Here is a 121,718-nt window from a genome sequence, read left to right as displayed (position 1 = left end):
TTTTTCAACAGCAGTTAGGCAAAGCGAGATTGAACAAATTTTATTCCCTGTAATCTAAAGCTCTGTAATCATAATAATCATAATCATGATGATGATCATGCTAGCAGCTAACCCATTATTAAGCACTTGGTGTGTACCGGACACTGTCCTAAGTGCTTTATGTGTATGAATCAATGTAAATCTCAAAATAATCCTGTGAGATACTATTATTCTCATTTTATAGATGATGAAACTGAGGCACAGAAAGGCTTTCACAGTATTACACAGCTAATAACTGTGGCAGAGCCAGAGTCTAAGACCTGTGCTCTTTACTACTGTGTTGTCCTGCAGTGTGACCCATGAATATACTGGTTATATATATCCATAAAGGTTAATGTCCATTTATAAACTATAATATGTGTGAAATTATTTTTATTGCTTTTTTTTAATATTTATTTTTTTTTATTATTTTTTTTGGCTGCATCAGGTCTTAGTTGTGGCATGCAGGATCTTTTGTTGTGGCGCACGGGCTTCTTTCTAGTTGTGGTACAAGGGCTCCAGAGCACACGGGCTCAGTAGTTGTGGCGCAAGGGCTTAGTTGCCGCACTGCATGTGGGATCTTAGTCCCCGACCAGGGATCGAACCTGCGTTCCCTGCGTTGGAAGGTGGATTCTTAACCACTGGATCACCAGGGAAGTCCCTATTTTTATTGCTTCTTATAATGCTTTTTTAAAAATGTATTTGCTTACTGTACCTGAGGAACAAACTTTACTAATTTACTAAATGGTTAAAAATAAGCTCTACCAACCAGATGAGGGAATTATAGTAAAAATGATTGTCAAGTAAATACATAAAAGAAGCAATAGTTTTAGATACAGAGCAAATAGAAGCTTTATAGGTTATAATTTAAAACTTTCTCTGTGAAAGTCTTAAAATCATGTGTCTCCTGTTGCTGGACATTTAGATTGATTCCAGTTTTTTACTTTATGAGCAGTGCTGCAATGAAACTTAAAGATTGAGATACAATAAAATATTAAGCAAAACCACAAAATTTATTTAATTTGGTCAAATCCAGAATCCATTGAATAGTTTTATGGACATTTCTTGCCTTCATCTATGAAAATGCCAATGCCAAACTAAAGAAATTAGCAAGATATTACTTGATTAATTGGAGAATGAATTTGTAAGTTCACTCATTTACTTATATGCAAATATTTATTGAGTATTTTCTGTGTGCCTGACACTGTGCTAAGTGCTAAAATGGAAAATGAACAAGACCTGGTTTTTGCTCTCAAAGAGCTTACAGTCTAGAACACTCTAATATTAGGCAGCAAAAAGAAAAGTTTTTTTAATCTATAGAACAAGGAGCTCAGAGGAAGAAGCAATTAATTCTAACAGGGGGGTTTGAGGAAAGATTAATGGAAGAGGTGGGACTGGAGCTAGATTTGTAAGAATAAGTTAAGATTTTGATAGGTATAAGAAAAGTGGAAGACATAAAGGCATTTAAGGACATGGCATTTTCAGGAAATGACAAGTCTAGAATGGCTCAGTAAGTTACCCAGTTGCATGGGGCCAGGGTAAGGAGTTCCTATTATGTGCTAAGCTCTTGTGCTCTGTAATTTGATATGCTGGGCATTCAGCTGGATTCTATGAAAAGGTACAGTAAAAGTATAAGACATGGCCCCTGTCATTAACAGGAGTAACAACAATACATTAAACAACAGCAAATATATCGAATCCTAATAACCAAGTGCTAAATTTTGTGTGCTATCAAAGTTCAATCAAAACGGAGATCTAGGGAAGACTAAAAGGTCAAAGGGGAGTCCAGGAGGCTTCATCAAAGAGGGAGGAACGATCTGGGCCTGGAAAGATGAGTAAAATTTGGATAGGAACCAGTAATCGAAGGAGTTTACAGCACTGGATTATCCAGTAGGCAAACAGATGTACCCTGATATTTGATATTTCAGAAATCAGAGAAGTTTTCAGGGCTTCCCTGGTGGCGCAGTGGTTAAGAATCCGCCCGCCAATGCAGGGGACACGGGTTCGAGCCCTGGTCCAGGAAGATCCCACGTGCCACGGAGCAACTAAGCCTGTGCGCCACAACTACTGAGCCCGCGCTCTAGAGCCCGTGAGCCACAACTACTGAGCCCACGTGCCACAACTACTGAAGCCCGCGTGCCTAGAGCCCGTGCTCCACAACAAAGAAGACACCGCAATGAGAAGCCTGCGCACCGCAACGAAGAGTAGCCCCCGCTCGCCACAACTAGAGAAAAGCCCGCATACAGCAATGAAGACCCAACACAGCCAAAAATTAAAAAATAAATTAATTTAAAAAAAAAAGAAGTTTTCATTAGAAAAATCAGAACTCAGACTTCCTTACACTCTTTTTAGGGTTTAGGGTCTCTAAAAGTTTCAATTTAACTTTTTGGAATGGGATCAAGAGTTAATAGTCCTATGGGAATTCAAAGGAAAAAAAAAAACACTGTGGGCTGGAGCAGTCTAGGCACGCTAGAGAAGGAGATAGTACAAGTTTCAACCATTCTGGAAGCATGGGTAGAATTTGGCTTAGGGAGGGAACAGGAGCTCCATGGGGAAGAGGAAGCCCCAAGAAAGGGATGCCCTGAGGTACAAGCCAGACAAGGCTGGAGAGAGTAAGAGAGTTGAAGCTGGAAACGGAGTTGGAAACCAAGTTGCTGAAGGTTTTGAGTTGGTACACTTGTTGGCATTGTTCTTAATATCCCTGCTTCCTTTTGAACCCTTGATGAAATGAGAGGTTCATACATTGTAGAGAATCACAAATTAATCATCTCCAAGAGAGACTACTATCATGGACTACGTTTGATTTGGTTTTTATGACAAAGGAGAGCAGTATAGGCAATAAGCCAGTTATTTGTTTCATTGTCTTTGGAGGAATATTTTTTACACTAACTCAGAAATTCAACATTTTATTCTTTGATTCAGTTTACAACTCTATCATCTCATCTATACAATCACGTTTTTGCTTCATGTCACATTTTCAGATATATGGAAAAGATTTGCTAATTCAAAGGAGTTTAGGTGAGAAACAAATTTTTTTTTTTTTTTTTTATGCGGTACACGGGCCTCTCACTGTTGTGGCTTCTCCCGTTGCAGAGCACAGGTTCCGGACGCACAGGCTCGGCGGCCATGGCTCACGGGCCCAGCTGCTCCACAGCATGTGGGATCTTCCCAGACTGGGGCACGAACCCGTGTCCCTTGCATTGGCAGGCAGACTCTCAACCACTGCACCACCAGAGAAGCCCACAAAATATTTTAAAGTTATATTTTTGTTGGGAGACATTTTTATAAGTTTATATGATTTCCTGTATATCTAAAAATGTGAGAAAAAAAATTCAGAGCTGGTGTTTAACAGTGCTTGATTTCTTTTTCTTGAGAGTAGGAAAAAGAACTCTTTTATGTTGTAATAATTGACAAGTCGCTGAGGAGAGCCTCAGCCCTTGAAGAGACCCACTTGCTAGTGACTTGGCAGTGTCAAACAAATGTTCAACTTTTATTCTGACACTTCTTGAAGAATTTGATTGAAACTATATATGTCCAGATAACACTCAGCAAAGTGCCCTTCTTGCATTTGTTTCAAGATATATTTGGAAACAAGAGAGATGACCTTGGACTCAGCTGCTTTTCCAATTTAGGACTTCTCTCTGGGTCTAGTGAATAATATTCTCCAACATTGAAAATTCAACAAATGGAAAAAACATTTTAGTTACTATATGCCATAAGTCCTATGATAGAGAATTTTTTTCCCCAGCAATATGTTCTGCCTCTAAAAGAATGATATATTTAGACCACAAGCTCTATATTAGCTTTCTAACCATCTACTTCAAAATACAGGAACACATTTGCTTTTCATCAGAGTGCCTTTTTATAAATCTAAATTGAGCTGTCCTTGCTTTTTAAAATATTTTAGCATCAAATAAATAAAAAATAACGAGCAGTTAACCCTTCACCTTTGCTTTTTGGCATTCAGAATTTGTTCGGAAGCCAGGGTTCATTGTAGCTTGATGTAAGATCTAAAAGAAGACTTTGGAGGCTCTGACATCCCCGTCTAAGGTTATTGCCACCTGTCCAGATGACAATAGAAGTCCTACTAGTCTAGCCTCAAGCCTGAAAGCCAAGGTTAGCTTCCAAATGTATCTACATTTAGCCCATGGAGATGGATGGTTTTAACTGTCATTAAAGCGATATTCTTTCAGTTACCGTTTTGCATATTTTGGAGGTTTAAGCAGTTCCATTTTTAATTTGTTGTCACAGTCACAGGACAAGACTTAGGTAACCTTTCTGATAAAGCAATTTTACTTTTAAGCAAATAATAACAACTGATCATTGTCCTACATGGCATATTACTGGGGATAGGAACGTTTTCTATTTTCATATGGTTTCCTAAGATGTTACAGTCAATCAGAGCATTTATAGAGATGATTATGTTGTTAGCAATAGTCTCCAGCATGCACAATTCATTAATTACCAATAAAATGTTGTGTTAACACACGTGCACATGCTTACATGCACATGTAGAAATAGGGAAACACAACATATTATAATACTTCAAAGGATAGCTTGTTCTCGAGGATTCCTTGTTGCTTGATTTTGAATCAAGTATTACGTCAACTGTTAGCCACATGGTGAGTGATTTTTGCAACTATTACCACTTAAGCAAGATCCTGCAAGCCACTGCGCAGCATGGCCTTAAAAAAATAAATAAAATTTTTTTGCACCAGCATTACTTTGCAGTTTCCTAATTCAAAAGTGGTGACTTATATTTTTAATCTGATATTTACTTCTTTATAAAAACAGGTTTTGCATGAGTGTGGCTATCCTGTGTACATTTCCATTATTATTATTATTATTTATTTTATTTATTTATTTATTTATTTTTTTGCGGTACACTGGCCTTTCACTGCTGTGGCCTCTCCCGTTGCGGAGCACAGGCTCCGGACGCACAGGCTCAGCGGCCATGGCTCACGGGCCCAGCTGCTCCGTGGCACGTGGGATCCTCCCGGACCGGGGCACGAACCCGTGTCCCCTGCATCGGCAGGCGGACTCTCAACCGTGCCACCAGGGAAGCCCCTATTTCCATTATTTTATTGATGTTGAACCAGATCAATTGCTATAGTCACCACAGGGCCCTAATTAAGTATATAAGAGCTCGTAGTACCCAAGCTAATTGATTTTATAGGATGATCAGTGAAGTTTGCTTTTCCTGGTGCCAGAGATTCCTCCAATTGCACAGCTTTTGAACTGTGCTTTTTAAAGATACAAAAAAAGGAAATAAGGTGATATTTTACAAAGTATTCCTAAGATCTGTAGTGCTCAAGCAAGATTTTAATGAGGGAAAAGTCTCAGAGAAAAGGTAATTTTAAGTAATACAGAGATTAAATGTGAGTTTTGCTGAATGTTTTCATAAAATATTATCTTTCAAATGTATGTTTTCTCATCCTTCTTCTAAAAACATATACAAAACTTTGAGCCAAAGAGTCAGAATATTCCTACATGGTTTGTGCTTATTAAGTTTGTCGGTATGTTTCAGGAGCCCTTTTCTCTCTACCCAGCTCTCCTTATTCTCAGGTATTCTTTTTTTTTTTTTTTAGCATCTTTATTGGAGTATAATTGCTTTACAATGGTGTGTTAGTTTCTGCTTTATAACAAAGTGAATCAGCTATACATATACATATATCCCCATATCTCCTCCCTTTTGCGTCTCCCTCCCACCCTTCCTATCCCACCCCTCTAGGTGGTCACAAACCACCTAACTGATCTCCCTGTGCTATGCGGCTGCTTCCCACTAGCTATCTGTTTTACGTTTGGTAGTGTATATATGTCCATGCCACTCTCTCACTTTGTCACAGCTTACCCTTCCCCCTCCCCATATCCTCAAGTCCATGCTCTAGTAGGTCTGTGTCTTTATTCCCACAAGAGACCTCCCAGCTCCACGTAACATCAAACGGCGAAAATCTCCCAGAGATCTCCATCTCAACACCAAGACCCGGCTTCACTCAACAACCAGCAAGCTACAGTGCTGGACACCCTATGCCAAACAACTAGCAAGACAGGAACACAGCCCCATCCATTAGCAGAGAGGCTGCCTAAAATCATAATAAGGCTACAGACATCTCAGGTATTCTTAAGCAAATCAGAGCATTGTTGATGTTCCGTAAGTATTCGTTGCTTAAGAAGTAGTATCTCTCTGTTAACTTCCTAAGACAGGAGAGATTTCTAGCAACTACAAAATCAATATATTTTTCTAAACTAAATTCATATCCAGCTATCTGTAGATTTATATAGAATCTGGTCCAAATATTTGCAGTACAATCAAATCAAAGGTTTCTTTGTTTTCTTTTTCTTATCATGCCTAAATATCTTACCTTGATGTTGTTGGTACAGAATCCAGATGTGTTGATTTAATGAAGGCAGATCTAATATGTTCCTAGTTAAAACTCAATTTAACATCTTTATTTTTTTTTTATCTCTGACCCTCTCCATCATTTTTTTCCTCCTTGTTTATGTGTATCATTCCCTTACTCTTCAAAACTTCCTTTTTTCGTATCTCAGACACACATTCTCTTGCCACTAGTAAGTTTACTTTTAGAGCATTTTTCAAAATATTTTGCATTAAAAAAAATACACACCGTGGTGATGATTGTACAACTCTGTGAATATACTAAAAAATAGTGAATGTGTGCGTACATTTAAATCACTTTAAATTGGTGAATTTTATGCTATGTGAATTATGTCCCAATAAAGCTGTTAAAGATAAAAATACAAGATCAGTGTAACAAAATTCAGATAATATCAAAGAATAGTAGTTTAAAAAAATAAACCCTCACCTGTCTCAGTCTTCTCACTTCTCAGAGGTATGTCCACAGTTAGGTTTTAGAATATTCTTCCAGACATTTTAATTGCATACACAGGCACATATATGTATTTACAGCCTTTTAAAATTGTATACAGAAAGGGTTATATTCACTATTCTGAAACTTGCTTTTTGCACTAAACAGTAAATTATAATCATATGTACATATAGAGCTATCCTACTCTTTTTTTTTTTTTTTTTGTGGTATGCGGGCCTCTCACTGTTGTGGCCTCTCCCGTTGCAGAGCACAGGCTCCTCCGGACGCGCAGGCTCAGCAGCCATGGCTCACGGGCCCAGCCGCTCCGCGGCATGTGGGATCTTCCCGGACTGGGGCACGAACCCGTGTCCCCTGCATCGGCAGGCGGACTCTCAACCACTGCGCCACCAGGGAAGCCCCTCTCCTACTCTCAATAGTTGCAGAATATTCCACTATATAGCTGTAGAACAGTTTAATTAACAAATTCCTTATTGAACATCCTTCTGCTTACATCTTTGCACCCTTATGCAAGTATATCTACAAGGAAAAAAAAATCTTAGAAGTAGAATTGTTGGATTCAGAAGTATGTGCATTTAAAATTTTAGATAGATATTTAGATCAATAGATATTGCCAAATCACCCTGAAAAAAACTGGTGACAATTTGTAATCCCATCAGTCATGAATGACAGTGCCTAGTTTACTGTCCCCTTACCTATACTAGGTATATTAGCTTCATAACATCTCTGTCAATATGATAGACTTAAAGAATTATTTTAATTTGTATTTTTTTAATTATGTAAGGTTGAGTTTTTATGGCCTCTTCTTTAATTTTTTAAGTATTTTTTTCTAAATGAGAAGTCCATAATGTTAATTGTAGAAATTTTGAATACAGAAGATAATTAAAATAACCTGTAATCCCACCACCCAGGGATTATCACCATTTACAATTTTACTTCTAGCCTTCTTTCTGTGAAATTTATCTCATGATTATTTTTAACAAATAATGAAGCTTATTGGTAAAGGAATTTATTTTCGTATTTAAAATACGCAGTTTACAAAATGAGGTTATAATACAGCTACTCAGACTACTGCTTTGAGCTCTTTTAATCAAGGTGCTATATAAACATTCAGTGGACTGAGCTCCCCTCTGCCAAGCTTTTGGGATCAGCTAGTGGAAAAATCATTAGCATTCTTTCCTTGACACTGTCCTGTCACTACCAGGGCTCAAACTGGATGAGATTTCCTAGGAGCCAATAGGTCTCTTAGTGGAGGAGAAGGAGCTCTATAATCCCTTAATGGCATGGAAGATAGAGGAATTCTTTTAAGGAATACCTTAAAGAACAAACACATTTTCTTTAAATATATGTCTATAAAGGAATATATTATATATATAAATATTGTATTATATATGTTTATGTGTGTATATGTAATCATTGTTCTCTCACACACACACATAAAACAGGAGATGAGATTGGTGAGCCAGGGTAAGAACCTTCAGAAAGTGTAGTAGACACCTGGGGAACAGTAAAATGCTTAACATATAGGGTCAGCCATTTAAAGATACAAGTCCTGTATGGTAATCATACATATCCTTATCTGATTCTCCTTTTGGACCATGCTGAATGCGGAATTGGTTTCTGTTCACAGTTGTATTTCCTGTGCCTACTTGCACATAAGCAACTTTGATCAGTTAATACTAGTTAAATGAATAATGAATGAATGAACGTAATAGAGTGTGACCTTGAGTAAATCACTTAATTGCTTTGGACCTCAGTTTCTTTGTCTGACAACTTCAAAGAATTGTTGAAAGGATCAAATAAGGTTATGTATGAAGGTGGTAGGTAAGACTGGGAGCCCTCTCCAAAGTGATTGTCTTCTCATTATTTTTACCGAGCTACTTACAGTCACCATTCAGGTAGCGCTTACTGTAGCAACTGCCCAAGTATCATCTTGATTAACCAGATAGAGAATAAAGTAAATATAATACAGCTCTGTAATTAGAAATAATCACTAGTATGTCCTGGAGACTTTGACATCTTACCCACTGCTTCATTCTCACTATTCAAAAGTATGTTATATAAATCTAATACTAGAACACTCATCAGGCTTAGGATAAAGTTTATAGAAAATGAATGTTGGGACTTCCCTGGTGGCACAGTGGTTGGGAGTCCGCCTGCCAATGCAGGGGACCCAGGTTCGATCCCTGGTCCGGGAGGATCCCACGTGCCGCTGAGGGGCTAGGCCCGTGCACCACAACTGCTGAGGCCCGCACGCCTAGAGCCCGTGCTCTGCAACGGGAGAAGCCACCGCAATGAGAAGCGCACGCACTGCAGCGTTGAGTAGCCCCCGCTCACCAGAACTAGAGAAAGCCCAAGCGCAGCCACGAAGACCCAACGCAGTCAAAATAAATAAAATAAATAAATTTATTTTTTAAAAACAAGAAAATGAATGTTGTCATGCCTTTAACACACAGAAATGCATATGTATGGAAAAATGCATATGTATGATTATTGTCTAAAAGCAGAGACGGTATCTCAGGAACGCACATAGTATAAGTATGGAATAGCTAGTAGCTGTTCTCAGAGTGACCCATTGTACATGATTGTAATGAACATCTGTCCTTTTTGGCTTATCTTGTATCAAATTGTCACAGTTCCAAGCAGTGGTTACATTTTAGAGTTAATGTGATGAAATCAAAAAATCTATGAAATATTTTGTGTATTACTCAAGATAGATTCTGTGACCTTTTAGGTTTGTTGAAAGAGGAAGCTAGTGTATTGTAAAACCAGTTAAAATAATACACTTGGAAGTATAAAGTAGCATCAGCTCATAGACCTTAGGGAAGATGCCTTACTTAGTGGCCAAGGCCCCAGAATTTCAATTTGTTTAGAAATAAATCTGTATAAAAACTTATATAAGTAGAAATATTTCTCAGTCCAGTCCTCTTTAATGTAATGCCATAATAGAGGCAAAAATAATAGACTAGCACATAAACTTTCCTTTTTTTCTATTTGTAACCAAAAGCATTGCATAATCAGGCAGGAACCAGGAAGTAAAAATAATCACAAAATTAAACCAAGTGATCTGTTTTCATTATACTCCAGCAGGAGTAAAAAGTAAAGATAAACACAAGCCAGCAAGTTTCTTTATCAAATTTGAAAATTCTTTCCATGTCAGTCATACCTTAATACAATAAAAATGAAATTTTTATTAAGGCTTGTAACTCAGCACTGTCCTTTTTAAACTTTTTAAATTATGGTGAAAAATACATAACCTAAAATTTACCATCGTAACCATCTTTAAGTGTATGGTTCAGAATATTCACATTATTGCACAATAGATCTCCAGAACAAACTGAAACTCTATACCCATTAAACACTAACTCCCCATCCCCCTTCCCCAGCCCCTGGCAACCACCATTCTACTTTCTGTCTCTGAATTTGACTACTCTAGGATCCTCATATAAGTGGAATCATATAGTATTTATCTTTTTATGACTGGCTTGCTTCACTTAGCATAATATCCTCAAGGTTCTTCCATGCTGTACCATGTGACAGGATTTCCTTCCTGTTTCAGGCAGACCATTGTCCTTTTTAATGTCATTTTTATGGTACAGTCTATTCTACTCTTAAACATCTTTGCAGGTATTGTCTATGTTAACGTCCCAGAGCATGATCAAGTACAGAATGATGAGAAGCAAGTTGAAATGCACATTTGGACTTCCAAATTATCTTGTCAAGAGATCAAAAGCGGTTATAAAGTGATTAAACAATGCAGGACTTAGTTTGAGAAAAACCTTAAAGACCTTTTGCAAGCCCCTTGTATTGAAGGTTTTTAGTTGCTTTGTTTTTCTAGAAATGTATTTGACCTATTACAACTTTTTTTGAAGTATCTTCTAAAAATATCTGCTGCTGGGTTATTTTTTTTCTTTCAAGCCTGCAGACATTTTTTCTCACTTCTTCAATTGAGTTAGCTGTATTCCTGTTTGTGAATAGCACTCCTCCCCTGTTCTGTCATAGCACAGCCTTATGTTCCTACAGTTCATTAAGGGAAAGCAGTCATCAACTAGATATTGTTAGATATTGTTAGATCACAGAACCTAACAATAATAATTTTTAAAAAGAAGCAGTTCATTCATTTTCAGTCTTCTTACCTTAATTTTTTAACAGCCTTATTGAGATATAATTTACATACCATACAATTCACCCATTCAAAAATTCAGTGATTTTCAGTACATTACCAGAGTTGTGCAACCATTACTACATTCACTTTAGGAACATCTCACCACCCTGAAAAGAAACCATGTACCTATTAGCAGTCACTGCCCATTTTCCCCAGACCCCCCCAGCCTGAGAAAACTACTAATCTACTTCTAGCTCTATAGATTTGCCTATTCTGGAACTTCATGTAAATGGAACCATACAATATGTGGTCTTTTGTGTCTGGCTTCTTTCCCTTAGCATAACGTTTTCAAGGCCATCCATGTCATAGTATGTATCATTAGACTTCATTACTTTTTTTTTATTGTGGGAAAATACACATAACATAAAATTTACCATCTTAACCTTTTTTTTTTTTTTGGTGGGGGGAGGGGGTGTGCCGCACCACACAGCTTTCAGGCTCTTAGTTCCCCAACCAGGAACTGAACCTGGGCCCATGGCAGCAAAAGCACCAAGTCCTAACCACTGGACCACCAGGGAATTCCCTTAACCATCTTTAAATGTACATTTCAATATTTTAAATATGTCTACATTGGTTCTACAGCCAATCTCCAGAATTCTCTTCATCTTATAAAACTGAACTCTATTCCCATAAAACAGGAATTCCCCATTTTCCTTCTCCCACCCTCTGCAACCACCATTGTATTTTGTCTCTATGAATTTGACTCCTCAGGAACTTCATATAAGTTGAATCATACAGTGTCCTTTCTTGACTGGTTTGTTCCACTTAGCATAATATGCTCAATAACCTTGTCGTTCATGTCATAGCATTTGTCAGAATTTCCTTTCTACTTCTTTAACTTTTTATGACTGAATAATACTCCATCATATGGCTATACCACATTTTGTTTATCCAGTCATAAGTTGACAAACACTTAGGTTATTTCCACTTTTTGGTTATTACAAATAACAGTATTATGAACATTCATATACAAGTTTTTGTATAGACATGTTTTCAGCTCTCTTGGGCATTTACCTTGGAGTAGAATTGCTGAGTTATATGGTAAGTCTATGTTTAACTTTTTGTGGAACTGCAGAAGTTTTTCAAAAACTTTTTCACTGTACCATTTTACATTCCTACCAGCAAAGTATGAAGGTTCTAATTTCTACACATCCTCACCAAGGATACTGGAAAAAAGGATATTGTTATCATCCATCTTCTTTATTATAGCCAACTTAGTAAGTATGAAATAGTATTTCATTGTGGTTTTGTAAGCATTACCCTGATGGCTAATTTTCATATATTTATTGGCCATTTGTATCTTTTTTGACAAAATGTCTATTCAGATCCTTCGTCCATTTTTTAATTGGGTTATTTGTCTTTTTATTGTTGAGTTGTAGGAGTTCTTTATTCTAAATACAAGTCCCTTCTCAGACATATGACTTACAAATATTTTCTCCTTTTCAACTTCATTATTTTGCATGTGGATATCCATTTGTCCAAGCACCATTTGTTGAAAGACTATTGTTTCCGCATTGAATTGTCTTAGCACCCTTATTGCAAATCAGTTGATCATAATTGTGACAGTTTACTTTTGGACTTCTCAGGGTTAACCTTATAAAGAGGTTCTGGTTCCCATCTGATCCTTAGCCCTGGGTCCCAGTCATCCTGTCCCACTTCTTTTTACCTATCATCCCTGTGTGTGCGTATTTCTAGCATAAGGCAAGGAGATTTGGGGGCATCGATTATTTTTAGTTTAGGACTAATACAAGGTTGAGGGTTAGTCAAACTCAAAACTGCGTCTGTTAATTTAAGCTCAGATTTTTTTTTAATTTATCTTATTTTTTTTTTGGCTGTGTTGGGTCTTTGTTGTTGTGCGCGGGCTTTCTCTAGTTGCAGCAAGAGGGGGCTACTCTTCTTTGCGGTGCGCAGGCTTCTCATTGTGGTGGCTTCTCTTGTTGCAGAGCACAGGCTCAGTAGTTGTGGTTCGCGGGCTTAGTTGCTGTGTGGCACGTGGGATCTTCCCAGACCAGGGCTTGAACCCATGTCCCCTTCCTTGGCAGGCGGATTCTTTTTTATTTTATTTTATTTTATTTATTTTTGGCTGTGTTGGGTCTTTGTTGCTGCACATGGGCTTCCTCCAGTTGTGGCAAGTGGGGGCTACTCTTCATTGCGGCGCACGGGCTTTTCATTGCGGTGGCTTCTCCTGTTGCGGAGCACGGGCTCTAGACGTGGGGCTTCAGTAGTTGCACCACGCTGGCTCAGTAGTTGTGGTTCGCAGGCTCTAGAGTGCAGGCTCAGTAGCTGTGGCGCACGGGCTTAGTTGCTCCGCGGCATGTGGGTTCTTCCTGGACCAGGGCTCGAACCCGTGTTGCCTGCATTGGCAGGCGAATTCTTAACCACTGCACCACCAGGGAAGCCCTAAGCTCAGATTTTAAAAATCACTAGCCAGGGAATTCCCTGGTGGTCCAGTCATAGGACTCCACACTTTCACTGTCGAGGGCTCAGGTTTGATCCCTGGTTGGGGATCTAGGATCCCACAAGCCACGTGGTGTGGCCAAAAAAATAAAATGAAATGAAATAAGTAAATAAAAAGCACTACCAGTCTTGCCAAGTGCCATGTTCCACCAGTCCTTCCTTTCATCTTGTCTTGACATCTTTGGCCCCCCATGGTGTTGTTTTGTCACCTTCCTCCACTCAGACGCTGAGGGTCATTGACTTTGCCTTTGTCAGCTGCCATTTTCTGCCCTCTGCCTCACGTGGCACAGGATCCATATTGTGGGCCCACTCTGGGCCCTTAGGGAAGGCACCTGGCAACATCAGCTTAATTTTTACGTCCACTTTTACATGACAACCCCATTAGGAGTCTGCTACACTTTGAAAATAGTGTAGTGTTAAACCAAGTCATTCCATTCTCCTTTCTTTATACCTGAAAGAAAAGAGAGGGGCACCCTTTCAGTCTTTGAGAGACACAAAATGTAGGTGGCAGGAAATGAAGGTGGCTCTGCAAAGCCCCCTGCGCGTGGAAGGGCAGTAGAAGTGGTGGAGAATGTGCAGAACTTGTCAGCATTTCATGCCGAGCTGTGGGCATTGGTAGTTCTGGCTCTGAAGCCAAAGCCGCTATTCAGTACAAGCCAGCACGATCCCCTTGCAGTGAGTTTGGGGAATCTATTAGTTTTGCTCCTAAAGTCAGATTTCAGGCTCTCAGAAGAATGGTAGAGGGAGAGAGAGGAGGAGGGATAAATGAGAAAGAAGCTAGAAAAAGATTTGTTTTGATGGTAGAAAAAGAAAAATGAAAGCTCTTCATGGGTTTACTGAGGTAAGGTAGGGACTTCCCTGGTGGTCCAGTAGTAAAGAATCCTCCTTCCAATGCAGGGGACCTGGGTTCCATCCCTGGTTGGGGAACTAGGATCCCGCATGACGTGGGGCAACTAAGCCCGCATGCCACAACTACTGAGTTTGCACACCTCAACTAGAGAGCCTGCCTGCCGCAAACTACAGAGCCCACGTGCTCTAGAACCCGCGCACCACAACTACAGAGCCCACGTGCCCTGGAGCCCACACACCACAAATAGAGAAGAGAAAACCCGCACGCCACAACTGGAGAGAAGCCTGCGTGCCGCGACGAAAGATCCCACATGCCTCAACGAAGATTCCACAACTAAGACCTAATGCCGCCAAAAATAAATAATAAATAAATCTTTAAAAAAGTACGTCTTTAAAAAAAAAAGGTAAGGTAGAGTGCAGATACCTTGACCTGGCCGTTGTTTCACACCCCTGACTACCTTCCAAATTCTCACACACGTGCACACACACACACCAGACATACAGAACAATTCAGAGCTCTATTCTGGTCTGGAAAAATCTTTCCCCTGGGGCATCAGTAGCTTGCCTTGTGATGACAGGCTTAATGGTTTCATATCTCTGCATTCCACTGAGACCACCTACCCAGAGGCTATGCCCTACTGACCTGGTTCACCAGGGCCTGAGACTAAGCATGAGAACACGAGGACAGTGCCAGTCTAGGTGTCGGGGGAGCTATGTTCTGGTTTGGGCAAATCGTTTTGGTTGTTTTTGGTTTTTTTTTTTTGCGGTACGCGGGTCTCTCACTGTTGTGGCCTCTCCCGTTGCGGAGCACAGGCTCCGGACGCGCAGGCTCAGTGGCCATGGCTCACGGGCCCAGCCACTCTGCGGCATGTGGGATCTCCCCAGACCGGGGCACGAACCCATGTCCCCTGCATTGGCAGGCGGACTCTTAACCACTGCGCCACCAGGGAAGCCCTGGGCAAATCGTTTTAACTTGCTGGGTGACTGTGTCCATGTTGCTGCTCTCTCTGTAATACTCAGGGTTCCAAATTATAAAATGGGGACCGGACCCATGGTTCTTATCTCCTAGAAATGTCATGAGACAGAGTAAATTATGGTCTTCCAGTGCTTATGCTTCTAGGAGGCAAGGAACTAGGGGAATCCTGTGCTTTTCTCTTTTTTTATTGAGATAGGGTTTCCTAGGCTCTCTATGCAAGCCCTTAGAAGACATTTAATCAGAGAATAGTCTGGAAAAAAGCAAACCTGCTCACAAAAGAAGAGAGAGCCTTGAAATCTCTTAAGTGTTTCCTTCCAAACAGGTCCAAGAGATTCTCTTATAGTTTCTGGCCGGCTACCTGGAGTAGGGAGATAGAAGTGGTTTATTTTTCTTTCTTCCAGTTTCCCTTTCTGGTCTGATCCCTCTGAGTGACACTGGTTGGGGTGGGGCCACAAGTTATGGGAGAAAACCATGTCCCAGCCACTCAAGTCTGCCTATTGGATAATAGATTGATCGGTCTGCCCTGTCGGTGGGTAAAAATAAAAGAGCAGCCTTTTTACTGATTTGTGTTTATTTGATTGTTTGTTTAAAGGAAGCCATGAGATATAATAGTGAATCAGCCCACCTGATTCAGTGCCCTCCGATGGTCTGGTCATGTGTGGTAAAGTACATCAGGAAGGGAACACCATGGTTTCCCAGTCATCTGCCTGCAGTACTAGAGTATGGAGGACCCAAGAACTAACAGAAGGTTTCTTGTCCTTGTAAAAGATCCTTGGGTTCTCAGTTGCTGTATTAGTCTCCTATTGTTGCTGTAACAAATTACTACAAACTTAAAACAACGCAAATGTATTCTCTTACCTTTCTGGAGGTCAGAAGTCTCATGAGGCCAAAATCAAGGTGTCGGCAAGGGTATGTTCCTCCTGGAGACTCTTGGGGAGAATGCAGCTGCTTGTCTTTTCCGGCTTCTGGAGGCCACCTGCGTTCCTTGGCTTGTGGTCCTTCGACTGTCTTCCAGGCGCATCACTCTAAGCTTTCTTTCCATCGTCACATTCCTCTCTAACTCTGACCCTCTGCCTTCCTGGCACAGGACCCTTGTGATTAAGCTGGGCCCCAGCCCTCTTCTTTCTTGGGCTTCTAAGGACTTCTCAGGCATAGGAGTTGCAGTCATTGTCAGGGCTGGGAGCTAGTGGGGAAGTACATTGATAAGAATCTTTGTAGCTTTTCTTAGGACAGGAGGCAGCCTGATATTATAGCCTTTTTGAGCCCCTTCCCCCATAAAGGTGTTGATGACCATGGAAAGAACTAAGAGTCCAGGAATAAAAATCCAACATGCCTGGATTATAAGAAACTCAGTTAAGGGTGAAAGCAGGCAGATGGGCTGATGGGACATAAAAGCAACCTAACTGACACCTTTCTCCTTCACCCCAATTTTGGAATTATTTCCCCAAGACACCACCATGCTTCCTATCCTTTAAAGCCTGTATTTTTAGTTTGGGGTATTTTCTATTGTTTGCAGGTTGCCTTGCAACCCGTTTGCCTGGAGGGTTTAAACAATATAGTTTCTTTGCTGAACAGCAACCGTAGCCAAGAGAGACCGAATATAAACCTTTAAGTCTGTTTTCTCAGAGTTCGTACATCAGCGATGGCTTTAAACAGAATAGCTTATGCCCCCTGGCTTGCTTCTCCCTGGGGGAGGGGAGAAGGGTGGCTGGTGGAGAACATTTTGTGTTCTCTTATCTTTCATACTAGTGGAAGGGGATAAGCACCAGAATAGGAAAACAAAATATCTGTCTATTAATATACCCTAAGTCCTCTAGCACATGGATTGGATTTGTTTATTTGTGAAAGAGAAGGATGCTTCTCTCTGACTGTGGCCTCCCCTGCCAGATGGAAGGGAACTGGCAGGCGTAGTGCCCTCCATAAGGTGAAGGGAATAGGCAACCAGGGCCTAACTTCTTACTTAAAAGAGAAAACTCTCAGCCTTTTCTCAAGAAAAATTGGTTTTCTGGCTCAACCTGCCTTAAGCCCCAGCAGCATCATTCAGGGAAACTAAGAAAGAAAGGGAAAAAAGCAGGAGGATTTACCATGAAAGAGCCAGAGAGTACCCCTACCTCCCCACTAGACATGTGCATCCATCCCCCTCCTTGTGTCCAGCCTGGGGAGCCAGAGGTCTGGAGAACCTTGCTGGAAGAAAGGACACGCAGTTTCCTCAGAACAACCACTTAACTGGCAGTGAGGAAGGCAGACACAGGAGCGTTTCCCTCCCCAAAGGACGAGCCCTGCAAAGAGAAAAGCAGCCCTGCTGAGCTCAAATTCAGGGGCACTGTCCTTTAATATATTCCCTTGGATCCGTTAGTGGTTATCCGTTAGTAGAAGGAGTGCCCAGAGTCGACAGTTTTCTAAAGGAGTAGATGGCTAGTTAATGATAAGCCTTCTAGTTGGAAAAAAGCCAGAAGGGAAGAGATTTCTTTCGGGAACAGGAACATACATGTGCCTAGGAGCCCCGTGCCTGCCATGTCTGGACAGAGGTTCAGAGCGCCCTTTGGCTGCCAGAAGAGGTCTCTGCTTGCCACCCACCAGGGTCAGGCTTTCTCAGGTCCTGGAGAACATTTTGATTAGCAGGAGTCCCAGGCAGACACGGAGAGAAAGAAGAGAGCAGCATTGGCAGGGCCCGCCCTCTCCAAGAGCAAACGGGGACAAAGGTCGGTGTACTTACAGCTGCCCCTCCCAGCCTGCCCGCCTGCCAGCCAGGCCAGATGCCTCAGGTTGTCCCGGCGTTGCTACATGATGCAGGAATCTGTCATCTTTGTGCCTGCTGGGTCACCCATTACCCCAGATCCAATTCCCAGGCAGGGAAGGTTAGGACACGTGAGCAGAAGCAAAGGCTTTGGCATTCAATAGCTTTAAAACAGAAATGCCGTCATGTCTTTACCTGTTCAGTTGGGAGCAAAACATGTTTGTTAGGGGTGTGATGTGGTATTGTGGAATAAGTACGAGAGGAAAGAATCTGTGAGCTGCCCATCTGAGAGGAGGGCTCTCTGTACAAACCATGGTTCTTCAGGCACTTTTAGAATGTGAACAGACTTTCTTTGTGATGATTTCTTATCCTACATTTCACTGCCAGCCCAGCATGTTTGAATTTGTCTCGGCTTCAGCAGGTCTGAGTATCCATTGGGATTCTCTGTGAGAATTTAAACAACTTGGAGGCCACTGAGGTTACCACGTATAACCAGATCTGGCACAGATTTGGCATGAGAGTAAGCAGGAGACAGAAGCTTTGTGTGTTATGAAATCATTGAGGCTGTAGCCCACAGCCCTTCGTGTTTGGGATTACAATTAGAATCGCTGTTATTTGTTTGTTCGTTTTCTGTCTTTGTACCTAAGAATGGGCTTCAGCTAATGAAATAATGGTGATATAGAAGCTAACATTCATCAAGGCACTGAACTAAGCACTCTCCTTGAATTATCTCATTTAATTTCCACCTCAGACCCATGAGGCAGACGTGACATGATCCCCATTTAAAGGTGAGGATCCAGGCTCAGAGAAACTGAGTGACATGCTTAAGATGATCTGCTATATTCATCTGGGATTATGACTTGCTAGCACCGTATTCTGAACATAGAGGAAGAAAGAATCTGAGAACAAGTATTTCTGAGGGCTGCAATTGTGTACAGGTTTCTTGGAAGCTAGGGCCCTCTTGATTTATGCTCCATGGGGCCATCTGGGGAAGTTGTTTAGCTTCAGAGGTGATAGATGAGGGCTGGGTCACTTCTGTTTGCAGAGCATGGGTTGAAGGGTAAGTCAGGACAACATTTCTTCTCTGGTCCCCATCAGGGACTCCACAGGCCAACCTCTGTGGCTGTGTTTATATCATTATTTTTAAGGCATCAGCACCAGCACAGCAGCTCTAAGCTCTCTCTTCCTTTAGCCATCCTCCATGTGGAAAGAAGCCAAATGGGAGAATTTCCCCAACCATTTCCCTTCAGTGCAGCTGGTACCAACTTGAAACCTAAGACATTTAACACTGCAGCCCAGCTGAATCCTGGCTAAGCCGTATTTCTTAGACACAGCAGGAAGCCGTTCTGTGCTGTAGTATCAAGAACCATCTCAGGGCCCAGGGCAGGCTCTGCTTCCTTGGTTTGACCCCAAGAGGTCAGCTGGCTGATGAAGCCCATCAGAAGTACTTATGTAGACTAGGACCGTCAGCTGCAGCTTACCAGAAGAGACGGGAGAGGATGCCCAGGATTTTCATATTTAATTGAAAAGTAGTGTCTTTGGAAAAGGGGGTGGTAGAGGAGTTCCTACAGCATTGAAAGAACTCCCTCCACTTGTTGCTGTGGGAGGGTAGCGTAGATCCAGCTGCTTCAGAGCCATTCATTATCCTTCATCCTGGCAAGTGGAACTCTTCTATGGATAGGCACTGTTGGTAGTGAACCCCTGGCTCTCCCGGCTGCCCCCACAGGTCACAGGACCCTCCAAGCTGATGCTCCGGCGTGGTGACCAGAGTCTGGTTCCATCCTCTGTCACCCAGACCACACACATCAGCTTTGCCCCATTCTGTGCTTCTGAATTACACTCACTGGCAACCAGCACCAGCTCTCCCCTCCCAGTGCCCTGATATCCTCTGGTTAATAAGCAGCTCACATAAAGACACCAAGAACTATTGCAAGAGGGGGAGAAAAGCTGAGGCTCTGAATACAGGCCAGGAAGCCCTGGACTTGGCCCAGGAACTCGGTGGCTGTTTCTGTTCTCTGCCCTTTGGTAGCCTTCCTCACAGGTTATAGAAGGAAGAGAAGCAGGAATGCTTCATCTATAGCTGTAGTGGACCATAAAGCAATGATGTATTTATCTATCAATGAGAGACTCTCACTGAAGCCTGAGGTCCCTTCGTGGAGACTATTAGTCCTCTCCAGAAGAGACCAACTTTCTGCCCTTTATCCTTTCAAACCTATTTCTAGAAGAGTCTTAGGTCCCTGTTAATTAAAGCACTAAGCTCCCCACTTCCCTCTCTCTCCTGTCTTTCTGAGCTGCCCAGATGGCACTCTTCCCACCTTCACCTTCATCTCCCATACTGTGTTTTATCTCCCAAGGTTTGGAGATGTCCTTGAGACGTCCCTGTGGAAGGAACCAGTGGGGACTATGTGCCTGAGCCCCCCTCATTGTCATTTTGGTCTGAATCAAATTCTGCAAGGGAGCTGGAACCCTCTCCCTGGGCCTGCCCATTGTCAAGGTCCTGGTCACCTTTAAAGCCTCCTGCAGGGATTCCCACTGCCAATGGATCCTTTTCTGAAGCCCAGCACTGTGACATTTTAGACTTGGAAATCCCTAGACAAATATGTCTCACTTAATCCTCACCACACTGGAGACTCTCACTTGGCCAAACTTAACAAGTACCACTAGTTCTTGCAGCAAACGTTCCCTGTGTTCCAGGCATTGTGTTCAGGGCTGGGAAAAGGATAAACAAGGTAAGGTCCCTGTCCTTGAGGTGCAACCAGCTATTAGAAGAGACACATGAAACAGGAGCTCCCCTGTCACTCGAAATGCCTCATACCCAATGTTCCTTTAACTTTCCCAGGCTCTCTAAGGCCCTGCTCTTTCACCATTTACCAGCTCTGTAACTTTAGCTCAGTTGCTTGCTCTAAGCATCAGGTTGCTCATCTGTAAAATGGGTTTGTTAATAGTATATATCTACCTTGTAGAGATATTAGGAGGATTACATGAAACCACTTATTTGTAAGGCACATAGGGCTAAATAAATGCTGGCTGTTACTATCTTCCTCCTGAGGATAATGTTTGCCAGGAAGAGTGGTAAAAGCAGGGAGAGCTGGGTTTGAACCCCAGTTTCCCCACCCCACTGATACTGTATGCTTACGGGCAAAAACTATTCTCTCTGAGCATCAGTTTCATGGGTGATAATTTACTTAATTAGAGTAAATTAATATATGTGAAAGTACCTCACATATAGCAGGAGTTCAACACATTAGCCCCTTGGAACTTCTTAAGTATCTGAAGACCCTAAAGCTCCAAGGATCCAGAAGAGACGCAGAAAGATGCTAGCGCCTCCTTTAGGAAATGGCCCGCATTTCCCTGGTTAATCCTTAAAGCATGACCCTCCCCTATTTGGTTCTCGTTCAGCCAGAGAGGCTGCTCCGTGATCAACTGTGTCCCTCCCTCTGTGCTCTGTGCTTCTGTACTAAGTACCTGGAGGCCCTTGTCCTGTCCACACTCAGGCATCACTTGGCCGAGATATCCATTGAGCTCCTCTAATCTTTCCCCACAACTCAGTCTCCCCCTCTCCTCACCCTCCACTTCATCCCTTGTTCCCCTAGCTTCTTAATCAAATTAAGGGAAAGAAGAGGATTTAGATAGGGTTACTAAATATGTTTCTGTTCAGGGGAGGGAGGAACAGAGGAGTCTGGAGGAAGAGGCAGAGTGTGAAATTCCTTAATGGAATGTGCTCTGAGAGCCTCCTTTCTCTAGAATAAGCCCCAGAATCGCCTATCTGGATAGAGTTTTCTCTTTGGCAAAGTGCTTTCACAAACATTATCTCATTATGATACAGGCCCAGGTGGCAGAGTGCCCACTCCCCGGAAAGGTCTGCCGAGGCCATCATGCCTCACAAGCTGGTCTGACCCTGGTCTACATATTTCACAGGACACCCTGGCCTCACAGGGGTGACTCGGCTTTCTGTGGAGCACGACACCCGCGGAGGGGCCACTCACAGATGGAGGTCACAGTTTTCCCTTCTGTGTTCTCCCCACATCAGATTTGGAATCTCTGGAAATTTTTTACTTTTTAAAAATGATAACGTGCTTATTGTAGAGATTTTTGAAAACACAGTACTTGTAAAGGAGAAAACAAAAATCACCCATAATCCACAACTTAACTGCTGGTAATGTTGTGAGGTAACTCCTTTACGTGTTTTTGAAATGCATGCATATATTTGTGTATATGTGTGTGCATTTGAAAAATGGGATTATATGCACACACATTATTTGTATTCTGCTTTTATATTTAATATGTTATTTTTGTGTTCCATTTCATCAAAAACTCTTCTGAAATATTATTTTAAAATAGCGTGAATTAGGATTTTTCCTTATTAAAAAATTATGCATGTCCATTATGAAATAATCATTGCCCACATTGATTGAGTCTCGTAATCAGCCAGAAACCCTGATCACATGATCACATTTAATTCTCACAGCAGCTCTCCTGGGTAGATACTGATAAACTCATTTTACAGGTAAATAGAGTGAGGCCTTGGAGAGGTAAAGAACTTGCCCCACTAGTAAAGACTTAAAATGCCCATGGGATTTCACACACATTTTTGGACCAAATTGCCTATACCAATGACCATATTCAATAACTGCATCATATTCTCCAATGTGGATTTATCATGATTAACTATTCTCTTTTGTTGGACATTTCAATTATTTTTTTGTTGTTATAATGAAGCAATGATCATCTCTGCATAAAACCATCTTTGTTCACATCTCTTGTTATTTCTTTAGTCATTTCCTAGAAGAATTACTGAGTCATCATTTTCAAGTCTTGTTACTTATTACCAAGTGACTTTCCAGAAAGCCAGTATGCACTCCCACCAGCATGCGTAAGATAAGTCCCTCTTTAAAAAAAATTCAGTTTGGTAGGTGGAAATTGTATCTCTTTGATTTGATTTGCGTTTCCTTGATTACTAGTGAGGTTGAACTCTTCTCTCACGCACTCATTAGTCAGTTGTAGACCCATGAGTAAGCATCACAGAGAGCAGCTTGTCCTTCCTGCTGGCACTTACTTCTCTCTTGCTTTCACTCACTATCTCTGTTGATTTTGAGTTTCAGTCTGGACCCAGATAATTTAGGAGTGCATCAGCAAGGAGAAATTTTTTCATATTCAACATACCCAGGAGGACTTGGGTCTTAATGAAGAGTTGGGTCCCCATTTTGCCCCCTGCCCCCTCTTCTCACCCTCAGCCACACTGTGTAGCTCCCTCAGAATTACCCCACCTCAGAGCAAAGGTCAGATTTCAAGATTTCTCAGACCATTCTAGAGACAGTATAGTTTTATTCAGGAAGTAACTGAGCTAGAGCGCTGCTTTCTCTTCCCAAGAAACTTCCGTTCCTTTTGTTCTCAGGGGAGGTGAGACGGGGATGGGGCCAGGAATAAGAAACTGGCATTCACAGCCCCTTGGCCGAGGCTGCCTGAGTTCCCCCTACCGAGCTTTGTGACAGGGACCCCACCCTCCTCCCGTCTTTGAGGAGCCCTTTGATCCCTCGAGTTAGGGAGGAATGCACTGTCATTTCCGATGGGTTGTGTAACCCTCTCTTCTGCCTGGAGCATGAGAAGCACAGAAGGTGCAGCAGCCCTGAGAGAGGCAGGTGCCAGCGGGTTAGTCACGTGCACCCTCAGAGTCCTGGAGGAGTTTGCACAAGAGTTCCTCGATTCAGCTCCAGCCTGAAATGCTGTCCGACAGGTGTGTTCACTTTGGGTTCAATCCTGCACCGCACTCACCCCGTCCTACCTGCTGTTCCTGGACCACCAAACGCTTCCTGCCAGGCTCCACATTGGGTTGTCCTCTTGCTGCCATCAGAGAACTTAGGAATCTCTCTTCTATGGACTCTCTCTCCTCTGCCAAGCTCCAGCTTTTAGCCCCCGCGTCCCCCATCCTCACCTCCACTTAGATCTTCCACTCAGGTTGTTGGACATTCAGTTCTGTCAGGTGTTCCCTGCATGGAGCCAGAGGGGACTTTGAATCACTCCAGGCAGGGGAAGTGGAAAAAAGCAGAAATTTGGCCTGAGGACTGGACAGTAAGACCAATAAGACCTTTCCTCAGCCTCTTGATGTAACTCCTTTGTGTTTTTACATCAAAATCGTGTCTTTGACTCTATTCCCTACTTGGAGTCGTGTTACAGAAGGCTCCCTTCTGTTAAACTAGCCTATCTGAGCCCCAGTACATGGGTGGGGATGTTCCACACCGTGAAAATGTTGGCACTTATGAAGGGACAGTAATTATGAAAGGCATCAGAAAGCCAAAAACAGCACTCTGCTTGTGCTGGTAGAGTTTCAGAAGCATCATCTTTGAGTAGAGTAGAAGTTAGGATTTGGGAAACAAAGGTGTAGAGGTCATGCTTCTGACCCTTATGGGGTCATAACAATATAAAGTTGGACTGCAAGCCAAACAAGTGGTCACCCACAATGCTGTATGAATTCAGAGGAGGGAGTACCGCCAGATCCCACGCAGCCAGGAAGGCTTCGAAGAGGCAGATCTTCAAGCTGGACCTTAAAGGCAAGATGTAAGACTTGAAAAGTGGCCTCGTGGAAGAGGACATTCCAGCAGGGGGTAAGGAACAAGCTAAAACATAGAGGTAGAAATGCAGTTGGCACATTTGGGAATTGCGAGATCATTCTAGCTGCTCCAGAACACATGTGCAGAGTACTGTATCCATCAGGGTTCCACCAGAGAAACAACCAGTAGATGATATATAGTAAGAGATTTATTGCGAGCAGTTGGCTTCTGTGATGGCGGGGGCTGTCCAGGAAAATCTGAAATCCATAGGGCAGGCTATCAGGAAGGGCAGATTGGAAGGAAACTGTCACACAGGAAGTGGAGCTGCTCTCCATGGGCAGAATTTCTTCTTCAAGGTAGCCTCAGCCTTGCTCTTAAGGTCTTTCAACTGATTAGATCAAGCCTACCCAAATTATCTAGAATAAATTCATTTACTTAAAGTCAGCTGATTTTTTTTCAGCTTTATTGAGGTATAATTGACAAATTGTTAGGTATTTAAAGTGTACATCATGATGATTTGATTACTATATGCATTGTGAAAGGATTCCTTCCCATGTAGTTAATTAATACATCCATCTCACGCACACACACACAGACACACAATATCTATCTATCTATCTATCTATCTATCTATATATATATGGTGTGTGAGAGAATATTTGTTTTACTCCCTTTCCAAATTTCAGTTACGTAATAGTTATCATCTATAGTTACCATGTCATACATTAGATCCTCCCACTTTACTCATATTATAACTGAAAGTTTATACTCTTTTACCAACCTCTCACACCCCCTCATCCCCAGACCCTGGCAACCATTTTTCTACTCCCTGTTTCTTTGAGTTTGACTTTCTTTTTTTTTAGATTCCACATATAAGTGATATCACACAGTATTTGTCTTTCCCTACCTGGTTTATTTCATTTAGCATAATGCCCTGAAGGTCCATCCATATTGTTGAAAATTGCAGGATTTCCTTCTTTCTTGTGGCTGGATACTATTCCAGTGTGTGTGTGGGGGGGGGGGGGCGGGCATGCGTGTGCGCGCCACATCTTCTTTATTCATTCATCCATTGACAGACACTTAGGTTGTTTCTTTATCTTGGCTGTTGCGAATAATGCTGCAATGAACATGGGAGTGCAAGAGTCTATATCCTGTTTTCATTTCCCTTGGATATATACCCAGAAATGGAGTTGCTGGATCATACAGTAATTCTATTTTGAATTTTTTGAGGAGCCTTCATACTGTTTTCCATAGTGGCTGCACCAATTTACACTCCCACCTACACTGCACCAGGGTCCCCTTTTCTCCATATCCTCACCAACGCTCGTTATCTCTTGTCATTTTGATGACAGCCATTCTAACCGTTGTGAGGTTAAATCTCATTGTGGTTTTGATTTACATTTCCCTGATGTGAGTGATTTTGAGTGCCTTTTCATATATTGTGTTGGCCATTTGTATGCCTTCCTTGGAAAATGTTTATTCACTTCCTCTGTTGATTTTTATTTTTATTTTTATTTTTTTTTTTGCGGTACACGGGCCTCCCACTGCTGTGGCCTCTCCCGCTGCGGAGCACAGTCTCCAGACGCGCAGGCCCAGCGGCCATGGCCCACAAGCCCAGCCGCTCGCGGCACGTGGGATCCTCCCGGACCGGGGTACGAACCCGCGTCCCCTGCATCGGCAGGCGGACTCCCAACCACTGCGCCACCAGGGAAGCCCTGTTCATTTTTAAATTGGGTTGTTTGGTTTTTTGCTATTGCGTTGTGTAAGTTCTTTATTTATTTTGAACATTACCCCTTATCAGATATATGACTTACAGATATTTTCTCCCATTCTGTAGCTTGCCTTTTCATTTTGTTGATGGTTTGCTTTTCTGTGCAGAAGCTTTTTAGTTTGATGTAGTCCCACTTGTCTATTTTTGCTTTTGCTTTTGGTGTCAAGTCCAAAAAATCATTGCCAAGACCAAAATGTCAAGGAGATAACCTCCTATAGTTTCTTCTAGGAGTTTTACAGTTTCAGTTCTTAAATTTAATTATTTAATCCATTTTGAGTTGATTTTTGTGTATGGTGTAAGATAGGGGTCCAGTTTCATTCTTTTGCATGTGGCTGTTCAGTTTTCCCAATACCATTTATTGAACAAACTACCCTTTCCCTATCGTATATTCTTCACTACTTTATTGTAAATTAATTGACCATTTATGCATGGGTTTATGTCTGGGCTCTCTATGCTGTTCCACTGATCTATGTGTCTGTTTTTATGCCAATACCATACTGTTTTGATTGTTATAGCTTTGTAATATAATTTGAAATTAGGACATGTGATGTCTCCAGTAAAGTCAACTGATTATGAATGTTAATCACATCTACAAAATACTTTCATAGCAACAATTGATGTTTGATTGAATAACTTGAGAGTGTAATCTAGCCAAGGTGACACATAAAACTGACCATCACAGCTACCAATCATAATGAAAATGGAAAGAGAGAATTGGGTCAACATGATTTTTCAAGGCATGAGACTGACATACATGAGTAAATTTATTACTACCTCCCCATGGAATCAGATTCCCATTATCTTTACCTATTCCCAGATTCTCTAACTGGTGTCTCTTTAATGGAAACTTAAGATTCAGAGAGGGAAATTAGGTTTATCATGAACCCCCTTTAGAGATGAAACCTCATTTTTCTAAGGCTAAATCGAGATAGGTTAGTTAATTGGTACAGGTTCCAGCCTACCCACGTTTCCAGCAGACAGCATCAATAAGTACTCAGTCCAAGAATTCTGGGCTAAGGAAGAAGACTGTTTTGAACCTTTTCTCTCTCCTCTCTTTCCAACTCTATCCATCACTGAAACTGGAGGATATGTTTCCAGAGGGTAAGAATAATGTTTGAAGGTCTTTGTTTCTCCTTCCATACCTGCCACCCTTCCTCACAAGTCTAAGGTGGACCTCTGAACCCCAGCAGGTCAAATCTACAGCTGAAGCCAAATGAATCAAGCATAGGTGGGAAGTTACTTGTGCTAGACCTACCCTGGTTAGAAGATGATTCAGGATTCCCAAGCTCAGGATTAGCAGTGAGCCAGCTTGCCCATTGATGGGGTGGTTGTACAAAAAAAAGAAACTCTAACTTTTTGGTCCGATATGGAGCTTAAGGGAAAGATCTGAGCAAGGACTCCCTCCTTCTGTGACTTGGGGATTGAATTGTGCATGACTCTGAGCTTTTCCCTTTAAGAGCTCAGTGCTATCAAACCCCTAGAGCTACAGGTGACCCTGAGGAGCAGGAGAACAGAAAGGAAGTTTCTACTAAAGGTTTAGATTCTGTGCACCTGGGCTTCTGAGAGCCAGTTTCACCCACTTCAGTGGCCTCAAGAGCAGAAAAATGACAGAATCAGGCCAACAAACTCCTTCTGACAGTTACATCTCCCTTCCTAGAAGAAAGAGGAGGAAAATAAGAAACAAGTGGCAATGCTTTCCAGATCTAGAATGTAAAAAGTAACCAATAGGGAATGTGAGATTGTTTGGCGACCAGGAACTTGGGGCCTCTGCCTGAGCCCTGCTCCATCTGGAATCACTCTTGGAGGCTTAACCAAGGGGGCTGAATAGGGTGGAGCGGCCAGAACCCCGAGCACCTAGTGTAGCGAGTTGAATTAGCAGGATAGAGAGAACAGGTGGAAGGTGGGCTCACTAAACTGGTGGGGCAAAGCAGGGCAATATGGCAAGGATCAAAAGGAGGTGGACCACTACTGTTGATACGAATGTAAAATGGGGCAGCCTCTATGGAAAACAGGATAGAGGCTCCTAAAAAAATTAAAAATAGAACTACCATATGATCCAGCAATCCTACTTCTGGGGATATGTCCAAAAGAATTGAAAATGGGATCTCGAAGAGATTGGCACACCCATGTTCATTGCAACATTATTCACAATAGCCAGGAGGTGGAGGAAACCTACATGTCCATCAACAGATGAACAGGTCAAGAAAATGTGGTCTATCCATACAATGGAATGTTTTTCAGCCTTTAAAAAACATAAGGAAATTCTGGGGACTTCCCTGGTGGTCCAGTGGTTAAGAATCTTCCTGCCAATGCAGGGGACACGGGTTTGAGCCCCGGTCCAGGGAGATCCCACATGCCGCAGAGCAACTAAGCCTGTGCGCCGCAACTACTGAGCCCACGCACCTAGAGCCCGTGCTCCACAGCAAGAGAAGCCACTGCAATGAGAAGCCTGCACGCAACAACAAAGACCCAACGCAGCCAAAAATAAATAAATAAATAAATGTATTTTAAAAAACATAAGGAAATTCTCATACCTGCTACAATGTATGTGAACCTTGAGGACATTATGCTAAGTGAGATATGCGAGTCATAAAAAGACAAGTACTGCATGATTCCACTTATATGAGGTATATAAAGTAGTCAAACTCTTAGAAACAGAAAGCAGAATGGTAGTGGCCAGGGGCTGTGGGGGAAGGGAAAGAGGGGCAGTGTTGTTCAATGAGTATAGAATTTCAGTCTTGCAGGATGAAAATGTTTTAGAGATCTGTTGTACGACAATGTGCACCTAGTTAATACTACTGGACTGTGCACTTGAAAATAGTTATGATGGTAAACCATTTTACCATGCTTTTTACCACAATTAACAAAACAAAAAAGAAGAGGGAGGGCACTGTACAATCCAATACACATGCCAAAGGTTAGCTCAGTAACGAAACTTGGGGTGAAAGCCTTTCTGCTGTGTAGCAGACCCCACACATGTGGCATGGCAGGCTCCCCTGTCACATCTCATCAGACCACCTGGCCCACCCTAGAACACAGTATCTGGAAGACCCAAAACATCTTCATACGCACTGGTCATTTTCCATGATACCACAAATTGAGTTTTTTCTTCTAATATTTTTGCAAATTTTGTTATATACTTCAATAACAATAGTAATAACTAGCATTTATTGAAAACTTACACAAAGGAATTACATTGTGTATGATGAGCAAGGTGAAAATGAACTATAGTCAAAACCACCTCCGAAAGTCTCTTCAATTGCTAACAAAGTGCAATATATATGATTCAGTGTAAACAACTCTCCCATACAGTATTTCTCAAGCAAACTAAAGCATAAGAATTATTGGGGTAGCTCAGAGGAAAGACCAAAAGGAAAGTTTATAAGCAGATGTCTGGGCATTCACACCATTCTGCCTTTACGATAACTGAAATATTCCCAATGGGGGATGGGGGTGGGGGTGAGTGAAAAATTCCTGCTGACCTGCAGGTTTTACTTGATTCTCTCTTAATACTAAGGCTCTATCAAAAGCCTGACAGGGCTTCCCTGGTGGCGCAGTGATTGAGAGTCCGCCTGCCGATGCAGGGGACACGGGTTCGTGCCCCGGTCCAGGAAGATCTCACATGCCGCGGAGCGGCTGGGCCTGTGAGCCATGGCCGCTGAGCCTGCGCGTCCGGAGCCTGTGCTCCGCAGCGGGAGAGGCCACAACAGTGAGAGGCCCGCGTACCACAAAAAAAAAAAAAAAAAAAAAGCCTGACAATCGAGAAATGTCATCAGCCAAGTCCCCTGCAGTGCCAGACCCCATGGCAATGCTGGCTTCAGCTTTCTTCCAGGTAGGAGCAGCCTTCTCAGTCTGAAATTGGGGGTGGGACCTGACTTACACGAAGATGAATTCTCTACAGTGCAAACCAGACAGTTTGTTTACAGGCACCTGCAGTGTGAAATTTGGCAGCTTTAAATCAATTTTGGAAGCAGTCCAAATTTTGGAAGCAGTCTCATCAATTTTGGAAGCAGAGGAAAAAACAAACAGAGCTAAGTGTTTTGGGAAGAGAGAGAAAGTGAAATCCTCATCTTTGATTTTACCTGGGAAGCCTAACATTGTAAACTACTTATAAGATGGACTGTAGGGGAAAGGGAAACAATGAGGATTTCAGCTTTTTCTGTGTGGTTTTACTTGTTCATTTAAAAAATATAAGTAACTACATAGCAAGAAAAATGAAGTAACCAGAGCTACATATATCTTTGTGGATAAACCTAAAAAAAAAAAAAACTCATTAGTGGTAAGTAAAAAAAGCAAGATGCAAGACATGCACAGAATTGGTGAGGTTTATGTAAATTGTTTTTGGATCTATATATCTGTAGTCAAAATATAAAAATATGCATGAGAATGACAAACTTCAAGTTCAGGGTGGAGGTTATCTCTGGGAAAGCAAGGTGGAGAGTGAGTTCAAGGAGCTCACAAAGAACTCCCATGGTACAAATCATGTATTTCTTACACTGGATGGTGGGTATATATTATATTATTATTGTACTTTTTTTTATATGTCGAGCATGTTTCTTTAAAAGGGAGAGGGGGATATGGAGCCTCTGTATCCTCAATTATGTTAATGATGTGTTTGTTGTTATGAGATTAAACCAAATGTTTTGTTTTAAAAGGGCTGGATCTTAAGGTGAACCTAAGACAAATGTGTGTCTCTCAACAGCTGTACCAGGCGTTGTGCTCTGCACTTCGCATTCAGGAAATCTACATGAGGTAGATTCTGTTATCCGCATTTGACCAGTGAGGAACTAGGGACATTGGTTAAGTAGTTTGTCTAAGAGCATGCTTTCCTTACCAGGTGGCTGCAGTTCTCCGAATTTGTTTCCCCACAATTTGTGAAAGGTGGTATTTTGAAGACCTGTGATAACATGGAATCATGTAGCTAGAACAGGGCGAATCACAAGTTAAAACATCCCTGGGCAATTCCCTGGCAGTCCAGTGGTTGGGACTCTGAGCTTGCACTGCAGAGGGCACGGGTTCGATCCCTGGTCAGGGAACTAAGATCCTGTATGCCACGCGGCTTGGCCAAAAAAAAAAAGTCCCTACTGTCTGACGTCTACAAAGTAACCTCTGAGAGTATCATTAGCCTAAATCTGGGTCTAATGCACTAAGCCCTTTCCCTTCCTTCCCCAGCCCAGTGCTCTTTTGTAATTGACATTCATTTGCCTGCTGTCAGGTATCTTTCACTCCCAGTGCCTACAGGCCCCTGACCTTGAGGGACTGGGAGAGCCAGTACCTAACTTTTCTTAGATTTCCACTGACTTCTCAAGTTTTTTTGTTTGTTTTTAATTTTTTGGCCGCACCACGCGACATGTGGAATCTTAGTTCCCCCACCAGGGATGGAACCCACGCCCCCTGCAGTGGAAGCTCGGAGTCTCAACCACTGGACTGCCAGGGGAGTCCCAACAAGTTTTTATTCTTGGTTACAGTGGGCTCCACGTGCACGTCTTACTTTATATCCCTTTTTCTGTGCACGTGGCGTTAGTTGGGCAATCATAATGCCTTTCTACCGTTATGGTTGGTACGGAAGAGAGTAATCAAACTCTCAATTCTAAACTTCGGTAAGATAAGGTCAGCAGCATGTGTGGTATCGGTATGGCACCCGCAAGGGAAAATGACTCTCGGTGGCTCACATTGTTTTGGGGCTTGTTTGTGTTGCCGTGCAGTTGTAATGGAAAACGAATAAAAATAAAAATCCCGGGGCCCATTTTGGCCAGCGCTTGGGAATCTAATCCCACTGTCTTGGCAGAATTCCAGCTCAGGTCACTGCATTCTGCTGGCGGCAGCCTCCCTGTGCAGTTTTCAGTGGATGTAGCTTTCTGCTTTGCCTCTTTCTCAGCTGTCTGTGCAGTGAATTAATCAGCTGTCCCTTCCCCACCCTGAGGAGGGTGTAGTTCTGCGAGCCTCAGAATGATCCACTAGTGGGATCCTACCACAGCGGGAGTAGGAACTGATCTGGGACCAGCCACAGAGATATTTGCTACAATCAAGATCTATGTGCATGTGTCTTTCTCTGAGTGCATTTATGCAGTCATTGAATCAGACTCCTAACATGAAGTTTTTTCAGCAATCATCTAGCTTCTTTCCAAAACTGTGTGCATATATTCCCTCCATTTGTTTTGTGGCCCTTTGTTATGCAAATTTAAATATTCCTTTTTCTGAAGTACTTAGAAATTTATCTCCCTTCCACACATGTTTGCTTTTGTTGCTTCTTTTAATTGTTTTACAAATTTTTTTCTACTGTTTAACTCTCTTTCCCATAAGAAATTGATTGCATTTCATGGTGTGAGGAATAGCTCCAATCTAATTCTTCTCCATACAAATAATCTTCTATTCCCAACACTGTTTATTGAATAGTGATTTCTAACTGTATTACTTCAGCAAATGACTTAACCTCTCAGAATTAGCTGTGTCTGGAAAAATAGAGATGATAATGGTAACCTATCAGATGGGCTTGTCCTAAGGATGGAGTGAGACAACACATGCTTGGCAAATATGTGTCAAGTAAATGATGTCTTCCTTTTTGTCTCCTTTCCTTCCTTTTTATCTGCATTGGCCTTTTTTTTCTTTTCATGTGGGATCTTAGTTCCCTGACCTGGGATAGAACCAGCGCACCCTGCATTGGGAGCACCAGGGAAATCCAGCCTATTTTTTTCTAACCGACCCAAAGGTTGTCTATGCCAGGTTTTATATTAGGAAGGTACTAAGTAGAAAGGTTGGGGGAAGTGAGGAGAGGGTGAAGGCACTTTTCTTGAAAAGACCCATCCTCACAACACATGTACTTTCTTTGCTTTCGAGTCACCAGACTGTTTCTGCAGCTACCTCTCTGCCCAGTCAGAGAATCCTCTTAGAGGCTGTTCTTCTGAGGCCTCAGAATGCCCCCCTCTCCAAGCTGCCATGTCAGATCTCCGGGGGAAATCTGATTTTTGAGGACAAAGCTCTATGTGTGGGTTGTTTTATTTTGGGGGTAAGATGGGGGTAGGAGTTGGCCATGGGTTGGCATTCCGGGAAGAGGGAGGACTCTGCTGTCCTCTGATGAGTCATGGAAGAGAAACGCCTAATGTTTGCAAACAACTCCAGCCAAGCCTCTGCTTTCTTGTACTCCACCCATCCCCCATCTATGCAGATTGGACCCACCTGAGAAGTTTCTAACGTTAAGCTTGAAGAGTAAAGCAGAGGCCCTATGTTCTACCACCCTTTGAGATGGAAAGCAGCTAAGAGAAGGAGAGGCAGTTGTCTTGTACCTCTGGACTCCAGCAAGTGAGACACAAGACAGGACCTTACAATGAGTTTATCGGTCTCCAGGACACGATCTGGGTGGTGCAGGAGGACTAATTGAGCCAGCAGGGCTGTCCCCAAGGGGCATGCGTGAGAGCATGTCCCCAAGGGGCCTGCGTGAGAGCACTCCCAATCAGCCCCACCTCGCAGAGGCGTGGGAGATGGAGAGAAGCCACGGGTGGGAGAAGGGAGCAAAAGGGATTGTGGGAAAGAAGGCAAAGGCTAGGAAGAGGGGAAAGATGAAGGCTGAGCAGGCTGGAGAGGGACAGGAGCGGCCGGGGTGTGCTGGGAGAGGACCACTGCCTCAGCCTCGGCAGCCTGCTGGAGCCAGATGGGGCTCATGATGCATCCTCCCAGATGGCACGGATCAGCCTTGTCAGACATGCTTTCCTCAGGATACACAGTGTCCCCCACCCTCCCCCTCTCCAAAATCAGGAGAGAATCACAAGGTGACTTGGGAGGGCAGCCAACCTCCTGGGATCTTTTGTGAACTATCAGGTTAACTACAGCAGGATCACAGTAGGAGACCTAAACATGCCTCTGTCACCTCCACCCCCCCCCCTTTTTTTTCTATTGTGGGACATCAAGGGAGTGAGTTGGTCAGCTTGGGAACAAAGATCCTATTCTAGGAATTTGTCCACTGCAACTCTATCCACTGCATTCACAGTCCTTGGATTTCTGCCCGTCGTCGGAAACTCTACCTGCTCACTGTGCTACCACTACTGCTAGAGCAACACCCTGGCACCTGGCAGGGAAGGGGGAACTCATCATTTAAAATTAAAAATCGCATTTAATCACTGTTCATTTTTCTACCAGGTTCAGGAGGCCCTGTCATCTCTGCATTTTAAGCATTTTGCTGTTTAAGGTCTGAGTACCTTGGTGGCGGGGCGGGGTGAGGAAGGAGGGCAGTGGAGGAGAACTTTTGAAATCTTTCCACAAAAATCAAAGAACAAACCGACTGGAGGGAAAAAATAGCTGCTATATTTAAACTACATTATCCCATCAGGGAGCTATGGTTTTGAAAACCATTCCACAGTACTTTGTTTGGCACTGTGCTGTATGGGTTTCTCTTCTTTAATTTTTTTTTTTTAAATGGCAACTTTTTTTTCCCCCCAGAGCAGTAATAGCAAAGGAAGTGAAGGGCCTCATTAATTGATGGCGGTAGACAGACATGTACTGAGCACCTGCCACATGGGCCACACTGTGCTAGGCACTGGGGACACAAATAAGGGACACTCAAAGTCCTTAAAGCAAATAATTATCACACGTTCATTCATCACTGTGCATATATCCTAAATGCATATGATCCCTGCTCTCCTGGAGTTTATAATCAGGTGAGTAAGTGCTAGTGATGAGTGCGGTAGAAGAGTACTCTTTGGGTCTGTCTCCTTTGCTCTTCCTCCTGCCCTGAATGCTGTTGTCTCAGCTCTGAATATGCAAACGGACGTATATATTCACGGCTCACTTCTCCGAGGGAGGGTCGCCCCAGCCCCCACCCCCACCCCCACCCCTGTCATTCTCACAGGAGTCCAAGCCCCAGTCAAATGGCAAAGTCAGGTAGAGAGCTGGGTGTAGGAGTCTGGACATACAAATGGGTGTGTCATCAATATTTTGGTGCCATTTAAACCAGTGGGCCTAAGGCAAAATCCAGATAGAGAAGAAGGCTAAGTCCTCAGTGGTAGGACACTGCACATTTCAGGTTGAGTAGGAGATGGGGAGGTGTGTGAAAAGAAGGCTGTAAAGGATCAGCCAGAGAAGTAAGAAGTAAACCTGAGTTACTGTAGTAGAGCTGAGTGATATACATAGTGCTGCGTGGGACACAGAAGAAGGAGCAAGTAATTTTCTGGGTGGTGAGGAAGGAAGTGATGGAGCGGGTCCTTATCAGGGAAGGCTTCCCAAATGGGGTAGGATTTGAGCCTTCATTTTGAAGGCTGATTAAGCATTCACCAGGCATATCCAAGCAGGAACCTCTGAGCAGAGATGCAGAGGAACAGGTAATGATCCACTGTGGCAGGAGCTTAGAATCGGAGGGGAGGTTGTGGTGGATATAGGGCAGATGAAACTGAAAGCTGCAATGGAATAATCTAGGGCGTCTCCAAACAAGGTTTCCAGTGCTCCATGCTAGTTACCTCCGATTCCTCCAAGTCTGTTAGATCTTTGACTTTTCTTGGTGAAGTACACATCTTTGGTTTTGCTAGCCCAACATCCGTTCCCCCCCTTCTGGTAACAGCACCAGGACCTTCCTCTGGGGTATTGTTTTTCAGGGTGTGGGTCCTGAAGTTGCAGCATTGACATCACGTGGCAACTTGTTAGAAATGCAAATTCTTGGTCTCCATCCCAGACCTACTGAATGAGAATTCTGGAGGTAGGGACCCCGCAGTCTGTTTTGACAAGCCACCCAGGTGATGTTGATGCATGCCAAAGTTTGAAAACCACTGCTTTGGGGACCCACTTCTCCCCCCACTCCCTGTCCATGAAGTTCAGGTAGAGCTGACCACAATCCCTGCTTCCAGGGGTGGACACATGACCCAGAGAAAATATTAGCCCTTTCCTTCCATTGAGATTGCCAAACTTGGTGGACTGTAAACTGGAGATGCTGGGGGTCATATCTGCTACCACCTGGAGAGAACTCACAAGACTGTAAAAAGCAAAGCAAAACAGAGTTTTGCTTTGAGATTCTCAGTTACTTTATCTGAGCACCTGGATCAAGCTGTTCTGAATTTGGAGTCTATTCCCCAATAAGTCCTTTTTTTTATAAGCATAAGCTAATAAGTTGGTCTTTTGACACTTAGCCATGAAAAGAATGCTTATCAATGGGAGAGGGCCAAATTCTGGAAAAGACATTCTGTTAAGTTTAGCAAATTCTCAGATGTTAAACTTATAGTTTGTGGGCATGTAGAAAAAGTGGTGGTCACTAGGTACTGACATGTGATCAGTAACACAAGCCATGCCAAACGGGACACATGTCTGTGAAAAGATCACTAGAATATGGACTGCTGTAGACAATTTACTTAGATCTTAGCAACACATTCGACAGAGTCCTCTCGTTAAGTTCTTATGGACAGTAGAGAAATGTAGGCTAGATAATAATACAGTGGACCAACATCTCATAATTACCTTAAGACACTTTAATTTATGTATGGTCAGGCCACTCAAGATGGCTGTTCTTTTGCTCTCTGTACATCTCCTGCCTGACCAGTGCCAGCTTCACCTATACCCTACACACATGACTGACCTTCCTATGTACTTGCCTCAGCTAGTGATATCTTATCAAAGGGTTGGTGAGGGGCATGCCCCTCTGCTGGTTTCCCTGGTAACTAATGAGCCAACCTGACGTCAATCTCCCATTCCCCTGGGGAGCAAAGACTGCCACCATGTCCTGCCCGCAGTGGGGTTCTCGCTCCAGGACCTCGCTTCAGACGTGTAAGCTCCCCTATCCATCAAACCGTTGATGTCTCTGTTGCTAACTTGGCTCTTTCTTTGGTCTTGAAGCTGGACAAGTGCAGGCCTTGTAGGCCTGTAAGGGGGCCGCCCAACAATTTACAGAACAAAGAATGTAAATACTGCAGGCGATTTTGCCTGGCATTCGACTCAACAAGCATGTGTTCCGGAGTCAGTAAGAGACAGCAGATGTGAGTAAGTTGGATAGCCTTAATTCCCACTTACCTTTCAGTGTAAACACCTTACTGTGCCAGTTCTGAGTCTAGTTCGTAAATATGTATTTTTCATATATCATGATCCTTAAGTCACGCTGACTACATCAGGTGCTCAACCAAAAGAATGACCTGTATAATAATGTGTCATGGGAGGTAAGGAGGCAAGAGACTGCATTATAAGATTTTTACTTTCCTGACTTTGGGACCTGTAGTCAAGTTGATTTATAGCAGTTGACAGAAGTCATGCTTATCAAATTTGTGTGTAACCCAAGTTCGGGCATATGGCTAAAACATCACTTGAAGACTCCAGAAGACCACAGCGGACTGCAAAGATGGGCCAAAGTGAACAGGAGAACACTCCATTACAGTCAGAGTTCAGTGCCTGGGTTAAAAAGAATCAACAGTGCAAGTAGACGATGGGAAGATTAAATGACTGCAGTTTATATATACAGGACTCATTTTTGAACTGATAATACAAATCAGCAATGTGCAGGGGGAAGCATTGAAACAAAGGTGCACAGTGATAACTCCACCGCAAGATCCTTTCCAGACTTCTGTCTTCAGTGTTGGGTGTCTCCGCGACTGGACGACAAGGATGCTGAGGGGTTGCAGACTCCCGCTATACAAGGCACAGCTCAGAGACAGAGCTGTTCTTTTTAGCAGAGAAAAGAGACTCTTAAAAAGTACAATAAATATCTTGAAGTACTGGAAGAGATCACACACAGAGGAGGGATTAAACTTATTCAGAGTTATTCCAAAGGGCTAAACAAGAACCAATGTATAGGAGAAGTTGTTAATGGGAGGTGGATTCAGCCCAGAATGAGATGGCTTTAATGATTAGAGCTGTCCAAATATGGAACAGACTGCCTTTTACCATCTCCATTGCCTTACAGGAGGGCTGTAGAGCGTTGGGAAGTTAGCATGTCATTCTTTTCTACTGGGCCTTTTCTATCTACCTAGCTTTTTAAACCAGCCTGCCTACTACCAGATAATATCCTCCTTTATTAATTCCTTTGAGGTTCTTTGATCAACTCATCCATCTTTCTGAATCACAGTTTCTCTTTTTTCCTCTCCCTGTTCCCAACCGACTGAAAATAGCTACAATCCTTGGTGAAAAATAGAGTACAGTTGACCCCTGAACAACAGGGGGCTTAGAGGCGCCCACCCTCCATGAGGTTGAAAGTCCGAGTTGGCCCACATACACAGTTCCTCCACATCTGTAGTTCCAAATCCGAGGATTCAACCAACCACAGGCAGATCATACAGTACTTCAGTATTCATTATAGAAAAAAATATGCATGGGAGTGGACCCACACAGTTCAAACCTGTGTTGTTCAAGGGTCAACTGTATTTCTAAAACCCATTCTTACTTTGTTTAACCTTATTAACAAGAAGCATGTGTATAAAATACATTGAGCATAAGTCTATTTCTACATAAGAGTAAATCTTTCTGCCTTTGGGAGGCTATGTTTTGCTAAATTTTGGCAACCTCTAAATAACAGGTTTCACCCCAATGTTCATTGCAGCACTATTTACCATAGCCAGGTCATGGAAGCAACCTAAATGTCTATCGACTGATGAATTGATAAAGAAGGTGTAGTGCATATATACAATGGGATATTAGCCATAAAAAGGAATGAAATTGGGTCATTTGTAAAGATGTGGGTGGACCTAGAGACTGTCATACAGAGGGAAGTAAGTCAGAAAAACAAATATCATATATTGCATATATGTGGAATATAGAAAAATGGTACAGATGAACCATTGAAAGGCAAACATAGAGACACAGATGTAGAAAACAAACGTATGGACACCAAGGGGGGAAGGAGGGTGGGATGAACTGGGAGATTGGGATTGACATATATACACTAATATGTATAAAGTAGATAACTAATGAGAACCTGCTGTATAGCACAGGGAACTCTACTCAGTGGTCTATGGTGACCTAGATGGGAAGCAAATCCAAAAAAGAGGGGATATATGTATACGTAGAGCTGATTCACTTCACTGTACAGCAGAAACTAACAGAACATTGTAAAGCAACTATACCTCAATTTAAAAAGAAAAACCACTGTGACCATTATAAAAATAAATAAATAAATAAACAGCAGATTTCAGGGACACCAATGGGTTGAGGAACCAAGGGCATAATTAGTATGTGATACAGAAGGGGCCAATCCCAGGCTGAAAAGCACACTGTTTCAGTTTAAGGGAATACAGACCATCCCTGACTTATGACGGTTTGACCTACAATTTTTCAACTTCAAGATGGTGCGAAAGCGATACGCATTCAGTAGAAACTGAATTTTGATCTTTTCCCAGGCTATCAATACACAGTACCATCCTCTCTTAAGATGCTGGGCAGCGGCAGTGAGCTGCAGCTCCCAATCAGCTGTGCAGATCACAAGGGTAAACACTGATACACTTAAAACCATTCTGTTTTTCACTTTAAATAAATTACATGAGATATTCAGTACTTTATTATAAAATAGGTATTGTGTTAGATGATTTTGCCCAACTGTAGGCTAATGTGTGCTGAGCACATTGAAGGTAGGCTAGACTAAGCTATGAAGCTCAGTAGGTTAGGTGTCTTACGTACATTTTCGAATTATGATATTTTCAACTTATGATGGGTTTATCAGGCCGTAATCCCATGGTACATTGAGGAATACCTGTATTCCAACCTCCAGGAAATAGCAGATTTGCAAAGAACAGTCTGGTAACACGACCAATGTGAACTTAGACATTACTTGTCTCTGAGAAACCTATAATGCTGCCTCACTTTGTTTTTTGTTTGTCTGCTTTTAATATTTGTCTGCGCTGGGTCTTAGTTGCGGCACGCAGGAACTTCGGTGCCGCATGCGGGATCTTTGGTTGCAGCATGTGGGATCTAGTTCCCTGAACAGGGATCGAACCCAGGCCCCCTGCATTGGGAGTGCTGAGTCTTAGCCACTGGACCACCAGGGAAGTCCCTGTTTGTTCGTTTTAAGCCTAACCTTCACAGCCATTCACATGAGGCAAGTAGTTCAGAGGCCTTCTGGTTTACATCACATACTGGAAATCAATAAACTTGAGTTCAGCAAAAATTTGCTGGGGTCCTCTCAAAGCCAGGCCCTTTGCAAGTCACTGATAGATCAGGGATGGTGGGGCTCTTTCATTCACTCAAATAGTAGGCATTCAATAAATGATGAGTGTATACCAGGGGACTCCTATATCCTGAAGATGGACAAGCTAGACAAGACATGCTGTTCTCATGGAGCTTACATCCTAGTAGGGGGAGACAGGCAGTAAACAGCTAAGCAAAAAATACAACATCAGAGATAAGTGCTGTGAAGAAAATAAAACAATAATGTGATAGCGAGGGTGACTGGGGAGGGTAGCCCTTTTAGTCAAGACATCTCTGAGGAGGTAACATGTAAGCTGAAATCTGAACAATAACAAGGAGCTCGAAGATCTGGGGAAGAGCATTCAGTACAAAAGCACAGATCAGGAACCTCCCAAGAAACTCAAGAAGCAGAAGCACTTACAACCCCAAGCAGAGACCAAGCCACAGAACGGAGATCCAAAGTCAAATGCTCAAGATAATTTCCAGGCTGAGAAAGGTAACAATCCTCCTGCCTGGAGTGCTTTTACACTCGCTGGGGTGAGGCAGAAGAGTTGGTAAGAAGTGGTGCAGGGGCTTCCCTGGTGGCGCAGTGGTTGGGAGTCCGCCTGCCAATGCGGGGGACACGGGTTCGTGCCCCGGTCCGGGAGGATCCCGCATGCCGCGGAGCGGCTGGGCCCCTGAGCCATGGCCGCTGAGCCTGCGCGTCCGGGGCCTGTGCTCCGCAGCGGGAGAGGCCGCAGCGGTGAGAGGCCCGCGTACCGCAAAAAAAAAAAAAAAAAGAAGTGGTGCAGACCTGGTCTGAGGGGGAAAAGAACCACCAGCCCTCCATTACCACACACCCCCACCGTGCAGCCACGTGTCCCTGCTGGAAGAGGCTCCAATCCTGTGACCTAACCAGTTTCCATTTTGCTTCTCTTAGTGCATTGCCATACACTAGAATTTTTGTTTATTTCATGTAGGGTTTTGTTGGTCCTTTTCCAAGTATCAATTAAAACTGTATACCAGCCTCCACTCCTTGGAAATAATTAAATGAAATGACAAAATGACGTGCCTGATTTTTTCAGCTAGGTAATGTACTGTGATTTGCATCTGTTAAAGGACTTTAAGTCCTGAAGCTGAGCCATCTGGGACAACTGAGGTGATTTTTGTTCTGCCTTGGCTCCTGTGGATGGTACACCATAGCCAAACACAAAAGTGGACTAAATGCTTCATTCTGCAACATAGTCCCTTAAGAAAACTGCCCTTTGTGATGCGAATGTGTTCACCTTTTGCTCAAGAATTCAATGCGAAGGTCCTTTTCTCTGTTGTCTAATTTTTTTATATTGGCGAAATTCCCTTTATCTTGCTGTTACATAGGTTTTCTTTTTTTAATTTACTTTTTATTTTATATTATAGTTGATTTACAATGTTGTGTTAGTTTCAGGTGTACAGCTAAGTGATTTAGTTATATATATGTTTTTTCTCAGATTCTTTTCCCATTTAGGTTATTACAGAATATTGAGAAGAGTTCCTTGTGCTATACTGTATGTCCTTGTTGAGGTAGGTTTTCTACAGACCTCAAGAGCAAATTATCTGTGGTTTAAGAATAGATTTTTGGATTAAAGTCCTTTTTTCCCCTATTGGGGAAAGGGGCAGTCTAGAAAATAGCCTTAATCAATGCCCAAGCGAGGCACCTTCTAGCACAACTCTCGCTTATTTAGCAGTTACAGTAGCGTAATCTGTGACTTCCATGCAGACATGTTATCAAAGGCTGTGTGTGATATTAAAAACAATATGGGATGCGGTGTTCCTGAAGCGACAGATGAGGGATTTTGGCCGTGTGGGAAGTGAACTGCGGAATTCCTCCCCTCGGTTCCTAAGAGGGGCTCTGAAGTACACAGATTGGGTTGCACAGTGCGGCCCTGAGGGGTGGAGGGCAAGGGGACGAGCCAAGGGCACCAACCCCAGCGCGCTTCGGTGAAGCTCTGCGCCGACCGAGTTCGTAAGGTTCTTCGGCCTCGCCTTTCCAATCACCCACCCCAACCCGAGGCCGACTCTTAAGGGTAGGCAGTTCCCTTGGGGCAGCGAGTGCAGGGAGCCCACGCGAGCCCTCCACCTCCCTGGGTTCTACGTCTACAGGTGATTGAACCGGGCGGGAATCGAGATCCGCATTAGCCAAAGAGAGGCGGAGAGCTCTCCGCCGAACACCCGATCAGAGCGCGCAGGGCGCGGGCACGCCGGCTTCGATCCGGGTTCCTGGGGGCGGTTCGAGGGAGGAGGCGGGGCTTGCGCGGCCGCGTGGGCGCAAGTCGCGCGGGAGGGAGGGAGCCTGAGGGAGGGGGCGGGGCCGCGCCTCCCGCGCCGCGCTGGGCCCTCTCGGCCAATGAGCGGCGTCCACATGCCGCGGCGGCGGCGAGAGGGGAGGCAGCGGCGGATAAATGCTATTAGAGCAGCCGCCGCGGAGCCGTCCCCGACGCCACCTCCTTCCCCTCCGCTGCGGTTTCCTCTACTGCTGCCGGGGGTGCAGAGCTGAGGGGACAGGGCGAGCGCGCCGCGCATCACCCCGCCGGCTCTCCTCCGTTGCTCCGTTCCGCTGCCAGGGGTCGACCGAGCGCCCCCTCTACCGGCCCGGGCGGGGCCGAGAATCACCTCAGGAGCACGGGGAGGGGGCCTAGGGGCCGCGGCCTGCACTCCCGGCGGGCGGTTGAGGGTGAAGGAGGCCCTCCCTTCTGACGAGGGGAGGGAGGGTCGGGAGGCCCCCCCCCACCGTCCAGCTGTGCCCGGGGCGGGCGCCGGCGAGGACCGGGCTGCGAGAGGGGCGGTTGCTGGGGGAGGGGGTGCGGGGTGATTTAGCGCCCGGCGAGGCGGAAGCGGCCGGAGTAGGAGAAGGAGGGGGGAGAGACCAGTCCGCGCCTGGGCGCCCGGGGTGGCACGAGCCCGCGGCCCGAGTGCGAGGCGGAGGCGAGGAGGCCGCGGGGACTGGAGGCGAGGCCGGCCGGGCCCCCGCAGCCATGGAGAACGCGCACACAAAGACGGTAGAGGAAGTGCTGGGTCACTTCGGCGTCAACGAGAGCACAGGGCTGAGCCTGGAGCAGGTCAAGAAGCTCAAGGAGAGATGGGGCTCCAACGGTAGGTGCCCGGCGCCGGGACTGCAGCGGCGCCGCGCGGCTAGGCGCGGGCCCGAGAGCCAGGAAAGATGGCTGACTGAGCTCCACCTCGTGGGTTTCGGCTCCGCGCCTGACTAGGGCTGCAGGCGGCGGGTTGAGCCCGTGCGCCGGCCCTGCGGGAGAGGGGTTGCAGGCTGGGGGCTCCGGCGTCGGGTCTGCGCCTCCTCTCGACTTCCTCGCGGCTCCAGCCCTTGACCTTCCCCGCACGCAGCTAGCTCCGCGACTTCTCACCAGCAGCAGCCGGCCCCGGCGGAGGGAGGGATGAGCCTCTTGCATCTGGGTTGAGCCCTGCGAGACATTTTCTCGTCCCTACCCGGTTTATGAGGCGTTGTAGTTGAGAATGCCTCTGACCGTTCTTGTACTACCCAAAGTTACACATCTGGCAGAAGTGATGACAGGGCTGAAATGACTCCTTGTTTCAGGAGACTTACTTAGGTGGTGATGAGATTTCACGTTTCGGAGTAGATCAATACAACAAATACTGCATATTTTCTTGAGGTACCATTTTGGTATGGTTTCTGTTAAATATGGTTGAATGTTCATATATCTAGGTGCGTCTTTCAAAGGCAGTGATAATTTAGTAATTTTTGTAAAGACAGAGTGCTAAAATGTTTTTTTTTCCCCTCTCTTGACACGTTGCCTGGTGAATTTCTACATTCTACAGAGTTACCGGCTGAAGAAGGTGAGTAATCTTAACACGTTTCTTCCCCCACTTTGTGTGCTGATCTTAAGATGACATTTACAACAGATATGTTTCTTTCTAACAGGAAAAACCTTGCTGGAACTTGTGATTGAGCAGTTTGAAGACTTACTAGTTAGAATTTTATTGTTGGCAGCATGTATATCTTTTGTAAGTATAAAGAAATTTACTTTCCAAAAGTTGAGACTATACCGTAGATGAAAAACCAGGAAACAAATGTCTGTTGAGTGAGAACATTATATTTGGAGATTTAAGCTGTTTCTTCATGTTTTGTGTGGGGTTTTTGGGTTTTTTTTTTGTGATTCCCTAGGTATTTTAAATTTATAAGTAAAACATTTGAAGCCATTCGCGTACAGAAAATAAATGGATGTCTGACATTGGCAGTGCAGTTAGAGATTGTTCCCAAATGCGGCAGGCAGGGTCTTATAAATTCTTGTGGTTTATCAGCTTTTAATATCAAAAAGTTCTTTATTGGAAGGCCTTTTCTGTTTTGGGTTCTTCCGTTGTGTAAGATCATTCTAAGATGATGTTGGGCTCTTTGTAGTCTGTAAATAGAACTTACAAAAGGAATATTCCAGTTGCTCTCCCTTCCTGGTAATGGCAAGGTGACAGTTGTTTCTGACAGTGACAAGAATGATGACGGCAGTGATGGCACCACCGTTGACCAAATTTGGTCACTGACCTTTAGGGTGGTAAATTTATCTAAATTGGACCCCTGTCTTGAGTGGCTCCTAGGTTGAGAGAACAAGGTTTAGTACAATTGGTTCTAGATCTTAAAAGAAAAAAAAAAAAATTTTCATGTTCTGTATGTGCTTACCAGCTTGAGTCCTGTATGGTTGCTAAGAAACTGGTGAAATGCAAAGAACAGCAGAAGAAAGGTGATGGGGGTTGGAAAGGATAATTCTAGGTTATTATTAACATTTTTTTTGTGTTCAATATTGATTTTTTTATTGCATTTTTTTTCTTGGGCATTGGACTTCGAAGTTTTCCTAAAAATGGTCATGAATAGGACACAGATGTTCCTAATCCTAACAGCATGAGATGCCTTTTGTTCTTAAAGTACAGTATTCTGTTCTTATAAAAACCAAGATGGGAAGTGAAATTCACTCAGTGCGATAACTTGTTTCAGGCTTTGCAAACTTGACACAGCTTCAAGATTTCATTTTTGTGTGTTTGTAAGCATGCAGGCCTCAGGGATCTACCTCTGTCTTTATTGACAACCTTACCCTAGAGGGCTATTTTGAGAACTAAATACATGAAGCAGTGGGCATTTCTTTACTTTCGGTGAAGGGAAAAACTTGGCAAGAGGTGAACTTTTTTGGAGTTTCTGTACGCAGATTCTGCCATGAAACTTTAATATGTCATGCCGTGTTAGCCAAGTGATGTGTAGCTGTTAATAATTAATTCCTCACGAATGTTTTCTACGGTTTTCATTGAATAAAATTAAGAGAGTATCATAGCAAATCATTAAGCATCCTGAATTAGTCACTCCATACCTTATACGTGTCTGTTTTTCTTGGTTAAAAAAAATTCCTCTTCAGTAAGTGGCTGCTGCTTTACCAATTCAGATAAAGGAATAGAGCTGTTTGATTAATTAGTTTCAATACATTGTCGTGGAACAAAACAAATAATGTGTTTGAGGTAGTATAATGTTTATGTTTAAGCTGGCTACATAATTTTAAAATAGTCTCAAGCTTGGTAGTTTTAATACTGGGCTTCAGTAAGGTCATCGGGGATCTCTTAGAAGTTAATCAACTGCTATATACAAGAAGAGATAAAATAAATTTTTATTGCGTTATTTTGTGTGTGTAATTTAAGGCAGTGTTGTAACATCGGTGGCCTTATTTCCAGTAGACAAGCTATTGACTATTTGGATTGTATAGGATCTCTTGAGTGGCCAGTTTGAGTGACTTTATATTAATATTTTGAAATAATGATGTGAGTTTTACTTTGAAGTAAGGAGCTTAAATCTTCTGGGCATTTTCAAATGTTTTTTTAAAATTATTATTATTATTTTATTTTTTGGCTGTGCTGCACAGCTTGCAGTATCTGTAGTTCCCTGATCAGGGAATGAACCCGGCCGCAGCAGTGAAAGCCCCGAATCCTAACCACTGGAGTGCCAGGGAATTCCCTCAAATGGGTTTTTAAATAAAAGCTTTAATTTTGTTGTAAGGTAGGATGTTGGCTTTTTATAGCTTTTTAGAGCTATATTTTGGAGTTGAAATTTGAGTTACCTTTTTGGTAACTACATGGAGTTATTGCTTAGGAAATGAACTATGTTACATTTTTATTTTATGGGTTGCTAAACAGAAAAGTTTAAACATTTATTGTTTAGGAAGTACTGTAACTTAATTTGCTTTGTTTTGTTTGATCAAGAAATTGCAGATATAAAACTTGTTGATTTTCTTCATGTGGGATTAGCACTACTGCTACATTATGCTTGACCCTTTTCATTCCACATTTCTTTACCTTTGAAAAGAGCACTGAGTTTTTTGTGGTAGTCAGTTCATTCCTATTCGTTTAAAAGGAAAAATGGTAAAATATACATGCTCTTATGGAGAAGCAGATAGGCAGTTTTTATAATCTATATATGATACATCATCAGGTTCTGCTCAAGTTAAGAAATACTAGGCTTTAGTGATATATTTCAAATATCTAAGTAGTAAACTGTTAACCATAGTTAATATTTTGCGTTGGCAGAAAGTAGAAACAGCATTAATGTTTTATACTTGTGACCTGTAGGGATAAAGTTTAATTAACTTGTCACTTGGGTTGGAAGAAGTGAGCTATATATCTCCCATTGTATGTGAAGTAACATTAGAAATTCCTTAACTTGACATTCAGTACCTTCCTATCCTTTTCACTTTTTCTTTCCATTCCCCTTGGTCACCAGCTTTGCCCTTCATATAACACATCATATGGTTGCTTAATTGGAATGCCTGTTCTTTTCTCTCTTCCCTGCTTTGTTAGGAATTGAGCACCTTAGGTACATGGCACAAACACTGGGGATACAGCATGGAACGAAATACACTGTCTCTTACCTGGAGCTGACGTTCTAGTGGAGACAGATAAAAGTAAAATATATAATAAACTGTTGGATTGGAGATAGGGCTGTGGGAAAAAATAACATGGTTGTTGGTGGCGGAATAGGGGAGCCTGTGGAAGGAGTGCAGTTTTCAAATAGGGCGGTCAGGAGAGGTGTCTAAGGTGACAGTTAACCTGAAGGAAGTGAGCTTGAGGACCATATTTGTCTCATCTGTCAGAATCATAAAGTCCTCTCTGGTAACACAATTTGCATAAGCTTCTCTACCCTTCACCCCCATTTCCCTATCTCAGTTACTTAGATTGACCCTAAAATGCTAATAAAACTTTCTTAGACCAGGGCATTTCTCAACTTTGATTTACATTTGAATAATTTGTCTTTTCTTCCTACTGGAACCTTTGAAGGGATTCTTAATTCCTTTTAGAACCTAGGTTAGTGCTGCTTTTCTTTACTTACTTACTTAATTTGTTATTTATTTATTTATTTTTGGCTGTGTTGGGTCTTTGTTGCTGCGCGCGCGGGCTTTCTCTAGTTGCAGCGAGCGGGGGGCTACTCTTCGTTGTGGTGCGCAGGCTTCCCATTACGGTGGCTTCTCTTGTTGCAGAGCACGGGCTCTAGGCGTGTGGGCTTCAATAGTTGCAGCACGCAGGCTCAGCAGTTGTGGCTCGTGGGCTCTAGAGTGCAGGCTCAGTAGCTGTGGCTCACGGGCTTAGTTGCTCCACGGCATGTGGGATCTTCCCGGACCAGGGCTCGAACCTGTGTCCCCTGCATTGGTAGGCGGATTCTTAAGCACTGCGCCACTAGAGAAGTGTCCCAGGTTAGTGCTTTTGAGTTAACAAATATTTGGATGAGTTTGTGTTGTAGCATTTTCAAAATACATGAAATTTGTTTACTCTTGTTTTCTCAGTAAGATATATTCAAGAAGTATTTGATAATGTAGTGATTTTAAATTTTTCCTGTGTTTTCTTTTAATTATTTTGAAGGACAAAATGGGCAGTTTACTGATTGGTTTAAGTAATTTATTTAGAGCCTGTCTTTAAAATATGGTTTGAAAGGTGAATGTGTATGGGGTTTTTTGTTTTCTTTTAAATAAGATTGTATTTTCAAATCTGAAACTATTGAAGAGTGTTTTCACATAAGCTTTATGTCTGGTTCACAAGAGAATCTATAGTCTAATTCATACTATTCTTTTTATAATGGCTGAAAGAATTTTTGTTTCTCACTTCAGAAAATTGCTATAACACTTATTGGTGATACTTTCTTATTTGTTTCCTCTTTTTAAATTTCTTGATGTAAATTTTTTCCTTCATTGAACAAATGTTTGAGTGCCCTAAGGCATTGCAAATTTCTAAGGATACAAGGAGGAATGCAGACCTGATACATGTTTTAAGACCCTCAGTCTTAAGAATGTGCTTATGATCTCTCATTTTCTTCTTAAGTTCTTGTTAAGAGCTCTGCACATTATCCTGACGTGTAGATAACTGAGTCATGGTACCGTGACTGTCTCCTAGTTTATACCAGAACATCCCTTTTTACTTTGGATTAAAATTTGCTTAATTCATTAAACCCCGCTCTCTGGCATCTTTCGGCTGTACTCTCAGAAGTTATGGTGATATACAGAGATCAGTCTTCCATATAACAATTAGAAGATACCCTACCCTGTCTAAAGTAACCTAGCAAGGGAATTCCCAGTGGTTAGGACTCTGTGCTTTCACTGCCAGGACCCAGGTTCGATCCCTGGTCAGGGAATTAAATAAATAAAGTAAAATAAATAAAGTAACCTAGCAAGTGTTTACTTTGAATAGGATTGACAAGTTTGAAACTTTTGAACTTGCCGTAGCTGGATACTGTAAGCCCCAGAAGTACTGTTCCTGTATTAATAGTGCAAAGCAAAGGAAGAAGAAACACTATGCCTAAAATTATACTGCAGTAGCTTTTCCTTCCACTTCCCTTTGATATTGTTAATGAGGTTGGTTACCTTTTTGCTCTCTTAATGTTTAAGTTCATAGACTGCCAGGTAGGGACTTGTACCTTAGACGTTGTATGAGATTTTGTTTTGTTTATTCATGCATTTATTCAGTAAATATATAGTGAGCATCAACTATGTACCAGAGACTCTTCTAGACCCCTGGGGGTAGAATAATCAACAAAAGGAAATACAAACAGATAATCCTTTATATTCAACCTGTTCTCAATAAAGATTTTTTAGAAACATTCTCTCTGCCCCCTGTATATTTTGTATAACTTCTGGTAACCATAATTATGAACTGACTGTACTATAATGCTAATAAGACATAGTAATTTGTCACTCATCCAGTTTCCCTCTTCACTACCCTCTTCCCCATCTCATGGGATCTTCCATCGGTCAGCATCATCTTCCCATTTACGCAAGAGAGGTTTTCTTTTCAATAGAACAAAACCATGAAGGACTGCACCATGTGGTTTGAACATGATTGACTGGATTGATTCTTAGCAGTAAATGAAATACGGTTCATCTTTATTTTGAGTTGTAGCACTTAATTCTTTGGGTTATTTGTGGGTTTCAAAATATTTTTTTAAATATTAGAAAATTGGTAGTTGTCAGTGTTAAATAGGTTCAGCACTGCCCTTCCACACTAAGAGATTTGCCCACTAGTTTCTCATCAGGCAGTAATTATACATTGTCCAGAACCCTCAAATAACTATGAATGCCTGTGTTTCTTACACATAAACATTTAAAGTCACATAGTGGAAGAAAATGCTACTTCATAATACAGATGAGGGTTATTGCATTATGGATAAATACCACTTGTGCAAAGGAACCACACATTTCTTGAAAAGCAGAGGTTTGCTTTGATAGTCCTGTCACTGCTTGCTTTCTTTAGTCTTTTCCTTTGTTCCAGCTTATGTGGATATTGCTTTAAGTTTGTTCCTCCCGCCTAGCTGCCAAGAGGGAAATTCATACCCGATTTAACAAGGTGTGAAGCTTATCTTACAGTTGCTAATGCCTCACTGACCTTTTCTAAAGGTCCTAGTTACTCTTCAAGTTGAGCAATTTTTCTCCCCCAAGAGCTAATTAAGTTTCTTATTTCTGATAGCTCTCCTTGGCAAATGTTTGAAAGGCTAGCATCAAAGCAGCTGTGATCTTGCATCTATCAAAATTTATAACTTCCTAGAGAAGTTTTCATCCTGCCATTAGGCCTGGCCTTAACACCAGGAATGCCCAGCTGAAAGCTTGCAGGAACAATTTATATTCATTCTGGTGTTCTGCTTGCCCTGGTTCATTGGCTGTCAGTGGTGATTGACGTCTTTCAGGACCTGGCCTTGGGTCTCCTGTTTTTTTTCCTGCTCAAATTGATACGATATTTCTTTTGTTGGTGGTATAGTGGTGAGCAAAGCTGCCTAACAAATTGATATTTGTTGTTAATTCATCGTTACCCTCATTTACTTGAAAAATTCATGTTGGGTCTTACCTTAATCATCTTTCTGGTTGTTTGCTGTTTGTGTCAAAGCTCATTTTATAGTATTCCACTAGGTACAAATGTAGTCGTCAGATGGCTTCATTATTGCCATACCTCATATCTGACAATATTAAAAAGTATCAGAAACAGTGCTTTCATTGTTTACTGAATAGATCTTTTAAAGAAAAGATTTCATTGTGGAATATACAAACATTTTAAGCAGTGTTAAAAGGCAAAGGCAAATCTTACCTCCCAGACTGTATCATAAGATACCTTTAACATCCTTTTTGGATTGGCAGTTTTCCACAAAAATTGGTTGTTAAATTTTTAACCATTTAGATGCCTCTTTTACTATGTTATTTATTTTAAGATTCATTGTGTTGGATTCTCTCTTCTTAGGGTTGCTCAGTTAGAAAGTATAGTGTGGCTTGTGTGAGCTAGAAGTTAATTCTCTGCTCATTTTTCTTGGGACAGTGTTCTGTGCCCAGGTATAACATTTTTGGATTTATGTCATCTCTGAAGAGCTGTGTTCCTGTACTAGATATCCTATGGAGGATAACCTTCAAAATACATTCCTGATCGCAGAACAACCTTGCAGTAATGACCTTCAGCAACACCACTGAAAATACGTGGGACATTAGCAGTTTATATACTCTAATTTTGAGTCAATGATTAAGTTGTTTTTACTATGAATTTGTGCCACATAGGTATTATTTGATGTGAATATTAACCAAATTAACAAAGTTTCATGATTGCCTTTTGCTTTAACAAAATCAGGAATTTGTTTTATTTCTTTTGAAAAATATACACAGAAAATGAATGGAATTTAGTTCCCCAAAAGTATTTGTTTTGGATTTTAAACCAATTATTACATGAAAAAATAAATTAGTTCTTAAGGGTATTATTAAGAAGTTTATAGTTTTGAGTCTTAAGAATTATTGGGAACAAGATATAAGCTTGTTGTTTATGTCATTACATTTTGCTACCTTTTGTTTCTAAGGATGGTAAGAAAAGAGATTTTATGTATCATAATAATTCCTTTAATGCCAGCCACTTTTGTTGTAAGAACACATTACAGTTCTAACGCGTGCCATTTCTCTTTTAGGTTTTGGCTTGGTTTGAAGAAGGTGAAGAAACAATTACAGCTTTTGTAGAACCCTTTGTGATTTTACTTATATTAGTAGCCAATGCAATTGTGGGTGTATGGCAGGTAAGCAAAACTTCCTGTATTGCAAAATTTTGGTAATTTACGTAAGTGATTTAAACTGTTAAAACAATCTGTGGAACTACATGTGTTTTTTATCTATTAATTTATTTAATGGCAAAATTTTAGACCTCATGCATATATACTTTGCTGTTAAAATTGCTCATCCTTCATGGTAGCATGGAATTAAGAACAGTGGATAAAGAAGCTACTTAAGGAAAACCAGAAAATTTGACGACTAGTATTCTCTTTATATTTTCTAGCTGCTTCCTATGAAAAACTTTTATTCTCCTTGGGGGGGGGGGGGTGGTGTGTGTGTGTGTGTGTGTGTGTGTGTGCGCGCGCGCACGCGCGCGTGTGTATTTAGCTATAAAAATTGTTTAAATCCTAAATAATTTTACCTTCAGAGCATATTCCTGGCTATTTTCCCTTAACTGCCCAGTACCCAGGCCTTTCTTATTCACAGAATGGAAGCTGATTTTACTATAGAAACATAACGGGATCACACGTCTGCCCCATATTTGCATGATTGGTCTTCTGCAGATAGCTAGTTTGAGAATTTAACTTTTTTAAGACTATGGATCTTTTAGGTTTTTGTTTTTGATATATTTTAACAAACCCAGACTAATATTTCACATTCATCTTTTTATTTGTGGCTGTGTTGGGTCGTCTTTGCTGTGTGCAGGCTTTCTCTAGTTGCGGTGAGCGGGGGCTACTCTTCATTGCAGTGCGGTGGCTTCTCTTGTTGCGGAGCGCAGGCTTCCGTAGTTGTGGCTCGGGGGCTATAGAGTGCAGGCTCAGTAGTTGTGGCGCACTGGCTTAGTTACTCGGTGGCATGTGGGATCTTCCTGGACCAGGGATCGAATCCGTGTCCCCTGCATTGGCAGGCAGATTCTTAATCACTGTGCCACCGGGGAAGTCCCTCTCATTCATCTTTTAAGTATTGATCTTTTAGATGTTTGATAGATATAGTCACCTCTTTCAGGACTAAAATAGAGTGTATCTGTCATTCTTAAAGTGGAAGCATCTTATAAACATATTTAATCCTATTGGAATTGTAAACTTCTGATCTTATTAATAAACATGAAGGCCTTTATGTGGTGAGCTCATTTAGAAGGAAGCCTACTTAGAAGAAATTTTTAATTGTGCTACATTTGATTTTTTTAAATTGCTTTTATTTAAATAGAAACGATCTTTTTGTGAATAATTTAGGCAAAAGAAACAATATATAGCATTAGATTGTCCTTCTCAAGTTAGTAATATGCATTTTTAAATTAATTTATGTCAGTTACATAGTAGATAACTCATACATATTCCCATTTCATGCTTAGAGTGATTTTGTAAGGCAGATGATATTCCCATTGGACAGATGTGACATAGAAGTTCAGAGTGATTGACTTATCAAAGGCCATACAGTTAGTACATACATAGAGTATCTGGGATTTATATCCAGGGTCAGGCTGATCTGAACTCCAAAGTAAAATTTTACAGCAATTTTCACAGGACTTTTAGATATGTCTTAGCTTAAAGAAAACAGTAATATTTTTGATGGATATCCTATTACATAATATACAGAAAGGTATGAGCAATAAATACTATAGGGTTCTTGCTTTTCTGGAAGTAATGAAAGTTATAATTATAGTGTAAGGTAGTATTTGGGAGGGGTGGGGCATGTATTTCTGATCAGTGTCATCAAGGAAGGCTGACAAGCAATTGGGGGAACTATAAAGAAATAGGACTTTTGTGGGTGGAAGCTGGGGAGAATATTCCAGAGAGGGGGTGGCATGAGCAGAGAGGTACAAAGTGTGTTTGAGGAATGACACTTAGACCTATTTAGGTTTGACTGGAGGAGGTAGGAGTTGTAACTTTTAGAACAAAGGAAACCTTAGAAGGTCTTCTAAGTTTTTGTTCATAGTAAGTTAGGTATATTTGTTTTTCCCCAAGCTGACCTGTTTTTTGTTGTTTGTTTGTTTTTGCTTTTTTTAAATAAATTTGTTTATGTTTGGCTGTGTTGGGTCTCTGTTGCTTCACGCGGGTTTTCTCTAGTTGCGGTGAGTGGGGGCTACTCTTTGTTGAGGTGCGGTGGCTTCTCTTGTTGCAGAGCACGGGCTCTAGGCGGGTGGGCTCAGTAGTTGTGGCTCACAGGCTCTAGAGTGCAGGCCCAGTAGTTGTGGTGCACGGGCTTAGTTGCTCTGTGGTATGTGGGATCTTCCTGGACCAGGGCTAGAACCTGTGTCCCCTGCATTGGCAGGCAGATGCTTAACCACTGAGCCACCAGGGAAGTCCCCCTGATTTTTAATGTGGAACATTTTTTTTAAAGTCTTTATTGAATTTGTTACAGTATTGCTTCTGTTCTATGTTTTGGTTTTTTGGCCACAAGGCATGTGGGATCTTAGCTCCCTGACCAGGGATCGAACCTGCACCCCCTGCATTGGAAAGCAAAGACTTAACCATTGGACCACCAGGGAAGTCCCTCCCTGATTTTTAATAGAAGCAAAATACAGTGCTCCTGGACATCTTAATTTTGGTCAGTCTAATTAAACTCTACCTGACATGACCTCGAGGAAGGAGAAATAAAACTGCCACAGTTCATAAATTCAGGGGGGAAAATCCTGAGGAAAAAGTAGTTTCAAAGTTGAATAATTGAATAGCAACAATGCTCAGAATTTATTCTTTCTACAGTATCAGTAACATTTGAACTTAACCTGAAGGACCTTTTAGTCAGTGACATTAATTTGAGTTAGATATGCTGGTATTTCTGTTAATTATAAGGTGATACAGATAGACTCATTCTTCAAGCAGATCTGATTGGGATTTAAATTATTCTTATCATGAACTTTCCAAATTTAAGGTTTCCTGTACTTTCTCAGGAATGCATACATAAAAAGTTAGACACATGCCATTAGCTTTCAGTTTTGTGTCATCTAAATTCTCTTTAAGCAGGTTTGGGGACTTAATTTTTACCACAGTGTGAAAAATCAGATTGCATGTTATCGAGCATAAATTTTATCCAAATGTTAAACTGAAGAGCTTTAGGTTGGAGAGCAAAGATGTGAGAGAAATGAAAGAATTATTTCCTTTGTCCACTGAGTAACCTCAACTGGGCATGTGCTTTGTAGATTTGCTCCTTCTAATGGCTTATTTTCTTTTTTTTTTAATTAATTAATTTTATATTTATTTTTGGCTGCGTTGGGTCTTCGTTGCTGTGTGGGGACTTTCTCTAGTTGCAGTGAGCACTCTTCGTTGTGGAGTGTGGGTTCTCATTGCAGTGGCTCCTCTTGTTGCAGAGCACGGGCTCTAGGCACGAGGGCTTCAATAGTTGTGGCACACGGGCTCAGTAGTTGTGGCTTGCAGGCTCTAGAGTGCAGGCTCAGTAGTTGTGGCGCATGGGCTTAGTTGCTCCACGGCATGTGGGATCTTTCCGGACCAGGGCTCAAATCTGTGTCCCCTGCATTGTCAAGCGGATTCTTAACCACTGTGCCACCAGGGAAGTCCTAATTGCTTATTTTCTAAAAGGAGAAAAGGCAGATTTCACACATACTCCCCCACCGCCCCACAAAGGAACTTTCCCTTAGCTTTTTTTTTTTTTCAACATGGCTCATTTTAATTCTGCATCTTTCATCTTGAAATTAGGAAATAAAAATTGTGTGTCGGGCTTCCCTGGTGGCGCAGTGGTTGAGAGTCCGCCTGCCGATGCAGGGGACACGGGTTCGTGCCCCGGTCAGGAAGGATCCCACATGCCACAGAGTGGCTGGACCCGTGAGCCATGGCCGCTGAGCCTGCGCGTCCAGAGCCTGTGCTCCGCAATGGGAGAGGCCACAACAGTGAGAGGCCCGCGTACTGCAAAAAAAAAAAAAAAATTGTGTGTGACTAAGTCTTGACATGTTTATATATAATATTATGGTAAATATGGTATGTGACTGGCAGTGCTTCCGGCCACTTATTGGTCTTTAGTACTGGTGAGAGATTTAGAATTTGTGAGACGTAACTGGATTTTCTTAATTCATCACTCAAAGCATTCACTATGTGCCAAAACACAATCTAAGCATTTTACACATAGCTTGTAAATCCTCACAACCCTTGAGGGTGGGTACTGTTAGTGTCCTGGTTTTGTAGGCCATAAAGCTGTATGTCATATTATCCACAGTCACATAGCTTTTGAATGCAAAAGCCTGTGTTGAGCCTGGGCAGTCCAACCCCAGACCATCACCTTTCATGGGGGTCATGATTGATTTAATGATGTGAGTGTGTGAAGCTGAAGGTGAGGGCCATGTTGCCCAGTGTGCATAGGGACAGCAGGTTCTAATAACTGCTTCTTTCCATTGATTTTTATCTCCTTACCCTTCTTCGGGTGCTTATTTTTTCATTTTTAATACAAAATCATAAGGGCCTAATGTTATTACCTTAAGATGTGAATCATTTATTACAAATGTCATTAATATGCATCTCCTGTGTTTTTTCTTTTTAAGTTTAGTTTACAACTCTAAAATTTGATTCCTAGGGCCAGAAACACTTGGCAGTGGCAGGCTGTATTTACTACTGTTATCTTTTGTTTTCTTTTTTACAGGAAAGAAATGCTGAAAATGCAATCGAAGCCCTTAAGGAGTATGAGCCTGAAATGGGCAAAGTGTATCGACAAGACAGGAAGAGTGTACAGCGGATTAAAGCTAAAGACATAGTTCCTGGTGATATTGTAGAAATTGCTGGTGAGTTCAGTTTGTCATTTTTATTTTAGGTTGTATATCTGAATACAGTCCTTTTCTGAAGGCTCATACTTAAGAGTTTTAAAAGTTAGGCTCGTGTATCAATTACGTTAACAGATTTTTAGTGCTATCCAAACAAATCAGGTTTTCTGTAAAATTTTCAAAGTGTTTTGGCACCTCCCTTCATGTTGATGTGTTTATCTTTTTTTTTTAAACAAGGTGTTTTGAATTATTGTGCTTATTACTTTTAGTACATTGTGGAACACTAGTGCAGGTGAGATAATGAACTTAATCTTGATTTGACAGTTAGTTGTAGTGAGCAGTTTGTAGAATACTAGTTAATGGCTACATAGTTTTTCCTGTTTTGGTTCTTGGCACAAATAGGTCAATCTTGGAACCATCAAACCTAGTTGATGGCTAAGGGTAATCTCATGACTTTAAAAGCTCTACTTAAGAATACTTTGACATAACACTGAGCCGGGGATCTAGGTTTGGGCTTTAAAGAGTTAGTGAATCCACTGCAATGCCAGAGCTCTACACAGATCTCAAAAAGGTCCTCTTTCCTATAGGTCAATGCCATGTTTTCAGGCAACCCAAATGCCCCTGGAGCCAATCAGAACTGTGTAATCTTTTTGCTGGGGAATTATTACATTGGGTTATTCAAATCATTGTGGTTTTTCACACCCTCCTGAGCTCAGAATACTTGTTTTCTTTTTGTGAATTGTCTCATAGTAACACCTTTACACTGACTTGTGGGGAAATTGTGCTTTGTCTTACTCATTGTAATGAGAATTCAGTGCTGAGTCTCCTGGCCTGTGCTCTGCAGTTTTGGTCTTTGAAAGTAAATTACCGGGACTTCCCTGGTGGTCCAGTGGTTAAGACTCTGCCCTCTCAATGCAGGGGGCCCGGGTTTGATCCCTGGTTAGGGAAACTAGATCCCGCATGCTGCCTGGCGCAGCCGAAAAACAGAAGAAAAACAAAAGTAAATTACCTTGTCATAGGTCTTCCAGTAAAAGAATAGTGTTGCCTGTGTACCCACACGTTGATTACTTAGGACAGCAAAATTTGTATAAATGACCTAACAGCTTGCTTAATAGTGTTAACAAAAGTACAACTCAGAATGAAGTGTTTTGGCCAGTGGATTTTTTAAACTTAATTTTGACACAATTTCAGACTTAAAAGTTGCAAGACTAGTAAGAGTTCCCATTTAGCTTTTACCCAGATTCTCCAAATGTTTGTTATCACATGTGCATTATCCTCTTTCAGTCTGTATCTATACATTCACACATTTTTGTCTGAACTGTTTGAGAGTAAGTTGCAGAAATGATGCCTCTTTACTCCTAAATACTTGAGTGATTATTTTATAAAATTTAGAGCATTCTTTTAATATGATTCTAGTTAACTACTGAAAGTAGATAACAGTATTGTATCAGTTTTTTTAATCTGTAGACCTTATTTAGATTTAACCATTTTGTCACCATGGATTTTACAGCAAAAATATGACTTAGGGAATTCTGGTGGTGATGTAGGAAGTAGGTCAGAATGGGAAGGCTGGAGATAGGTAAGGGTTAATGAGAGCAAACAATAACGAAGGCTGTAGCATTAAGAATAATGAGGGGAAGATTTTGAGTTTATAAGTAGGAGTTTTAAAGCAAGGGTGCACATCAGAATTATCTGGGGACCCTCCTTAAAAGTTTTTACCAGGTCTCAACCCAAAGTATTAACTCTGAATCTCCCTTGGGCAAGGAATTACAGCCATGTATAGTTTGAAAAGTGAGCCTCAGGTTTAGGTGCCAAGCAACAGGTTTTGATAACTTAATAGATATTGGGGTGGATGTGAAGTAGGGTGTGGCATCAAAGATACTGGCAGGATATCTAGTTTAGGTGCCCGGGTGGTGATGGTGCTAGTAACTGAGGAAGGAAACATTAGAGGAAGATAGTTTGTCTTTCCACAAATATATATGTGGTCAGTGCACTTGCAGGTCACCTAAATATTGCACAAGATTCTTTTTGACTTTGTATGTTTTCCAGTTCTCCAGCTTAGTCTGGTAATATACTTTCAGCCTGTCAAATTAAGATATTGTAAGAATTTTTTGTGCTACTTAAGCTATTTCAGTATATTCAATGTATCTGAAAACTTAGAGAAATCACCCCCAAAGTGTTTATCCTTGGTTTGCATCAGTAGATGGCAGTGGTTTACAGCGTCAGAGGAAACTGTAACCTTGATCCTCAAAGCATCATCTTCCCTTTTGAAGGAATAAACTAAGACCAGCTTCTCTTCAGTGGAGGTGATTTTGGTTTCTCTTTTCTCTGAATTCTGGTTCTCTCCAGTCTTTCCTGTCTCAGTAAGTCACTCTTACCAACTAGTTAACTGAGAGAAACTTGGGAATCATCTTGATTCTTTCCTCTTTTATTCTGTCTCTAAGACCAGTTGATTCTGTCTCCAAAACACACCCAAATTTGTTTACTACTTTTTCCTCAGTCACCACACCAGTCCCACCATCACCTCACACTGACATTGTCATTGTGTCCTAACGAGCCTCTGCCTTCCTTTACTGTTTTCTTTCCACACAGAAGCCAGTTTCCTAAAGGTCATGTTTATTCACTTGCTAAAACACTTAAGTGGCTTCTCTCTTGCACCAGAAATATAAATTTTTTTCTTTGACCCTAAATGACCTTGCATTGTATAGCTCCTGCTTGCTTCTGTGATTTCATCTTATGCAACTCCCTATGCTCTAGCCATGCAGGACTCTTTTTTTTTTTTTTTGGCTGAGTTGGGTCTTTGTTGCTGCGCTCGGGCTTTCTCTAGTTGTGGCTAGCAGGGGTTACTCTTCATTGCAGTGCGCGGGCTTCTCATTGCAGAGCACAGGCTCTAGGTGCGCAGGCTTCAGTGGTTGTGGTGCGTGGGCTCTAGAGTGCAGGCTCAGTAGTTGTGGTGCACAGGCTTGGTTGCTCTGTGGCTCGTGGGATCTTCTCAGACCAGGGCTCGAACCCGTGTCACCTGCATTGGCAGGCAGATTCCCAACCACTGCACCACCAGGGAAGCCCCACTGCCTTTCTTTTAATATTCAAAAAAAATATTAAAACATGAGTTTAAATTCCTCATCTTAGGTGAATCTACTTATTACCAATAGTAATTGTTCTAAGCAGTACACATTCTCAACCCTATTCCGATTTCACCTGTTTTTGAATCCTTTGTGAGGAGTCTAACAGGTCCTGATAGTTAACACTTTTTTCCTCCGACTCTTCCCCCACTGTATACTAATTGCTAAAAGCATATGCAATGCTTGGACATTGGGCTCTTGTATAGTATTATTTTTTGAATTTTGACCATTCTGAGGAATGCTGAACAGAGGTGGTAACTAGTTTTAGATAGATACGAGCAACTAGTTTTAGATAGATATGAACATTTTATTAAACACTATTGTCATACTACTAGGCAACGAGCAGACGTGTGTCACACTGATCATTGTAATCTTGCTGAGCATGTAACAAGCGCTCAGTGAGTAATAAATGAAACTTGAAATCGGAAGTATGGAGTAGGTTTAGCTAATGTAAACCTGCTTATTGTGCAGCTTCTGTGCAGAATAGATAATTTGAAGTCTCTGTGCTTAAGTTCAGTAATAACAAAGCTTGAAGTGTGTGCCAGATATAGTGATAAACTTGCTAGTGCTTGGTTTTTAACCATCAACCACTCTATGGGGTGCATACTGTTAGTCATATTTTACAATTGAAACTGAGTCTTTGTGGTTTATTGCTTCTATCTTCAACTGTAGTTAATTTGCTAGAGAATATACAGTATCCTTAGTGAATGTGTACATATTTCATATATCAATTTGTTGGAGGCCTAGTTTATAATCTTTTAAAAACAGCTTTATTGAGATATAATTCACATGCCATAATTAATATTCACTCCTTTAAAGTGTGTAATTAAGTGTTTTTTAGTATATTCAGAGTTCTACAGTCATAACCACTGTCTAATTTCAGAACATCTTCCTCCAAAAAGAAAACCCTATATCCATTAGCAATCACTTCCTCTGCCCTTCTTTCCCCAGTCCCTGGCAACCACAATTTTTTTTTAGGGATTTGCTTATTCTGGATATTGTATATAAATGGAATCATACAATAAATGCCCTTTTTAGACTGGCTTCTTTCACTTAGTATATTGTTCTCAGGATTCATTTATGTTGTAGCATGTATCATATAGTTCATTCATGTGTATACTGTATTCTTTATGGCTCAATAATATTCCATTGTTTAGGTATGCCACATTTTGTTTATTCATTCATCAGTTCATGAGTGTTTGAGTGGCTTTCTCCTTTCTGGCTATTACGCTACTGTGAACATTCAAGTACAATTTTTGTGTGAACATATGCTTTCACTCTCTTAGATATATACCTAGACATGGAATTGCTGGAGCTTACGGTGACTCAAAGTTTAACATTTTGAGGAACTTCCCAACTGTTTTCCAAAGTGATTTCATCATTTTACATTCCATCAGCGATGTATATAGGTTCCAGTTTCTCCACATCCTCATCAACACTTGTCTTTTTTTAAATTTTAGCCTTGAAGTGTTATCTCATTGTGATTTTAATTTGTACTTCCCTAATTTCCTAATGATATTGAGCATCTTTTCATGTGCTTATTTTTAATTAGTATGTCATCTTTGAGAACTGTCTAAATCCATTGGGTTTAGTTGGGCTGTCTTTTTAATGTTGAGTTGTAAGAGTTCTTTACATATCCTGGCTTATCAGATAGGGTTTGAAAATTTTTTTTCCCGTTCTGTAGGTGTCTTTTTTACTTGACAGTGTCCTTTGTAGCATAAAAGTTTTTAATTTGATAGAGTCCTATTTGTCTTTTTTTTTCTTTCATTGCTTGTGCTTTTGGTGTCATATCTAAGAAGCTATTCTGTGATCTCATGTCACCAAGATTTTGTATATGGTGTGAGGTAGGTGTCCAACTTGATTTTTTTTGCATTTGGATATCCAGTAGTATCAGCACCATTTGTTGAAAAGACTTCTTCATTGAATTGTCCTGACACTCGTCAAAAATCAATTGACTTCATTTTCCACTGCAAATTGACTATTATTCCATTGATCTGTATGTCTTTCCTCATGCCAGTACCACACTGTCTTGATTACTGTAGCTTTGTAGTAAGTTTTGAAATCACTAAATTTGAGTCCCCTGGCTTTGTTGTTTTTCTAGGTTATTTTGGGTGTTCTGAGTCCCTTGCATTTCCATATACATTTTAAGTTTAGCTTGTTAATTTCTGCCCCAAAACCCTGCATAGATTTTGATAAGAATAATGTTGACTCTGTAGCTCAGTTTGGGGAATATTAAATCTTCTGATCCATGACCATGGGGTGTCTTTATGTTTATTTAGGTCTCGTTTCTTTTAACACTCTGTTTTCAGCATTCAAGTCTTGTACTACTTTTGTTAAGTTTATTCCTAAGTATTTTATCGTTTTTTGTTCGTTTTTTGCGGGGGAGCTATTTGTAATTGGAATAGTTTTCTTAATTTCATTTTCAGATTGTTCTTTGCTAGTGTATAGAAACACAGTTGATTTTTGTGTACTGATATTGTACCTTGCAATCTTGGTAGACTCTTCTATTCTAATAGTTTTTCAGGGGTTCCTTAAGATTTTCTCTATATAAGACCATGTCATCTGAAAACAAATATTTTTGTCTTTTCAGCCTGGGTGCCTTTTCTTTTTCTTGTCTAATTACCCTGGCTAGACTCTCCAGTAGAATGTTGAAAAGAAGTGGCAAGAGTAGAAATCCTTGTCTTGTTCCTGGTCTTAGGGGAAAAGCATTCAGTCTTTTACCATGAAGTATGATGTTAGCTGTGGGTTTTATAGATGCCCTTTATCATGTCGAGGATGCCTGATCACAATTCTAATTTTTAGGTTGTCAGTATACTCTTGTTTGGTCTGTTCTGGTGACTTTTCATGGTGGTTATGTATTTAGATCAAATTAGAAATGGTTAGTTTTGCTAGACTACTAGGACCAGTGGGTCACTGAACTGGGAAAGATGTAATCCTAAGGCATTTAAGTGAATTATATGGAACATTTTGGGAAAACATATTGTGACTGCTTGACCTGGGCCAGATAAATAGGTATTTATTTTATTCAGACTTTTAATTCTATACACGTTGAGGCTTTTTAACTTCTACTTTTATTAGGATTAGTAATGTAGTTGACCCTGCAATTTGGCATTTAGCCCAATAATTCAGTTCTGTAAAACTGTAGAAATGAACTTCAATTCTAAATGTAGATCTAAATTATTTCTTGTCAAAGTCTTGCATGGCCTGAAGGGATAAATGGCATGAATTGTGCTTTTAGACATGGTAACTTTTATACTATTACTTAAATTATGAAATTGAGTGTGAGGGTTCTTTCTGGTGAATTGAAAAACTGGAGAATACTGTGAACTGTTTTGAAGATGAAAGTGAGCATGGAGTTGCTTTTTTGATATTTGCCGAAAGAAAGAGACCTTTTTGTAGTCATTGTTTGGATGTAAGAATCATCTCCTAACTTCAGATGATAAACTTCTTTTTGCTAGCTTCTGGAAGACATCTGATAGGATGGTTCTGCTGAACTTTCTGAAGACTGGGTGGCTTTTTGAGGGGGAGATGGAGGGGGTTTAAGGGAATTATATTTTAGATGTTGCTATACCAACTAATAACCTTTCCAGGAAGACATTGTGTAAGCGTGCATAGCAAAACCATACGTATACTTATAACTATCTAGAATACAGGAACCAAATAAAATTGATTTGGCAAGTATAAATATGGAGACAGTTACCCATGTGTTCATCTTCTGAAGCCACAATAATTTTGTTTTATCTTAATGCCAGGAAAATATTTCTCTGACGGATGGAAACCAAAAGTAATAAAATCAGGGGCTTCCCTGGTGGTGCAGTGGTTGCGAGTCTGCCTGCCGATGCAGGGGACATGGGTTCGTGCCCCGGTCCGGGAAGATCCCACATGCCGCGGAGCGGCTGGGCCCGTGAGCCATGGCCGCTGAGCCTGTGCGTCCGGAGCCTGTGCTCCGCAACGGGAGAGGCCACAACAGTGAGAGAGGCCCGTGTACCGCAAAAAAAAAAAAAAAGTAATAAAATCAGGTATAATTTTATGAGAAATGAACATCAGTGTTTAAGCGTTCTGTATTATCTGCCAATATTATCAAGGTGAATCGAGCTATGATAGTCATGAAACTCTTTAACTTTAGAATTTGGGGAGGTTTCAGTATTTGCATGGGAGGGGTATTACTGACTTCTCAGCTTTTTTTTTTTTTTAATTTATTTTTGGGTGTGTTGGGTCTTCGTTGCTGTGCGCGGGCTTTCTCTAGTTGCAGTGAGCAGGGGTTACTGTTCGTTGCAGTGCGTGGGCTTCTCATTGCGGTGGCTTCTCTTGTTGCAGAGCATGGGCTCTAGGAGCACAGGCTTCAGTAATTGTGGCTTGTGGGCTCTAGAGTGCAGGCTCAGTAGCTGTGGCGCATGGGCTTAGTTGCTTCGCGGCATGTGGGATCTTACCGGACAAGGGCTCGAACCCGTGTCTCCTGCATTGACAGGCGGATGCTTAACCGCTGTGCCACCAGGGAAGTCCCTTCAGAGTTGTTTAAAACAAACTTCTTGTATCTTGGTAATCCAGAGTTGATAAATAGCACAAGGACATAAATATCCTCAGATGACTTCTGTCCTGTAGTATACTCTGGAATAAATCATATTTTAAGATTATGTAGGTGATAGAAATGAGTCTCAACATAAAACTGCTTTTGCTTTATTTAGGTTCTGGAGAAGTTGATTTTATATTTCCTAAAATGAAGAATAAATATTCAGCAGTAGTGCCAGCAATTTCAGGATTTTTTTTTTTTTTTTAATTTCAGGATTTTTTAAATGAAAAGAATAATTCTTAAACTTGGTAATTATTTAAGGGAAGAAAAGTTTCACTTTTGATAGCTTGCAGTAATGAAATTTAGTAACATGTATGAAGTGGCATTTCCAAGCATTTGAGGTAAAGAAAAGATAAAGTTGTAAAATAGAAAGATGACTGATTCATGTAAGAACCTGTGTTATTATCCTAATTCCATATGACACAGGACAAAGTAAATTAACCTAATCTCTACAAAACTGGGTAATTGGAGTAGCCTCTTAAGGAGCTTTCTGGCTCAAAAGATGTATGATTCAGATAATGTAGCCTTATTCATTTAGCTGGGGCCATGAGCCTTTTTTTCTTTTGCTTTTAGAAAGAAGGATAGGAGAAGCCTGACTGAACGGTCAGCAAACACTTAATCCATACCTGTTGAGCTCCCTAACACAAATATCAGAAAAGTTAATTCTGTGCTGTAGAGCAGAGGGTTTGGCAAACTTTTTTTAACGGAGCTACCTAGTAAATATTTTGGCTTTTGTGGTCCCAAACAGTCTCTGTAGGGGGGGGGAAATTTTTTTTTAAATAAGACTTTAAAAATGAAAATCATCCCTGGCTCAAGGGCTGTTTTTATATTTATTTTTATTTTATTTTTTTGTCATTTACTTAGGTTGTGCCAGGTCTTAGTTGCAGCAGGTGGGTTCCTTGGTTGTGGTATGCAAACTCTTAGTTGTGGCATGCATGTGGGATCTAGTTCCCTGAGTAGGGATCAGACCCAGGCCCCCTGCATTGGGAGCGCGGAGTCTTACCACTCTGCCACCAGGGAAGTCCTTCAAGGGCTGTTTTTAGTGTGTTTGTTTTTTTTTTTTTTTTTTTTTTTTTTGGCCTGCGTTGGGTCTTTGTTGCTGGGCGTGAGCTTTTCTCTAGTTGTGGTGAGCGGGGTCTACCCTTTGTTGCGGTGCGTGGGCTTCTCATTGTGGTGATTTCTCTTGTTGCAGAGCACGGGCTCTAGGGCTCATGGGCTTCAGTAGTTTTGGTGCACAGGCTCAGTAGTTGTGGCGCACGGGCTTAGTTGCTCTGCGGTATGTGGGATCTTCCTGGACCAGGGCTTGAACCTGTGTTGCCTGCATTGGCAGGCAGATTCTTAACCACTGTGCCACCAGGGAAGTCTACAGCAGTAGTTCTTAATCATTTCTAGATCACACGTCCTCTAAAAATTAATGAAATCTATGGACTCTTTCCCCAAATACATGTATTCAAAATCTTGTATGCAATTTCAGGGGATTCTTTTGCCCTTCTCCCTAGAAATCCACCCCAAGATTCTAGCTGTTTGGTTTTAAAAAATGAAGTTACAAGCATACCCAGTTTTACTGTGCTTCTCTTTATTGTGCTTTGCAGATACTGCATTTTTTGCAAATATTTCAACTTTTTATTATTATATTTTTATGATCTGTGATCTTTGATGTTACTATTGCAAAAAGATTGACTTACTGAGGGCTCAGGTGATTAGCTTTTTTTAAGTGATTAAGTCTTTTTAAATTAACATATGTACATTTTTTTTTAGACAATGCTATTGCACACTTAATAGAGTACAGTATAGTGTAAAATCTTCCATGTGGCTCTCTTTATTGTAGTATTTGCTTTTGTGGTTGTCTGGAATTGAACCCACAGTGTCTGCAAGGTATGGCTATATACTATATAATCCAGCAATTCCACTTCTGGAGTATATATTCAGAAGACATGAAATCGCTCTCCTTAAGAGGTCTGCACCCTTATGTTCATTGTAGCATTTGTGTATAATAGGAAAAACATGGTAAAAACCTAAGTATCCATCAACGGATAAATGGATAAAGAAAATGGTGTGTGTACACACACACTCTCTAGAATATTATTCAGCCATAAAAATGAAGGAAATCCTGCTGTTTGCAACAACATGGATGGATCTTAAGTGAAATAAGTCAGAGAAAGGCAAGTACTGTGTAATCTCACTTACATGTAAATCTTTTAAAAAGCAAACTCATAGAAACGTATATCAGATTGGTGGTTGCCAGGGGCGGGGAGTGGGGGAATTGGGTGAAGGTGGTCAGAAGGTACAAATTCCAGTTTTAAGACAAATGTGTTCTGGGATGTAATGTACAGCATGATGACTATAGGTAACAGAACTGTAGTGCATATATGAAAGTTGCTAAGAATAGATCTTAAGTTCTCATCATAAGGAAAAAATTGTAACTGTGAGGTGATGGATATTAACTGATTGTAGTAATTTCACATTGTATGTATATATCAGATGTTTTACACCCTAAACTTACAGTGTTACAGCTGGTTTATATCTCAGTAAAATGGGAGAAGTCGATTACAGTTAAACAGTCTAGTTAGTAAAATATTGTCTGATGAAGCAATTTACATAGTGTTGGAATATTGTTAGAATAAACAGTTTTCACCTGTTCCTAGAATGATTAAACACAGCTCAGAGAAATAGAAGCAAAGATACATGACCAAATAAGGTTTGTTGTCTTTTGCCTTTTCCCCCATATGCAGTTGTTTCACAACAAGAAGGATGGGAGAACAAGGCTAGTTAGAGATGTAGATCTAAGCCATCTGTAACCAAATAACAGTAGAAATCATTATTTTAGTTGCTCCCGTAAGTTATATCTCTTTGTGTAGAGATATAAGTTCTTAGTCTTAAGAACTTGTATATAAGCAGAACAGCAAATAGTCTAAAACAGAAATCAGCGTGGGAAAAACGAAAGAAATCAGCATGGATGTATTAGAAGCGGAGGGTTTTGAGACCTAGAGCCCTTTATTCATCACTGTGAGAGTAGCTAAGACGTTAAGAACAATGAGAAATGAAGAACTTGGAAAGATCTCCCCAATCATCAGATCATGATGGACCAGTTGATCTTGAAGGCTGACCTGAATTTCATGGAGCTGGCATTTCCTCATTTCCTATAATCATCTCCTCCCCTTCTCCCCTCTCCCTCTGACTCAGTGATAGTCACAGTACCAATAAGTGCCAGCCTTTCCAATCCTTATCAGTGTGATTAAGATTTGGGGAAAATTAGAAGAAAGACATGGTATAGGGAGCACATTTCCTAAGTGTGACACAAAACCACCAAGATCACCAGATTTGACTATGTAAAAATATAAAACAACTTTTGTTTTGAAGATGATAAAAGAATTTAAAAAAATAAAGTGTTTGGTGTTAACAGTGGTCAGAAAAATACAGGATTGAGAGTATGGGGAAATGGCAAGAAAATAAATTTTGGTGGAAGTATACATCTGTAGGAAAATTCTGTTTCTGTGAATCTTTTCTCCAGAAGTAATCTAAGTGCACAAAGATGTTCTCTATATAACATTGTAATAGGAAAATTGGAAACACCTAGATGGCTATGAAAATGGTGACTGATTAATTTAGTCCATCCACAGTATGGCTATCAAATACCTGTGACCTTGAGCAAGTTAGCCTTTTGTGACTCATTTTCCTCATCTGTAAACCGGGAATGAAGATAATCAGACCTTCCCTAGAATTGTGAAGATTAAGAGTTAGTAACTCATAAAGCTCTTGTAGTAGTGCTTGGTATAGAATAAGCATTCTCCAAAGTTTAGCTTTAGAGATTATTGCTTTAGCTTTAGGTATTATTATTATGTAGCCATTAAAAAAGAATGAGACAGATAAGTATATACTAATGTAAAAGGAGATTTGTGATTTTTATTTTAATGAAGTTTTAATAAGTGTTAGCCATAGAGAAAGGTATCTGATAAGTACTGTTAACAGCGAGATATTTGGATGAAGGGAGCGAGGGATGGGTTATCACCTCGTAAAAAGCATACTTTACTTTTGTAATAAAGAGGAATTTATGTTGGTATCCCAGATATTGTATACTCTAAATTTGCCTAATGATGGGCTGCCTCCACAGCATCTAATGAGCCGGCTATCTTCCATTCTAGTAGCTGGAAACTTGCCTGTCTAGGAACCGCCATGCCATTTTTATTGGTAGTTATATATTACACCAGTTTTATTATAAAATATTCCTTTATAAGGAGCTAAAATATACTTGTCTGTTTTATACGTTAGTTTTTTGCTTTGGAGCACATAGAAGTCTGATTCCTCTTCCTATGGTGGCCTGTTACGTAGTTGAAGGTAAATTCGTCTCCCTTTTAGAGCTGGGGGGAGACCTCAACTGAAACTCTGAGAGCGTGCAACTTGTCCAAAAGCGTGTGGCAGTTTATGGTAGAACTGGGAGTCTCGAGTGTTAATGGTGTGGTGTATCCTAAAATTTTTATTTTCAGGTTAGTCTTGGCTCTTTCTGTTGTTCCTGTAATTATTTTTAAACCCTTTACCATCTTGATGGCTTTTTTTGGTGCCCAGACTTGAATGCAGTTAATGTAAGTGGAGTCTGGTTGATATTCTAGACCTTATCCTCCACTCTTACACATAAGGACATTTCTTTAGCAATCTTAATTGCCCTACCAGCTAAAACCCATGAGTCTTTTTCATGCTTCTCTTTCCCCACTACATCTAGTCCTCTACTAGCATACATGTATTTTGTTTTTAGTCTAAATTTTAAGCAGCAATCACTGTTAAACCTCATTCAGCTCAACCAAGTCTTAGGTCTGTTTGGATCCTGATTTTTTCGTTGTTCCAAGCTTTGTGACATTCTTCAACTTGATAATTATCATAAGTTTCTGGTGCTTGTTTTTTAAAGAAAATAATGTGTGTGCAGGTACTTCATTCCTTAACAAATATTTTACTTGGTAGCCACTATGTGCCAGCATAATACCAGGACCTGGGAAATCAGTGGTGACTAAGTGACTGCCTTCTTGGAGGTTTTGAGTCTAGTGGGGAAGACACATCAAATATATAATGTGGTGAGTGTTAGGAAAGGACAGCTCTCTGTTAGGTTGGTATCCCTTAATCTTGGAAGTTCAAGGAAAGCCTTGCTTTTTGTGAAGACTCAGAACTTTGAGGAACTGAAGAGCATTGTTTGAAGCTTAGAGGGAAGGGGAGAGTCATAAAAAGTAAGAGCAATTGGGTCGTGGAGGGTGTTAAAAACCATGGTTAAGATACTAAACTTTATTTAGAGTCTAGTAGGAAGAAGCTGTTCAAAGGTTTTAAAGAAAAGAATTATATATCTGCATTTTTAAAAGATGAGTTTCATTTCATCATAGATAATACATCCAAAAAACGAGACTGGGAACAAATATGGTATAAAGTATGGCAGTTTGTAGTGTTCCTTCCATGCTCACCCTGAGGCCTAGAAGTAGTTTTAAGTAGGCAAGTAGGGCTTCTCAAGTGAAGAATTTCATTCATTCTTCCTGACTACAAAATTTATGAACCAAATTGCAAAGAGTGAAAGTATTTGAGTCATAGTTAAATGTTTAAGTAATTTAGGTTAATTCATTCTATTGTGGGTCATTTTTCCTCAGCCATCTAAACTCAGAAACAGTAGTGGTATTTAGGAGATAATTTCTGATCTTATGTATAGTTTTCTCTTAAAAAAAGATTTGAATAACTGGTAGAATTTGCCACAATAAACTAGATTTTTTTCCTTATATATAATCAATTCAAAAAAGACTTTTTCTAAGTAGTGCTGATTTTAACCATCAGTCTTTTTGACGTAATGATATAAACAATGTTAAAGTATCCTGGCTTTATAAAACTCCTTCCTAGGTTTTAAGGTAAAGAAAGCTTGTGTTCATTCGATTCTAAAATGTGGCCAAGTAATAATTTCCTTTAAATGACTTTTACTCGCCTTCTTGGTAACCTAGCATAAAGTATACATTGAAGAATTTGTTCAGAGTGGAAATCTGTGATAGCAGGTTTTAAAGAGCTACAGACTTAAGGAGCCAAGAGCTGAATTTGAAGTGTCAGATGTTAAACAAATAGAAGGTAGTTTATAACAGAGTTTATTATTTTATTACACTGCCTGAACTCAAGAGACAAAAAAAATTTCAGAGGAAAATATTGCAGAGCATCCCCTTGGCAAGAATAAGAATTTTCCACTACCACTTGCCCTAAGGGCACTGACATTCCCCATCGGGGAAATATCACTGGATGTGATCATCAGAACAGGCTGCCTACTCCTCATGCACAAAACTGTCTGGAATTCACAGAAGCCTGCAGACAAAGCAAAATTATTTCTTAGTGGAAAAGTATTCATTGAATCTTTGCTTTCATGGATTTTTTACTTCCTTAGACAACCAGCTTCCTAACAGATTTAATCCTAAATTGACTCCTACAAACAAAAAGCACAGAGTCACACAGTAATATAAAGGAAGTCTTTCATTAATTGAGGTTCCTTAGGTAAGACTCCTTTTACTTACTGCCTTTAGTTTTTCCTGTCTAAAATGAGGACTTGAGTTGGGTTGGTCAAGATGATGTGAGGGAGGGTCTGTCTAGCTAGGAGAATACTAGAATTTGGCAGGTTTTTAAAACCAGTTTGGATTTATGCTATTTAGTACCTTTCCACAAAGAGATCGGTTTATAATGGAAACAAATTAAATGTGAAACTTTAAGGTAGTACATTTCCCAAGTGTTGGGGGATTTAGGGTCTTCTTGGCCTAGAGCTGTGGCATACGTGGCACATGAGAAACAGCACATAGTAAAGGCTATTCTAAACAGGCCCTTCACAGGATCTGTGACACCAGGTACTAAGCCTTTTCTTTTTTCTTATATTAATTTTTTAGTGTGCTTGGAGAATTTCTTTAAAATATGAATTCCTGGACCCCAGACTCTTGAGGAGCAGGTCCTGAGATTCTGTAGTTTATAAAAGGCCCCCAGGTCATCTCTTAATTTTAGAATGGCTGTTACAGGATGGAAGAAAAGTGAAGAAGAACTTGAGGTCAGTTTTTTTTTTTTTTTGCGGTACGTGGGCCTCTCACTGTTGTGGCCTCTCCCGTTGCGGAGCACAGGCTCCGGACGCGCAGGCTCAGCGGCCATGGCTCACGGGCCCAGCCGCTCTGCGGCATGTGGGAGCTTCCCGGACGGGGGCACAAACCTGCATCCCCTCCATCGGCAGGCGGACTCTCATCCACTGTGCCACCAGGGAAGCCCTTGAGATCAGTTTTTAAGGACTTCCCAGTCACTTGTTCCACCAGCATTTTAAACTTATTTATTTTTGGCTGCGTTGGGTCTTTGTTGCTGTGCACGGGCTTTCTCTAGTTGTGGTGAGCGGGGGCTACTCTTCGCTGAGGTGCACGGGCTTCTCATTGCGGTGGCTTCTCGTTGCGGAGCACGGGCTCTAGCGCACAGGCGTTAGTAGTTGTGGCACGCAGGCTCAGTAGTTGTGGCTCACAGGCTCTAGAGAACAGGCTCAGTAGTTGTGGCACACAGGCTTAGTTGCTCTGCGGCATGTGGTATCTTCCCGGACCAGGGCTAGAACCCATGTCCCCTGCATTGGCAGGCGGATTCTTAACCACTGCGCCACCAGGGAAGTCCCTCCATTAGCATTTTACATTTGACTCATTCTTGAATATTTAACCAATAATTAAATGTATATGAATACAATTTTTGTGCAACAAAGAGACAGCCTTCATATATTTAAAACATATAGGGGGAAAAATAGCTGGTTTCTTTGTAGTGCCAGTTTAAATATAATTTTAAATGCTGCATATATAGTATCAATTCCACCTTAAACTAGTAGCTTATATGTTGACTGTGCTACCCAGGAAAGAAATTTAATCTTGGTATTTCTTGCCTCAAAAACACATTTTTCATTCATTTTTAATCCTCTGAGCTTCCACTGAAACAGCAAAGTAAATGGCAAGATAAAACTTTTGGGTCCTCAATTTGAATATTAGATTTGTTGGCCTTAATTAAATTGTGGCCAGGTATATGAGAGTATGAGCTAGGGCTAATATATGAAATTGTTTAAAAAGAAGTAAGAGATTCAACTTTCAGTATAAAATGATGCCTTCTGCTTCCCCCCCTCCCTTTTTTTTTTCTTTTTTGGCTGCACCACTTGGCATGCGGGATCCTAGTTTCCCCACCAGGGATCGAACCCTGTGCCCCCTGCAGTGGAAGTGAGGAGTCCTAGCCACTGGGTCGCCAGGAAATTCCCGGCATTGTGCTTTTAGATTGCTGGTTTATGTTCAGTTGTTACAGTGCAGACATACTTATAGATTGTGGCGACCTCTATACCATGTTAGAAGTTTTCCACTCCTGTAGGATCATGACATAAATTGCTTCAGACCTTAAAGGAACATTTTCAGGTAATTTTTCCATTTAGGGTCATATGCTCATCATTGAACTTGCATTCTTTTCATGTTCAGGGTCATGTGGGGTAAAATTAATTATGACAAACAGAACTAATACAGGAAATTTTTTTTTTTTTTTTTTTTTTTTGCGGTACGCGGGCCTCTCACTGCTGTGGCCTCTCCTGTTGCAGAGCACAGGCTCCGGACACGCAGGCTCAGTGGCCGTGGCTCATGGGCCTAGCCGCTCCACGGCACGTGGGATCTTCCCGGACCGGGGCACGAACCCGTGTCCCCTACATCGGCAGGTGGACTCTCCTGCGCCACCAGGGAAGCCCGGAAAAAGTTTTGTTTTTCTTTTTATTTTATTTTATTTTTTGGCCATGCTGTTCAGCTTGCAGGATCTTAGTTCCCCAACCAGGGATTGAACCCGTGCCCTTGGCGGTGAATGTGTAGTCCTAACAACTGGACTCCCAGGGAATTCCCTAAATTGATTTTAAAGTTTTATCTTCATGGGGTATTTTAGGTGTTGAAGGTCACTAAAGTTTAGGGTATGGTTACTTTATTGTAGTATGAGCAGAATTATATTAAAATGAAAGGTTCTAATTTCTTCAGTCTGAATATTGCTGTTTGTTGCATAAGCATTTCCAGCAGGAATTTCACCTTAACTTAATGTATCCCTGCAGTCAAATGCAGGGATGATCTTTGCCTCTTGAGATTATATATTGGCAATCTCTTTCTGTGCCACCTTGTGACCACATTTCCTACTTAGGTTATAGGGTTGTTTCATGAACTAGAGCTCAGAAAGCACACCATACTCTCCCTGAATTTAAAAGCTCTGAGATACAGAAAAATTAGAACTAAACTAAAGGTTTAACAAATGAAATAAATCTACTTCTTGGACAGAATGGCTGTTTTGCCAGTTTATGTATAACCAGTGACAGTTACAGTTCAGTATAGTAGGGTAAGTCTTGAAAATTAAGATTTAACTTAGAAATACCATATGCAGTTGTGGGGGGGGACTGTGCTTATTGTTTTGACTTTTAGCTGTCCTTCCATAAGACTTCTAAAACCACTGTAGTACCTTTCAGAAAGCCAGGGAAAGCTGTTGTATACTTATTTTTTACTCTCCAGTTGCTTTGGTACTGATGCGAACTCATCCAGTAATATTTGAACACCTACAGTACACTGGGCATTGTTCTCAAGGTGCAGGTGAAATATTGGCTTTATCTGTTCCTGGGTCTGTGTTGTGGCATTTACTTCAAATACGTCAAGGAAAGGGGCTAAGACATGGTCTGTTTAAGAGCTGTTAAAGGGACTGTTTGGCCCAGAAAAGAAAACTCAGTTGACTTAAAGATCTTCTAGAGGTTTTGCAAGAGGTTTATTCATTTATCTGATAATTCAGACTTCAAAAGGTACCAAAGGGTACAAGGTGAAAAGTCTCCTGCCACTCATGCCCTGCTCCCTAGTGGTACAAGTCTGTTACACCTTCCCAGAGGTATGTTCTCATACCAGTGGAGCTCCATATACATGATGCTTCACACTTGTGTTTTCCCCACTTAATGTACAGTATGTCTTAGAGGAAGTTTTTACTTTAGTATGAATACAGTTGTCTCTTTTTTCTACTGCTGATTAAAAAAAAACTAACCACATACAGCAAGCATATCTGTAGAATAAATTCTTTGTAGTGGAATTTATGGGATAAAAAGATTGTGCTTTGCATTTTTTTTTTTTTTTTTTTGGCCGCGCCGTGCGGCTTGCGGGGATCCCAGGTCCCCGACCAGGAATCGAACCCACGCCCTCAGCAGTGAAAGCAAAGCGTGGAGTCCCAACCACTGGACCACCAGGGAACTCCTGTGCTTTGCAATTTTGATATGTATTGCCAGTTTGCCCTCCAGAGATTTTGTAAGTTTTTTTCTTCGTACTCAGCAGTGTATATAGGGTCGTCACAAAGTCTGGACGCGTAGTTGAATTAAGAATACTAAATGGGTTACTAACATTACATGGTATGTTTAGTGACATATTCAGTTTATCCTTGTTAGTGCACTAACACCGAGTTTTCATTAATATCTGCTCATGCACTTGCCTCTAAATGATTTGTGCCTCTGGTTTTGTTTTGGTTTGTTTTTTTGCTTATTAAAACTAAACTTGCCACATCTTACAGTCACCCTGTATAAGAAGCCGTTTCTATACATCCTTTCAAACTTGGTGCATTTTTCTCAACTCCTTTGTCAATTTGATAGTTTAAAAGTGGTCTCTCTGTGTAGTTTTATCTTGCCTTTCTTTTATGAGTGATATTAATTGAGCATCTTTTTATAGAGGCATGTTTCCTGTTCATGGTAATTTGGCTTTCTTAGTGGAATAAATCATGGCTTGTACAATTCAGTCCCCTTCACCATGCTGTGTGTGTGTGTAGGTGTGCAAATAATGTGTACTTAGAGCTGTTTGCCCGAGTATCATTATTCTCTTCTTGTGTACTTCAAATCTTGTATCTATCCAGGAAGAGTTTTTATGACCCTGAGAATAAGTTGATTATATTGCTTATTGTAGCAGATTTTTTTTTTTTTCCCCTCCCTGCCATGCCATGTGGCCTGCAGGATCTTAGTTCCCCAGGATCAAACCCGTGCCCCCTGCAGTGGGAGCTCGGAGTCCTAACCACTGGACTGCCAGGGAATTCCCTATAGCAGATTTTTATATATTTGTGCTGTATACAGGCTATTTATTTCCTTTAAAAATTGTGTTTGATTTGGAGACAGATTTTTCTTTATGTAACATGATTGCAAAAGTTGCTTATTTTAGCTTTTTTTCTTCCCCAATTAGTTGGTGACAAAGTTCCTGCTGATATAAGATTAACTTCCATCAGATCTACTACTCTAAGAGTTGACCAGTCAATTCTCACAGGTAAATATTATGTATTGGAACGTTGTTGAATTTCTGAAGGCTCCCTCAGATTCCATGCTAATAATTGAGTTGACTTCTTGCCCCACTGTCTCTCTTTTTTTTTTTTTTTTTTTGCGCTATGCGGGCCTCTCACTGCTGTGGCCTCTCCCATTGCGGAGCACAGGCTCGGGATGCGCAGGCTCAGCGGCCATGGCTCACGGGCCTAGCTGCTCCGCGGCATGTAGGATCTTCCCAGACCGGGGCACGAACCCGTGTCCCCTGCATCGGCAGGCAGACTCTCAACCACTGTGCCACCAGGGAAGCCCCCCCACTGTCTCTTAATCCTCTCCAGGATATTTATTTCTTAATGCTTTATCAGTTAGGCTTTTTGCCAATACATGAGGTAAAGCTATGATTTAAAAACAATTGGCTTTCATCTCATAAGGCCTATTTATCTTTAAATTTTATTAAAAATTAGTTTTGATTTAAACTTAACTTTTAAAAATTTTTTAAAGGGTTACAAATTCCTTCAGTAGCAGAGGTAATATTCTTAAGGTTGAAGTAGTGTTGTTGTCTCTCTGTTTTGTGGAAAGTGCATTAATTACTTAGTGTTCTTTTTCCAAGCAGGATACAGACTCCAGGAATGCTAATCTCACATCTGACATACTTTGCAGTAATCAGATGTACAATTAACAAAAGTTAGCACCCTCTAAAATGGTGAATGTTTACTACCTAAAGTTTGCACACTTAGATTTGGGATTGTTTGGAACATTTTCCCGTTTTTGTTTGATACAGGCACAGTCTAGGGTGGAGGGTTCATATTAACTGGGTGGAAGTAAGGTGGTCAGAAGATTAAACACAATGCTAACCTGAATTAAATAGAGAGTAAATATAAAATTCAAAGATTTATCTGATTATTAGTTTTGAAAAGCAACTCATGTCATAGAAGTAGGGATGTGAGTAACCTGGGCTCTGTTTTTTATTGTTTCTTTATGAATAGCTTATCTACTAAAACTCCCATTAGCAGCAACAACCTGGAAGCTGATTAAGCCATAAAATGGTAGGGAATTGATGGGGTTGAATGTATGAAATTCTCATATTGTGCCTACAAAAATAATTTCCATTTTAAAACTTTCCATAGAGTTTCTTGAATGTTGTTTTTTTGTTTAAAAGTCATACTCTAGTTTTAGGCTAGATTGAAGAACCAGATTCTTTTGTTAAATTTTGAGAGTGAAATTTCCTACCTGGAATTTGACCTAACAACTAGGGCCATATTTCACCCTCATTATATACAGTTAACCCTTGAATAACATGGGTTTGAATTGTGTGGGTTCACTTATCTGCGGATTTTTTTCAATAGTAAATACTACAGTACTTACTATACTAGTTGGTTGAATCCTCAGATGCAGAACCGCAAATATAGAGGAATTGCATATACGGAGGGCCAACCATGAGTTCTGTGCAGATTTATGACTGTGCAGAGGGTTGGTGCCCCTAACTCCTTGCGGTTTTCAAGGATCAACTGCATTTCATAAGTGATGTTAAGTTGAAACCAGATTCAGACATTGTGAAAGTTCTAAGAAGTAGTCTCTTACTTCTTAGAGACTTCTACTTACTTCTTAGTAGACTTACTTCTTAGTCTCTTGCTGTTTTTCATTTTGGTTTATTGAAATAGAATGGTCTGATTACTGCATGCAGATATTTCTAGAACAATGTTTTCATTTCTCATCTTTGGCATTATTGAACAAAAACAAAAACAGGCTTTCCAGTGGATGATCCTCAGTATTCATATACTGTACCTACAGTTTGTTTATTTTGTTAAAAGTAAATATACTTTCACCTTAAGTATCAGAGTGTATGTGTATATAAATATACAACAAATCTACATTCATAATATTAGAGTATAAAATGATACCTGAAAATGAACTAAATTTGTATAGTTATTCAAGAAAATAAAGGTAATTGACTGGGATTTTACTTCAAAATTAAATTCCTTTATTTTGATTTTTTTTCTTTGAAATTAGTTTCTATTACTGAATTTTACTAGTTTATGTTCTTTTGAATGAATTGGGCCTTTTTTTCTTTTTCCTGAGAGTGGTAGTGGCATGAGCGGATGAGGGTACCAAGGTTCTAGGTGCACACTGCACAGATCTAAACAAACCTTCTGTATCACAACCTGCTTAGGTGAATCTGTCTCTGTCATCAAGCACACTGATCCCGTCCCTGACCCACGGGCCGTCAATCAAGATAAGAAGAACATGCTCTTTTCTGTGAGTACTTTGTTTGGAAAAGACTTAGCCTATAAAGAGATGTTTTCAAAATGATGTGGATGATAACTGTGTGTAGTTCACAACCTGTGTTTAGAGAGAAAGCAAATGCGGCAAACCATTAATAATTGGTGAGTCTGGATGAAAATGGAATGGATGTTCATTGTACTACTTCAATTTTTCTGTTAAATTTTTTTGAAATAGAAAGTTGGGAAATTTATAGTTTTCGTTTGTTTAGAACTTAAAGTGGTATTTCAAGTAGTGGGCTTTTGTGGGTTAGCATGGGAATCTAACCACCCCATAGTAAGTAAAAAAAGTAGAGCTATAATGAAGCCCTGTTCTTCCAACATTTAGGAATTAAAATGGGTTGGGGGGAACCTTACACTTGATTGTATTGATCTTTGAATACTAGTGCTTAAGTGGAGGTCCTCAAGGACAGCCCATGGTCCTGGTTGCCCTTCTTATTATGGGTGATAAAAGTAGGAGGGGTTGAGTTGTTGGAGCCAGAGGTGGAGAATGCTTAGGGTTGAGAGCTGTATGAAGTATGAAAAGTCAGGAACACAGAGGGGTTAAGCGCTGTCCCAGGCCAAAGCTAGTCTGCAAGCCAGGCTCAGTATTGTGAATAGAGATTCAAGGTGGCCGGTGTAGAGGGCTCTGGGGCAAGTAGGTACCATTCTGATTTCATGGAGAATCAAATCAGAGAGAGATGGACCACACTGCCTGCATGAGGTATTGCTCATCATCAAAGTTAGATGGCTGGTTGCCACTGGAAGGCCCAGTAGAATGTGGTGAGAGAATCTTGTTGCCCTCTTGAAAATCCACACAAGTCTGAGTTTACTAGTCAGTATTTAAATTGGGTGTGGTGTTAGTCTTGTAACCATTTCTCTACTTCTGTCCTAGGGTACAAACATTGCTGCCGGCAAAGCCATGGGAGTGGTGGTGGCAACTGGAGTGAACACTGAAATTGGCAAGATCCGGGATGAAATGGTGGCCACAGAACAGGAGAGAACACCCCTCCAGCAGAAACTAGATGAGTTTGGGGAACAGCTGTCCAAAGTCATCTCCCTTATATGCATTGCGGTCTGGATCATAAACATTGGACACTTCAATGACCCAGTTCATGGAGGCTCCTGGATCAGAGGTGCTATTTACTACTTTAAAATTGCTGTGGCCCTGGCTGTAGCAGCCATTCCTGAAGGTCTGCCTGCTGTCATCACCACCTGTCTGGCTCTTGGAACTCGCAGAATGGCAAAGAAAAATGCCATTGTTCGAAGTCTCCCTTCCGTGGAAACCCTTGGTTGTACTTCTGTTATCTGCTCAGACAAGACTGGTACACTGACAACGAACCAGATGTCAGTCTGCAGGGTAAGTGGGAGTAGTTTCACAATCTTTGCAGGTTATGGTTGTTGATTCATCCTAAGAATATGCCTTCGTGCCATCAAAACCTTTGATTTATTATTTTTTTAATTACTATGTTTTTTTATCAGTGTATAGTTGTTTCACGATATTGTTAGTTTCTACTGTACAGCGAAGTGAAGTAGAGCTCCCTGTGTGATTTATTTTTTTATTTTATTTTTATTGAAGTACTGTTGGTTTACAGTGTTGTGTTAGTTTTGGGTATACAGCAAAGTGATTCATTCATATATATATATATATATATATATATATAATTTTTAGATTCTTTCCCCTTAGAGGTTATTAGAAAATACTGAGTATAGTTCCCTGTGCTATACAGTAAGTCCTTGTTGGTTATCTGTTTTATATATAGTAGCAGGTATATGTTAATCCCAAACTCCTAATTTATCCCTCCTCCCCCTTCCCCTCCCCCTCCCCCTCCGGTAACCATAAGTTTGTTTTCTATGTCTGTGGGTCTATTTCTGTTTTGTAAATAAGTTCATTTGTGTCTTTTTTTTTTTAAGATTCCACATACAAGCGATACTATATTTGTCTTTCTCTGACTTACTTCACTTAGTATGATAATCTCTAGGTCCATCCATGTTGCTGCAAGTGGCATTAGTTTTTCCTTTTTTTAAAAATTTTTATTGGAGTATAGTCGATTTACAATGTGTTAGTTTCAGGTGTATAGCAAAGTGAATCAGTTACGCATATACATACACCTGCTTTTTTTTTTAGATTCTTTTCCCATATAGGCCATTACAGAGTATTGAGTAGAGTTCCCTGTGTTAATACAGCAGGTTCTTATTAGTGATCTATTTTATATATAGAAGTGTGTGTATGTCAATCCCAGTCTTCCATGTTATCCCCCCCACTGCTTATCCCCTGGTAACCATAAGTTTGTTTTCTACATCCATAACTCTACTTCTGTTTTGTAAATAAGTTCATTTATACCCTTTTTTTTAGATTCCACATATAACAAGTGGCATTATTTTTATTCTTTTTATGGCTGAGTAATATTCCATTGTATATCTATATACCACATCTCCTTATCCATTCATCTATCGATGGACAGATACTTAGGTTTCTTCCCATGTCTTCCTCCCTCCCTCCCTGCCTCCCTACCCCTCTTCCTTTCTTTGTTGTGCTGGGCCTCAGCTGCAGCATGCAGGATCTTTTTTTAGTTGCAGCATGCAGACTTCTTTGTATGTGGGCTCTTAGTTGCGGCATGCGAACTCTTAGTTGTGGCATGCGTGCTGGATCCAGCTCCCCAACCAGGGATTGAACCTGGGCCCCCTGCATTGGGAGCGTGGAGTCCTACCCACTGGACCACCAGGGAAGTCCCTCTATGTCTTTTTTCTTTTCTTTTTTTTTTTTTTTTTTGGGCTGCGTTGGGTCTTCATTGCTGCGCACGGGCTTTCTCTAGTTGCGGCGAGCAGGGACTACTCTTTGTTGCAGTGCGCAGGCTTCTTATTGCGGTGGTTTCTCTTGTTGCGGAGCATGGGTTCTAGGTGCACAGGCTTCAGTAGTTGCAGCATGCAGGCTCAGTAGTTGTGGCCCGCAGGCTCTAGAGTGCAGGCTCAGTAGCTGTGGCACACGGGCTTAGTTGCTCCACGGCATGTGGGATCTTCCCAGACCAGGGCTCAAACCCGTGTCCCCTGCATTGGCAGGCAGATTCTTAACCACTGCGCCACCAGGGAAGTCCCCCTCTGTGTCTTGACTATTGTAAATAGTGCTGCTATGAACACTGGGGTGCATATATCTTTTCATCATTTCTGGATATATGCCCAGGAGTGGGATTGCTGGATCTTAAAACCTTTGATTTATAATTTGATACCTTTTTATGTGCTTTAAGCAAATTGGGTTGTATGTGTAGCTTGAGCCCAAGGGTAATTTCTTATACTCCAGGGGAATTAATCATTTAATTCCCAAAATTATGTCATGAAATAAAGGTTACCTACATGGCTGATATATTTGTACTGGGGAAATAACTGTAAGCAGTTTGTAAATGTGTTAGGTGACTGTGCTTACTTTATTTCCCTGTTCTTCTCTAAGTGTATGTATGTTAACACGAGCTTCAAAGGAAGAGTTCTATAAACCAGCTAGTTACCTGCCTACATAAAATTCTAATTGGTACTTCCTTAACACATTGAATGAGACATGTTTTCTTCTTGAAAAGTAAATAATTGCCTTTAACTTGCTTCATTCTCTGTGTTCATCCTTCCTTTCTTAGGTTGTTTTGACCATCACTTGGGGATAAAATTAAAAACTTTAAACCTTCCCTTAGCAAAATAAGAACTAAAGAAATAATGTAATGGTACAGCTGAATGAAGTTCTTTCATGTAATTCAATTTCCCTAGGTTTTGTTGAAACAACTTTGAGGTGGGGTATGAGAGAAATAGATGAGGGAAATTGAGGTACAAACTTCCAGTTACAGAATAAGTGTGTCATGGGTATGAAATGTAGAGTGCAGGGAACACAGTCAATAATAATGTAATATCTTTGTATGGTGACAGATGAGAATTAGACTTATCATGATGATCATTTTGAAATGTATAGAAGTATCGCATCACTATCCCATGCACCAGGAAGTTTTAGGTCAATTACACTTCAAAAACAAACATAGGAAAAGAGATCAAATTTGTGATTATCAGAGGCGGAGGTGTGGGTGGGAGGGGGAGGAATTGGATGAAGGTGATCAAAAGGTACAAAGTTATAGGATAAATAAGTCTTAGGGAATGTAATGGTACAACATGATAAATATAATTAGCACTGCTGTACGTTATATATGAAAGTTGTCAAGAGTAAATCTTAAGAGTTCTCATCACAAGGAGAAAACTTTTTTATTTTGTATATATTAGATGATGTTCATTAAACTTATTGTGATAATCATTTCATGATGATCATAAGTCAGATCATTGTGCTGTATACCTTAAGCTTATACAGTGCTGTATGTCACTTATATCTCAGTAAAACTGGAAGGATAAATTAAATATAAAATTGACACACGCACACAGAAAAACTACTACTACTATGTACAAGTCAAAGTAATTTTCCAAAAGGTACACAGCTCATACAAATATTGAGTGGACACATGTCAAAGATTCTATTTGGCTCATTAATTCAATGAGGGAGAATCAGTAAGATGGTAAAACTGGTTACAGGATCATGTGAGGAAGTGTGCTCAATATTAGAATAGAATTGATGTGTGTTAGATTACAAAAACTGGTTAATATCCTATAGGGCAGTAAAACTAAGGTTATCTTTTATACAGGAGAAGAAGCCACAACTTCATAAAACATGAGCCCTTAATAATAGCACAGTGAAAGAATGTTAAATTTTTCCAAAACACTAAATCTTTGAGTGTGCTTGTTAAGTAATGCTTCTGAATGACATTGAAAGGACATGCCATCCTCCCCTTGGCCTTATCTCCAGGTTTTAGTTAATGTGTTTTTAGCACTGGAAATTGTTCTTGTTTTAATACAGTTGAACCCTCTGAATCTTTTTCTTGCCAAATTTATAGTCATGGTATTTTTTTGATACATCCACCCTCAACTTTTTGTGTTGTCCAAAACCCAGATTTAGAGTGAATGGACAGGTGTTTAAAACACACTGGGGTGTTCTCTCAAGTGGTAACCTTCTAGCTTGTCTTGAGTTTCTTGAGTAGATGCAGGGTGTAACTGAGCTACCTAAGTTCTCTTTCCTTGGAATCAAAAAAGGTTGGACGAATCTGCTAAAAGCTAGTTGTCCGCTAAAAGCTGATTGATTGGGGGAGAGAAAGGGAATTTCATTTTATCTGTTTGGTTTCCCCCAGGAAATTGTTTAAACTTAGACTGTAAGCTTTAATTCCTCAGAATAGTCCTTATATCCATGAAGGTAAAGCAGTGTGTGAAATTGTAATCTTTAAAAAATGGTAAGATTGTGGCAGCTTCAGACTTCAAACTAAGACTAAAACACAATCCATGATAAAAATGTTTTTGTTCTTACATTTTCCCTTAAATGATTTGATTTAAAATGTTCTATTAAAGAAATAGCTTGGCTCTTTGTTCTGTTCTACATTTGGCGACAGAAAGCTGATGCTAATCAGTATTCTACAGGAGGTTTCTTGCAGTGGATTGCATAACTGCCCTTGACTTCGGGATACTTTCATCATGCAGTTTCTAAATGGTTTACTGGCTTGCAGTCTAAAATGCCCATGTGCATTCAGATTTAGTTGGTGTGTGTTAGAATTCTGAATGTCTTAGAATATTTTGAACTCTGGTATAGACCCAAAGAGTTTCACTTTTATAAACAGTGTCATTAAAGAAATGGCATGGTGTATAGTAATAATAATGCCAACTTGCTTTGGTAAGGCTTAGTGCAGTTAATTTTTCACATGTGACTTTATTTGAATTGTATGGTAATCCTGCTCAAGAGGTTAGAAAACTTAGGCTCTGAGAAGTTGTGACATGTCCGAGGGTCGCACAACTTTTAATAGAAAGGTAAAGTTGAATTTTCTGATGGGAAACATTGGTAAACCTGGTTCTCTCTCTTCCACTTAATAATTGTGTAACTGTGAGCACATCTTTTAACCTCTCTAGTCCTTTGTTTCCTCTTCTGTAAATGTCAGACATCTTTGGAAAGAGCTTTGTGCCAAGCTTCCTTTTTTAGATGTTGTATCTGTTAGAAGTTGTAGGGATTGGTGATCTTGCTGCATGTGACCTTGGACATGAATCTTTTCCTCATTTGACAAACCAGTTATATGTGTTTGAACTAACACCTTTTATCAGGAGTCATCACAGTTTTACTTGTATATTTTAATTTTTTAAAAAATCGTTTTGTCTTACTCATAGCTTTAGTTCAGTTCCAAGGTTGATTTAGTTCTGAGTGTACTTTTGAAATGAAGCTTTTGGAATTTAAAAGTATGTGCTATAATTGACGTATATACACTATCAAATGTAAAATGGATGGCTAGTGGGAAGCTGCTGCATAGCACAAGGAGATCAACTCCTTGCTTTGTGACGACCTAGAGGGATGAGATAAGGGAGGGTGGGAAGGAGGCTCAAGAGGGAGGGGATATGGGGATATATGTGTGCATATAGCCAATTCACTTTGTTGTACAGAAACTGACACAACATTGTAAAGCATTTATACTCCAATAAAGATGTGGGGAAAAAAAGTATGTGCTATATAATAAGCAAATCTTATGAGGCAAAAGAAGTTATTTTAAAATAAAAATGAGCAGATTTTCTTACTGAATATGAGTCAGAATGCTCTGAAAAGATGTTTTTAAAGCATTACATGGCCCTTTTTTACTTTAGTTTAACATTTTAAAAATTCCTTATTGTAGAATGGTTTGATCATTCCAAACTGGACTTCTGAATTATAATTGGAAAACAAACCAAGAAAAAAAAGCCATCTTTAAGAAACTAGCTTATGTCACTTTATTATTCTGTAAAATTAAGAATTCTTTCCTAAGCCTGCTTCCATCTGTATTGTCTTGGTAGCATCAGTTCATTCAGCTCTGCGGGCTCCTTACTGTATACACGTAGTTGTGCAGCTTCATAGAAAATGAGCTATTGCCACAATAAAAATAAGTAGGAAGAAGTAGAGAAGCAGTTTGTCTTATTTTACTTGGGGAGTTTTTATGCAACTCTGAAACGTGAGTTTATTCTTCCTAGGCTTTTACTGTTAGCTCTAAGGCAGGAATACCTGTGTCACTTCCTCAGCCAGCCATTTGAAATGTGGAATTCTGAGCATTCTAAAGAGTACTGCTGAGTCTTGGAATTGACTGACCCAGAGTCCTCATAACTCAGATTTCACGTGGGTTCTCTTCTGTGTCTGGTGCTGTTGCTGCTTATTATTTATTCAGCTCCTCAGTGATGCTGTTTCTCAGACTGTTAGGTGGATGGGGGAGGCAGTCTTAATAGTGTCCAGCAGGAATAAGGGACAATATTCCTCATGCTGAGCTTCAATTAATCACTTTCATTAACATTTATACTTAAGTGAGAAAGGCCTTTTGTCTTAGCAAATGTTACATGTTTTTTCTAGCATATTTTTTATACCTTTTCAACACTTAGGCTTTTTTTTTCTGTAGATGTTCATTCTGGACAAAGTTGACAGTGATACTTGTTCCCTTAATGAGTTTACCATAACTGGATCAACATATGCACCTATCGGAGAAATGTGAGTAATCCCTCCTTGTCTTTTAAAGGCTCCACTCTGGTAGTTTGGTGCTTGTATAGACTTGCAGTGTCTCTAAAATGTTCAGACAGTTTTCCTAATGTGGCTCATGTTTATCAGAGTAGTTCATTTTCTTTAAAAACAAAATTGATAATACATACTTTGGAAATTGACATTACAGGTTGTATAAGCCAGTGACCCTTTTTCATCTTTTGAAGCCTAAATTTTCAAGTGGGGTTTCTGGTTTGCTTTGCTTTGGTTTTGATTTGATTTTTTTGGTCACCCTGCACGGCTTGCGGGATCTTAGTTCCCTGACCAGGAATTGGACCCAGGGCCCTGGCATTGAGAGCACCGAGTCCTAACCACTGGACCACCAGGGAATTCCTGTTTGTTTTTCATTGATACCAGTGGTGGAGGAATTTCATTAACTAAGAATTCCTGGTCTTTACTGATTGACTGCTGATACCAGAGACATATTCTGTCTCCAGCATCAGATTTCTTTTGAATGCTTGCCAGTCTGTTGTCCACAAAATTCTATTTATTAGTAAATAATTAAATAAAAATCAACAGAGATGACCACAGTGTGTTCTAAGAGTTACTTTTTCTTTTGACAGACATAAAGATGATAAACCAGTGAACTGTCATCAGTATGATGGTCTTGTGGAATTGGCAACAATTTGCGCTCTCTGTAATGACTCTGCTTTGGATTACAATGAGGTAAGCCTCCTCACAAATGAGAAACTAGACCTGGCTGTTCCTAGTTCAAGGGTGCGGTGGGTGGAATGAAAATCCAGCCTTCCTTCCTCCCTTTTTGAAAGTATGGGTTCCTGGTTTTATTTTCCCTTTCCATTAAGAGCCTATCTCTATCAGAGCCAGCATGACCTACCCAAAGGAAGCTGGAAGCCTTTCATATATTCTCTGTGACTGAGCATTGCAGTTACTTAACTAGGAATTGTAGCGTACATGATGTTCTCTTCTGTGTATAGCTTAGTTACTATAAATGATTAAAACCAGGATACTTTTTCCTGAAAGTATAGGGTATTGATCTTGCTTTTTAAGATGGGTAACATTATGTCCTAGAGGACAGGCTGAGGCTTAGAAGGTTGTTTGGATGATGATGATGATGATGATGATGATGATGATATAATATAAAATTTAACCAACAGAAAACCTTTTTTTCCTCCCTTTTTAATTTTAAACAGTGAGATAAATTCTTTGGTTTCTAAAGGCAAGCCAGTCCCCAACGGAAACAGAATGTAAACTCTGTAGAATGATAAATAATGACAAGGAATTACAAATACTGTTTGAAAGCTCCCTATGTTTGAATTAATACTGTGAATATTGGCTTCTTATGGTTAAGGGAAATGAAAGATCTAATTATTAGAAAAAGATAAAATGCACACCTATGCTTTGAGTTTATTTTTAATTATCTGGATCATATGCTCCAGAATAGGATAAAAATGGCCCAAAGAATAATGGTACAATGGGCAAGAGATTATCCACCTATGGAAAAAGTCTTTATTAAAGAAAATTTACTACTTTTCCCTTTTTGTAATTTGTATGCTTTTAACTACTACAGGCGAAGGGTGTGTATGAAAAAGTTGGAGAAGCTACAGAGACTGCTCTCACTTGCCTGGTAGAGAAGATGAATGTATTTGATACTGAATTGAAGGGTCTTTCTAAAATAGAACGAGCAAATGCCTGCAACTCGGTCAGTATTTGAGCTTAGTGTTTTATTCATGCTGCCCATCACTCAGACCATATATTCTTAGTCTGCTCACTCTCTTACTCTCTTAGATAACTTAGTGTATACCTTATTTCCTCAAACTTGCAATATCTCCTTCCCCATACTCACTATAAGGTAAAATGGTCTGGCCATTTGACCACGAAAATAAAAGTAATCAATGGATAATTTCCACATGCAGCCTCTGTGCCCATAAGGTCTGCTGTCTCCCCCAGTGCTGTGAAATGGACTCTTCTTGCTCCCAGCAAAACCCAGCTGCTCCTTGTCTAGTGAGCCCCAACATCTTTCCTGCTTATCAATCTCCCATCTCTACTGGATCTTCATTAGAGAAATAATAGTATGTTTTTTATCTAAAAACTTTCTTTTGCCTTAAGCACCCTGCTTCTTTTCCTTCACAGTGAAATTTCTCAAAAGAGCTATTTTTATGTATTGTTTCATTCTTCCCATTTTCTTGAATCCACTCCAGTCAAGCTTTTGCCTCCTTCTAGTCTATCAAAACCTCTTGTCCAAGTTGCCCATGACCTTGTGCTAACTGGTCCAATTGTTTATGCATGTGTACTACTAACACATTTAAAGTACACGAAGCAGGGACTTCCCTGGTGGCGCAGTGGTTAAGAATCCTCCTGCCAGTTCAGGGGACATGGGTTTGAGCCCTGGCCCAGGAAGATCCCACATGCTGTGGAGCAACTAAGCCCATGCACAACTACTGAAGCCCGTGTGCCTGAAGCCCGTGTGCCTAAAGCCCTTGCTCCGCAACTAGAGAAGCCACCACAGTGAGAAACCCATGCACCACAATGAAGAGCTCGCCACAACTAGAGAAAGCCCACGCACAGCAACAAAGACGCAACACAGTCAAAGATAAATTAAAAAAGTACACGAAGAGGGCTTCCCTTGTGGCGCAGTCGTTGGGAGTCTGCCTGCCGATGCAGGGGACACGGGTTTGTGCCCCGGTTTGGGAAGATCCTATGTGCCGCGGAGCAGCTGGGCCCGTGGACTGTGGCCGCTGAGCCTGTGCGTCCAGAGCCTGTGCTCCGCAACGGGAGAGGCCGCAGCAGTGAGAGGCCTGCGTACTGCAAAAAAAAAAAAAAAAAAAAGTACACGAAGCAAAAGTTGACAGAAATAAAAGGGAAAGTAGATGAACTCACAGTGAGTTGGAGATTTTAACACATCTATCTCAAAAATTGACAGAACAAGCAGTTGAAAAATCAGGATGTGGAAAGACACTGTAAATATACTCAATCCAACACTTATTTCTATTGTGCTACTTTTTTTTTTAATTTATTTTTATTTATTTATCTATCTATTTTTAGCTGTGTTGGGTCTTCGTTGCTGCACGTGGGGGCTGTTCTTTGTTGTGGTGCGCGGGCTTCTCATTGAGGTGGCTTCACTTGTTGCAGAGCATGGGCTCTAGGCATGTGGGCTCAGTAGTTGTGGCTCACAGGCTCTAGGCATGCGGGCTCAGTAGTTGTGGCGCATGGGCTTAGTTGCTCCACAGCATGTGGGATCTTCCCAGACCAGGGCTCGAACCCGTGTCCCCTGCTTTAGCAAGTGGATTCTTAACCACTGTGCCCCCAGGGAAGGTCCCTATCGTGCTACTTCTAATATGCTTTTCAAATGCATAAGGAACATTCACCAGAATAGACCATATTACTGGTCCATGAAGCAAGACTCAACAAATTACAAAGGATTGAAATACAGCTGGTTGCTGACCGTGAAAGAATTAAACTAGAAATTGATAACAAAAAGATAAATAAGCTTCCATCTGAAGAAAGTAGAAAACCAGCAAATTAAATACAAGTAGAAGGGAAATAGCAAAGACAAGATCAGAAAGCTATTCTGAACAATTTTGACGGCGTAGAAGAAATCAACAAGTCCTTTCAGTAACACAGCTTTCTAAGCTGACACAGAAAAATGGAATAATCCTGTGTCTGTTACATTAATTGAATCTGTAATTAAAATCTACCCCACAAAAATTCCTCAGGCCCGGTTCTGTATAATGCTAAAGAAATGCCAGTTTGGGGGAGCTCCCTGGCAGTCCAGTGGTTAGGACTTGGTGCTTTCACTGCAAGCTGTTCAGCATGGCCACAAAAAAACAAAAAAGTGCAGAAAATGAAACCCTTATCACCTCATTTGATGAGGCCAGCATAACCCTGATACCAAAACCTGACATGGATGCGACAAGAAAAGGAAGTTACAAGCTAGTATTCTTCTTAATATATCAATAGAAGTAGAGATTCTCAGCACAACATTAGCAGATTGAGCCTAGTAATATATCGGAACTTTGACGTGTTATATTTGAGCAGAATAACCACAACTACAAGGCTAGCTTGACATTCAAAGCTCAGTGAGGTGGCCGTGTTGCAGGGTGCAGGCGTGTCTGCCCTAGACACTAGACAAATCTGTGGCTCCTCAGCTGCCTTCCCCCTGCCTGTCGGAGCCCCAGAGCCTGGGTTTCTTGGGCTGAACAAAGTGGCAGGCAGGATGGACCAGCCTGTTGAGGACACCCAGGTGCTGGAGGCTGACCAGATGGCCAGTGTCTGTCAGCCTCTGTTGCAGGTGGTTTTACTCAGGTCCAGCTGTACCAAGTGTTCGAGGACACAGAATCCACTGACAGTTTACTGCAGGACAGATCCAGCCTTTGTCCTAGACAGAGTGGTGAATGGTTGCTTAGATGAGAAGCAGCGTAAGCAGTGTGCAAACAAGATGTTATAACACACGAAGGTCAGAGTAACAGGCAGCGGTACGTACAAGTGGAACAAGAGGAAGAGAAGAAGCATAGTGCCAAGAAGCGAGCTAAGGAAGCTCAGAAATGGGAACTGCAGAAGCCGGAGAAGACGGGTTGAAGGGGCTGTGATGCCGAGCAGGAGCAGAAGGTACCTAAGAAGGAAGCAGGTCAGGCCCCAGAGTCTCCGTCTGGGCCCACCCCCACAAGCCACCACCCTGGAAACACACCTGCCCCTCTGCACCAGGGACAACATCATCTTCGTGCAGTGCAGGGTGGTGTAGCCAGGAGATCGTACGGTGGGTCCTCCAGACCTATTCCCAGTACCTGCTGCCTCCCAGCCTTGGCGCTTAGATTTCTTTGGAATTGGGTTCTGCCACACATAATCTCTTAGTACCTGTCATCTCCAAATGGCTGCCAGTTAGTGCTTGAGGCTCCTCTTTGTAGCACGTCTTTGATTTGTAGTCAGGGTTTCCTGGTAGATAGAATAAGGAGAAATGGAAAGTTAAAAATATAGCCTTTCCTAGTTATACAAAAGCAAGACTCATTTCTACTAAATGGTCAGCTGTCACTACGTTTCCTTTCTTTCATCCTTCCCTGGATATCCAGGGCAGATTAGGAGGCAGTGTGTTTTGGGGGAGTAGGGTGGCACCACACAGCACAGGCAGCCTAAGGTGGGCGACAGTGTGAGGCAGAACTGGACTTCTGCTCTGGCACTCCGTTTCCTTTACATTGTTTTGCCTCCTTTATACTATCCCGAGAAATCAAAACTCGCACCGGCATGGAGGATGTCTCAGCTGAAGTATAGTCGCCCTATTTGTGCTTCACAACTAACAGTCTCACTGCCATGAGGATCTTGGGCAGCTCCTATGGCATCCTGCCCCGATTTACATGGTTTTCATGAAACAGACATCCAGGCCCTTTGTTTCTGTTATAGGGAATTCACCCCAGTTGTCATTAAGTAGGGGGCCAATCCTTGCAAAGCCACATTGTCTGACAGCTCTATTATTAGTTGGTGTGACTAAACCCTCGAGAAGCAACCCGAAGATTCAGCTTCACAGAGACTGAGGTTTAGAATTATATGATTCTAGACCTGTAACTGCTCAACGAAGGGAAACAAGTAGCAGCATGGAACTTAAAAAAGTGGTACGTTAATTGTAATGACCACTGCAAATAAGGGCAGGAGTGTCTGTTCTGTAAGAGTCTGCGGTCTAAGTATTTTCTTGCTCTGTGTCCTCCTTTGCCTCATTTTTTGCCACAGCAGCTGAGTGAAGGGATCAGAAATGACTGTCATGGTGCTCACTCACTGAAAATTCCCAGAAATGAACTTTTGCCTGCTCCTCCCGCCCCCGAAAGCAAGAACCTTTTATAGTACAGAGGTGAATAGAGCAGGACCAGCTTTTTAAGGCCTAGCGGCCCATTTGGATAGGACTGTTGATCTTCACAGCCCTGATACTGGAAGCAATGGCTTTGTTCTTCTCTCCCCCTAGGATGTGTCTGGCGCCGAGGTCCACACCTCACTCAGAATCACTACCCATTCTTTCAGTCTTCCTAGAGTCATTGGTACAAATGCTTAATGGAAACTAAATACATAAGTAATGTATCAGTCAAATAATGTAGAATTCATAGTGATTGTCTTTTTGTTGCTTGGGGCAACTCTTGCTGAGAGGATGGCTTCAGCCCACTTGTAATTGCCTACATTGGATGCTGAGGTTCTTTGGGATTTCTACAGTTATTATTAAATACTTGTCTGAATTAGGGAGAAATCAATGTAATTCACCACATAATTGAGTAAAGGCAAAAAACCGTAAGATCATTTAAATAGATGCAGAAAAGGCATCTGATGAAATTTAATCTCAGTTCATGATAAAAACTCAACAAACTTATCTTCAAGTTGATGGTGTATTTACACAAAATTAACATATCTAATGGCAAAAGAAGAATTTCTACTTTCAACATTTCTATTCAGTGTTGTACTGGCAGTCCTAGTTCATGCAGTAAGGCAAGAAAAATCAAAGATATAAAAATTGGGAAGGATAAAGTATGTTTATTTTGTAGGTAACATGATTGTATACATAGTCCAAATCTGAATCTGAAGGTTAATTCTCAGTCTTCGTTTTACCTGAGCTGTCAGTTTATCCTGTCAGTCTCTCCCTCCTTGAAAGTCCTTCACTTCACTCGTTCTCCTCCCTCCCCCACCCCCTGTCCCCTGCCATCTCCTTGGCTGCATCTTCCACATCCCACCAGAGGTGAAGAGGTTCCAGGGCCCAGTCCTCGGCCTTTTCTGTTTGCAGTTACTCCCTTGAACTCCTCTCACCTCATGACTTCAAATACTGTCCATGTGCTGACATCTAATATAGTACCCACTAGCTGTCTAAAGCTATTTAGAATATTTAAGTGGTGTTCCTTGCCCCCGCTTCAGCTAATACTTAACTACCAGAGCTCGAAACCCTCCACTGTCTTCCTGTTTCATCTGTTACAAAAGCCAGATGCCTTACATTGACTTTTAAGATCCTACAACCTGCTTCTGCCACTCCTGCCATTAACCTCTCACTTCTTTTTTGCAAACTCTGTTCCAGCCATGTTGGCCTGGAGGCTCCTTGAACGTGCCAGGTCACGTCAGCCTGCACGTCTGTTCTCTCTGCCACACTCACATCTTTCACATTTTTACTCAAATACTGCCTTCTCAATACTTTATGTAAAAGCGCAGTCATACATAATTTTCTCTCTTCCCTGCTTATTTTTAAATATTCTTCTCCGTAGCACTTATAATCTACTTTCACATTCTAGTGTGTCTTTCCCAAACTAGAGGGTAAGTTTTATGAGGGTGAGAACTTGGTTTGTCTGTTGCTGTATCCCTATTGCCTTTCACATAATAGGTACTTAGTGAGTGTTTGTTTAACAAATCAGAAATGTGCAGAAATTGCCATCCAATAATACTCCATATGTTCTCTTTATAGGTCATTAAACAGTTGATGAAAAAAGAATTTACTCTAGAGTTTTCACGCGATAGAAAATCGATGTCGGTTTACTGTACACCAAACAAACCAAGCCGGACATCGATGAGCAAAATGTTTGTGAAGGCAAGTACAACTGATTGCAGTTGAGATGTTCTTACCAGGATTGGAATCCTGGGTGAGCTAATAAATAAAATTGTTGATATAAATCTGTAACATTTCCAGGGTGCCCCCGAAGGTGTCATTGACAGGTGTACCCACATTCGAGTTGGAAGTACTAAAGTCCCCATGACTCCTGGAGTCAAACAGAAGATCATGTCTGTCATTCGGGAATGGGGCAGCGGCAGCGACACACTGCGATGCCTGGCTCTGGCCACTCACGACAACCCACTGAGAAGAGAAGAAATGAACCTGGAGGACTCTGCCAACTTTATTAAATATGAGGTTAGCTAATGAAAAGCTTCCTTGCCCACATCCTGCACATTCATTGTGTTCAGACAGCACTCCTTCAATAAAAGGTCAAACGAGTCTTGCTTTTGCCGAGAAAAGGGTGCGGTTATTTGTTTTTCTTCAGGCCAAATGTATTTATTACCTTTATAATTTAGATTGCTGCTTCAAACATACACAGTTAACAACTTAATACAGGCCTGTTACTTTCAAAGTAGAATCATCAAGGCTAAAAACCTATTTTGCAGCTCTCATGTAAATTTAAGATATTTTAAAAATTGAGGCTATTTTTAAAACAGTTAGTTACTAAAGGTCAAATTGTCCAAGTGGAGAGATTCCGTCTACTTTTCTGCTTATGGAATACTTTCATATCAAGTATGTGACTTCCTGAAGCCTTGAACAGGGAACAAATTTGGGTAGTATGGGCAACTAATTGGCCACTATCAAAATGTTTTTATTCCTCGGTATTTTTTTTCCCTCATTTCAGAATATTATTATGAAAGCTAAAGAATTTGGTAACAAGAATGTAGTGATTTTTAATTGTTTCTGACTTATTGGAATTAATACTGTTCTTCATTGGATTTATATCAATGGTGTGAATTCTATCATAAGAAAATGCAGAAACCTTTGCTGTCCACACTGGGGGGAAAAAAAGAATTTCCTGTTTTGACATAAGGTGATTCTTTAACTCTAGACCAATCTGACTTTTGTTGGCTGTGTGGGCATGCTGGACCCTCCAAGAATTGAAGTGGCCTCCTCTGTGAAGCTGTGTCGGCAGGCAGGCATCCGGGTCATCATGATCACCGGTGACAACAAGGGCACCGCTGTGGCCATCTGCCGGCGCATTGGCATCTTCAGGCAGGACGAGGATGTGACGTCAAAGGCCTTCACGGGTCGGGAGTTTGATGAGCTCAGTCCTTCAGCCCAAAGAGAAGCCTGCTTGAATGCCCGCTGTTTTGCTCGAGTTGAACCTTCCCACAAGTCTAAAATTGTAGAGTTTCTTCAGTCTTTTGATGAGATTACAGCCATGGTGAGTGTCTTTATACATGTACAGGTAACAGACTGCACAGACACAGCAGATTCTAATTCTGACCATTAAATTTTTAGTAATAGCTCCCATATTTGGAACTTCTTTATTTTTGTCATGATCTGGGGCTGTTTATCAAGGATTCTGTTGACCAGTAGTTGGCATGCTGTATGTTGCATGCATGGAAGATTCTGGAGAAGTTTAAGACCTGGAAGTCTGAATCAGTCACAGGGGAAATATTTGGTGATATCTTTTTTAATCTTTGTTGTGGTTAAAATATACATGTTTGTATCTCACGTTTCTAAAAGCTGATTCAGGACATAATCCACACTCTGTCACCCAGTTTTGGATAGCCTTACCTGAGATGAGATGTACTGGTGATGTGTTCTCTTAAGAGCTACCTGTTGATGAAGCATTTCCCATATTCTTCCTCGCATCTGATTTTTTCACTGAGACATGTTAACATTGTGTCATATTTGCTTTCTGCTGCTTATCTGTGAAACTTCACACTCTTAAAAACAACTTAATTTTGTTGATTGAAACCAGTTATTATAGTTGTCTTCCTCCCTTCCTCTTTCCTCCCCCTTCCCTTCTCTCTCCCAGAGGAAAGCACCATTCTGAATTCAGTACTGGGTGTTTACTATAGAAAACATACATGGGAATGATAGTTTTGTATCTGTAGACAATATTTAAGTGTTTTTGCCCTTTTTTGGTCTTTATATATATTATATATTATAGTTTACATATTTTTGAAGTCTGCCTTTATTCTACTTGAGATTTATCCATGTGGATACAAGTATTTTGTCTTGACTGCCATATTGTGTTTTGTTTGGTAAAAAAATAATACAGATAATTTGAAGTCCCCTTTGTCCCACTTCCCTCTGAAGTGTCACCTATTATAGCTCGTTTGGCAATTTTACATTTCCCAGGTGAAATGTGTTTTATGACACCAACTTACAAAAACGAAAACTTTTCCAGAGAATTCTGTTGTCCAGAGGCCCAACAGCTCCATTCATTCCCTGGCTTTAGGATGGCTGAGCGTTTGTTGGCAGCGTGTTAGGTGGCAGGTGTAAACCAGTGGTGGGTTTCTAACCCTTTCAGACTGGAGACGGTGTGAATGATGCTCCTGCTCTGAAGAAATCTGAAATCGGCATTGCCATGGGCTCTGGCACCGCGGTGGCTAAAACCGCCTCTGAGATGGTCCTGGCTGATGACAACTTCTCCACCATCGTGGCTGCCGTGGAGGAGGGACGGGCGATATACAACAACATGAAGCAGTTTATCCGCTACCTCATCTCGTCCAATGTCGGGGAAGTTGTTTGGTGGGTCCCTATGACCAGCTCACATATATTCCTTGGCTTGTGATGACCAGTTTTCCAGATTTGCTCTTCATGTGGCAGTAGCTTTGCTCTTAGTGCAGCGGGAGAGAGGGAGGGCCGGGCAAGATGAAGGAGGCCCTTGTGAAGGTAGAGGTACTTCCTCTGGTCCTCAGGAGGGCTGTCTACGGCTGCTCCAGTGTGCAAAGGATACACTTTCACATAGAAATGAATTTAAATTAACTATATAAGGTAACATAAAATTCTTGGTCTTGTAAAAGTTAACTTAATTTGAAATCGGATATAATAAATGTTTTATGATTGCCCAGGGAAAAAGTTAAAACAATCATTGCTGTCCACTGATTTCTATGGAGGAAGGTGGGGTGGTGATGTTATTTTAAATAGTGGCCAAAAATAATTTGGGGTCTTTTTCTTCTTTTCTTGGATGGAAACAGTATTTTCCTAACAGCAGCCCTTGGATTTCCTGAGGCTTTAATTCCTGTCCAGCTGCTCTGGGTCAATCTGGTGACAGATGGCCTGCCTGCCACTGCACTGGGGTTCAATCCTCCTGATCTGGACATTATGAACAGACCACCCCGGAACCCAAAGGAACCACTGATCAGTGGGTGGCTCTTTTTCCGTTACCTGGCTATTGGCTGTGAGTACAGTTTTTTATATTATTGATTTTTAAACGAATGTTTGAGTCCAGATTTTGTAAATGCATCCCTTAAAACCCCTTTTTTTTCTGTTTCCGTATTAGGGGAGCAAAATATGGAGACTGCCCTTTTGCAGTTTAATGAGCTGTGTATACCCAGTTTACAGTAAAGTTATTCCTTTACTTTAGCATCCTCGTTCTTCCTTGGGCCTTTGTGAATGAGGTTCTCAGATTTAATCTATGGGCAAAGGAAATACAGGGAGGACTGAGGCCTTAAATCACCAAAATGTAAAACGAAGTCCCCCTTTCCCTGAGTGAGAGAAGGGATCTGTGCATTCATCAGGAATGGTTGGTTCTTCCACATGTGTGGCCTTTGTAGACCTCGTCCTGACCCAGGATGCTGCTTCTCTCTTCCTCATTTCATAGGTTAGGAAAGTGAGGCCCAGAGAGGTTAAATGACTTCCTTAGGGTCCCATAGGAAACTGTTTTGTTTTAATATGTTCACATGATTTAACACTCAAAAGACACACAGTGGCATAAAGCAGGAAGGCTCTCAACCAGTTGGTTCCCCTCCGGCACGCCTTCTTGGGATACTTTAGCAAATAGATCCATCTTAGGTGTTTATTTTCGCAAGCGAGATGGTATGCTGTATACACCTGTATGCTGAACCCTGTCTTTTGTATTTCTCCCTGTTTTATGGGTAGTTTTACATCAGTACCAGTATAGCTGCCTTATTGCTGTGCACCACCTGCCTGCTGCTCTGTTGGAATTGCTGGGTTAGAGGGTGTGCACTTGGACCTTTCAGTGGATACTACTGCATTGGGACAGTCTCTTATTCTCAAGTGCCTGTGTTCTCCACTACCCTTGGTTGTTTCTTTATAATAAACTTGCTGAATTCAAAAGTAATTGTTGGGGTGGGGCAAGGGATGGTCCCAGAATTGGCTTCAAGCACTGCCATGTGCTCAGCGTTCTGCACTAACTGCTCTAATGGCCTTTCCATATAAAGGTTCTGCCAGGCCCTTGATGGAGCAAATAAATTAGTGTATAACTGGTAGCATGAGTTTGCCAAAGTCATGACGGGTGTGATCTGGTGCTCTAGCACAGCATGGCCTTCCTTACATGGAGAACACGTGCCTGCAGCCTTAACATACTGGCCGCTGGTTAGAGAGGGCATGGCTAGTGTGAAGGTCCTACCAATTCTAGTAGGTGCATTTCCTCACAAATTCTGGAGGAAAAGCTGCCTGGTTCTTCTGTACCACAGACACCCTTCTCGTTACGGAAACCATCAGCCTAGCTGCTTTATCTGATGCAAGTGAGCAGGTGCCAGTGGTAGCACAGGCTCATTGACATACCATGTCTTTGATCTCTGTCCTAGGGGTTGGCCCTCGAGGCAGCACCTGCAGTAACGCTGCAGGCCGTAAACCCCATGTGTGTTAGTGTCATGATGTTTGTTCCCAGGTTATGTTGGCGCTGCTACGGTGGGTGCTGCTGCGTGGTGGTTCATTGCTGCCGAGGGTGGTCCGAGAGTGTCCTTCTACCAGCTGGTACGTAGCCACCTTTCTTTGTGTACCTTAGATGCAAGGTGGTGTAAGTCTTCACAAACAGTTGTCCTTGAGCTTTCTATGGTTTGGATGTCAGTCAAATAATCTTAAAACTCTTAACAATAAGCAGTTGCATCTAAGGTTATTCTGAAGGACCAGGGCTTCTCTGGGAAATGCGGTGAGATTTTGTGTGGGTCTGTGTTCTGGGTTTGGTGTGGAATTGGTGTGTGGACTTTGGAAATGTCCTTGGCTGATCAGGAACTTGATTGGGCTTTTGTTGCAGAGCCATTTCCTACAGTGTAAAGAGGACAACCCGGACTTTGAAGGAGTAGATTGTACCGTCTTTGAATCCCCATACCCAATGACAATGGCGCTCTCTGTTCTAGTAACCATAGAGATGTGCAACGCCCTCAACAGGTCAGTGAGTCTTCTCAGCATGCTGGGGCAAGAGCCTGACAGCCAGGGTGCTGGGGGATTGTGTGTATTTCCTGGTTGATTGAGAATCACAGGAAAGCTCCGCCCTCCCCAAAAGGAAGAACAAGCAGCACCGGTTTTAAGAGCTTAAGTCATCATCACCTCCAGGAAGTAGTGGGAGTGCTTAGCCACATGTTCTTCAAGAGACAGCAGAGGCCAAAAATAGGGACTTCTGCACCCCTGTGTGCCAGTGCCCACAGGGAAGGAGCTCTTGCCCTTCAGCATTGAGACAAACAGTATCACCTAATTAAGCCAGTGACAAAAATGGAAATTTCAAAATAGCCTAAGTGTCAAGGGCAATTGAGAGCAGGTTTGAACACACTGAAATGGGATTGCTGTGCTGAAGCCTAGATTTAAATTGGAAGTCTGTCCTACATCTGAACATTCTTCCTTAACTTTGCCACTGTAGAAACTTAATAGAATTAGGTCAGTAGGCAATAGGCAGTGCCAAGTTAGCCGTCACCTTATTGAAGTGTGGTTCTGAACAGTCTCTGTCGGTGATGGGCATATGCCTTTGCCCTTTCAGCAGGCACATTTCACCCACCTACCTCTCCTTGTTCTGCAGCTTGTCTGAAAACCAGTCCCTGCTGAGGATGCCCCCTTGGGAGAACATTTGGCTCGTGGGCTCCATCTGCCTGTCCATGTCACTCCATTTCTTAATCCTCTACGTGGAACCCTTGCCAGTAAGCGGTGGGGGGAGCCTGGGCTGGGGCCTGGCTGCCTGTCCAGCAAGTCAGGGAGCTTGATGAGGTTTCTTTGTGTTTCAGCTTATCTTCCAGATCACACCACTGAATTTGACCCAGTGGCTGATGGTGCTGAAAATCTCCTTGCCTGTGATTCTAATGGATGAGACCCTCAAGTTTGTGGCCCGCAACTACCTAGAACCTGGTAAAGAGTGTGTGCAGCCTGCCACCAAATCCTGCTCGTTCTCAGCATGCACCGATGGGATCTCCTGGCCCTTTGTGCTGCTCATAATGCCCCTGGTGATCTGGGTCTATAGCACAGACACTAACTTTAGTGATATGTTCTGGTCTTGACTGACAGTTTTGCATAAAGGTGATGTTTAACTTAATCAATTAATTTTTTTATTGTTTAAAGCAACTGTCTATTTCTGCTGAATTTTCACATGAACATACTGGCTGGTGAAGGAGGTTTCATACTCTAGATTTTGTTTTGCTTTTTCTGACTCCAGTGGGGCAAGATTTTCCTTTTTTATACACATAATTAAAGTGTCCATTGACATGTACAGAGAACTAACACTATTTTATGCAAATATTTTTTTGTAGATGAAAAAGCATGTACAGTGTTCTGTTTAATACTCATCCTTGTATAAAAAAATAGTTGAGCCAGCAGACATTGTCAGCAAATTAATTGGCAGCAGATTTTAGGAAATGAATGTGTGTGGTTTTTTCCTAAAACTAAATAGCATGTATTGTGTCTTTTGCATGATCATCTGGATTTAATCTGAGATCACAGTCTAATTTTTATTCATAAGCCAATTTTTCTGCACTGAGCAGAGTACTGCTACCTCAGTCAGTATTTTTTTTTGGTTTGCCCCACCCCCACCCCTTCACCCCTTGGCCCTTGTTCACCTCCACCCCACCTCCACCCCCACCCCGCTCGGCTGCTTCTCCTGTAGGGTTTTGATGGTTCTGTTTACATCAGTCTTAACAAGAGGTATGCTTGTTCTCGCTTGTGCAGAAAACATTGTTCCAGATTCAATCGACCAGGTTCATGTCCCCTCACATAGTTTTTAAGGTTATTTATTTAAATGTCTAATGTATTTTATTGTAACAGACATTGTTTTGCCAACATTGCCTATTTCAATGGCACTTCACAATCTAGTTTAAAAAGAAAAATAAAACATTTTAAATGGACAGAGAAAAATAACTGTCTTGTTTTTAACTCTTAAGTGGCTTAGTTTGAACTAACAGATGTCCAACTTTCTCTTAAGTTCTTAGTTTTACTTTTAGTTTTACTGTGCTTGAGGGGAAGAAGGATCCTGTTCTGCTGCATAGGTGGTTGTAGGAATTTTATTTTTAGTGTATAGGCACTAATTGTTATCTGTGATACATTTTTATGCAAGTTTCTGCTGGCCTGTTTTAGCCTGGTGTAGAGGACATAAGGGCAAGTGTGTATGTGTGTGTATGTGTGTGTATGTGTTTTGTAAAATCTGTAAATAGCACATGACCAAATGAACATATTGTATAGAACTATTTTTATTTGAATGTGGCACTAACCACCACCATCGTTACTATGACAAATGTTTGCGCATGTTCGAGATCAGTCTTAACCAACAGTGTGTAAGTCATTAACAGTCCTAACTGTGGTGTTTTCCTCCAATGCCTTCCAACATCCATCAACTAACGTGAGTATTCCCTGAAATTTGGATGCTTTAGCCTAAAGGTTACTGCCACTAAATGAGCTGGCTATATGACACTAATGAGTAAGCCCCTTATGTCAGGCACCCTGAGAGCAGCGGGCATATGACTTTACGTGGCACCTGTGGGCTGGGGTAGCTGTTCTCGACGCCACCCACTGCCTAGGATAACAGCACAGCCACATGTCAGTTGGGGAGGGCCTGGGGGAAGAGAAGGTAGTTCTGCTTTGGTCAGACTGACAGGTGCCTTCACAAATGCCAAGATGAGGATTCACAAAAACTTGTCATGGTTCCTTTGATCTTTGTTAGCTGCAAGGACTTGTCCCAGAATCTTGCTACCTGGTTCAATAAAAAGCAAAAAGTGAGTGAAAGCAAGTAACCAATAAAATCATGCATCATTTGTTGCATGACTTTTTTCTTTTTATGGCTGCGCTGTGCGGCTTGTGGGATCTTAGTTCCCTGACCAGGGACTGAACTCAGGCCCCGGCAGTGAGAGCACTGAGTCCTAGGCACTGGGCTGCCAGGGAATTCCCTGGTTCATTTTAAATAGGCCACCTTTTTCCACCTTCTGGGTCATACTCTTTGCAGCTGAGATTTAACTGTGCTTTAATGTACCCTGGAGAGAAAAGATACTGGCCATAGTTCTGCTCAGCTAGCAAACAACCAGCCCCATCATTAGCCAGGGTGAAGGAGGGCCTAGGCAGCAGCTCGTATTCAGGGTGGTAGCTCACTGCACGTGAAGCCCCGAGAGTTCTTGTGGGTACTTGAAGGTACTTGGGCCCTAGCTGGATACAGGGCCAGCCAGAAGACATGATGTAAATGCTGAGCGTCTGGGGAAAGGTTAACAGGTATCAAGCAGGACAAGGTGCTGCGAAGTTAAGAGGTCTCCATGTAAGGGGGTAGAAAGGTCACATGGAGGCGGATTCTTAATTTAGAGTCCTGGCCTGGCTCATGGAGGCCTCTCAGAGGAGGAGGAGCTGGTTTGGTTGGCAGAGAATGTAGGGGATAACATTTTGCCAGTTTTAGTGTTATGGGGTGTAGGAACAGGTTGAGCAGATCAAATGCAAGGAGTGTGTCTCGGCTGCAAATCAAACCAGGGTGTCTGAGCTTGTTGGGTGGGGTGCCATTCAGTGGTCAACTTTTCCTGACTCAGCTCCTTGATTATTATTGGCCCTTGCAAAGTAAGTTGAATGGTATGGAAGGCTATTACCTTGTGCTTTCTCAGCTTCAGGCCTGTCCAGCCCACAGAGGTGGTTTAGGCACCCATTTCCCTCAACTCAGACAGCTGGGAGTGGGAAAGACCCAGTGGTGCAGAGTCCTTTTGTCTGCTCTGTTTCAGGCTTCGCCACCAAAAAACGTCTGATTGGCACCTCCTCAGTAGTTGGTGCTGCTGTGGGCACATCCTTGGCCTCTGTCCTATAGGGAGCAGCAGGTACCCAGCCCCATCCTCACCAAGTACCCGCAGGAAGGCACCGTTGGCCTCTCTGCTTCTGCTGCTATCAGTAGCTGGATAGGACGGCAGCATCCTCAGACCCATCATGTTACATGCTCTCAGGCAGCTCTTGCCTGAAACTTGCTCCAGGTTCTTTCTCAACGGGCAAGTGGGCTGAAGGCCCATCCCATCAGTGTTCTGTTTTTTTTGCCACCCCATGCCCAGACTGACCTCTTTAGTAGAGCTTTACCCTTTGCCCAGGAGATGGCAGTCTTACACGTTTCCTAAGTGGGGTACTGTGCCAGCAGCTCATTCTGCATCTGTACAGTGCAGGTGACACGTTGGGTAGGGAGAGCTGCAAGAGCTCAGAGACAAGCAGGGCAACTGCCACCTTCCCTCACAAGCAGCGGCTGCCACATTACCTTCAAACTGGGGCCTCAGGCCCCTGAATGTCCGTGTGGTGGGCAGACCTCAGGAATATCCAAGACCACAAGCGTTATTAGCTCAGTGTCTGCCAAGCCTGTTGTGTCTGCAGGGCGGAGGCACCAAATTGTGTCAAAACCACCACCCTGCATGTGAGGGTAATCTGCAGCCTTTTTTCTTGAAAGGGAACAGTGATAAGCAATTCCCCTTCTAGGACTGGATGCAGCCCAGAGGCTGGCCCCCGGGGAAGGAAGGAGAGAGGCTTGGCGCTGATTACCACGCTGCTCACTCTGCTTCGCCTTCCTTACCCTCTGCACTGCTAACTGAGGACTTCGTAACTTTTGTTATACCTGAAGCGATTAAGTGTCTGCCTGGTTGGATTCTCTGTAGCCAGGTGACATGAGGGGCCTGTGTTGCTGAGCCAGTGCTTCTGGATGCTACCCTGTGTAGGCAACCCCTCAGGGACAGTTGATCAGAAATGCTAGTCTTAAAATCTTAAAAGATCAAACCGAATATTCCTTTTCATCTGTCACTATTAATCTTAAATTAGTTATTCTAACATTTCCTCCCCATATTTCATAAAGCTGATTTCCTCTCTCTTTCCTTTTCAGCAATACTGGAGTAACCGCTTCCTAAACCATTTTGCAGAAATTTAAGGGTGTTCAGTTGCGTGCATGTGCGTTTTTTAGCAACACATCTACCAGCCCTCTGCATGATTGATGTTGGGGGGAAAAAGAAAATTAGAAAAAACTCCCCAACTCATTGTGTGTTATGTGGAGGAAACGTGTATTACCAGTGGGGTTTTTAGCTTTTAAATCAAAATAATTACAAATGTACAGTTTAGCTTAATGAATCAGAAAGCCTCTCCAGAGAAATTTGGTTTCTTTGCTGCAAGAAGAATGAGGTTCTGAAACCTTATCCAAGAGCTTAGAAGCCATCAGCCAAGTTGCCATATTTCTCTGTGCAAAATGTCATAGCTTAAATAAATGTACAATATTCAGTTGTAATGCATGCCTTCAGTTGTAAGTAGCCAGATTTCTCTATGGTGTCATTGAAACATGCTACTTTTTAATTGGCCCTGTACAGTTTGCTTATTTATAAATTTATTGAAAACACTACAGGTGTTGAATGGTTAAAAATGTAGGCTTCCAGTTCATAACTTCGGTTATATTTTGAGTGTGCAGCTATTTTGCACTGTATTAAATGTAACTTATTTAATGAAATCAGAAGCAGTAGACAGATGTTGGTGCAATACGAATATTGTGATGCATTTATATCAATAAAATGCTAAACGTCAATTTATCAACGCATGTTTGACTTAGACTGTAAATAGAAAGCAGTTTGTTTCTGTGCTGGCAACAGGCATTGCACAGACATGGTTTCAGGTAAATAAATCTATTCTATGATAAGTTCACAGTGTGGTGTTGACTGTTCTCCTGCAGGAGGGGTGGGTGATGTGCACTGAGGACCTCCAGCCCTGCACCCTGAGCAGTTGTGCCCTTAGGTAGATAAAAGGGACAGAAAGTTCCTGTTGACTTTCTGCATAGGAGAGCAGAGTGGTAGAAGGTCTGGTTGTGTGACATGAGATCTATAAAATATTCCTGCCCTGGTTCCACTGTCTCCCCTTAAGTATGAGAAAAAGAGTGTGTCATGAGTGGGGTTTTCAGAGATAACATGATTTAAAAGTTGTCAGCAGCTTGGAGACTATAGTGATGGAGAGATACTTGTAATACTACTCAGATGCAAAATGTAAATCCCACTGTTAATAGATATAGAAAAGAGCTGAGTAAACCAACTATACTCCAATTTAAAAAAAAAGAGAAAGGAGGTCCCCCCCAAAAAGGAACTGAAATCTATATACATGGGAAAAATATTTGATAAATTTTAACATCCATTCTGTAACGGATAAAAAAAAACTTTTGAGTACCCATAATTCCCATTTTTTGACATAATGAAAAGCCAGCAGTATTGAATTCCAGAATTAGACTCACCATCCACTGTTGCCCACAACTTAGCACTGTTCTGGAGAGTCACTGTAGTCTGACAAGAGAAGGGAAAATGCCTAGGAGTGAACAGAAAGGAGCAATGGTCATACTGGATCAATAAGAACACCTTATTTTTATGAAAGTTTAATAATTCAGGGGAGATTAACATCTTAGTATGAATGATGATACACATCATACATTATTAATAATATATGAAGGGGCTTCCCTGGTGGCGCAGTGGTTGGGAGTCCACCTGCCGATGCAGGGGACACGGGTTCGTGCCCCGGTCCGGGAAGATCCCACGTGCCGTGGAGCGGCTGGGCCCGTGAGCCGTGGCCGCTGAGCCTGCATGTCTGTAGCCTGTGCTCCGCAACGGGAGAGGCCACAGCAGTGAGAGGCCCGCGTACTGCAAAAAACAATAATAATAATATATGAAAATACCAAATGTTTTAATCAGACTGATTCTAATAAAAATGAAAATGCAAGAGTAGCAAGGAAGGGTACAAACCTCAGGTATAAAACCTATAGTCATTAAATGTATTATCTAAGAAAGGTGGCATTTTAGCTTAGTAGGTAAAAGTTGGGTTATCCATTGTCACTGGTTATTCTGAAAAAAAATATGGCTGTATCCCTCACACCCAATCAACTGCAAATGGATCAGAAGGTTTGAAAAATGAAGTTATACCCCAAAAGAAAAATGGCTAAATGATATAAACAAAATTTGTAAATATAAGATGTTCAATCTCACTAGCAAATTAAATTCACAATGAGATACCATTTCATGCCCATCAATTGACAAAAAAACGGGTCTTCTAATACCAAGGATGTGGACAATGGGCCATCCTTACATTGTAGAGCAACTGGGTATCATCATCTGGTACATTTACAGATGCTCTTAACATACAACCTGGCAGATCCTTACCTTCTTAGGGATTCCTCACAAGTGCTGGAAGAGCCATACCAGGATGTTTGCAAAAGAAAAGCACCAACCTAAATGACCAACAACAGGAAAATGGGTAAGTATATTTAAGGCATGTTGAAGTCACTCTGCATCAGTGAAAATGAATAAACAAACCAGGCATCAGCAGATAAACCTCCCTGCACGGTGCCACCAAGTGCGATGTATATCAAGTTTAAAATACCCAAAATAAGACCATATCATAGCCTTTTTTTTTTTCTTGGCTGCACTGCACAGCATGCAGGATCTAGTTCCCCGACCAGGGGTCCAACCTGTGGTGTGCCCCCTGCAGTGGAAGTGCAGAGTCAACCACTGGACGGCCAGGGAACTCCATGACCATATCATACTGTTTAACCTGGCCCTAGGGCCAGTGCCTGTCTGTGCTAAGGCATGTGCACTGGCTTCCTTGATGAGAAAGTCCAGCTCACAGAAAGTCAGCTAAACTAAACAGCCATGTGGTGGATTCACAGTGCAAGCTCCTCACCTCTGTGGACTAGGAGCAAACATAAATAACAAGTTCACAGACACCAGCCACAGGGATAGGAAGTGAGTAGGTGGATAGTGGTTAGTTCCAAGAGGGAGGGAGAGCAGAGTTTCACTTCTGTAAGTAATGCTTGGGTGCCATGTATGTAGGGGTTCATTATGCCTTTTGCAAATCTGAGATGTTTTTTTTTTAAATCATAAAAGTACCAGGAGAAAACATGGAAGCTGAGAAGACTTTCTAAGCATGACACAAAATCCCAGGAGAGTGATAAACTGACTACATAAAAACGTAAAATTTTTGGAATACCATATACCTCTCTGGAGTTAGTAAAATAGATGTGCTACGCATATAACAAAGCATATTCTCTAAACATACTAGCAAAGATAAAAGTTTAATGATCTCTCCTTTGCAGCTGGCATTAGGAAAGAGCTCATGCTGATCGTGAAAATATAAATTGGCCCAATCTCTAGAGGGCAATCTGACAATATCTATGACATTTTTAAATATCCATCCCCTTTGATCAAGCACTTAACTTTGGTGAAATCCCCCCACATGTTTACAAAGCCAAACGTAATCCTGCTGCATTATTGTTAGCAAAAGATTGGAAATAACCTGTATGCCCATCAATAAACAAGCTAGCTGCTAAATAAGCTAAGAACATTCTTACCATGGAGTATTAATGCAGCCTTCAGCAAACCCAAGGTTAGATCTATGATCCAGCAAGCAATGACGTCCAATACACATTTACTGCCCAGTGAAATATTCAAGTGCAGGTCCATCCATGTTGTCATAAAGGGCAAAATTTCATCATGGCTGAGTAATATTCCATTGCTATGTTCCACATCTTTATCCATTCATCTACTGATGGGCACTTGGGTTGCTTCCATGTCTTGGCTATTGTAAATAATGCTGCAATGAACATAGGGGTGCATGTATCTTTTCTAAAATACGCAGGAGTGGAATTACTAGATCACGTGGTAGCTTTTTTTTTTTTTGAAGAACCTCCATACTGTTTAGTGGCCATGCCAATTTACTTTCCCACCAGCAGTGCAGGAGTGCTCCCTTTTCTCCACACCCTCCCCAACACTTGTGATTTGTTGTCATTTTGATAAGTCATTCTGACAGGTGCAGGTAATACAGCTAACTGTGGTTCTGGTTTGCATTTCCCCGACTATGATGTTGAGCATCTTTTTACGTACCTGTTGGCCATCTGTATGTCTTTGGAAAACTATTCAGATCGTATGCCCATTTTTTCATCAGGTTTTTTGATGCTGAGTTGTATATTTTGGATATTAACCCCTTGTCATATGTATCATTTGCAAATATCTTCTCCCATTTAGTAGGTGGCCTTTTCATTTTGTTGATAGTTTCCTTTGCTGTGCAAAAGCTTTTTAGTTTGATGTAGTCACATTTGTTTGTTTTTGCTTTGTTTCCCTTGCTTGAGGAGACAGATCCAAAAAATATTACTAAGACCAATGTCAAAGAGCATACTGCCTATGTTTTCTCCTAGAAGTTTTATGGTTTCAGGTCTTACATTTAAGTCTTTAATCCATTTTGACTTTATTTTTGTGCATGGTGTGAGAGTAGTCCAGTTTGATTCTTTTGCATGTAGCTGTCCAGTTTTCCCAAAACTATTTACTGAAGAGACTGTCTTTTCCCCATTGTGTATTCTTGCCTCCTTGGTCATAATTAATTGCACATATAATCGTGGGCTCATTTGGGCTATTTTTTTCCATTGATCTATATGTCTGGTTTTTTTGTGCCAGTACCATGCTATTTTGATGACTGTAGCTTTTTAGTATAGTTTGAAGTCAGGGAACATACTTCAGCTTTGTTCTTCTTTCTCAAAATTGTTTTGGCTATTTAGGGTCTTTTGTGTTTCCATACAAATTTTAGAGTTATTTGCTCTAGATGTGTGAAAAATGCCACTGGTATTTTGATAGGGATTGCACTGAATCTGCCTGGGATAGTATGGTCATTTTAACAATATTCTTACATTAGTATGATATATCTTTCTTCTGTTTCTGTCTTCTTCAGCTTCTTTCATGAGTGTCTTATAGTTTTCAGAGTACAGGCCTTTTACCTCCTTAGATTCATTCCTAGGTATTTTACTTTTTTTTTTTTTTTTTTGCTGTACACAGGCCTCTCACTGTTGTGGCCTCTCCCGTTGCGGAGCACAGGCTCCGGACGCACAGGCCCAGCGGCCATGGCTCACGGGCCCAGCCGCTCCGCGGCATGTGGGATCTTCCCGGACCGGGGCACGAACCCGCGTCCCCTAGCATCGGCAGGCGGACTCTCAACCACTGTGCCACCAGGGAAGCCCTACTCTTTTTGATCTGATTATAAATGGGATTGTTTTCTTAATTTCTTTTTCTGATACTTCATTGTTAGTGTATAGAAATTCAACAGGTTTCTGTATATTAATTTTGTATCCTGCAACATTACCAAATTCATTGATGAGCTCTAATAATTTTTTGGTGGCATCCTGTGGATTTTCTATGTATTGCGTGTCACCTGCAAACAATAAATTTATTTTTATTTTTGGCTGCGTTGGGTTTTTGTTGCTGTGCGCGGGCTTTCTCTGGTTGCAGCAAGCATATGGCCTGTACTATGTTGAAGTATGTTCCTCTATATGTACTTTGTTGAGTTTTTATCATAAATGGATGTTGAATCTTGTCAAAAGCTTTTTCTCCATCTATTTATATGATCATCTGGCTTTTATTCTTCAGTTTGTTAATGTGGTATATAACACTCATATGCAGATATTGAACTACCCTTGCATCCGAGGTAAATCCCACTTGATCATGGCATATGATCCTTTTTATGTCTTGTTGAATTTGGTTTGCTAATATTTTCTTGAGGATTTGCATCTGTGTTCAGCAGTGATACTAGCCTCTAATTTTCTTTTTCTGTGCTATCTCTGTCTGGTTTTGGTATCAGAGTGATTTCTGGCATTGTAGAATGAGTTTGAAAACATTCCTTCCTCTGCAATTTCTTGAAATAGTTGAGAAAGGTGTTAATTCTTCTCTAAATGTACAGAATTCATCTGTGAAGCCATCTGGTCCTACACTTTTGTTTGAGGGAAGTTGTTTTATTGCTGATTGAACTTCATTAATGGTAACTGGTCTGTTTATGTATTTTCTATTTCCTCCTGGTTCAGTCTTGGGAAAGTGTACATTTCTAGGACTTTGTTCATTTCTTCTGGGTTGTCCATTTTATTGGCATGTAGTGATTTGTAGTCTCTTATGATCTTTTGTATTTCTGGGGTGTGGGTTGTGACTTTTTTTTTTTTTTAATTTATTTATTTTTGGCTGCATTGGGTCTTCGTTGCTGCAGGCAGGCTTTCTCTAGTTGTGGCGAGCAGGGGCTACTCTTTGTTGCGGTGCGTGTGCTTCTTATTGTGGTGGCTTCTCTTGTTGCGGAGCACGGGCTCTAGGCGCACAGGCTTCAGTAGTTGTGGCACGAGGGCTCAGTAGTTGTGGTTTGTGGGATTTAGATCACAGGCTCAGCAGTTGTGCCGCACAGGCTTAGTTGCTCCACAGCATGTGGGATCTTCCCAGACCAGGGCTCGAACCCAAGTCCTCTGCATTAGTAGGTGGATTCTTAACCCTTGCGCCGCCAGGGAAGCCCTTCATTTCTGATTTTATTGATTTGGACCCTCTCTCTTTTTCTTGATGAGTCTGGCTAAAGGTTTATCAATTTTGTTTATTTTTTCAAAGAATCAGCTCTTAGTTTTTTTGATCCTTCCTATTGTTTTCTTAGTCTTTATTTCTGCTCTAATCTTTATGATTTCTTTCTTTCTACTAACTTCGGGTTTTGTTTGTTCTTCTTTTTCTAGTTCTTTTAGATGTAAAGTTAAGTTGTTTGAGATTTTGCATGTTTCCTGAGCTAGGCTTGGATCACTATAAATTTCCCTCTTAGAACTGCTTTTGCTGCATCCCACAGATTTTGAATCGTTCTGTTTTTGCTTTTATTTGTCTTCAAGTATTTTTTAAATTTCTTCTTTGATTTCTTCAGTGATCCACTGCTTGTTTAGTAGCATATTCCCCACAAGGGAAGAGAACAAAAGAAGAAAGGGAGAAAAAGTAACTACAAAAACAACCCCCAAAACAATTAACAAAATGGCAATAAGTGGGACTTCCCTGGTGGCACAGTGATTAAGAATCCGCCTGCCAATGCAGGGGACCCAGGTTCGAGCCCTGATTTGGGAAGATCCCACATGCCGCAGAGCAACTAAGCTAGTGCGCCACAACTACTGAGCCTGTGCTCTAGAGCCCGCAAGCCACAACTACTGAAGCCCACGCACCTAGAGCCTGTGCTCTGCAACAAGAGAAGCCACCGCAATGAGAAGCCCGCGCGCCACAATGAAGAGTAGCCCCCACTCACCGCAACTAGAGAAAGCCCGCACACAACAACGAAGACCTGATGGCTGCATCAGGCTGCATAAATAAATAAATTTATTTTTTTTAATGGCAGTAAGTACATACCTATCAATAATTACTTTAAATGTAAATGGACTAAATGCTCCAAGACATAGAGTGACTGAATGGATACAAAAAGAAGACCCATATATATGCTGCCTTCAAGAGACTCATTTCAGATCAAAAGGCATACTGAAAGTGAGAGGATGGAAAAAGGCATTCTATGCAAATGAAAAGAAAGCTGGAGTAGCAATACTTGTGTCAAAGTAGATTTTGAAACAAAGACTTTAACAGGAGGCAAAGGACATTACATAGTGATCAAGGGATCAATCCAAAGACGTAACAGCTGTATATATATATTCACCCAATATAGGAGCACCTAAATACATAAAGCAAATATTAACAGACATAAAGGGAGAAACTGACAGTAACACAATATTACTACGGGACTTTTAACACACCACTTAGATCGATGGACATATCATCCAGACAGAAAACACTGGCCTTGAATGACACATTAGAACAAATGGAATATATATATAAAACATCCCATCCAAAAGCAGCAGAATACACATTCTTTTCAAGTACATATGGAACATTCTCCAGGATAGAGTCATAAACCGGGGTTGGTAAATTTAAGAAAATTGAAATCATAGCAAGCATCTTTTCTGACCACAATGCTATGATACTAGAAATCAAGTATAAGAAAAAAAACAGAAAACAAAAAATACCCTGCAAACACGCAAACATGTAGAGGCCAAATAATATTCTACTATTTCTTTTAAAAAACAAGAGGAAGTTTTCAGTAATGATGGTTGCTGAGAATAAGTGAAAATGCTGTGATATAGATGGCAGATGGTGGTAGCCAGTTTTCTCACTGTTAGAGTAGGAGGTTACAGATAAGCAAGGGAAGACAGCTAGAATGATCCATGTGGTAGTGAATTATAGTTGGAAACACCAGGATAAATTATGTTTAGCTTAATATCGATACAGAAAATTCCATATAGAAATATTTCTAGTTATGTGTATATATACATGTATTACACTGTCAACTGAGTGGGCCAAGAAGCAAGGACAGACACTCCAGTGGCGATGAGCACACTTAGCTCCCAGTTTAGGTTTCTGATGCCATTCTCCAATTAAAGGAATCAAGTCTCCTTAGAGAAATGGCTGATTCTAGGACTGAGGCAGAAAATGTACAAATGCCTGGAGAACACTAGTGCCAGAAAGCAAGGAAGTGCTCAAACACAAAAACAATGATCAAGGAGATGAAGTTATGTCAAAGGGACACAGGAGCCAAGTGAAGAAGCTTTGAATGGCCAAAGCTGGAACAATTAGAGCAATAAAATAAAGTAGTATTGAATTATAATCCAAAGTATAAAATAAATATCCATGAGTTTATACTGATATAAATAAATGGGAGAAAACAGAAATCTCCCTTGTAGAAGAAATCCAAGTAATTTCTATAGGCACTCTGCCATTACAGAGGTGAAGTTCTTTAAGCCTGAGCTTAAATCACATAGTGACTTCCAAAGAGTACATATGGGGACGTCCCTGGTGGTGCAGTGGTTAAAAATCCGCCTGCCAAATGCAGGGGATGCACGTTCGATCCCTGGTCCAGGAAGATGCCACATGCCGCGGTGCAACTAAGCCCGTGCGCCACAACTACTGAGCCCACATGTTGCAGCTACTGAAGCCCAAGCATCTAGAACCCATGCTCCGCAACAAGAGAAGCCACCACAATGAGAAGCCCGCACATCGCAACAGAGAGCAGCCCCCCACTCACCACAACTAGAGAAAGCCTGTGTGCAGCAACAAAGGCCCAATGCAGCCCCCCACGCCCCCCAAAAAAGAGTACATATAATGTAGACAGGGGGAAAAGTGACTCAGAGTAGAGAAACCTGACAGACCCTACCTCAGCTAAGTGATGTCATCCTGAGAGCATGTACCTTTGATATGAAGTGAAGATGACATTTTTACCTGTGGTCTTCCTCTCAAAACATAACCTCAGTCTAATCAAAGGAAAAACATCTGACAAATCCCAAAAGACATTCTGCAAAATCCCTGACCAATGGTCCTTAAAACTGTTGAGGTCATCAAAAAGAAGGAAAGTCTGAGAAACTTTCACAGCCAAGAGAAGACTAAGAACACATAATGACTAAATACAATACTACTGAATGGGATCCTGGAATAGAAATAGGAAAAAACTAACAAAATCTGAATAAATTATGGACTTTAGTTAATAATAATGTATAAGTATCATTAAAAATGTACCATATTGTTAAAAAATGTTAATAACAGGGGAATCTGTGTCTGGGGTATATAAGAACCCTCTGTACTATCTGCTTAATTTTTCCGTAAGTCTAAAAGCTCTCTCTCTCTCTCTCTCTCTCCCTCTCTCTCTCTCTCTCTCTCTCTCTCTCTCTCTATATATATATATATATATATATGACTCAGAGCCATAAAAAAGAATGAAATCTTGCCATTTGCAACAACATGGATGGATACATACAACATCTCCTTTATCCATTCTTCCACTGTAAAGCTGGTTTTCATGATTTTGTGTGTGCCCTTTAAAAGCACCCACTGACCTTTGAAGCCAAATGTTTTGGGGACTCATTTTCCTAGTGTGATGTCCCTGGGCTAGGGAGCCCAATGTGGGGCTCAGACCCCTTTACTCCTTGGGGAGAACCTCTCTAATTGTAATTATCCTCCATTTGTGGTTCGCCTACCTGGGGGTATAGGTCTTGACTATACTGCGTCTCCACCCTTCCTACTTGTCTCATGGTTCCTTCATTTTATCTTTAGTTGCAGAAGATCTTTTCTGCTAGTCTTCATGTCATTCTCATCAATAGTTGCTGCGTATAAACAGTTGTAGTTCTGGTGTGCCCATGGAAGGAGATGAGCTCAGGGTCTTCTTATTCCACCATCTCGGCCACTCACCAAATTTTTAAAAAATCCTCATAGAAGCATCAAAGAACTATAAGGTGGTCCAGAATTTCCAGGCAAAAATCTAAGAGAAAGCAAGAGAGATCATCAGAATACCCACTAGGAGAGGTCAACTTCTCTCCTAGTGGCATCTACCTATCCCAATAAACTAAGCTGTGAAAGCAAGCAGGGGTTTTGAGGGCTCACAGAGTAAAAAAGGCAAAGTCAAATCCAGGGCCCACCAAAAGTGGGAAGTCTCAAAGGACATTAAGCTGTGACCCCTGAAGGGCTAACACCTCAGGGTACAAGCAAACCTTCCCCAAAACTCAAAGAACTGTAGGTAGCATTGCCTTGGTGCTGAGCAGAACCAGGAAAATATCTGCAGCCCAAACTCTATCCTAGTGGTAAGCTATGAAACTTCAAGGCATGAATTTAAAGTCACTGATAGTACTCCTAAGCACCAAGCAGAAATAAATGTAAATCCTGTCTGGGGGGAAGGCACCTTCATTTTACGTCATAGGAGAACCACACAATTATTTTTCAAAGCAGCACACAGTAGAAGACAACCAAGTACATAAAACAAGGTGCCATGAGTGAGAGCCTACAGAAACACACATTACAGATTCATACAGACTTCACATATGGGAAGTATTAGATATAAAACATTCATACTGGGACTTCCTTGGTGGTCCAGTGGTAAAGAATCCGCCTTCCAATGCAGTGGACGCAGGTTGGATCCCTGGTCAGGGAACTAAGGTCCCACATGCCGCGGGGCAACTAAGCCTGCACGCCACAACTACTAAGCTTCCGCACTTCAACTAGAGAGCCTGCATGCTGCAAACTACAGAGCCCATGGGCTCTGGAACCCGAGCACCACAACTACAGAGCCCACATGCCCTTAAGCCTGTGCGCCACAACTAGAGAAGAGAAAACCTGCACATCACAATTAGAAGCTCGTGCACTGCAACGAAAGATCCTGCGTGCCTCAGCTAAGACCCAACACAGCCAAAAATAAATAAAATCTTTTTTAAAAATAAATAAATAAAAAGAACACATTCATGCTTACTTTGCTTAAAGAAAAATAGATGAAAATCTGCAGGACACAGCAATTATTAAAAGTGAACATAGGGGGACTTCCCTGGCAGTCCAGTGGTTGAGACTTCACCTTCCAATGCAGGGGGTGCAGGTTTGATCCCTGGTTGGGGAGCTAAGATCCCACATGCCTCACGGCCAAAAAACAAAACATAAAACAGAAGCAACATTGTTAACAAATTCAATAAAGACTTTAAAAAATGGTCCATATCAAAAAAAAATCTTTAAAGAAAAAAGAAGTTAACATAGGGACTTTCCTGGCGGTCCAGTGGTTAAGACTCCATGCTTCCACTGCAGGGGGCACAGGTTCGATCCCTGGTCTGGGAACTAAGATCCCACATGCTGCAGTGCAGCCAAAAAAAAAAAGGGAACATAGCAGAGAGGGAAGTTAAATGGAACCCTAGAAATGAAAAGTATAAGAACCAAAACTAAAAACTTAATGGATGGATGGACGTGGTATCAAAGTGGACACTGCAAAATAACAAATGAAGTGGAAGACAGATGAAAAGAAAATACAGCAGAATGCAGCAGAGAAAGGAAAAAAAAGCTAGAAAATACAGAAGAAAGGTAAAAATACCTGGAAGATAGACTGAGAAAGGTGACAAAGTCAAATATACATTTTATCATAGTTTCAGAAGACGAGAGTATGAGAGAAGTATTATTTGAAGAGGTAATGGCTGAGAATTTTCTAGAAATGACAATACAGATGCAAGAATCCCAACAAATCACAAAAAGTGTAAATAACAAGAAATCCGGCCCTAGAAATAGTATAGTGACCTGCAGAGAAGCCAAGACAGAGAAAATCTTAAAAGCAACAGAGGGCAAAAAAAAAAAAAAAGGCACTACCTTTAAAGAGTGACAGCCTACTGCTGACTTCACAACAGTTAGTGGAGGCCAGAAAACAGTGAGATGACAGCTTCATGTGCTGAAATTACTGGCAACCTAGAATTCTAAACCTGGAGAAAATATACAGTAATTAAAGAATCAAAGTCAAATATTTTCAGACAAACAAAAACAGAATTCTTCACCAGCAGACTCACACTAAGGGAAACTCTAGATGGGGGGCAGGGGTAAGCAATCTAAGTGATATGCAGGCCTCTGTCACCCAGGAGCATGGTAAAGTCACTGGCTAGCTCCAGACATAGATACACTGGTAAGTATGTTGCTACTTCCTAGGGTAAACACTAAATGACAGAAATAGAGGCAAGACTAACAAATCAACAGAAGGACAAAAATGAAAGAAATCTAAAAAGATTAAAAAAATAAGAAGGATAGAAAGGATAATAGAAGACGATAGAACCAACCCCAAATATAATCAATAGTAACATTATAAGAACATACTAAATATGTTATTCCTGTTGCTGTTTTTGAGAGAGTGATTTCTGCATGACCCAGATATTTCTATTTTGAAAAGCAATCCGTGCTTCTACTTGATTCCAGCAGCAGGAAGAGATACAAACACGTCCAGCAGTCAGCTAGGAAGTGCTGGAGGAGCTGAAATTGGCTGCTTTTTCGTCAAAATTTGTAGAAATTATAAAATACATTTTGTAAGTTAAACTTACTTAAAATCAAAATGGTTTTAATTCAGGACTAAAAGTGTACAAAGTTTAACATTTTTATGTCTTTGATATTTATACATCATGACCTATTAAGAAAGATTTCACTGAATACGAAAAGTTTACTTTTTAAATAAACTCTGCCGATGAACAGTGCAGGTACAAAACGGGGGGTGGTATAGTATATATACAAACATGCAATTTCAAATTATTTCTGAAAAACTACACACAAAACTAGTAATTACGATTGCTTCTGAGGAGGGAATTAGGAGAAGAAAGAAGACGGGGAAGTTTCACCTTATGCCCTTTTGAAAATTGTGAATCTAACTTTAGAAAATATATTAGACCATCTGATACTAACAATTTAATGGAAGTGCAAAGAGCTAAGAATAGCCAGAACACGTCTAAGAATAAGATCAAGGGGTCCTGCCCTTCCAAATATCAATAAATTTTATAAAGCTACAGTAAAATTAAGACAATGAGGTATAGGTGCTGGGATAGAAAAACTGACCAACGGTATGGAAAAGAGAGCTTAGAAACAGAGTAGCTCATTTCGAACACCTGATTTGTAACCCAGTTGGCATTAATCAGTGGAAAAAGCAGGTAATTTTTTAATACCTGGTGGTTATGCATGTTTAAACCTAAATTTTTAAAAATCAATAAAATTGGATCCCTACCTCGCACCGTACATATAAGAATAAATTTTTGACTCTGAGATGAGGAAAGATTTCATAAGAATTAAAAAATACAACCATAGGGAATTCCCTGGTGGCCCAGTGGTTAGGATTCTGGGCTTTCACTGCCGTGGCCCAGGTTCAATCCCTGGTTGGGGAACTGAGATCCCACAAGCTACACGGTGTGGCCAAAAAACAACAGGAAAGGAAGGAAGGAAGGAAAGAAGGAGGGAGGGAGGAGGGAAGGAATGAAGGAAATACAACCATAAAGAAAAAGATTGGTAAATTCAAGTACATTAAAATTAAGACCCTCTGTTAATCAAAAGATACTATTGGGGCTTCCCTGGTGGCGCAGTGGTTAAGAATCTGCCTGCTCAAACACAGGTTTGAGCCCTGGTCTGGGAAGATCCTACATGCCGCGGAGCAACTAAGCCCGTGTGCCACAACTACTGAGCCTGTGCTCTAGAGCCTGCAAACCACAACTACTGAAGCCTATGTGCCACAACTACTGAAGCCTGCGCGCCTACAGCCTGTGATCCACAACAAGAGAAGCCACTGCAATGAGAAGGCCTCACACTGCAACGAAGAGTAGCCCCCACTCGCCACAACTAGAGAAAGCCCGTGCACAGCAATGAAGACCCAACGCAGCCAAAAAATAAATAAGTCTTAAAAAAAAAAAAGATACTATTAAAGAGAGTGAAGGGGACTTCCCTGGTGGTCCAGTGGTTAAGAATCCGCCTTCCAATGCAGGGGATGCAGGTTTGATCCCTGGTCAGGGAACTAAGATCCCACATGCTGCAGGGCAACTAAGCCCACATACCACAACTACAGAGCCTACGCACCACGCACCACAAGAGAGCATGCACGCTGCAACTAGACAGAAGCCCGCACGCCACAACAAAAGATCCCGTGTGCCTCAACTAAGACCCAACACAGCCAAAAATAAATAAATATTTCCAAAAAATAAATAAAGAAGGCTGGAGATAGCATAGCTCTGACTTCCAAAGATGAAAAAACAAAAAGGTGAATGTTAAAAAAGAGAATGAAAAGGCAAGTCACAAACTGGAAGAAGGTATCTGCAACTCGTATTCTGAATTACATCCAGAATATATAAAGAACTTCTGTGAATTAACAAGAAAAATAAATAACTCAATAGAAAAATGGGCAAAAATTTTTTTCATAGAAGAGGAAGCACAAGTAATTCCTAGATATATGAAATGATGTTCAATCTTGTTACAAAAACAGAAACTTGTAAATTAAAATCACTATGTCATCCCACATCCAGGAGAAAATTAAGGTTTGACAATACCAAATGCCAGTGAGGAAATAGGACAAAGGACTGCAGGTGTGGGTGTGCATGTAAATTTGTACAACTTCTTTGGAAAACAGTTTGACAATATCTGGTAAAACTGAACACGTGCATACCTTACACCCATCAGTTCCACCTCTGAGTGTAACCCTACACAAGCCTGTGCTTATGCACAGAAGTCACATATGAAAACATACATAGCAGCACTGTTTGAAAAAAACTAGAAACTAAAATGTCTGTCATTGGCAGAATTAATAAGATGGGGGTGTTGGATACACCCAGTGGAATATTATATAGCGATGAAAAATGAACGTAGCATCCTACAAATGCCTGACCACTCCTCACCAAATTTTCAAGGAAAGTTATCAAAAAAAAAAAAGGATACTCTGAAAAACTTTCACAGCCAAGAGGAACCTAAGGAGACATGATGATGTCTAAATGTAATGTGCTACCCTGGCTGGAACCCTGGAACCAAAAAAGGACATAAGGTAAATACTAAAGGAAACTTGAATAAACTATGGACTTTTGTTAATAATAATATATCAGTCTTCATTCATTGTAATAAACATGCCATACTAATGTAAGATGTTAGCAGGGAAAACTGTGTGCAAGGTATATGGGTATTCTCTGTACTATCTACTCAATTTTTCTCTAAATCTAAAACTGTTCTAAAAATAATGTCTATCAATTAAAAATGAAGCTATAGGAGTATTAATATGAATCAATATTTAAAATAATGTTAAGTAAGGGTATCATGGAAAAATATAGACAACATGATTCTATTTACATTAAGTTCAAGAACAGCAAATAAATGTATTATTTAGGATAAAAACATGGTAAAAGTGAAAATAAAATGGAAAAACAATATTACAGGTAAGAAAAATGAGCTATCTGTTGAAGGTTCACTTGAACTTCCAGGGTCAGAAAGTAAAGGAAGTATATAAAAACAAGATTCAAAATAGTGGTTACCTCTGGCTGGGGTAGTGGGGAAAGGCAGGCAGAAGGAGGGAGGGAATGGGATGTTATCAGTTTTGAGCACAACGGGTCTTCTGGGATTGTGAAAATGTTCTATTTCTTGTCCTGGATAAAGTGTACATGTGTGTTTCTACATATTTTCATATACTTCTATATATATGCTATATTTTACAAATTTTACATTTTTATTTAAAAAGAAAGGAAAAACTTATCTGTCCCCTAGGCAGGCTCCGGCCCTAGTGCCCTGGCACAATTATTCTTCAGGGGAGGCGGTTCTCCTATATTTGGTTAGGGGTCTTCACATGGCCTTGTCCTCTGAGGTGGCTCCCTCTGGCCTCCCCTAAGCTGACAGAAGCTGTCTTTCTGGTCAACACGGCTGGTTAGAGTAGCTCCAGATGGGGACTGTGCATAGGGGTCATCTCTGTCCCTTCCCGTCAAACACCATCAAGCTCAGCAAAGCAGCAGCATGGGACTGGGGAGCCGTAGGGGCCTGTGGGGCTTTGGAGATCAGCTTGTTTCAGCCCATCAAGGATGGGGCTTCAGTCTGGGCACCACCCAGGCGGGAGGGCAGAGGCCTCTCTCAGAAAAGATTCCTGCTTGCTACCATTCCCTCTCAATTCCTGGACAAAATCCCCACTGCCCCAGGGGCCTGACAAGGGAGATGGGCCGGTGGGTAGAGTGGACTGAAGTCATAAGTGGAAAATGATCCAAAAATTAAAAATAATTTCTCTGGGCCACAGACCCATGTAGGACTAAACCTGGCACTGAGAGGGGCTCAGGGCAAATCTGTTCATCCAGCACCAAAGGGGGCCAGAGGGCAGGGCTCACGTCCACAAGGATGCTGACCCCAAAAGGACCAAGGTTTAGCCTTGGGAGGCCACTCCCCTCCCACACGACCCACCCAAAGGCTCCAATGCTGACAGCCCTGCCACAAAGCCCCACACACTGGACGACCCAGAGAGGGGTCCCGACTCCCTAAGTTCTCTTCCAAAAGAAGATGGAGGCACAGAGAGGTTAAGTAGCCAGTGACAGGCCATTGACCTGAGCCTTCTACCTGGTGGTAGGGACAGGCCCTCCCTTTGAGAGGCTCAGCCCTCGTAGTGGGGAGGGTGGAATTCCTCCAAGGAGGGACTGAAAGAAGGATGGAGGCTCAGAGAGGACACAAGTAGCCCGCAATCACCACTGACACACACACACACACACACACACACACACACACGCACGCACACACACACACACACACACACAGCCAGCAAGGGCTGTCCCATGAGGGAAGAGGTCCCCAAATCCCAAAGGCCTGAGAAAGCAAAGGTAGAGGCCTCCGCAGACCTCACCAGAGTCCACCATAAGCTCCCACTCCAGCAAGAGGAAGTGAGATGGGAGTTCCAGAGACTGGGAATCTCCTGGTTCACCCCTAACCTGAAGCCAATGGATGGACTCCCTAGGTAGACTGGGGCAGCTGGGGCACACCAACCAGAAACAGGGAGGCCACAGGGCTGGCCTGAGCTTACAGATTCGCTTCACAGAAACAGGACCAGCTAGTCAGCCCCCTTGAAAGTTCCAAAACAGATCACTATATCCTTTCACTCTGAAATTCCCCTCCTGGGAATTTACCCAAAGAAGGAAAAAGCTGTGAGCACAACGGAGGTCACCACAGGGTTGTTTATAAAGAGACAGACACTGGAAGATTTAAGTGGCCGGCTCTGATGCTGCCCTTGCCAGACGGTTTGGCAGCCCTTAAATCCAGCGAGACTGAGGATTAAGACGGACAGCAAGGGGTGCTTAGAGCCCATTTTTTCCTTAACAGACTATAAAATTGTGCAGAGATCACAGTTAAGAACACACACAAACTCTAGGATGAGAAATCTTGGACAGATGAAGACTATTAGCTCATCTGTGAAATGCGGCTAATTTCAGTGATGCCTCAGGAGTGTGAGGCTAAAATGTGATAACACAGGCACAGGGCTTACCTTATAGCTCAGGCCAGACGAGTGCTCAAGAAATAGCAAATCAAAATGATAGAGCTTTTATCACACTGACGACCGGTAAAAAACAAAAACGCTTGATGACACCAGTGTTTCCTGAAGGTTCAGGAAACAAGCACTCCCATCTATTGTTGGAGAGCAATCTGACAGCATCCATCAAAGCCTTTAAATGCACATACTCTGAGATCAGAAATTTCACTACAAGGAACTTGACCTATCTTTGGAGTACTATGCCAAAACATATTCATGGTAGTTCACACTGTAATAATTACATACAAAGCTGGAAACGGGGGTCTACCAACAGCAGAAGGGTTATAGAAATGGTTCCATCCACAGAATGGGATTCTGTGGAACTGTTAAGGCAAGGAAGAGCAGTGATACCGCTGGAAGGAATTTCTGTGTGTACAGCATGACCAATTTAGTGTAACTTTCATACCATTATCATTAGGTAAAAGCTCAAGACTATTTTTCTAAATGTAGTCCAGAAAATTTATTTTGTGGAGACACTAGGATTCAGTAGAGATTGGGAAGCAGATATATTTTTAATTTTACACCTTTCTCTCTTAATTTTAACCATGTGTACGTTTATATAACACCTATATATTACAAACACATGGGCTGACAGGGTTATCTGAATGGCAGAATTACAGGCCATTTAATTTTTTTTGATATATATTTTTTAACCAGCTTAACCATTTTTAACCATCTTAACCATTTTTAAGTAGTTTGTTATGCAACCATCACCACCATCCATCTCCAGTTTTTTCAACATTCCAAACTTGTACTC

The 121,718-nt window shown here is 41.3% G+C and overlaps 1 protein-coding gene, 1 long non-coding RNA gene and 1 other non-coding gene across 5 annotated transcripts; 1 reads left to right on the top strand and 2 right to left on the bottom strand.

The window, feature by feature from the left end:
- Nucleotides 1-9,255: 9,255 nt before the first annotated feature.
- LOC137203890 (uncharacterized) lies at nt 9,256-17,930 on the bottom strand. Of its 2 annotated transcripts, none has more exons than XR_010933363.1 (3): nt 17,799-17,930; nt 16,169-16,493; nt 9,256-13,936 (listed from the first exon to the last, which is right to left on the bottom strand). It is a non-coding gene; the product is annotated as an uncharacterized lncRNA (long non-coding RNA). The 2 variants fall into 2 exon arrangements; XR_010933364.1 differs by lacking the exon at nt 9,256-13,936 and adding an exon at nt 15,441-15,668.
- TRNAK-UUU (transfer RNA lysine (anticodon UUU)) lies at nt 11,474-11,546 on the bottom strand. The gene has a single exon. It is a non-coding gene; the product is annotated as a tRNA-Lys (tRNA).
- A 24,910-nt stretch (nt 17,931-42,840) lies between the features above and the next one.
- ATP2A2 (ATPase sarcoplasmic/endoplasmic reticulum Ca2+ transporting 2) lies at nt 42,841-103,978 on the top strand. Of its 2 annotated transcripts, none has more exons than XR_010933362.1 (21): nt 42,841-43,553; nt 44,256-44,273; nt 44,359-44,441; nt 51,880-51,984; nt 56,546-56,684; nt 75,563-75,643; nt 77,807-77,892; nt 78,790-79,254; nt 85,361-85,449; nt 86,061-86,163; nt 87,026-87,157; nt 92,873-92,995; nt 93,095-93,313; nt 94,011-94,346; nt 95,445-95,665; nt 96,115-96,317; nt 97,773-97,858; nt 98,139-98,272; nt 98,895-99,012; nt 99,097-100,697; nt 103,176-103,978. XR_010933362.1 is itself a non-coding variant. In XM_067700885.1 (21 exons), the coding sequence occupies exons 1-21, from the start codon at nt 43,436-43,438 to the stop codon at nt 103,187-103,189; spliced, it is 2,994 nt and encodes a 997-aa protein (XP_067556986.1). In that variant the 5' UTR covers nt 42,842-43,435; the 3' UTR covers nt 103,190-103,978. The 2 variants fall into 2 exon arrangements, 1 of the variants encoding a protein (XP_067556986.1); XM_067700885.1 differs by having other exon boundaries at nt 42,842-43,553; nt 99,097-99,217.
- The last annotated feature ends 17,740 nt before the right edge of the window (nt 103,979-121,718 follow it).

The sequence above is a fragment of the Pseudorca crassidens genome, chromosome 12 (genome assembly GCF_039906515.1).
Source record: "Pseudorca crassidens isolate mPseCra1 chromosome 12, mPseCra1.hap1, whole genome shotgun sequence".
NCBI classification, from domain to species: domain Eukaryota; kingdom Metazoa; phylum Chordata; class Mammalia; order Artiodactyla; family Delphinidae; genus Pseudorca; species Pseudorca crassidens.
The sequence above is the reverse complement of the archived record's forward strand: the minus strand, read 5'-3'. Positions and strand labels throughout refer to the sequence as shown.

Bases quoted from the DNA above. Each gene is read 5' to 3' on its own strand.
- ATP2A2 (XM_067700885.1), top strand. From the start codon at position 43,436: ATGGAGAACGCGCACACAAAGACGGTAGAGGAAGTGCTGGGTCACTTC. The intron at 79,255-85,360 runs GTAAGTGGGAGT...TTTTTTCTGTAG, and splicing joins ACCAGATGTCAGTCTGCAGG to ATGTTCATTCTGGACAAAGT. The intron at 85,450-86,060 runs GTGAGTAATCCC...TTCTTTTGACAG, and splicing joins TATGCACCTATCGGAGAAAT to ACATAAAGATGATAAACCAG.